The sequence below is a fragment of the Corvus cornix genome, chromosome Z (assembly GCF_000738735.6).
Source record: "Corvus cornix cornix isolate S_Up_H32 chromosome Z, ASM73873v5, whole genome shotgun sequence".
Taxonomy (NCBI): domain Eukaryota; kingdom Metazoa; phylum Chordata; class Aves; order Passeriformes; family Corvidae; genus Corvus; species Corvus cornix.
In genome coordinates, this window is record NC_046357.1 from 72,221,427 (window position 1) to 72,365,605 (window position 144,179).

Genomic DNA, 144,179 nt, shown 5'->3' on the forward strand with positions numbered 1-144,179 from the left:
GACTTCCTGCAGTCTTGCTTGCTAGCTACTGTGACCCACCGTGGGCTTCCAAGACGCAAAACTGCACTTGGAGCTACATTTTGCACATGACCAGAACACAGCTAAATGCACAAACGGGCACAAAAGGGCTTGAAAACAGCATTTCCAGACTGGAGAACAAAAGAAAAGCAAGTAAACACGAGGAAGTGAGAAGTTCAGCTGAAATGCCAAAGCAGCTAATTGTTTGAATTGCCTTTTCTTACTGCTGTGGTGGGTCTGGGGATGGTCCTGCTGGGCTGCCTGTCCTCCTCCAGGGGCTGATCTACACTCACGGGTTGCTGTCAAAGTTTTGGGAAAAAAACAGGGACATGAGGCAGAGGGCAGGTGTCCAGAGGCTGCTCTCAGGCTGAGGCAGCTCTCTGGCTATTCAAGGGAAAGAAGGCTCATGCTGTCCTTATTTCTTCTGCTAACACCTCAAGGTGGAACCACCAATGTGCACATAGGAAAGAGGCTCTTTGATTCAGTGAGAAACATCACTCCATCTGCCCAGTAAATACACTCACTTTAATAGGGCTCTGGCCTTGCTAACCACATCCTACACCAGCCTATTTATGGCACAGTTAAAAATAGCACAGACCTTTCACATGGAATTGGCGTTTCTACTGGTTTTAATTGTTAACCAACTTGGAAATACTTTTTTAATCTGGAACTTGCTGTGTTTTTTCTTCAAGTGAGGGAAGTCTAAGTTTTTTTCCTGCAGGCTCGTTTTTCTCCCTCTGTTTCACGTCTGATTACATTTAGCATGGATGTTTCTGATAAACTCACACGCTAAGAGAAAGTATTACTTTCTTTCATCCTTGAACATCCCAAACTCATATTTAATAACTGCAACTTGATATGCTGATCAGTTTTCAATAAAGGCTACACATGCTTTGCCAGGGAAGTATATTTAAATAGGGCTGAACTATCTGTTCCTGAAAAATTATCAGAATTGTATGGTGTGTCCTCTTCATCAAGTAAAGGGCCTTCATCCTGCTAGCAGCTTTTTTGTGAATGACTTGAAAAGGTAAATTTAGTCAAACAAACAAACAAAATTGTGGACTTATGCTATGCCAGTTATCCCAAATTGTTAGCCTGGGTTAAAATAGTATCTCAGTGACAAATACTTCAGATGTAACAGCAGGACACACAGATATTGGGAAGGGAGTGGATGTGTTTCTCTGAGACCCCAAATATCCATGGAGAAGCTTTTGGGTTCATTGCTTTAAGAGAACAAGGAGGGGAAAAATGGTGTTCCAAGCAGGTTTTTTTACTTTTTATCAAGATCACACACATGAACCAGACTCTACCACCATCTACTAGTCAAGATCTAGAAATTGTAAGGCCCACTCAGCTTTCCTTGAAACTTAACACTTCTAATGTCATTTATTTTAGATGCACTACTTGCCTCTGATAAACATTAAGAAATTATTGTAGGGGACCATCACCAAAGAAATGTTTTTCTCCTAGGTGTTATCAGCTCACAGTCACTCTGGCAGGTGTGATTGTAGGAAAGGTGTGGAAGAAAAGCAGCACAAGCTTCACTCTTTTTGAAGAGAATCTGTGAAGCCAATCTATGAGGTGAAGGAGGGAGGACTGTCATAGAACAGGGGAAAATTGGCAGAACCCACAGGATTCCTGCATGATACAGGAGTAGAAGAGCAACTGCTAATCTCCAGTTTTTCTCTGGCCTTTTCTCAGGGAAAAAAAAAAGAAAATAGCACCACCACTGAAGTCAGTGTCACCAGGTCTCACCACCCCTTACTAATCAGTTTAGCCTCACTGAATTCACATTATCTCAGCCAAAGATCCACCAGGCAAAGCAGCATCTCATTACTATCTCATGTCTTTTGCTTAATTCATTTCCTGTGTATTCCCTACATAGCTCCAAGAAAAAAAAATATAGTAAGGCTGTGAGATAGTATATTGATAAGACTGCACAAAAAAGGATATGCATGGGTGAAAAAAGAAGCAGGACCCTCTTTTCAACCCATTTTTTTTTAGCTTTTCCCTGCCCCTGCTGGAAACTGGCAACTACCTGAGTATTTGTTGCCCTCCACAAGTGGCTCATTCCTGGAGTGAAGTCATAGGTCTGTGCTTACTCCATTGAGTATAAGCATGGAGATGACTCTGACTCACAGGTCCAACACTGTGACTTGACTGCTGCGTACAGGCTGTTAATTTTCCTTTTCTCCAGGATTTCAATAAAAAATACTTATTCACATCACAGCTAATACGTTCATCACTGTCTGTTTCACTGTACACTTAGAATTGCTCCAGGCAGTGCCACTCAATCACTTTCCTACAACAATAAAAGAGTGCTTCTTTTCCTCACATTACCACACCTAGCACAACATAATTCCAAGGCTAAAAATCATCCTCCATTCCCGAACAACATTATTGACTTAGCCCTTACCTTAAATTAAATAGGAATATTTCAATATTTCATTCACAGTATTTAAATTTTCCATGTCATAGTTTGAACTACTGCTCCAGGTAGTCACGCTGTGACCTTGACCACTGTTAAGCATCTGGCCATGAAAATAAATGTTTGTCCTTCAGGGTCATGCTTTCAGTGTGTCTGCATAACACTGTGGGACACAAAAGCTAGGTAGGTGTCTTCCGTATCTTCGTGGACCACGCAGAAGGAAGTCACAGATAGCTGAGAAAACCTCCTGTGAAATATTAGTGCTTAGGAGAGAAGTGAGCAGTCAGTGGTGATGAGCACACAGAGAGCAGGGGGAGGATGGGCAGTGAAAATCTGATGTGATAAACACCTGCAGCAGCCAGGAGTGGGATGGAATGATGCAAAGGCTATAACACAGCAACAGAAGGAAACTGAGTCAAGAAAAGCTCAGAACCACTGTCTGGAGACATCTCTTTGTCATGTCCTCTCTTAGGCTACTGGACATTCAAGCAACCCACAGCTTTTGAGTCACTGTAAAGCAGACCCAAGAACTGGGATGGGGAGGGAGCCCATGTACCCTGAAGCAAATTCTTTATTCTCCAGTCTTTTTGCATGTTTTTCCACCATAACCAAGAAGGTAGCTAACCACGTACCAGCGTTCCAGGCTGCTCTTGAGAAAAGTCACGTGCAGCCTTCAGGACATCTGAAACACACGGGCTTTGTCTCAATTGTAAAACTCCTCCTGGCTTCCAAAAACGGGGGCACAGATGAAGATGTTGCCACTCCTTTCCTGGGCACAGTAACCTCTGATGGCTGAGAGTCAGGCCAGTCTTTTCCCAAAAGGAAATGTGAGTGAATTCATTCAGCATTACTTGACAAGGTACTTGTTGGGCTTTGCCTGTCCCGAGGCTTCACCAGGCAGTTGAGGAGGCTCCTGTCACCCAAATTATGACAGCTCTGAGATATGGGAGGGGAAGAGGTTTTTTTCAAACAGAAATGGTTTTTTTCAGACAAATAAGGCCAGGCAGGATGGAGCTCTGAGCAATCAGGTCAAGTGGAAGATGTCCCTGGCTGTGGCAGAGTGGATGGAACAAGATGGTCTTTAAGGTCCAGTCCAACCCAAACTATCCTGTGATTCTGTGATTCCACATTTAACTACATAAAGAAGAGAAAATTGAAGAAAATGGGGGAAAATGGCAGAGTGGGGGTGAATGATACTAAAGAAAATGTAGACCAGGGACAACGTGGGAGTGTCAAAGCAACAAATCAACATCAGTAATATCTGCAAAGGAGAGGCAATGCATAGGAGGCTCAGAGACACAAGTAGCCTGGAGAAAAAGAGCTCACAGAGAAGCTGCAAATACTGCAGGGACCAGGTGTGCAATGATAAAATATTGCAAGGATCACATGTGCAATGATGAGGTTTCTGCAGTCTGGGTCTCAGATTAAAGGAATCTCTTCTGTCTGTAATATTGAATACAGCACAAGCAGTAACTTCCAAGAGAACTCTACCTATCAGCACCTCATGCCCATTTAAAAGGTGCCAGCCAGCTGATTATCCACCTTACAGAGAAGAAATATTATTTGGATTTTCATGGCTCTCACATCCAGATCATGGGTCTTGCTAATACCTCACCAAGTGAATTAAAACTCCATTAAATTAAAGAGATATCTTCCTTTCCTTTACAATCCAACCATCTCATATTTCCCTGGTTCATGACCAAAACAGAGTGGGAGACTTAGGATCTTATTATACCTCTGTGACAAAAATGTAAGCATTCAGAGGAGGAGCCACAGGACTTAAATATCCTTTTTGGTCACCAAAGTTACAATATAATGCAGAGCAGGACCAGCCCCTTTTTAGGTGATGGAGCACAGCTACACACACAGAGATTTGGGTGTAAAGAAGGTGTCACTTGTCTGGTTGAGAAGCTTTCAGTCACAGCAAAATCCAATTTAACTTTAAAAATCACTTCTGGCACTGAAGGCCAGAGCTGCTAGTGTTGTGGTAAGTCCTGCAGCACTGGCCAGATCCTTTTAGGGAAATATCCATACAAACTCTTCTTCCCCAGCCTCAGCCCACCAAAAGCTCACCCTCACAGAGGTGATTCAGTGCTTCAGATAGATTTCTAGGCTCACTCTTTCTCTCTCCCTCCCTCTGGAGGCAGATCTACACTCCTAATTCAGAGGGTAAACTAGGTGTCCTCCACTGAGACACTACTCCCTGTTGTGTAAGACAATGGATTTGTAAAGCAAAGTAGATTTTATTGGTAGAAACACACCTTGGCAATCAGTCTTCTGGGGATAAAAATCATGGATTCATCTCACAATGCATATGTCCTCACTCATGGGATGCCAGCATCCAAAATTATTAACTGGTGTAAATACTCTGTCTTAATTACTTGCACATTTTATTCATAGCCTTGGCTGCATTGGTTCTCTTAAGTCCCAAATCCATGCTACAAAGAGTCTAGCTAATTTACTCGGGGAGACTTTGAAGGAGTTCAGAAGCAAATACTCCTTTTTTAAGTTCAGCTGTATAATTTCTCTACAAATGGATGGTGTCCTGCCTCCCATTAAAAAAAAAAAAAAAGTTGTGAAAAAATTAATGTTGCAAAACCAGGCACACAACATTTGTGTGCTAACAAACTGGATGTGCCAGAACTGAAGTTGCCCATGCCGCCGTCTCTTGGGCCCTTTCTCGCATTGCAAGATCACAAGCTACTTTCCAGAGAAGCTCTGCGTCACTGATGGATTGCTCAAGGTAGGTGTTGCTCGGTGTCAGACAGATTTATCCCTGTACTAAATTCCACCTAGGGCTTCCCATTGACTCGGCATCCCCGAAGGCCCAGCGCCTGCCAGTAGGAAGCACTTGGCACAGAGACTTAGGTGGAATTTAGACTGGCTGAATCTGGAGCCTAATGAGCAGCTATTCCTTATTTTGTTTCTTCCTCATTGTGCAGAGCATGGCCCCAGGCCTCAATTACTGCATGCTATTCAAACCCTGCTTAGAATGCACCATTATTAATTTCCCCATGTTTTCTCATTACTAATTTCCTATGGCACTCCTTGTCCCCTGTCTCAGGGCCCTTGCAAGCACAATCTGCTTGATGGCAGCCCGTGAAGTGAGCAGTGAATCTCACACTCAGCGAGGACAGACAGCTTAAAGTCTTCTGCTGGTCCAGGACAACCGTAGCGAGGTGTCCCCCAGGGCAGAGGCTGTTTTGTGCCACCAGCCATTCCTGTGCCTCTTGACTGGGCAGCCTCATGGCTGTGTTGCTATCCGTGGCAAAGCTTCTCTGGAAGCAATGGAGCCACCAAAACTGTCCTTCAGCAATGCCATCATCATGCAGCGCCTATGTCAAAAATCCAAGAGCACTGGCCATATTGCTCTCATTAAGTGAGCAAAGGACTGTTATCATAGAGTAATGGGCTCCTGCTGGTCCATTAATGCTGGAGCAAAGCTGGAGGCATTTATGGAAACAATGTGGAAAGCCTGGTATTTATTCTCAGAGCCGGCAGCGCTGGTCCTTTCTCCCAGTGCTCTCCTACAATGTCTTTATTCCTGCTCAAACGAGGGGGATATTTATCTAACCATTTCCTCTGCTGGATGCTGGTGCAGGGAAACAACAGATGTTCTTGACTTTGGCATAGTGAATAGTTTAGAAAGACATCTTGGGTGAATCAGCTGTCCAGGTCAATTTATCCACAATGCTGAGTGGGAGGAACCACTGAAAGACAGCAGAGGTGCTGTTTACTGTCCTGTGATTACCCAGCTCATTAGCACAAATCTAATTGCAAATATTCCTGGCTAAACTCAGGAGAACTCTTCTGCTTTGCTCTCTTAAGCAAATTCAAATGCATTACACACAAGAAGCAGCTATCCCCTGTATTTTCTATTTTTCTCCTATCCAGCAACTTAATTCTTTGTTAGGAAGAGCGTTATCAATTCAGATTACATTCCTTGGAAGCACCACTTTTACTCAAACAAAAGAAACACAGAACTTGACCAGGGAGAAAGGTTTGAAAAATCCTCAAGCGGTGACAGCCAACTTTTCCTTGATGGGTGTTGAAACCTGAATTTCTGCAGTATTAGACCTTCCATAGTAGCAAAACACTGCCGGTTTTTCTACACGCAGAAGAAACACCGCACATCACAGCAGGTGTGCCAAAGTCTCCCTGGTTCCATCAGCTTCAGCAGCCACAAGAAAAATTAAATGAGTGAGGACATTGCTTCATTTCAGAATTATGCAGGCAGGAGAGGGGTGAACTGATTTTCTACTGCCACTGCTTGGGAGTGCTCTGGGAAGCCAAATCTGTAGTAAGGTGCTTCATTTTTATCAACAGAGATAATTAGTTACAGATTGCTACTTAAAAGGTGACGAATACTGAGAAAGAGGGGCCTGGGACAGGGAGGATGGGGAAGATCTCTCCTGCATAGCTTTTCCACAGGGATTGAGGGGACTGGGAGACCATCAAATACTAAAACTCCTTCTTGCAGCAAAAAGAGGGATTCTTCCAGAGACACAGATAAATTAGAAGTTCCAGAAGCTACCGGACAGCAATGCCTTAAATATGTCACACAGATAATAATGAGAGAATCTGGTTCTGAAGGAGGATGCAGAAAGGTGAATTAATAGTAATCCAAGTTCCTGGCTTCTTCTTCAGAGACAGCTCCACAAAGCAGCTTGGTCTTCTCACAGATACACTTCCCTGCATCTTCTAGCACATACCAAACCCATCACCCATCAGTGGGGACCATCTGGTTAGCTAGCAGCTGGTAATTTCTCAAGTTTTCTCTATTTTTCTGTGACTCCTCTGGGAAAATACAATGCATTGGGCTCATGCATGCAAAAAAAAAAAAAAGAAAAGACCACAAACAAACAAACAAGAATTCATCCTCTTCGCTGTGTGCGAGTGTCCCCACATTACATGCAGGACTTTGAAAAGGATGCTTATTGTGGAGCTCTTGTTTGCACCAGTCCCACTGTGGGAGCTACTCATTTAAGTCGTTGTTAGAGTTTGGGGAACATCTAAATTCAAAGATGGGGCAAACACATTAAAAACAATGACAAATGGGGCTAACTCATCAAAGCAGGGATGCCTATGTTAGGTTTAAAAAAAAAAAAAAAAGAAAGAGAAGCTCTTTGTTTTACACAAACAACTCAAGGTATTTTTGTCTCTTAGAGGAATTCAACAACTGTCAGATTGCTTGAAAGCAGAAAGCTGCTGCATGCCAGCGATCCTGGGTGGTACAATTGTGTGAGGGCAGTGGTTGGAGGACTAGATGGTACTGGATGGGGGAATCAGCATCTCTGGAAATAGATACCCGAATTTCAGACAGGAGTTATCATCCTGGGGGGAAATTCAGTGGGAGCCACAATCTGACCTCTCCACTCGGCACTGCCAAGCCCACCACTAAACCATGTCCCACATCCACGCATCTTTTAAACATCTCCTAGAAAAGTAAAATAACTATCAACAAGATATGGTCGGGCTTTCAAAAGGCAGGTGAGAACAGATCTGGCCGCGGGCACTGCTGACATTCTCAGCATAAACATTTATGACCCTAAGCGTGCATGTGCCATCTGTGTATGTGCACACTTGCTACTGCTTGGAACCTGCCTGGAACTGCTCACAATCTTCAGAGATGTGCCCTTTGCACCGTACCAATAATCCACAAGTGTAACTGCCAGCTGAGCAGGGGTTTATTTCTGTTTAACAAAAACAAAGCAACTCATGCAGGAACAGATAAATAAAGCTTGAGTTCAGTTGCACTTGGTGAGGAATATACAATACATGGCATAAAAAACCAGATCCCCAAGGACAGGTTTCCCTGAAGGAGAGGCCAGGAAGGTAGTTTGGTGGCCATGGCTCTGCACTGTCTCATCCTCCTTGGTGAGCAGAGATCCTGTGGGAGGAGGATGAATCCTCAGCACTGCACCACTCCTCTCCAGAGTGCACCTTGCACAGCAGGTGTATGTGTGAGCTCTCACACCTCCCCTCTCCCCGGGCTGCAGCGCAGCTAATTTGGGTGCATGGGACCTAGGAAACCCTCCAGATGCTGCATCTCCTCGAATTTCACCTGCTCTCCAGCAACCTTGTCAGGGCAACATGCAGCACAGCACCAAGGATTATGGAATTCCTACTTTTGATGAACCAGCGACAGGGATTTTATTGGATGTAACCCAGCATCAATGGGTTTGTTCCCAGTTCTCCTTTCATTATGTCGTGCCAGGAGCACGACATTATGGATCCTTTCATTATGGAGCAGGGGCCCTGGCAGCTGCTGGCCCTGTAGCCTACCTGCTGCAGCCTCCTGCAGGGATAACACTCTGCAATCCCAAAGATGTCAGGAAAGCATCTTGGTATCTGAACCCCAACGACACCGTGACACAATCTCTCCCACAGTCTGCAGTCCCTGATGCCATCAGCTGCTCCCACAGACAACCAAATCAAAGGGGGTAAGCTGCACACTGAGGTTCCTGAGAGGCAGTTTGTTGAAGACCAAGTTTCCAAAGTTAAGCTTTAAAATAAACATTATCAAGATAAACAGATTGGTCTTTGTTTCAGGCACAATCAACTCTACTGTTTTTCCTTCTTGTTGATGTTCTTAATGCTTTTTAATGTGTGATGCCATTTCCTGAGGACTGTCTCTGCTCCAGAAACCTGTGGCCTTCCTTGGCTTCTTTCTGTCTTTTGTGGTTTATACACACAGGTGACTAGTTTAGCACTGACTCAGGCTGGACACTAAGGCCTTTCACTCGGTCATTTTTACTCTGCTCAACACTTTGGCCACTGATATGAGTTGTCTGCATCAGGTAATAATTCTCCTGCCAAAACGGGTGAGCAGCACCAGTGGCAAATCTAGGGCAACCCCACTCCCACAGTGAGATGTGGTAAATGTGGAAGAAACTTCCTCCTTCCACCTAGGGAAAGGAAGAAACACAGAGAGGCCGCAGCAGCCTGGCACAGCGAGGGCTGCAGCAGACTCCTTTCTGTCCCAGCACAGCATCATCTGGAAAAATGTCATTGCACATCCCAAGGCAAGAGGCACACAAGTTCTGTGCAATTCTCTGAGTTAGGCAATCCCTGAAGTCGGCTTTGAATAGCACAGAAACATGCTGTGTTCTCAGTTAGTGGAAGGAAAGTTTTAGAGAAAATTGGGAAATTTGGAGCAAACTGAGGCTTGGAGAAGTGGTCAGCTGGCGACAGAAGGCATGTTAAAATAAATCTGCCCTAAGAAAACAGCATTTAGGTTGTTAGGTAGGCTGGGAAAGCATTAGTTGTGAGCAGTTGCAAACTTCATGCATTTAATTTCCACACTCAGGACCATTTAATCACAGTCCTTATCATTTAAGGGAGGAAATCACTAATGTGCTTCATTAGTGAGAAAAAGAATGTGTTGATCTTTATGTGGGATGCTCAAATGCAGCTGTCATTGCACTTACCAATGCCTGCAAACATCCACTTTTTTAAGCACCCTGCCAACATTTACACAATTCAAAATCAAGACTCAGATGAAAGTGGGCCACATCTTTTTAACATGAATTTACACATACCTCACACATGTCTTCCTGAATTATCCAAAAATATGGCAATCAAATAAATTGTAATGAGATTGTGAAAGCAAACCTGTGTTATTTCAGTCCACAATATTCAAGCCTTCTCTTCCTAGAACCTATGAAGTTCTGGCATTTATTTCAACGATACCAGATCACTCATCTTCTTCTAAAGCATTCTCGTTCTCCTATTTCTAATAAGGGATGTGATTTTAATTTTGATGTTGGCCTCAAGTGATCCTGAGTTTGAAATTTGGATGAGGAAAATGCTGCATTGCTTGGGAGATCTGTAAGTTAACAAATTTACACCAAGAGGAAACAAACAAAAAACAACTGATGGGGAAAAAATGTTCAGAGAACTGCAAACCTCCACATCAGGGGCTTTCTCCTGAGACTAAGCTAGAAGGGAGGTTTGGACCTAAAACCGTTTGCATTCAGTTTGGATGCTCAGAGTGGTTGTGAGAGAGTCTTAAAGCACAAGCCCTGGATGGGAGTCACAGCTGCGACCTGCTCTGAGAGGGCTGAAAGGGGAAGGTGCCTCCTTTCCCTTCTTGGGCATCGTCCTATATTTCACCAGCCTTCATCTCCCCACGCTAATCCTTCTTGTACCGGTGGTTCCTGGCACATCTCTGCCAAGACACGGACTTTGTGCAGGAAAAAAAAAAACCAAACCGCTCTGCTTTTTAGTGCCAAAGTTATTAATAATTAACATTCATAACACAAAACCGGTAAAACCAGCTCGGCAAAATAAAGCCCGGCAGTTTATTATTATTTTAGGGTTTAATTTACTCATCCTAAGTTACTCAGGCTCATGTTTGCAAATCACGCAGAGCTGCGACTTCACCCCTCCGGCCCGACCAGTTCTGGAGAGCGGCCGGCGGCGCCGGGGGGCAGCGGGGCGGCTGCCGGGGGGAGTGACAGCCCGCAGACCCCACCGCACCGAGCGGGCCACCGCCGGGAGGACCGGGACACAGTCCCCCCCCGTGGCTCCCGGCCGCACGGGGGGCGAGACGTAGCGCATCGGGGAGCACCGGGACACAGCCCGTCGGGGCTGCGCGGCGCCGGGGCGCGGCGCCGGCTCGCCATTGCCCTCTGGAGGAGCCCGCGCCGTTCTCTGCGGTTCCCCGCGGGGCTGTGCTCTGTTTTGGGATAGTTTTGTAATTTTCTTTAATTTTTTTTTTTTTTTTTTTTTTTTTTTTTACGGAGTATTCCCAGCCTCGCACCCACCGCGCCTTCGGCACCGTCGGGAGTGGGGCTGCCCGGCCGCGGCTCCCCGGACCACTGGGTCCCGGTGACAGAGGAATCGAGAATTAGCCCAGGGCTGGCACGGGCCGTATTGAAAGGACCGCGCCGTCGGGGCGGTTCGGAAAATGAACAAAAAGGGGAAAGAAAGAAGAATTTTAAAAAAGAAAGAAAAAAATTTTTAAAAAGGGAAAAGGCGAAAAGAAAAAGAAAAGTAGGGGAAAAAAAAGTTAAGGAAAAAAAACTAAAGAAAACGATTAAAAAAAGGAAAACGCAAGGCTGGGGGGAAGGGGGAGAGGCACCGCCGGCCGCTCGGGATGCTCCGTTCCACCTCCTCCCCTTCCACGAGGGGCCGACGATTCCCGACGGGAGTTCCCACCCCGCCGCCGGTGCGGGAGCCCCCGCGGCGCGCGGGCATCCCCGGCGCGTCTGACCCCGTGTCCCGCCCCCCGAGCCCGCGTCACCGCCCGCGCCCGCGTCACGGGGCGCTCGGGGCGGAGCCCCCGCTCTCTCTCAGCGCTCCCGGGGCCCGTCCCCCCCCTTTTCCCCACATGTACGTTTGTTGTCGCCGTCGCCATGGCGGCGGGGGCGGCGCGCCCGCGAAGTGAGGTGATAAGAGGGAGCGGCGGCGACAGGACCGCGCAGTGCCGAGCGGGGCGCGGCGGCGGCGGCGGAGCGCGCCCGGCGCATCCCTCCTTCCATCCATCCCTCCTTCGCCACTGGCACCACCGCGCCCCGTCTGTCCTGCCCGGCTCCCCACATGGCCGCGGCTCCTCGGGAAGCGCCTCGCGCCGCCGCCCTACCGGTGCCGGAGCCGCGTTACCGGGCGGCGGCTGCCGCCTCCTCCTCCTCCTCCTCGTCCCCGCGGCGCCGCTAGCACCCTGCGCCCCGCTCCGCGCAGCGCCGACGAAGAAGAAGAAGAAGAAGCAGCAGCAGCAGCAGCAGCAGGGCGCTCCCGCGGCACCGCCCCGGCGGCGGCGCTGCGCCGGCTCCGCGCGGCTGGACGGCGCGTCCGTGCCGCCTCCCCTCCCTCTGCTCCGCGGCGGTGCCCGGGACCACGGCGGCGGCGGCGGCTCGGCGGGACGCCCCGGCACGGATGCGGTGGGTGCCGGCCGCGGCTGCCGCCCTCCCTCCCGGCCTCCGTGCCCTCCCTGCCCGGCTGCTGGCTGACTCCGCTGTGTCTCCCCACCGCAGGCAGCCCCCCGGCGAGTGCGAGATGGCGCTCAGCGGCACGCTCCTTCCCTCCATCGCCACCTTCGCGGCGGGCGCCGCGGGCCGCGAGAAAGCGGCGCGGCCCGCGGGCCCCGGCAACGTGAGTATCGGCGCCGCGGCGCCGCGACACGCACGGGGCCGGGCGGGGCGGGACGGGACGGGGCCGGGCGGGGCGGGGGCCGTCGGGGCGGGCGCGGCGCGGCCGGGGCTGAGCCGTGCGAATGTCCCCGCAGCGCTGGCGGGAGGAGCTGTCGCAGCTGAAGCGGCCGCCGCCGGCGCTGTCGGCGCGGCCTGTGGAGACGCCGCCGTCGGAGCTGGAAGGCGCCGCCGCGCTGGGGCCGCGCCGTGACGCCGAGGAGTTCAACGAGCTGCTGGACTTCGACTTCATCCTCTCCAACTCGCTCATGCACCAGGAGCCCGCCGCCGCCACCGTGGTGGTGGCCCCCGCCGCCACTCCGGCCCCCACCGCCAGCCCCTGCCCCGCCGGGCCCTTCGCCTACCCGCTGCCCCGGCCCGAGCCCGCCGGTCTCCTCTACGGCGGCGGCGGCGGCGGCGGCGGCAGCTGCGACGGAGCTCCCGCTGCCGGGTCCGCCGCGCCCTTCAACCTGGCCGACATCACCGACGTGTCCCCCTCGGGAGGCTTCGTGGCCGAGCTGATGCGGCCAGACCTGGACGCGGTGTACCTGCCAGCGCCGGCCGCGCTGCCGCCCCTGGGCAGCCTGCAGGGCAAGTTCGTGGTGAAGGCGGTGGGCGAGTACAGCCACCCGGGGCTTAGCCCTAAGAGCGGTCCCGCCGCCCCTCCGCCCGGCGCCGACGGCCCCGGGGCGCCCTACACCTCCCTGCCGCGGATGTGCCCCAAAATCAAGCAGGAGGCCGCGCCGCCGTGCACCCTAGCCCCGCCGCCGCCGCACGGCAGCAGCCCCCGAGGAGCCCCCCAGCACGACTTCGCCCTGGGCAGCCGCCCGCTGCCCGCCCGGAGTACGCCCTCGCTGGGGCCCGAGGAGATGCTGAGCGGCAGAGACTGTCTCCCCGCCACGCCGGGGCTGGGCCACCCACCGCTGCCGCTGCCCCGGGGTACCCCCCGGCCCCTGGCTACCCCGCTTTCCTGTCCGAGCAGCTCCCTCCCGGCACGCTCCAGTACCAAGGTGAGTCCCCGTGGTGCTGGGGCAGCGAATGTCCCCGCTTTGGCGCTGGCCGCGGCGGTGCTCACTCCCCCTGTCCGCCTCTAGAGCTGATGCCACCGGGAAGCTGCCTGCCTGAGGAGACCAAGCCCAAGAGGGGACGCCGGTCGTGGCCTAGGAAAAGGACGGCCACACACACCTGTGACTATGCGGGCTGCGGCAAAACCTACACCAAGAGCTCTCACCTCAAGGCGCATCTGAGAACCCACACAGGTTAGTCCCACTGCGGGGTCAGGGTGACCCCCTCGGACAGTGGAAGGGCCTGAGCACAGGAGGAGGGCTGAAAGCAACAAGGCATAACTTTTTTGTGCTGGATTTCCGGGCTTTTTTTTTTCCTTCCCCCCTTGGCTACGTGAAGTCCTGTGTAGTCTTCACTTACTGGCTTGACATTTTGCTTAATGGTTCAGAGTGACTCAGATGTGGGAGCAGGTGGGTTTCTTGCCAAGTCAGAGTTTGTTACTTCTCTCTTGCTGTGTGGCTAGCTAATTATCAGGTAGTTGGAAGCCGGCTGGGATTTGTTGCTCTGGATGATGTTGGCCCACTTCTGAGGAGGCAGCAGACCTCTCTCAGAGATAACTGCTTTCTTTGTAGGGAGTTAAGTGCTTAGCACACGCTCCCCTGTCTTGGCTGGCTGTAGGGTGGAAGGTTGTGCACCTCTGCAAGCTGTTGCTCCCTTTTTGGGAAAAGCGAGATGGATCCCTTGGAGAGCAAGGGCTTTCAGCTGAGCTGGCAGCTCTGATGTCCTCCCCACCTATGGGAGGACATCTCCTCCTGCACTAGCAGAGTTTAACTGTTAATTAGCTGCGGCTAGAATTGGGGTAAAATCTGTCCAAAGTGTGTATCTGAGACCAGTTTCACACTTTAACCTTGCAGCTGAGCACAGAGTTGCAGTAACTGAGCTTGTGAAAGCAGGTACAGCGCACGGGTTTCGCCAGCGTGAGCATTCCGTAACTGTGACTAAATAACCTGGGCATTTGCATAATTGGAATCCCTGGGTTGTGAACCCGATTCAAAACTTTCTCCTGAAGAGGAGGTGGGAAAGGGAAAAGAGACTGGCACTGTGGTAGTTAGGCTACCTCTTCAGGTAGTGGCAGCAGGGGGAAAAAGATCTGGCAAGTGATCAGTGAACATCTGCCCCAAGCCAGTCAGCACCATCCCCAGGATGTGTAGGACAGGGAGTGTGTAATTGTTAGGGAAGCTCATCTTGCCATCAACAGTGGTTTTTGTATAATGAAGACACTAGTAAGACTGAGTCCTTAATCAGGCTGAGCTAATGAAAACAGTTTCCGGCTGTTTTTTAATTCTTGAGACCTGCAATTATCTAAGTACGTTGTCTGCTGAGCTATTTCTGGTTGCTATTTGATTGTGTAACACCGCCGGCAAAAATACACACTCAGGTGCTCTGAAGTCTCGTGTGCAAGGCAGCAAAAACAAGCATTTTAGTGAAGATTTAAATGACACCAGCATTTCGTAGCACATGTACATCTTGAAAACACAGCCTTGCTCTTTTAGTCTTTGTAGTTTGCAACTGCTTCAAGAAGTTTGTGGCGTTTGACCACCCTTTTTTTTATCCAGGACAACTGCTTGAAAGAAGGTGCTACAAGGGATAGCCACAAGGAAAAAAAAAACCAAAAACCCTAAGTGATGTGTTTCATTGCTTGGTTTTTTTTTACAGGTGAGAAGCCTTATCACTGTGACTGGGAAGGCTGCGGATGGAAGTTTGCCCGATCCGATGAACTCACTCGTCACTACAGAAAGCACACAGGCCACCGCCCTTTCCAGTGCCAGCGCTGTGACAGAGCGTTCTCCAGGTCGGACCACCTTGCCTTACACATGAAGCGGCACTTCTGATTTGGGAGAGCAGTGGATCTTTCCCCCGACTGCCGCAGAGATTCAGTATTTACAGCACAAGGACTGTCTTCCACAAGATGGGGAGAACTCAATTTAAGCACTACAGATAATCGAGGTGAAGTCTTCCAAAGAGTGGAAAAGAGGGATAACTGCATATGGACATTGCAACTTTTCTTTGTTTCTATAGTTATACACTTCAGAGAACCAAAGACGTTGGGGTCAATGACTGGATCTTCTATCATTCCATTTGTAAATCCAACTTGAATTATTTCTGGACTACAGAATGCCAAGGAGTGACTGGAAGTCACGGATATCAGGGTTAAACAGACTGTATATAGTTCGGAGGGTGGGGATATTACACAGGGAAATGACATTCCCTTAATTTCCTTTCAATGCAATATTAGATGTACACGTCGTCTTGTACTTTCTTTTTTTTTTTTTTCCTTCTAAAAGCCATTACAATGTTAAAAGAGGAGGAAAAATTCAGGTACAGAATTATATTTTGAAAGCCTATTTCATGGTGCTTAGTGACTGTTGGTTCTAGAGGTACCAAAAACAGGAAGCCAAAGTTCTCAAACTGCTGCATATCTGACAAGGAACTATTTTTTGTCTTCCGATTGCCAATTTTGACCTAAATCAGGTGAATAACCCTGGTTTATCTTTTTTATTAAGAAAATAACTTTATGCAGACAGTCTGTAATGCACTGTGGTTTCGATGTGCAATAGTTTGTACAATGGTTTATTCCCAAATATGCCTTAAGCAGAACAAATGTTTTCTATATAGTTCTTTACATAATAAATATGTAATATAAATTTAAGCAAACTTCTATTTTGTATATTTGTAAACTACGAAGTAATAATGAACATTTTGTTGGAATTTGTATTTTGCATACTCAAGGTGAAAATAAGTTTTAAATAAACCTATAATATTTTATCTGAATGGTTGCTGTAGTTTTTTGCTGTGCATGGACATGGCTAAAGAAATTTGTTAGGTATTTGTTGGTGGTTGAGTTTACCAAGGCAAGGAGGGGGTGGTGGCAAACGTTTGTAGTCTAAAGACTCTGAAAGACAGGATTGTGTAAGTGCAGTGCTGATGTAACATCTCTTTTTAAGGAAAAAGGTGTATGGAAAGTTTTTGCTCTGAATGTCGAATTGCCACTTATCTCACCTGTGTAGGTGAAACTGTAATTTACCATTTTTAAAGTAACTGAGTTTAAATTATTTTTTAGAGGACGTACTTCTGCCTGGGACATAAGACCTTAAGCATCCAATGATAAATTCTAGAATTTTTCTTTTTTTTTTTTTTCCTTAGCATTCTTTTCATCAATGAAGGATTCCCAGCTTCATTGCCTTGGATTTCTTAGGCAAGTGGTGGTAACCACTTTAGTGTGAGTGAAGGAAAACCCACTGAGTAATGTCGAGAAAAGAACAAACCTGGCTCGGAGAATAAAGAGCGCGTGCACAAAACGCCACTTAACCATCACCTGCACCGGGGTTTTTTTGGGTTTTTTTTTTTGGAACCTGCTCTTTCCTGGGAATCCAGTCACTCAGCGAAGAGCCAGGATTCCCACAGCAATGCACGCGTAGGCAGGGAAGGCTGACCATGCAGGGACTGAGGACGTGTTGCTGCCAGGTCCCCGGCGTCCCTCCAGCGGCACGTGCCGGGGCGGTGAGCCCACTCCGGGTCATGTCCAGCCCCGTGGTGCTTTTCCTTCGGGACCTCATTGTTCCAGCTGCCTTACAGAATGTGTAGCAAACAGATGATTTCCACATTAATGCCGGGTGGATAGAACCTGTTTTTCTCACTACTCTTTGTTAAAAGGGAAGAAATGATTCCTCTTCAGCTGATTTGTAATGTCTGTCAGCTAGGAATTTTGGGTGTGTGTAGTGTCCAGTAAAGCTGAGAGAAAAAAATAGCAGGCAAGAGGTTTTTTTATCTTTGTAGTAGTTGAAACAAAAGTGGCAATATCAAATTTTTATATCTGAATGTGCCTTTGGAATGCTACTAAAGTTCACATTTTGATGTGGTGTTTGTGTGGGGACTGGTGCCATTTCTCCCTGAGTTTGTGTAAGTAATATAATGATGCAGAAAATATTTCTCACCCCTTATCGCCTAGGCGTGCTTTGTTCAACTGAAAGCTATCTTTGTTGATTTGGTTTATAGGTAACACAGGGAGTAGGGAATATCTTGTTTGGTTTGCAAATAGCAAGTATTTAAAGCTAAATTAAAGTTATGAGTCATCCTTTATCTGAAGCTTTTTCCATGTGAAAACTTTTTTACAATCAAACCAGCCATTTTTTTACGTCCTCTGTTGCTCTGCCTGTGAATTCTCGATGAGAGATCCAAGGTTAGCATTGAAGCTGGCGTGTGCTGGAGGGCCTGAAGTGTTGCTGTCCCATCCGATCATGCCAGGGCACACTTGGTAGGTATAGGATCTCCTTTTTGCTGTTCAGAACCTCTCACATGTGTGCAAGGTCTATGTTCTAGCACATCTGTAAGTACTGGAATGTGAAGATTTCATCTGAGAAACTGGTTTCTTTCGCTTTTCAAGCGTTCTGTCATTATGCACCCTGAAGAATTTTGTAAGATGTTCTAGCATTTAGTAAGGCATTATCTGCTTCAGCCAGCTTCAGTTTCTGCTTGATGTTTTTATGGACCCCAGGTTTCTAGTTGCGTGAACAATGGCATTCTTGAAACAGGGCATTGTTCCCTATTCCACTTGATTTTTTTTTAATGTCCTTTTTTTGCCCTGATCCTAACTAAGCTGTCCTCGTGCATGAATTTCCAGACTGAAAGGGACACAACTGTAACTTGGTATTTAAAAGGAAATGCTGCTGTGTCTTTAACCATTTCAAAATTGCTACTCCTCTACTTTTTTGGGACAGGAGCCAACTTCTCACTTTTTGCCTTAGAGCATTCAACCCATGAGAGGCAGTCCTTACTCTTAAGGAGGTCTCCGGGGGAAATGCTGACACGACCAGTGCTCTGGTAAGTAGAGCTGGAAATGGCACATTGTGTTTGCCACCTGTTTCGTTGTGTCTGGCATCCTGGAGTTGCACTTAGGTGCAGGATTGCCCATGGATGGCAGTGAAACAACACATGTATCAAAAAGCGTATCTCGTAAAAACATATGTAAAACACTGAGCAGTCTTGTAAGTATGTCTTGAAAAACAACATTTGTTTGGCGTTGCTAAAGCTGTACTCATGCACCACTTTGCTGGGGCATCTAAAGTCAGGGTTTGAGGTTATTAGGACTGGCCTCTCTGACGTGGGGTGAGCACCTCCAGAGCTGCCCCAGAGCACTATTTCAGCTACTGAAAGCAAAAGCTCTTGCAGCACAGAGTTACCTCTGCAGTCAAACTGCAGCCGTCCTTAATCCTGCTCACCCCTAGCCCAAATCGCTCTGGAGCGCGCTTAGCACATATAGATGGAGCTGTTTAAAACAAGATGGTACATGCCTGCCTGCCTGCCGAGTGCCAAGTATTCAAAAGTGGCATCAGAGTAAAAATCTTCTCAGAGCCACAACTGCTGTGCACTTGTCTGCTGCACACCGCGGCTTGGGAGCCTGGGTTTGACTGTGACCCAGCACAAGTGGCTCCAGCCACCCCCTGTCGCATGGAGGGGGCCTTGCAAGAGAGTCTTCTTTTCCCCCACAGTGGTTACCAGATCCTGCCACAGCTGAACTCGACTGCGAATCTCACAAGGATTTATATTAAGCTGATATGAATCAGTGAATTTCATTCTCCTTCTGTTTAATAAGGGAAGATCAGAGACTGCTGTGGTTAATCACCCCGAGTGCTAACGGTTCAACAGAATTAGTTTACACAGGTTTCCTATGAGAGTGTGCTGGATCTTGGAGCTAGCCTGCTTTCACTGGAGTCCCTGGCAAGCACTTTTAACGGCATTTGAGTGCAAGAATTTCCAAATTAACCTGTGTCTGTCCCAGGCTTTCCTCCCCTGAGTGTGATTGAGTTGCGTGCTCTAAGGCAGCAGGAGAATAGGAATGGTTTGCAAGCTGGGGACAGACAGACCAGTGATTACGCCGCAGGACTCTGGCAGGGATCTGGATGTGGCAGAGGAGCTGGTAGGAGGAAGTAAACCCAAGGTATGGTGAGCAAAACTGATATGGAGAGGAAGAGGAACACCACCACCGGGGCCACCACGGGTTGACTCAGGCCTGCCAGGAGAGCTCCCCAGATTAAATAGCTGTGTTTAGGCTCAGTGGATGTATCTCTGGAGACCGAGGAGAAGAGTGTGTGCTTAAAAGAGGGGAAGGCCCATCATTCACCGAAATTTAATTGAGGTCACACTGGCTTGGAGCCACAGGGTAACACACCCACATTCCCCTGTCTGCCGTACACCTGGATGACTCACGTTCCGTCTGCCCTTCGCTCTTGCCGTGACTGTACCGGGGGAACATTTTCATTGCTGCTGAAGGCATTGCCACTGAGTGCAGAAATTGTCTCTGCAGCGTGGAAGTGGGCGGTGGTGGTGTTTCTGCAGCCTTGTTCTCCACCCTGGATGCATATAGGTGTCTGTCAGTCTCTTCTTCACCTTTGGATGCATACCTGTGAGCCCTCAAGGCTAGAACCTTAATGGTGTGAAAGACGGGAGGGGAAAAAGTGGTTTGTGCTTTATTAATGTTTATTCTATATTTAGAGCATGCGTTCCCAGAGTTTTACAGGAGACAGGAGGCCCTAATAGCTACTCACAAGAGGCATTAGGCAGCTGCACCTTTTCCCTTCAGTAATGTTTTCCGTACTCTTGGAGCTGTGACTTCTTTTGTAACAGAGATGGTGATTTTCACACAGACCTGGCTAGCTTGGGGTCAACCTCATGACTTGCTAATTAAGAAGAAGTTTTAGGGAACACGGAACATGCCGAGCTGCTTTCACTGTGAAACCTGGGTGAGCAGAAGGGTAATCATGTGCTGCTATCACTGCAGCCATCTTGCTTCAACCCTGAAAAGTTTTGCATGGTTTTGCTTTGGGTACAGCGTGCTTGTTTATCAAGCACAAGCTAAGGCTTGTTTAAATCTTGCCGTTCAAGTTCTCCACTGTTAAACTTTCAGGCTTTATTCAACAAAATAGTTCAGCTTCCCTATACTACTTGGTTGAAGGTCTTTAATTTTAAAAACAGATATCCTGCAGTTAACCAGAATTATTTACCCCACTACTGCCACAGCAGTTAGGAATGATCTGACAGGAAATGCCACACCACCAGCACACAGGGGTTCATTTTATGGGAGCCTCCTCGATGGTGATCAGACTCTGTTTGTGCATATCCCAGTATCACAGAATCACAGATTTAATCACAAAATAAGCTGAGTTGGAAGGGACCCTCAAGGATCATCGAGTCCAACTCCTGGCTCTGCATAGCACCATCCCTGAGTCCTACCATGTGCCCAAAAGCGTTGTCCAAATGCTTCTTGAACTCTGTCAGGCTTGACAGAGCGGGCTGTGACCACTTCCCTGGGGAGCCTGTTCCAGTGTCCAACCACCCTCTGGCAGAAGAACCTTTTCCTGATATCCAACCTAAACCTCCCCTGACACAACTTCAGGCCATTCCCTGGGTCCTGTCCCTGGTCACCACAGAGCAGAGATCAGAGCTGCCCCTCCTCTTCCCCTCACGAGGAAGCTGCAGAGCTGCTGTGAGCTCTGCCCTCAGTCTCCTCTTCTCCAGCTGAACAGACCAAGTGCCCTCAGCTGCTTCTCACATGGCTTCCCCTCAAGGCCCTTCACCATCTTCACAACCTTCTTTGGACACTCTCTAACAGTTTAATGTCTTTTTTACACTGGGATGTCCAGAGCTGCACACAATATTCCAGGTGAGGCCGCCCCAGCCCAGGGCAGAGCAGGACAATCCCTCCCTGGCCCAGCTGGCCATGCTGGGCCTGGTGCCCCCAGGACAGGGATGTCCCTCCTGGCTCCAGAGCACTGCTGGCTCATGTCCAGCTGGCCATCGACCTGGGCCCCCAGGACCATCCCAGGTTCAGAATCCAGCACCTTCCCTTGTTAAACTCCATACGGTTGGTGATCTCCCATCTCTCATTTGTCCAGGCCTCTCTGCAAGGCCTCCCTGCCTTCGAGGGACTCAACAGCTCCTCTCAATTTTGTATCATCTGTGAACTTGCTCAGTGTCCCTTCCAGTCCTGTGTCCAGGTCATTTATGAAGATGTTAAAGAGCACAGGGCCAAGGATGGAGCCCTGTGGAATTCCTCATGGATGCCAGGAGCAGAGTTTTGGGTGTGCTTTGCCCTTCCACCCCTGGAAAGGCATGGGAAGGCTCTCTAATTTTGCTGGCCTGAGGAACCAGGCTTGCGCTTGCCATGTGGGAAAACCTCACTCCCTGGGCTTTTGCCACTGAGTCCACCCTGCGCTTCCTGCCGTGTAGCAATTCTGCAGAGAGGGCTTTTCTCATGTGTGGAAAGCTGCTTCTCGAGGTTTCTGAATGAGTTTGATTCACACACCAGGCCTTTGGTGTGTCAGCACCTTTTGTTGTCCAAATCTCATATAGGGTCTTCCAGTTTGGCGGATCTCCTGGGGGCTTAGCATCAGTCATCCATTCCTTTTTTCTGATAAAAATTAACATTGTGAGTTAGTACGTTGATAAAGTACTAGGGGCAACACCGATGGCAATTACTGAAGCATGTTGGGATTTACTTTCCAAGCTCTGGACAGGGTTTTATCCTGAGTTTAGACTCAAAACATACTGATTCAATAATGCTGTTGGCAACCTAAGGAGGCTACCCAAAGGGATGCATTTGTCTTTGCACTGCGATGTACAAGGCTTGGCCGTCCGTTCTCAGTTCCCACATCACACTGTTTCAGCAACAGACTCCCCTGCCTGACGAGGGATGGCTGAATTTGTTGGCTGTGCAGCAGATTATTAATTGTGTTTCAAAATATCCAAATGCTTTCCAGTGGGAAGCAAAACAACTTCTCCGCTTTCAGCCTTCCTGCCTGCCCAGTAACTGTTCGTGCTCTCTGCAGCTTTAGAGAATATTACAATGCTGCTGTCACCTGTACAAGATGTTTGACTACCTTCCTTCTGCAAACACCTTCTAACCAGCATTTGCTTTGACAAGGTTCCCATGTTCACAATGTAAAACTCACTGCCAAGGCCTCCTGTGCAAAGAGAACAACTTGTAATTGTGGTGCAGAGGAGGAGCAGAGCAGCACAGGGCAGGGCAGTGGCCGCTTCTGTCCGGCCACGGGTGTTCTGCTGCAGCCACTGGCCAGAAATGGGGCTGAAAGGCACAAATAGCCCTGTGATGGGTGTCTCTGGGGTGATCCCACCTCGCTCTCCCTGGAAAACTCCCTTCCAGGGAGCCCTGATGATTACAGGTTTGTTCAAGCTCAGGAGCCTGAGAAGCACAGATGATTTTCCAACCTGTGTTTATTTTATGCTGTAGCTCTGCAGATTCCACTTAATAAATATTTGATCCTCTTCGGTGCCTTCCTGAGCTTCTGGCTTCTGAGGGACCTTGTGGCAAGGAGTTCCGTGATTAATTATGGACTAGCCTAAAAATATGGGTGGGGAGGAGAAGAAAAAAAAGTATTTATTTTCTGTAGTCTCTGAGGGTGCTGCCTTCCAGATTCCTGCTGCTTCCCCTTTCCTACATACTACAGAGAAGGAAAGGATCTAACCTCCAGCTCTGAATCAGCCTTGATTTCGTTGTGTACTACCAAAGGCTGGAAGGATTTGACGCTGGTTGATTTTTTTAATGAATTCATGAAGAGAAAGTAAATATGAGATTTTTACATATGGATGAGTTAATCCGGTCTACTGTAGACTGGAAGAATTCCAGGATATATAGCATAATATGATATTTCAGTCAATATTTATGATGTTTTGGCTTACTGGTTATTTTGGTTTTTTTGATTTCCAGGACATCTGAGAAGCCCCTACCCATCAATCCCTTTTTTTTTTGTTTAAGGACGGGTGTTTTGTCACATTTTATTCAAAACAGAAAAAAAAACTTTTCAGGATTTTCTTTGTTACATCTTGCAAAGATTCATGAGTACACTGTTTGTGAAAGAGTTTTCCAGCTCATGTACCTAAACATGTACACAGGCTGGAATAACTCATTATTTATTTGTACACCTTTATTACTGAGGCATTATTAATAATTGTGGGGTTTGTGTATTTGCTACTGTTATGTTTACTGTTACGTGGAGAGGGAAACTGACCACAGCAATGTTTATTGGCCCAAATCTAGCTCCAGGTTTTTCTCTTTGATTACACTTTCAAAACCCTGTTTCTGCACGTCTTTCCCTCCTGTTGTGTCCTAGGTCTTGAACAGCGAGTGTCAAAAACTCAGTGTCCTTTTGTACTGAGTACTGAAATTCGTTCCAGGTGAGAGAAATCTCTTTCTAAGAAGTGATCAAGGTGTATCAGGGCTGTCTGGGAATCCGACTACTTCATTAACAAACCAAATTCGTTTGGTTGCAGGTAAATCCCCTCGGTAAGATGAGGTTAGGGTTTATGCTGATTTGGGGCTATGCAAATGAACTGCATAAGCAAATCCAAAGCATTATATATAAATAGGTAGCACTTTGAAAAAGTTTAAGATCCAAATCTTCAGGGTCCAGCATTGGAAGCTGTGTGTGAACGAGGCAAAGGAGGGGGGGAGGGAGGCAGGGGGAAGGGAGGTATGGGAGAATACAGAGCAAAGGAATGATTTAAACATTGGCCAAACCACTGTGTTAAGTCAGAGGTTTTCTCTGACTGGCTTCTCCCAGCATTTTATTTCGTGCTAAACATAAGGTGCCACAGTTTACATTTAATAACTCTGCTCAAGTTAGTAATTGAAATAAATACTGACTGTCCATGAACACATCCCACTAGGCAGCACAGGAGCACAAGTCAGAAATCTCTTCCTCTGCAGATGTATATTATATATAAAACTTGGTGCATGAATTTCCCCAGGGAAGGAAGCACAGGGAAGTCACTCAGCAGACTTTTTCAGTATTTCTCTGCCTGTTGCTTTGCACTGCCTGGCTACTGGGAGCAAGGTGACGGCAGAAAGACCTCCCAGCATAAATGCTGTGACTCTTTTTTTCCCAGGCAGGACTGACAGCCAGCACTTGGAGGCACACAGGGTCCACCCTGCCACTGCCTGCATGGCTCCCAAGACAGGGATGTGAAAACAGGAGAGAGCTTGGTAGGAGGAAAATTTACAGGCAGCCAAAATGGCTCAGCAGTGCTCGATGGAGTAACAGCTGCTCTGATTTCCTCCCCCTTCATATACAAATGTCTCAAACCCAGAGCTGTTCTGGGCTACAGCAGATGATGCTTCTCTGAAATATGGTAGGTCTGCTGTTGTTTTCTTTCTTTCTTTCTTTCTTTCTTTCTTTCTTTCTTTCTTTCTTTCTTTCTTTCTTTCTTTCTTTTTCTCTTTCTCTTTCTTTCCTTTTTTCCTTCTTTTCCTTCTTTTCCTTCTTTTCCTCCTTTCCTTCCTTCTTTCCCTCCTTTCCTTCCTTCTTTCCCTCCTTTCCCTTCCTTCCTTCCTTCCTTCCTTCCTTCCTTCCTTCCTTCCTTCCTTCTGAATTCCTTCCTTCCTTCCTTCCTTCCGAATTCCTTCCTTCCTTCCTTCCGAATTCCTTCCGAATTCCTTCCTTCCGAATTCCTTCCTTCCTTCCTTCCGAATTCCTTCCGAATTCCTTCCTTCCGAATTCCTTCCTTCCTTCCGAATTCCTTCCTTCCTTCCTTCCTTCCTTCCTTCCTTCCTTCCTTCCTTCCTTCCTTCCTTCCGAATTCCTTTCTTCCGAATTCCTTCCTTCCGAATTCCTTCCTTTCTTTTTCTTTCCCTCTTTCACAGAATCACAGAATCAGTAAGGTTGGAAAACACCTGAGATCCCTGAGTCCAACCTTGCCTTCCCTTTCCTCTCTTCCTCCCTCTCTCCCCCACACTGTGATTACAATGACAGCATTTAACATTACCAGTTTAGTGCAAGGGAATTTGCAATTTTGCTGTGGAGCCAAGCAGATAATTTTGTTTGGGAGATGGGGCTCTCACTTTTCATCTGGGTGCTGCTCATAAAGATCCAGTCCTTGGAGCCCTGTGGTGGGAGCGAAATGATAAAACTCTTTGCCGAACAGAGAAATTGAGATGAAAGACTCAAAAACATGACAAAAGGAATCAGAAATCAAGAGACAACGGGGCCTCGCTCAGCAGCTTGGGAAGTGCTCTTCACGTCTGTGGGATGCAATGAAAAAGCAAACCACACATCCCCATTCAGGCCCCTGTAGGGCCTCATCTTGTTTCCTTTATTACAATGAAGAAAATGTATAACATGGTCAGGGTTTTCAACCTGGGAAGTGTGTGAAAGCTCAATTTTATTTTTTTTTCCTCCCAATTCAAATGACATAAAAATTCATGAGGTTCCCAGTGATGCTCATTATTTAGTATACACAGATATGTTCTCAGGTGATGAGCAGGTGATGAGAAGCAGCAGGAAGGAGACACTGGGGAATGCAAATAAAGATGTGCCCACCATGTGACTTTTGACTTGAGTGAGCCCAAATGAGCACTGGGGCCTGTGTCAAAAAGAGGTGGTGGTGCTGGTGGTGATGGTGATCTCTTCTTTCCTTAAAATGAGGGAGTGAGTAGAAAATGCCAGACGGGGCTTTTTTGATTCTTTGGCTTTGTTTGTTTGGGTTTTTGGGTTTTTTTTTTGGGGGGGGAGGGGGAGGGGATTTCCCCCTCAAACTCTGTTGAAGATGTCTGGGTTTGCTCTGTTTTTATTTATTTATAGGCATTTCTATGGCACTCATCACCATAGTATCTGGGCAAATCTTTCCTTTCCTGTATCATGTAATTAAATCTATACAAAACACATACGCTTTTGGCAGAGAAAGTTGAACTCTGCTTTTGGAAGGGATTTGTGCCTTGCCATTAAACACTGCTTTGCAATGCTGTCTGTCTCCATGTCCATGTGAGTGGGAAAATAGAGTCCTGTTGAGGCTGTACCCTCACACACCTGCTGCCCTGGAGTGTGGGGTCATTGCAGCCCAGCAGCTCTTTTGGGATCTTTGGATTTGGCACCTTTCTGGGGTCTCTGAGGCATTCCTCACTATTCCAGGCACCACCTGGGCTGAAAGGGCACTCACACACACTGACCCTAAATGGAGAAGTACTGATTCCCCTTGAGACCCTTTTTGAGCCTCTTTTTGAGCCTCTTTTTGAGCTTGCTATTTTTATTACCTCTGTGTGGAAAGGGCTCCTGGAAAGGCCGGGAGCCAAACCTTCAGCCTGAGGTTTGCAGGAGGAGAAGCAGTGAGTGCTGGGGAGATGCTGGATCTGTCTGATGAGCCAGCAGCAGCATGAGCTGGTACTGGTCAGCTCTCCTCTGTGTCTGCCTCGTGCCCCATCCTCTAAAGGAATGTGACTTCAACCTTCAGTCATGTGGACTATTTCACGGTGAGATGTCCTTCTGGGGTCTGGTGCAACAGGCATGTGTGTCCTGCAGGGCTGATCTTCAGGGCTGTGAGGACAAGCTGACAGTGCCTTGAGGATAGTTTTGCACTGGAGGTTGGAGCAAAGGTCTGCCTGAGAACAGTCAGTTCTGTCTGAATTCAGCAGGTGCTGGGCCAGCATAGATCGCCTTCCACAGCACCCAGTGAGGGAAAACTCTGCTTTCCTGTAAAAACACAAGCAGATCCGAGTTGGCTGTGCACCAGCCATGGTGATGGTCCTGCAGATGTTCCCTGGCTCAGGTGGGTGACCAGCCAGTGGTGCCTGGCATGACAGTACTTGGTGGACCATATCCACACCCAGATGAGTAGGGAAAATGTTTAAAAATAAGAGTTGACTCTCAGAGACTGCCTGCCTCCAGCAGAGGAGTCAACTGCCCATCCAGAACTGACTGACTGCCACTGATATGCCTCTTAGGTAGGAATTTTTAAGAAGTCTGGTGGTCTGAGTCCCATGGCAGTGCCAACATGAACACATTGGAGGAAATTAATCTCTCCCTTCCCTCTTTGACAGTAGTTTGTTTTGCCCATTTCAGAAAAAAAAAAAAAAGAAAAAAAAGAAAAAGTGATAGCTACACTAATTTATTGCTTGAGGATCGTCTTGTAAAGAACCTGGGTTCTCAGAAGCAGAGTAACCAGCTGCCCTCATGCCTGCACATACCTTGTTTCATCCTCAGTCACTTGTGAAAACCTCTGTCTGTGTTTGTGTTCCTCCCCGCATTCTGCTTTTGGCAGGCACACACGTAACAGAGGTTTGTTCATCACCTCTCAGGCAGTACTCACATGTTTTATGGCCTGGCTGAACCAGACCTTACAGAGACACAGTTGTCCCTGGTTTATCAAGGCCACATAAGCAGAATTTGGCTCGTCTGAATCTCCAGCAATAAATAAGGGTTATTGCCTTTTTTCCTAGGTGGGAAAACCCATATGCTGATTTTCAGGAGCAAAGAACCACAACACTAATTGAATGCAGAGAATAATCATGTTTCCAGATGTTTGAGTCGTTGGGCTGTGCCTTGTTAGGTTTTTCTTTTTTTTTCCTTTTATTTCTAGCGTTTTATATAAGTCAAACAAGGCAAGGTATTGCTGCTGGAATCTGGAAGGAGGTACCTCTCGCTGGCGCATGCAGGCTGGATGAAAAGTCTTTTGCCAAGCATTAGCAGATCAGGCAAGGTTCATTTCTGTCCAGATAACAAATGCTGAGGGTATTCCAGAAGCGCTAAGTGGGTTTTGGAGTAGGTACAGGCTTCACTCTTTAGGTCTCCTGCCGCGAACCGAGGAAGGCGGCGCGACCTGAGCGCACATGAGGAGCTCTCCGGGCTGCACCATCGGCAGCAGATGGTCCTGTCGAGCCGTGATTAATTGTTTTCTAGTGCCACCGTGAGGTCTGCCGGTCCCAGGTTTTGCTGGTGAGACGAGAGGTCCCGTCCAGCCCGGGCGCCAGCGGCCCCCCGGAGGGAGCTGCCGTAGCCGTGCCAAAATGTTCAGCGAATATCGACACCTATGCCAGGGCAGCCGGCCCCGCTGACCACCGCCTGTTTGTGTAGGGGGAGGTTTGCCAGGAGTTTAGGCTGGCAGCATCGGTTTAAGTCAGGATCAACCAGAGTAAATAAATGAATCGATGCACGGAGCTGGCTGCATGGAGCCGCTGGTGCTGAAGGAAATTTCTGAGCCATCCCAGCAGAGCCGTGCCTTCTTCCAGCTTTGGAAACCGAGGAAAGAGTCTCAGTACAGCATCAGACTGCCTGCATAAATCAGGGTCTTGTCTTTTAGCTGTGTGTTTCACTGACACATGGGCACAGTGGCTCTGCAGTGGTGTACCTCACACACTGCAGTCGGGCACCCGGGTCGGCTTGTTTGTTTGTTTCTTTCTTTGTTTGTGTCATATTCAAACATCACTCAGAAGATGAAATGAAAGCTGTGTATTTCATCTCACCCTCCAGAGCTGGCCAAAACAAGAGACGGGCTTACAGTCATGCCGGGATATCTGGTGTATCTAAGAATGCCCAATGATGTTTTGGGAGGACGCGTGCAGTAAGTTAAAAACAGGTTAAGGCACTAGTTTGGGACTCCAGAGATCTGGCGTCAATTCCCAGCTCTGCCACAGACTCCCAGTGTCACCTGAGGCAAGCTATTTCCCTCCCAAAACACTTTCATATTCAGAGAAGGCAAAATCCCACTTCATGTGAGTTTTGCCTTTGACTTGGTGGAGCCAGCTCCCACTCACGCATTTCAGAGCTTAAAAATTAAATGCAGGCTTAAGCACCTTGCTGAAATAGTGCCAGAACTTACCTGCATTTCAGCTTCCTACACCTAGAAGAGGAACAAAGATCACTTCCCTATTCCCACTCACTTTGCATGCCCTGGCTGAAGTCTGTTTGTTGTAGGACTGAGTATAATTATGGGGCCATGCTGACCTGTTCCCCTGATAAACTGCAGCTCAAGCAAGAACCAGACTTGTTGGAGGCCTTGTGTTTGTCTGCCTTTGCTTGTACTCAGATGCTTTCATACCTTACCAGCCTCTTTTCACTGAGTGGGCTTTTCTCCACTGTTAAATAAGAATAAACCTTTCACAGCCCGTGCCATTGAAGAAAAATCAGTGTTTCTGCCCAGGCTAATGGTGAAGTTTCTAGTGAGGGTCTCCTGCCTCTCCATTTTTTTCGTGGAATGGCCTGCTGTGGCAGCACACAGCTAAGTTTATATAACTGGCTCCCCCGAACAGGATATTCCTGTTGGCGAAGGGCTGTGCATTTGCTTAAACCAATAGTTGTAAGTCTCAGCAGCCCTCGGCAGGCACAAACAAGGAACCGCACTGAGGGCTGAGGGCAGGAAGGATTACTGTGCTGAGCAAGAAATAGGCTCTGGCATTTACATGCATATCGCGGATGCGCTCTACAAGGTAAACAAATGTGGCATAAAAGCATATTTGGCTATTCAAATGGCCCCGATTGTTCCTATTATGATGATGTCTCCCAGCAGGTATTTAGTAACACGCTAATTGGCTTTGCATGCATCAGGAAGAAAACTTTTCACTATCTGTTTCAGGATGGTTTCTGATGGCGTTTTCTTTTAAAGTTTTATTTATTTATTTCTGGGGACTGTTTGAAATTAAAATAGATCCTGGCTCCTGCTGGCATGCCAGGCTGCCTGTGCCAGGGCTGGTGTTGGCCTGCTCTGAGCAGGGATGGATGGAAAGGCTCCTGCACATCCAGCTCCAGGTCCTCCTCTTGCCCGGACAGTGGATGTGCCAGTGGTGGTTTGGCTCGACCACACACACACCTGTGACTCCTGAGCTGCCTCCACTTACAGCCTGAATATGCAAAGCAGTAACCAAAGACAGCCTGGGTGAGATCTGGGTTATTTAAGCCTCAGGTACATTTGCGCGGCTCCAGCCTGACGGTCACAGACAGCAAGCACCACCGAGGCCCTCCAGGACATTTATCAAACTACTCACCCTCCACACTGTGTTTTTGATTTCAGTGTTGAATGCATCAAGTAGTTTGTTTAGCTCTTCTGAAAAGGAAGTTGAAAAGCCCATGGGGGAAGCAGAAAGCAAACAGGCTGTTCAGTTCAGCAGCCATCCATACTGGGGATGTGCATTAGAACAGCAAACATGACTTTTAGACATCTGACTGATAAAGTGGTGCTTAATGGTTCTCTAGCTGTGAGGATAAATTTGTTCTGGTCATGCAGCAACAGTTGGCAAGCTGAATCATAACCACGAAGACAAACACTTATGGCAAAGTGACCTTTGCCCCCACATTCGAGTGGATAAAGAGAATCTAATCAGTCGTTTTATTTTAATCTTGTTGCATCTACAAAATTTCTGGGATCTGGCACAAAATTTCCCTTTCCCTGTGCTAGTTGTTTAATGTGGTTTGAGGGTTATCTTCATGGGGAGAGTCAGACAGGTAGGTGATGTGTGAGGGTTGAAAAAGCCCAGGATTTGTTGGCTGTGGGGTGACAGAGACGCCAGGGCCAGGCTCCTGCTCCGGCAGCTGCCGTTCCCTGCCAGCTGTGGCAGGGGAGGGAAAACAGCAAACAGCCTTCCCTGCTCCACAGATCTCCACTGAACTGCCTCACAGGGAGCACACCTTGGAATTCCATCAGCTGGTGCTGCTTCCCCCACAGTTGACAACTTTTGTGTAGGTGATCATGCCAGCAAAACCTGGCTGTTCACAAGCACCTCACAACCAGCACGTCAGAGCCATGTGAACTGAAAACTTGGACAGTACTTGGTGACAAACTCTTATTTCAGGCCCAGTGTACTCTGAAAAAATTCAGGCCTGCTTTGCAGGAGCTGGGGATGTGGCGATACCCTGCATTTTGTACAGAGACCAGAGGCCTTGCAACCTCTGGAGGTACAACCCATCTTTATCCATGACCAGGGGTGCTCCAGAGAACCCAGACTGTCCTCTGGGTTAAAGCAGTGCCACAGCTACAGCAGTACAAAACCCCAAAAACAGGGACCCAACACTGCTCCTCTCCTGCTGCTCCACCACAGGCCTGGAAGGGTGTTCAGGGAAAATGCATTTAAAAAGAAATTGTTGGGGGGGAAAAAAAGAAAAAAGGTATGGAGGACGGAGTCTGTCAGTGTCTCAGAGTGGTCCTCTGAAGTCCTCTCATGTCACTGCAGCCAGCAGCCCAGCTTTAAAACATGCACTAAGCTGGCATTTTTTTGGAAGCACAGCCCTGACTGTTTCAGTGGCAAGAGCTGTGCATGGTCAGTGGGGCCTCGATTTTTGTCTAGGCTTGAAGGCATGGCCATCATATAAATAACCACCAAACATTTCAAAGCCTTTGAAAACATTTCATTTAATTTAGCATTTTAATGTTCGGAATGGGCCAGGGCTTAGGTGTGGTGGTTTCACATATTTTTGGAACCTGTTTATCCGTCTTTTATTAAGACTTTAAGAAGGCAGCTCAAAATACCTCAGTGACTCCAGTGATGCTGTAATTTCTGCTTCTTTGTTTTCTGCATGTGATTAAGCTAAATTCGTGTCTCCATCTCAAGCTGCTTCCTGGAGAGACACTTAGAGGCCAGCATCACAAGGCTTTGCTTGGTTTCGATTGCTTTCAGATCGATGGCTGAGCTGGTGAGCAAAGACATGAAAACCTGTTTTGTGCCTGGCATTGTCTTAGACTTACCCTAGCAACCAACCTACAAATTTCTTTTTTTTTCTTCTTTTAATAAAGAGAACAAGTGAGTAATTGCTAATAAAGTGTATCCTGTCCTTGCAGTGTTTGCTGTACTTTCACAAACTGACAGCCTTCAGCAGTGGAAAATTAGGAGTGGAAATATCACTCCAGCCAGAAAACTCTCAGCCCACATCTCATCACAAGGACAGGGCTTTCCCAAGTATCTCTGGCCACTTTTGCCCCATCTGCAGCAGCCTGAAGCACTTAAGCTTTGAGATACCTGGGGTTTTTTCCTGCCCTGTTGCTTTGTCACAACAAAATGTGAGTGACCTCAGCCCAGTGTTCTTTGCCATGTCAGCACCCACGGAACTGTGTGATTGGAGGGATGGTGCTGTCACACCACATCTCTGACCAGCTACTGGTAATGTGGACCAGTGTGCACAGTGAGAGGCTTGTTCCTGAAGCCTCAGAGTGACTTCAGGTGCTGCACAACAGAAAAGAAAATTCTGCTCACGTGAAGAACATGAGTCTGGAAAAAGTCTCCCCCTACTAAGCAGTTTTTCTGCAAGTATTAGCATAGAACATGAGTATCCAGACATTCCCCAACCACAGAGGCTTCTGCACACAACACAGGCCTGGTCCTGTTTGTCCGGGACACAAACCACCACACAGGAATTTAAGAGTTCCAGCTGTCCTGTGCCTCATTGTTTTACAGGAAGTTATCCCAGATCACCATGGATGTGGTGCCTCCTGCCATACATACCTTAGACTGGTTGCCTTCAAGTGTCACTGAGGATGTTTTTCAACAAGATACTGAGCACTGGCTATCACCAACCCCCAGAGACGTTTCCTCCTGTCTGAGGAGGGATATGCACAAAACTGAGGTGCTCAGAAGCCAAGTGTAAGTACTGCCCTGCTAAGTACTTGGACCTTTGATTCCATAAATCCTTTGATTCCCTAATTCCTTTGATTCCTTGCCGATGTAAAGGTTTGCCAGTAGAGTCTTTCTTTTTTTTTTTTTTTTTTTTCCTTTTTTAAGCGGTTTACATCCATTATGCTAAGTGGACAAGGCGGCTTGCAGAACCCATAACTGCAGGTTTATGCATCTCAGCTGGTGGGATACTACAGGATCCAGCAGAGATGATTCTGAACAAGCCCTGTCATTTACAGTTGTTGAATGAAGGAGAATGCATTTCCATTTCCCTTCACAAAATGCAGTGTTTTGTTCCCTACAAGCATCACCATAATGAGAATTAGTGCAGATGGTCTAAACACCTTTGTACTGCATCTTTGTTTTTCAGTTCCCCCTCCCTGGGACATGGGATCCTCTGTTCTGCACCACTCCTTGGAGCAACACAACTGTGCCCCTTTGTGTCTCTCCCTCACTTTGATCCAGAAAGTGACAGTTGAGTGGATACCCTGGGAGAAGGAGCCCTCTGCTCTGCACAGTGGAGATCCTTTTCCACTGGGATGAAGAGGACATGGTTCGGCTCACCAGCACAGCACAAATTGACTTCTGCAAGGGCTGTTGATTTTCTGTTGATTTTCTCCTGCCCTCTGTTGGTTTTCTTTCCTCCCACCGGCTCATCTCTTCCCGGTCCCTAGAGCAAGAAGGCATTTAAACTTTCTCATTTGGAGCTGCAAGTGTGGAGAAGGGAACACTACCACCTTCAGAGGGCTGGTGGAAGAGCAGCTGGAAGTGCATATGGGCTGTCTCCAAGACTGACTACAAGAGCTGGGAATGAAACACTCACATTTGCTGCTCCTTCTTCTGCTCATGGGTGACTTTATCTGCTCCCCACACAAATTTGCACCAGATCTCTATGTCTAGGGATTTTAAAAAAAATATCCTGTTGGTTTGTTGTTGTTTGGGGTTTTTTTGTTGTTGTTGTTTTTTGGTTTTTTTTAACTTGCTGACCTGTAAATGCACAAATTCAGTTTGAAGAGTCTGGCCTTTCCACAGAATATTAGAACAAGCCATGAAAAAAGCCTAAGATAAAGCAGTCCAGCAGCAGCCTCATGAAAATCAGATTCCTCTTTGCAGAACTCGGTTTTCAAGGTGAAATTTCATGTTTAGCCCAGCCACTTGTTCGCTCTTGCCTGCACGGCAGTGTCTCTGCACCAGGAGGTGCTGATCCATCACATTTCCTCTGAGCAGGGCACTCCGACTGTCGGGTGTCGTTTCATGCGGTTTTTATTTGAGCTAAGGCTGTAAAGAAGGAGAGAGGACTGCAGATAATGTTGCACCCCTTCAGACAGTCCTGGGGTGTGCAGCACCCAGTGATCCACCCCGAGTGAACCAGGGGTTATCCCATGTTGGTCCAGACACCACAGAAGCTTCTCACAAGCTATCAACCCTACTCATCACACCCACTGTCAAACAGAGGTGATGTTCCAATGAGAGCTTCTTGCAGCACCTTTAGATAAAGGCAGGACCATGAGGGGGTTGAATTTTGGCACAGAATGGGAGTTCCTTGCCCATCACAGGAGGCTGCCCCACAGCTGAGGGATGCCTGTACAGCCTGAAGGAGAGGTGCCACTAAAATCTCCTTCTGCACTGAGGTTGCTCAGAAGCCTTAGCCTCAGCCACTGCCTGTCACAATTACACAGGAGGATTAATGAGGAGAAAGCATTCAAATTTGGTTTTCTCTTGCTGGCTCAGCTAAAAATCAGACTCGATAGCAAGAGGGCTGCTAACTCTGCTCTGGAGGCAGCCAGGGTTGTGGGTGGGTTACCTCACGCCCTGCTTGGGGAACCCCTCCCTGGCTTGGAAGCAAAGTGCACCTTATCAGCAGAGTGTGATAACCTGTGGACAAAGTGGCAAAAAGGCAAGGATGGTGTGGTCAGCCCACAGCTGGCCTCGAAGCAGCAGCCCACCTGGAAACTTGGCTGTTCCAGGGCACACCATGCTATTTCAGGGATATGGACCTCCCTCCCAAGAAGAGATGAGCTTATTTATGTAAGCACTGTCCAGTGATCCAAAAGCACTTCTAGAAAAAAGCTGTTAGGCTAATGCACAATATGCCCTGGAGCAGAGGTCTTGCACCAAATTACTGCCTCATGCCTGCTGCAGCAGGGATTTCTGTAGGAAAACAGCAGGAGGGCTGTTAACCAAGGAAAATCAGTGCCAGTCTGGCTGCATTGGAACGGTCCCAGTGTGGTGTCAGTGCCCCAGAGCCTCCTGCCAGGAGGGGTGCCCTGTTTTGGATGCTGCTGTGTGTGCATAATTGGGACACATCTGATCCGGGCGGGCTCGGCAAGACCATGGTGAAGTCTGCAAATACATTTGGCAAAATGTGTGCCAGGAGGAGCTGCTGAGCCTAAATGCCCTGGAAGTTTCACCTCTTCTGGGAAATCCTTCTCTGGTGTGTGAAACAGCCCCCTGAGCAGCCAGAGTCAGAGAGCAGTGGGTGGCAAAGGTCAGCAAATTTTATGTTTGCTTTTTAAGAGGTGGTTCTGGAAGTTCAAGCAAACAAAATTCCTGAATCCAGTGCCATTTGAATCAACAGCTTTTATATGTCGGTGCAAGGAATAAATCAGCATCAACCTAGAGATAATTTTGGGTGCAGAAAGATGGCTTCAGTTTCTCAGCTCCTGGACAAGAGAGCCTGGTATGTCTCAAGACAATCATGACTAGCTGATAACCAGACACCCAGGAGAGAGACATCTAAGAATGCATTGCCTCCCAGCTTCTGATTGCTGCTTTTCCTGGAAAGGCAAAAAACAGCTGTGCAGCAGTGACTCACCCTGGTCATTTCTCCCTCAAGGGTCAGCTGGTTGCTCTTACCACTTTGCTTCAAACGCTGAGAAGGAGATTTATGCTTTCTAAGAATTAAAAATGTCGTTACAGGTTCCTGTTGTCAACAGCAGTCTCTGCTTTTATGCAGCTCTCTTTGTTTATACCAGCCAGGGCAGACCCCAAGCACTAACATTCCTGTCTCCTCTTTGAACAACCAAAACACTTTATACTCTTCCCTTGGAAGTGTGCAAGCCACCCCAGAGGTGAAAGAGAAACTTCTCTCTCCAGCCCACAGCCAAATCAAACCCAAAAGTTGTCAGTGTGGAAGCCCTGCTTAGAATATTTGAATGCCCCCATTTGCTAGGAGGTTTGTGTTTCGCTGTGTGCGTGGCAGGTTTTTAATGCATGCAGTAAACCTTTTTTTACACACAAACCTTCCCTCCCCTTAATGACGAGTCTCGAGGCTGAAGTCACATCACCAAGTGGCCTCAGGGACGCCTTTCCCCCGGGTGAAGCACCGCAGGGACACTCTGCCCCTGAGCCGAGGATCTGATGACAGAGCTCAGGGACAAAGGGTGGGAGGCGGAGCAGCTCTCATGGGATGATTTTCAAATTATCAGCGCTGTTGGGAGCAGATCCCGAGCCTTTTGCCAGCCAGGGTGCAGCAGAGATACACCTCAGACATCGATCCCGAGCTCATCTTTTTGCAGGATGCTCAGGCTGCCACCGCAGCGCCTCCTGTTTCGAGTGCGCTGCGGCGACGCCTGGCAAGGACAGGAATTTGCTGCTCGAGGTCGAGCTGGCTTTTCTCATCTCTACCAAAAAAATCCCCGTGGGTTTTAAAGGATGGCTGTCTGATGGTTGCAGTGAATGGTTTCAGCTGCTTGCTTTCCATGTACCATGCAAAGGTCCAGAATTCAGCTTTTGGTTCTAGATCTGATCCTGAAGGTTCTCTATCCTGGAATTCAGTTCAACCAAGGTCCACATTGGGCTGAGAAAGGGAAAACCTCCCAGATGGCTCCTTTTTGCTTAGTGTTTGAGCATGTTTCAGCATGTTGTTTAGCATATGGGGAAGGCACAACAAAACAAAACAGACCCACTGTTTCATCAGACTTATCTGAAATCTGTATCCAGGATCTATAAACAAAAATACAGCTGAGTGTTTCACAGCAAAATATGGCAGGAGACCCCGTGAGCTTGGGCTGCTGGTGCTGCCCTCATGGAAGAGCTGGCATATGGGTGTTAGACCAGCAGGAGCAGCAGAGCTGATGCACTCTGAGGCTCAGCACTGCACACATAAACACACAAATAAAAATCTAGTGGTGAGCAAAGAGCCCTGCTGGCCTGCTGGTCTTTGTCACTGTGCTGTTGTTATGCATATGCTGGTTCAATCCTCACACATATCAGTCTCTGCTCAAGGAAGCCCATGTAGAAATGCATCAAAATGATGTTCACTGCCTTTAGTCTTCATAGTGGTGGCACACTGCGCTCTGCTTCTGCTCTGCCTTCTCTAAGATGTGTGGAAGGGGAGAAGGACCTGTTTCTTATTTGCTTTTTGAAGCAACCATTTCTATTTATTTAGGATCAACTCTTGAGTTTCCAAGGCTTACAGCACTTACCCCTCCAGCCTGTGGGGTGTGGTGGCAGCTTAGAGCAAGATGTGCACCAGGCTTATCCCCTCCATCCTCCCTGGGTGTCAGGATCGTGCTGCCACACACCCTGAGGAAGGATGCTCAGCCACCAGAGCTGATTCACTTCCTATTCCTCTCCTGGCACAGCAGAGATTCAGCACAGGGCCTGTATCTTGTTTTTCTTCAAAGTCACCTCTCCCAGGGCATTTGGAGAACAGTTGTGGCCTAATGCAGGGCTCCTGTAAAGCCATCAGCCCTTGCCATGGCCAGAGGTGACACAGAGGTGATGCCTACATCTTCTCTAGGGTGCAGGGATGAGCATGTTCGTGACACCCCACTGTAGAACAAAACGGCCCAAGCTGGTTTTCCCAAGCCTCAGCCCACCAGGAGAAGTTTGCATGTCTGTTTGTCTGCAGATCATCAGAAGACACAATTTTCACACAGATTTCCATGAGCTCCCTACAAAAACTGAACCCTTCCAATGACTGGAAGGGGTGGGAAGCCTTCAAGAGAAAACAACCACCAAAATACTCAGTATGGATTGGACAGGAGACCACAAAGAGACTGCAGAGCACAGACCAACAGAGATGCAGCAGCCAGACAAGCCTAAGCTTTCTTAGGAGAGGTCCAGGCTGGTTTTTATGTTACGGTTTTGGAAATATGGAGCAAAAGGGATGAAGGATGTCTCTGAAGGTCGGGACATCCTTACCTGATGCTCAAAGATGTCACTGAAAAGTCACAGCATTCCTGTGTCTTGAGATAAAATTGCTGAATCCAGTTCCACAGCCAAGACACCAAGACAGAGAAAAGTACTAATTAATTGGCTTGCAAGGCAGTGATTGGGAAAAAACCAGCCCAGCACACAAGAATAAATCAGCCCAAAAGCGCATGTCATTCCCCATGTGCTTTCTTCCACTGTGACCAACACCATCTGCTTCAAAAAAAAAGGCATATGCTGTTATATTGAGACTTCTCTGAAACCCGAATTTGCTCATTTAGAGTCTTTGGGTATCTGCACTAGAGCAGAAATCCTTTCTTGCAGAAAGAATCCATTTTAAAGAGAAGGTCTTGCTGCAGTGTCTAACACCTAGCAGAGAAAGCCTCAGGAGGAGCTAACAGGAGCTGAAAGCTGGAAGGGGACACTTTCAAACTAGGACTGAGGGCTGCTCTTTTAAAGGGATGGGCGGTGACTCTGTAACCAACAGCAGAGGGAAGCACGGAGTCACCGTCTCTGGACACGGTGCCCGGCAAGGAAGAAGAGCACATTTTAAATTGCTTATTGATCCCAAGACAGCAGCAGCTGCGAAATAGCTCGTGATGAAGATCAGGGCCAGGAGACCTGTTGGTCCTCGGTTCTAAATTCAGTGGAAAGGTGATCTGTATTCAAAGCACATTCTCTCTCTTGCCTTAATTTTAAGTTTACCTTCCAGCTGGATGTCTGCTCCAGGTAATGTCTTTTTTGTTCTCTAATTTTGTGCCTCACCACTGCCTTTAATGTCACGGCTGAGCAAAGCACCACAGAGCCATGCAGAGTGGAAAAGGCCTTGGAGATTACTGAGTCCACAACCTGTGACTGTCACCACCTTGTCACCAGCCCAGAGCACTGAGTGCCACATCCAGTCAGTCCTTGGGCACCTCCAGGGATGGACACTCCACCACCTCCCTGGGCAGCCCCTGCCAGTGTTTAATCACCTTTTCCATGAAGAAATGCCTCCTGATGTCCACCCTGAGCCTCCCCTGCCCAGCCTGAGGCCGTTCCCTCTCCTCCTGTCCCTGTTCCCTGCGAGCAGAGCCCGACCCCCCCCAGCTGCCCCCTCCTGTCAGGGACTTGTGCAGAGCCACAAGGTCCCCCCTGAGCCTCCTTTGCTCCAGTCCCTGTACAATCTCCACACCATCTACAATCAGATGTGGCATTTCATTTTCATTTGTTCATGTCCCACTCAGGGTATTGTGGATACAATATTGCTGCTAGCAAGAATTTTCTTGCTTCTTTCCAGTGCTGTGAGATATTTTTCTCTCTCACAGAAGATACTAGCAGATAAACCATGAACACCTGCGACCTTGCAGAGCTTTGTTTATGGTACAGTAGGAAAATATTTTGACAATGGACATTTAGGATTTTAGCCAATCACCCCCAAGGGATGGCTGATCCTTCCACCAATTAGACTATGAAGAAAAAAAAGTCTATAAAAGAGTTGTAAAATAATTAAAGAAATCAATCTTGCTGCACAATGCCTGCCTATTGGATCTCTCTTCTCCTCCCTACCATTGCAGGACACCGTGATAGTGTATTAGTCCTTTGGACGAGGAGACCACTTTCAACCTTTAGGATCTCATCAAGGACGCCAAGAAAGGCAACCTTCCTGTTACCACTGATCACACATTCCACAACTAGGAAAAAACATCAGTGACATCACCCAAGCTGGCATGGGTGTAGAGGGACAGAATCTGTGAGAGCGAGTAGAAATATAAGGCCAAGAAATGCTTTTATATGGCAAAACCTGAAGAACAATGTTATTTTTACTGTATTTATTATCTCCTTGGGGATTAGCAGACACCTTATCAGCAAATACATCAAAAGCCACATGAGTACCACATGTGGTACCAGAACCCAGATCTCTTCTTCAGCTTCGTCTTTTAGCTATTCCAAGGGGGGGGAAAAAAATTTAATTTTTATTTTTACAGCTTTGGCCAAATTCTCCCTTTCTGTAACGAAGATAAAAGATCAAGTATATCCAACTAAAAATGTGTGCCCTAACCACACATGTGCTCGGTGAAACTTGAGAACAGGAATTCACTGAAGGGAGCAGGACTTGGGAGAAATTTGACCCATGCCATACAGTCTCTCCCAGTGTTGCTCCCAGTGCAGACCATGCTCCAGTGTCACAGCACGAGTGTCCACATCTGTTTTTATAGGAGCAGATGTAAAGGTCCCACAGACATTTATGCTTTTGGGCTGCTCTCTCTAGGATCTCCTCACCCCTGAGGGTGTTAAAGCCCCCATCAGTCTTGGACCACAGACCAGGCGTGTGGGCTGAGCTGACCTCAGTGATTCCTTCCCTGCCTCCTGCTCCCTTTTGCTGGGACACCACCTCCTTCTTCACACTCCTTCACCCCTTGGGTTGAGCAAACTGGAGCTGATTCACACCAGGAGTGTTGATTCACTCGCCAGTGGTGAAGGGACTGTTTCACCAGCCCTTCCACCTCCCTGTGTGAAAAGCCAGTTACCATGCAGAGTTCACATGCTCCGGGGCTGTTTGATACTGGGTCACCTGTGGGTAGCAAATGGATTCAGAAGTTATCCAGGAGCGAGCCCTCAAGGACCGAGACAATCAGAGAGGGACTGCCTGATCCCTAATTTCCTTCGGAAACCAGTTTCAAAGCAACTTTGCATCTAAATCAGTGCTTTGGTCTTCCAAAGAGCTGAGGTCCTGGGAGAATCTGGCCCAAGGTGCTGCCAAACGCTGATCTCTGCAAGCAGTGGGAAAGGAGATACTGGAAGTCCTTGGGTATCACCACCTAAGTTTGGCCTTAATTATGTGGTTGACATCACCTTGTTCTTGATGCAGGGCCATTACGAGTTAAAGGAAGTCTACAGAAAGTGCTCATTTACGTTATGCAGACTTCTTTCTCTGTAGTTTGGCTAATTGATGTGTGTCATGTGTAGATATCTCACAGGACTGCAGAAGAGGCTCACCAAGCATTAGCTTTGAATCACATTTCAGCTTTTTTCCCCCCTACAGTAGAGCTGGCAAGAGGAAATTACAGTCGGAGGGAACTGGAAAACAAAGCAGCACAAAAAGCAGCACAAGACATGCAGCAGAGGAGTGGAGTTAAGCAGGGTTTAACACCTCCTGTGACCCTGCACCCACACACACACAGAGGCAGACACAGCCAGCCCCTGCAGCCAGACACGCTGGAAAACGCCTCCAGGAGCCTGCCACCCATAATCCTACACATTCCATAGGAGGAATTTAGGATTGCCAAGGCCCTTCTCTCGAGGGGGGCAGTGCTGGCGTGAGTGACTGCCAGCCTAGGAGGGTGCTGGAGGGCGGACGGACAATGGGATGTCCTCCCCCTGTCATCTGTAGCTGATCCAGGGGCATTTGCAGCAAAACTGAGTGCCTGGTGTGGGGATATTTGTGCCTGAAAGGAGTTACAAGCATGGTCTAACTCTGCAAGGATCCGCAAAACTCCTTCCTGGAACACTTCGGAGCAGGGCCTCCTTCAGGGAGTGAACCAACAGCGGTGTCTGGGACACACTGGCAGGGCCTAAACTGATAGAATTAAAACCAGTTAGCACACCTTATGGAACAAACCCTTTATTTCAATAAGGCTGCTGCGTTGCCTCGATAGACTCGGATTTTCCAAGGTGTTTCACCCCGCAGCCTGCTGCAAGATCTCGCTTTATGTAAGTTTCACAGAGGGAGGACGTGATATGAATAAACACTCTCCCCCTGGAGCAGGCAGGTCTTCCAGGTTCTGTGGCTGCTGATGAGATCATGAGAAACGTGTGGGTCTGTTCTACCAACGCCCCCAGACAGGATCCTTGCTGCAATGTTGTTTTGTTTGACTGCCCGCTATCTGCACGACAACATCAGGGCTCCACAGGAAAACTCAGGGCATGACTCATGGGCTGTAGGGTAGGGAAACCTGAGGAGGATGGGTCATCTCTAGGGGATGAGTTGAAGAAACCGGTTAATGGCCACAGGACAACACAAAACATGTCTTTGTGGGGTTAAAAAAACGGGTACAATCCCTGGGCACAGAGTGTAAGCCAGCATGGGGTGCTGCCTGGTGCCTCCTTACAGCTAATCCTCACCCCAAGGAGCTCAAGAGACAAAGGAAGATGAGCAAAGAGGGCTTGGGAGTTATAGGAAAGCTGTGGGAAAAAGGTGCAGAGGGAGAATGGGAGCCACTGTGGCTCAGACAGATCAGCCCAGACACTGGCACACGTAAGAGGCATCAGATACCATAAAACATCTCGTGCCTGCCAGCAGGGACAGCTGCTGGAGTGGCTAGCAGGCAAAACTGGGCAATTTGTATGATTTGCATGCTGTCAGCTAAAGATACCGGCCTATTTCACCCCAGAACTCTGAATAAACAACACATATCTATTTTTTTCCCTACACACCTTCCAATTCTTTAACAAGCATTTAGTGCTTGAGTTCAGGTAAGCACAGACGAAATTAACACCAGCCAGGACTTGGTGCTGAGAAGAAATAAGCTCTCATCATACTTTGAGAAGTCAAAAAACTCCACAGACTACTTATTCATGTGAAGAGGAAGAAATTACCTCCCTACAGCAGGTCAGGTTGGCATGGACACAGTAAATGGGATGTTTGACTCCTGCAATAAATTACATGGATTGCCACCAAGGATCCCATGTCTAAATCTCAGAAATCAAGCACCTGTGTCTTCACCTTCTTGTATGTGCCATAATTTATCTTCTTGAGAAGGGTAATACCTTTAATCAGCCTAAAACTCTTGGCAGGAGAGCAGGAAGTGTTTTATTGTGGTGCCGATCAGTTTCTCTAGTTCCCAGTTCTGTGTGGCAGGACTGCTGGGTGGGCCTGGGGATTCTGACCAGCCCACAAGCCCTAACCCTACATTTTTAAAAGTGGTATATAGTTTTCAGGAAGCTGAATACACATGGCTTAAGATTTTCCAGAAGTGTGTTTGGCATCTCCTGGAAAAGTCCATCCAAACATCTTTCTAAATTTCTGCTCCATAGTGGAAATATGGCCCACTAAAATCTTACAGATTTCACCCTTTCACGCAAAATGCTGTCCACTTTCCCGTCACGTGTTTTAAACTGCTACCCCCAACTACAAACTTAAAATTAATGCATTTAGGATATCTCTTTTCTGGGGGAAAAAAAAAAAAGATTTCAGACTAGGAAGCTCAGTTTTCTCAAAAACCTCTCCCCAGCAAACAGGTCACAGGAGTCTGGGAGTCTGTGGTCAGAGTAATTTCACGGTGCCATTCACTCCAACCCCCTACACTGCACAGGGAGTGCATAGGAAAAAAATCTCTCCAGGCTGCCCGGAAATGTTTCACTGGCTCAGCTCTGGTAACACCTCACAGATTTCATTTTTTATTCAGTACCACCTGGCTTTGTAATTATTTGGAGACCTTAATGGCCATTGGGCAGTAAGCACAGGACTGTTCATTCTTTTGAGGATTATATCTCACCCACACAACAAAATTAAAATAGCACAGCTTCCCACTTGAAAGGATTTCACCCCAGCCTCAGAAACACAACAACATCAGTCCTTGTTCTAGAAAGGAAAAGGACTTAGCCCAAAATACCCAGGAAATGAGTGGTGAAGGTAAACATTGATATCATCCAAATTCTGCACCTGAAGTATGTGTGAATCATGGAATGGTTTGGGTTGGAAGAGACCTTAAAGATCATCCCATTCCACCCCTGCTGTGGGCAGGGACACCTTCCACTATCCCAGGTTACTCCAAGCCCTGTCCAGCCTGGGCTGCGATGCTTCCAGGGATGGGGAAGCCACAGCTGCTCTGGGCACCCTGTGCCAGGGCCTGCCCACCCTCACAGTAAAGAATTATCCCCTAATATCTGATCTAAACCTGCGCTCTGTCATTTTAAAGCCAGCCCCCCTTGTCCTGTCCCTTCAGGCCCTTGTAAAAAAATTCCTCTCCTGCTCTCTCGGAGCCTGTTTAGATGCTGGAAAGTGCTCTAAGGTCTCCCTGGAGACTTCTTTTCTCCAGCTGGACAGTCCCATCTCTCTCAGCCTGTGTCCATAGCAGAGGAGCTGCAGCCTGGAGCATCTGTGTGGTGTTGCACAAGCCACAGGAGAGAGCAGTCAAGACCATATTCACATGCATGCTTTGTTCCCTCTGCTTCTGAGCTCTTGCAGGGAAACATTCAAAAAGAACCTTTCTGGATCAAAACCCTTTTCTTCTCTTTTTTCTCCTGAAAAGAATGGGTTATCTAGCATTAAGACCCCATTCTCCTTTCCCACTCCTCTGCTCCCCTGTCCATCAAAGTCAACAAACGAGGAGCACGAGGAAAGGGGATCACACCACAGCTGCTTGCCACAGGTCACTAAGCATAATTTTGGTCCCAGCTCTGTATAAGAACCTTATTGTCCCCACCCCGGAGGGCTGTTAAAGCAGTAAATTTGCCAGCTAGCAGAACTTGTAGGTGTCTGATTGTTTTCTTCCAAGTGTTTCTTTTGGGAAGGCTGGAAACTTTGCCTTTTCTTCTTTTCTTGTGTCAGTGCCACATCAGTATCATTTGACAAAGGGCACAACACCTGCAGATGGCTTTGTTAAAGCTCAGGAATAATTAATTGTCTACTGCCAGCTGGAAAAGATCTTCAGAACAGCAGTGTTCCTCCTTACACCCTGTTGGCTCAAAATGTCCTTTGCTTTATGGGCCACAAACTCTCTTTGAACATTGGCAGCTCCTACTTTTTTTCTTTAATTTCAGTCTCTTCCCTAACACAGCAGTTTCTGGAGCCAAGCTTGGTTGTTGCCATACTGCAGAGATTATTTTAATGATCTCTTCCTACCTGTCAGCCAAGGTGGCAAGGATTTAATTTCACAAGCTTTTCAAGCAACCATTCAGCAACGCTTTAATACAAAGGGTGTCATTAAATGACCAGTCACATGGCCACCCCAGGGAACACCAGCTCTGCTCTGTAGTCTGAGTGACTCAGTCACTCTACCAAGTGCACCAGAGTAACTGGGAAAAAAAAAAATTGGTCAAAGGGACATATTTTCCATTAAAATAATGATGTTTGTTACGAAGATGTGCAGTGAGAATCTTCAAACCTTTGTCCTGCTGCTTCTTGCACTCTCACCAACAAGCTTCAGTCCGCCCTTCATGTGGTTTTGACATCCTAGGGAAGCATTTACGTATTTACACGTTGTTACTGCTAGACTTTCAGCACTCAAAGACTTCAAAGATTCCAGGCGAACTGCTGGGTTTTGACGTCTCAGGCCAGGTCTTAATGAAGGACTCCATTTTCTGGAGGCACAAATAACTGCTGGCATAACTAACTGCTGTGGAGTGCATATCTGAGCACCTCAGAGCAGCCAGAAAAGAAGACAATTTTCTGGCTTGAAATTGAGCTGTGTTGTGTCAACAAGGCAGTGGTTTGCAGATGTGTTGTGGTTCAGTTTTGTTTGCCTCTGTCACATCCCTGTAAGAAAGGAACAAGTCCCTGGGTTGCTCTTTGCCTCTGAAACCTTAAGTCAGAGTCAGACAATGGCCATCCCCTGATGTTTTGGGCCTTGCAAGTATTATTACTGTTTAGATTTCCTTAAATAATGGACCCTTAAATCATGAAAAATGGTAACTAAGGGAAGGCAGGGAAGCCTTTGAAGGCTGAAATCAGCCCACACCCACTGTCAGGTACTGCAGGAGAGTGGCTTTTCAGGGTAGGATCCTTCTCTGGTGACATTCTGCCTGTAGTAGAGCCACTGTGTGGTGAAGCCCAAGGCTGGGAGGTGTCCAGGTTTTAGAAGAGGGAACATGCAGAGGCAGATGAGGAACCGATGTTTCTCCAGCTCCCTCTGCCACAGACCTCCCTGGTGACCTTTTCTGACCTATTTAGTGCTGGGTCTTTTCAGGACAGTTAAGGGGCTTAAAGGAAAGGAACAAAGTGGTGGTTTCTGAAGCTTCTAAACATCTTTGAAAAACCACAGCAGACTCTCATTCACATCTTGAAAATCTGTCCTTTCATCTTTGCCACTTATCCCCAGTTAAAGATGGGGACATGCAGAACACTCTAGACACCATTATTCCCCAAAAGAGACTAAGAGTACCAGAACAAGACAGAGCAATCTACTGTTGACTGAAGTGCTCAGGGATGATGGGGACAAAGGCCAGCACAAGAAGAACAAAAAGGGACCTTGACCAACCAGTTTCTGGGAAGGAAAGATGAAAGACTCGCTCCAGCTGCCATTGAAGTGAGTGGAAAGATTCTCATTAACCTAAATGGGAGTCAGATGAAGGACTTGTTTTCTGTGTACCTTTGTGAATCAGGATGCAAACCTGCAGGGAGGCCTGGGAAGTGTCAGAACCAGACAGAAAGAGGGGCCCACTGCAGATGGAAAGGGGCAAGAACAGGATTTCTAATCTGGTTTGGAAAGAAAACTCTGCACCCCCAGCACAGCACACAAAGCCACACACAAACCTTCAGTGGGAAGCAATGGAAGCAACTCCCCTCTCCCCTCCAGCTTTGCTGGAAATCTGGTGCTTTCGACATTCAGGACTAATTGGGCTGGATCAGCCAAGCTGTAATGTGCCTTGGCTGGGTCACACGAACCTACCCTCAGAGCCGTGTTGGTCTTCTGAATACAAAACACAGCCGTAACTAAAGCTGTACAAACAACCCCGGCTCAGACAGGTTTGGTCAGCTGCCAGGCCAGGGCACAACTCCACTGACCCCTCCTCCCTCCACTCCCCCAGCCCAGCCCCACGGAGCAGGGATGGAGCATCAGTGAGAGGAAACCAGTGGAGAGAGGGGGGTCCCTGTCACATCCAGCTGCAGGGGGACACGCTTCCCCTTGCAGCCTTTGATGTGCCAGCCTGGCCTTCTCCAGAGGCCTGCCAGGAATGTCCCCTGCACCTGTTCCGGATTGATACAGCTTCCCTAATTAATTTTTCCAAGTAATGTTTTTAATTAATTTTTAATTAATTGTTGTGCTTCATCATAAGCCGTGTATTTTATCCACAAGCAGTGTAATTTTCCACTTTAGCCAGAACACAGCTTTTTTCACAGATTGTTATTTTTAGAGTGGGATTATTAGATCACCGAAACTTTTTAAGTTTTGCTAAACTAACCCTGATAAGCTTCAATGAAGAAAGCCTGGGGGAGCTAAACCCTGGACACCTGCAATCCAGAATTTATAGCCCTGCAAGGACAGGCTGGAGTGACCAGAAGATAAAGAAAAGACTATCAAAGGCAATTCAACATGTGCTGGAAACTCCCTGCCTGTGGGGAAAAAAAAAAGATAATGAAAAGACACGGAAAAATGTGGACTGGTTAGCATGAGAAACGAGAAAACAATAACCAACAGAAGACAGAACACTAATTAATGAAGAGAATATGTACTTTAGAACCAGCAAACCAAATTCGTTTGCCTGAAGTGCATAAATAAGCAGAAAATTTGGAAAGCCGGGCGCACCTAGGTGGAGCTATTCCCTCATGCTGCCCAGCCTGGGATAAAGGAATGCCTGCTCCCAAAGAAAAAAAAAAAAAAAAAAAAAAAAAAAAAAAAGCGTTAGGGAGTTTCACTTACCCCCACGTTTTCGGTGACACACCTATCAGGAGATGAGCAACACGTCTGTCACATCGCTGACTTGCCTGACCAGGCTGCCTGTCACCCAGCCAGAAGTTAATTTCAGCCTTTCACAAACGCTCGGGGGAGGGAAAAAAAAAAAAAAAAAAAAAAAAAAGCACAGAAAAGAAATGTACCTCGTGGAGGGAAGGACGGAGGGAAATGGGAAGGTGAGGAGGGAAAAGGGATTAAAGGAAAAAAGAAAAAAAAGCTGTTTATTAGCAGGTAATTAGATTACCCTAGGAATTTCCAGATGTCCTTGGTCTGGTTTTCCAAACAAAGAACCCCAAGTTGCACCAAGAGAAAACAACTCAGGAGAAAAGAGAATTGTAACACATAAATTCTGCATTTCACATTGCTCATGTAAGGACCTTACACCCCTTTGAAGTCTAAGGTCCCACTCATAAGAACACTTGAGCATTTGCAGGAGCAGGGCACTAGTTTGTGCTATTTTTAACTTTACTTCATCTGTAAAGCCAGTAATTACAAACAAAAAGCCTCAGATTTAAAAAGGCCACCTGACCATACAATCACACTACTAAAAACCCATTTCCAAACTAGCAACAAACTAAAAGCTTCTTCTGATTTTATTTTTATTTTAATGTAGGTCTTTAATGCCCTATATATCAATTTAAGAGTATTGCTTTTTTAATGTTGCTTTTTCATCTGCCTCAATGTTGATGGTGCAAATCATCAAACTATCTCCCAGGGACACATTCCCAGCTGGGATAATGGGATATGAATCCCCTGACCAGTAAAACTCTGGAAATTTATATCCGCAGATGCTCTGGCCCTTGCAATATCCTTTGTTTTTCTACTGCAAAAGGGAAATCAGTGGCTTCTTTTGTCAACCCTCAGCACTCTGAAGAGTGATTGAATCTTGTTTACCCTCATCCTTCCTTACCAGGCTCTGGGTATGGAAAGAGGTCTCCAAGAGAAGTGGAATTTCCAAGGCTCACTGTCTCTGTTTCAGTTCCTCCTGAACCTGCCCTCCTTCAGCTTAAAGCCATTCCTTCTTCTCCTGTCCCTCCATGCCCTTGAGGAAAGTCCCTTTCCAGCCTTTCCTTTAAACCCCCTTCAGGGAAACTTGGAAAACTCATTTAAAAAAATTTAACAATTAAAAATTTTAAAATTCTGACATGTAATTATTCAGGACAAATTATTCCCTGCTTTGGCATGGAGGTCACTGTGTCCTTAAAACTTTAAAAATAATAAAGGCCTCTTAGGAAGGGCCAACTTGGAAAGGCACTTGGGAAAACTACAGCAGCTGAGATATCCATCAGCAAATAAAAGAACAGTTCAGTAATGGCTATTAATCTAAATTTTGGATGGGCTCAGGCATTCAGTGTGGAGGAAGGTGTCCAAAATAACACACAGGGAACAGATGCCACTGAGGATTTAGAGCTTAGTTCCAGGGTTTTAGTTTTTGTCAAGTTTTTTGAAGAGAACCTCGTTTCCTAAGAAGTTGTATCAATGGCTTTGATATATTGAGGTATGTGGTGGTCACATATATCTCTTTATCCACCTCCACTCTCTCCACAAACCTGTTCAACAGATTTAACTGGGACAGAGGTTTAGCACCCCTAGGAGGTTAAGCGGCCAAAGACAGATTCATCATGCTGAAGAGAAGCAGACTGTCCTGCAAACTCATCCACATGCAGTTAGAAACCAAAAAAATTCACATGACGGAAAAATAAAGAAGAGTTTTATAAACATCTCAGCATAGGGAAAAGTTCTGTGAGGGCTCAGTGTACACTAAGAGCCAATAACCCACATGTAAACCATGCTTTTATTATTCCTGGCCCTCAAGGGACTTCCTGGCAGGAGTTGTCACTCAAAACACCCATAAAGCCAATTCCTACCTACATTTTTTCCTAAATTTTGTCGTGCCATAAGTGACTAAGGCCCCAGTGCTGAGGCAATGACAAATCACCCAGCTGCCAAAAATTCACTCTGAGCACCCCGCCATCAAAAAGTTTTCCAGAGAACCGAAAACTTTCTGAAGAAACCAAACTCTCACCAAAATCCCCACAAAGGCTCTGCTGTTGTTTGGGCACCGAAAGCCCTCCAGCTTTGTGTGAAACACAGTGGTCAAACTTACATTTGAACTGAGGTGCTTCAAGTGCCTCACAAAAAACCCCACTTGGCTGGTGCCACACAGGTAATGCTTCCTCCTTCAGGTGGAAGAACAGACTGTTCATCATGTGAACAACATTTCCATTATGATCACAGGAGACATGCAGGGACAAGAGGAGGCCTAACATAATGTCCTTTACACTGTCCTGCACCAGCTGATGTGAATCATACTCCCATTTTCACGTAGGCACTGCTTTCTTTTTCACAATGCAACGGAGAGGTGATTTGGGGGGCGCCTGGGTTATTTCGAGCAGGGAGTTTGAGAAAAACATCCTTCTTGCCTCATTATGTCACTTACACCTGCAAGTCACCATGGAGACTCCATTTATTATCAGAGTGACTGCTTCAAAGGTGATCTTCAAGGCTGGGTCCAGGATGGAAGAACAGAAAGCAGATACAAAGTTTTTAATTTGTTAATACAATCAGAGAGCCCTGCAGAAAACAGGCACCATGGAAACAAGCCACTGCGTTGTAGTGCACAAAAGTCTAAAAAAGCAGGCAAGTTAATTTTCAGCCTCTCAGGTTATTTTCAGGCATCAGAAGGCTTGTTTTCAGCCTGCTCTGGCTCAAATTTGGACAGAGAGCAGGCAAGCAGGCACTCGAAATGCAGGATTTCATTCAGGAGTAGAGCAAAGTGCTCTCTCGGCCCAAATATTTTTTTCCACATCCACTGCAGTAAGCCCCATTCACTGTTTTGTCAAGACCCTTTTAGCACTCTGAAATGACTTCAAGGCTGTGCAGGCTTGAGACAGCTCAGCCTGTGCCATTAGAAGGGAGACAGGATTGAGGACCACATGCTCCCTTCTACCCCTCGGTCTTCTCTTAGCTAAAAATGTGCGTTGGTAATTTCAGGGCTGATGGTTAGGGCATCCTTGGAAGTGAAACAGAGTTATGGGCACCTCATTTGGTGCTGTGGCATTTCCCTGTCACTCCAGAATGGGAATTCCTCCTCCCACCCCCAACCTGCTCTTAATTGTTCAGAGACCACCAGGTGACAAACCCTCAGAGAAGATTCCACGCGGACGTTCCTTTTCAGGTTGTCATTTTTCAGTGAAAGAAGTGCTTCAATGGCACGGAGACCAGAGCGGCTCAGCCTGGAAGCATCAGGGGGACACTTTAGCAAGCATCTCCCAAGAAGCCAAGTGCGTTATTTTCATGGATGAAAGGCAGCTTTGACCTCCTGGCTCCTAAAAGTCTTGATAAACATGACTGCTTTACACCTTGTGGAGTGACAGAGTGGTCCAGGATAATGAGAGCCTTATTTTTCATTTCAGACAGCTGGAAGGTGTGAGTTCTAAAGCATGAAGTGCCAAGAAGATGCGACAGAAGTAGTCACTGCACATTTGTTAGTAGTGAAAGACTAATTTTGTTGCTAAATTTTCAGTATCAGATGTTAAAAGTAGTAGATTTCCACCTCTTGCTAAATTCCGCCCACAGATAAAACTTCATAACAAAGAAAACTGTTTAGAAATCCCAGTGTGCTACTTTCCCCTTAATCACCAGTGTTAATAGCTGAACTTAGGTACCCCAACCAATTTATTCTGACAAAGCAAATGAACCCATCCTACTGATCCATCACAGCTGTCCCAGAACAAAAGGAAACAGCACATAGCAGGAAACCAACCCAGAGCAGAAGACAAGAGGGGAAAGCACTGGCTTGTGCATCTGCTTGGTTTCACACCCACCAGAATAGCTGGAATACCCAACACATTCTGAAAAAAAAAAAAAAGAGATTTCCCTGCTTCTCCCAGCAGGACAATTTTGGCACGCGATTTTCAGGCGCTCCCTGTCACAGCCTGCAGGGTTTTCACTGTGAAATTTCCTCCACTTTCTAACAACTCACCCAAGGGACTCAGCTGGTTTTCTCTTCAAGGCAAGCCTGGGAGTCCATGCTTGGAAACAGACTGAAACCTGTCTGGTATCTATGATTTATTCTACTTCTTCCCAACCCTGGAGGAGTGGACAAGATCCCTGAGCTGTATGGTTGAAACAAATAAGGGCTTTCCAGCCACATTTTCTATTCAGTCTACACTTTTAAAAAAAACCGTGTTCTTATTCATCTGGATAATGTTTAAAAAAAAAAAAAAAGCCCTGCAATTAAGGGGTTTTTTTGGGGAAGACTTTTGCCCCTTGAAAACCTCTCACAAACACTAATAGATGCTTTTAGCTGAAGGAGGAGAGGGGGGGAAGTAAGCCCACTGTGGAAATAATGTTTTTGAAATAAACAAATGGGCAGCTGCCTCCATAACAATAAAGGATGTCAGAAAATCTCACAGTAAATAATCCAGGGCATCTATTTTATATGCCAGATCAGAAAATCCTTCTTTCCAATTTATCATTGGATAAGTCAGCTAACTCTTCCTGATTCTGCAAGTTCTTTTCTTTGCCTATCAGAACCTAAGAAAGAAATAAATTTAGGCCTAATTTAATTTGTGATGACACCACTGGTGGATTTTTAAAGAGCTAGCAATGTCAGACAAGCTTGTTTTGTTAATTTCTATAAGTCTGCTTAAAATATGAGGAGACGGTGGCAGAATTCAGTATTCAAATGTTGCTTAGGCAGCTTCCACACTTAAAAAAAAAGAAAGAAAAAACAAAAGGAAGGGCAGGATATGGAAATTGAGGCTAAACCTTCATAGAAAATAAATCCCCACCGGAATGGTAAGGCTGCATGACACAAATAATTAACTTTGAGGACATGGATCAGCCGGCAGATCTTCAGTCATCGTGGGCAAGCCACAGGATTATACCAGAACACTCAGGGCTTCAACCAGGCTGGACTCAGAAACCTCCAAAGGTGGGGACAGCACAACCTGCTCCAGGATGTGACTCGAATCTTATTTCATTATATCTATAATGATGTCCTCCATTACTCAAAAAAGTTCAGAGACCGCTGAAACCTGAAAAAAATTCTGTGTGAACAGTGCCTCCCCCTGCCAAGCTCACCCTGCAGTCACGGCTGCCCGTATGAAAAACTTAACCAGATTCCACCCCTTTGTGGTTCACAAATGATGGCCAAAGCCACACAGCCTTTCCACTCCGTCTAAAGCAGCAGCTAACAACTCTAACAGGATTTTATTTTTCAAGTAGAACAAGGATAAGATGACACAAACTCTGCTAGGAGCCTTGACAGGCACTTGCTGACAGCAGAGGACACGATGCTCCAGACCCTCAGGACCTGTTCCCAGGGTTCAGTGTGCCTCAGCTTGGTGATTCATACCCTGTGAGCTGCACAGGACCTGCAGGCAGGACCACAGGCTGCTGCCAAACAGAAATGGGACATCTCAAAAAAAAAATTAAAATACAGCAGCAAAAAGTGAGGGGAAAATGAAATTAGTCACAATGGCACCAATGCAGAGCTCAAGAGGTACAAACTTTTAAATGAAAGTTATTGAAGCAGCACAATAAAGGCTTATCTGCCTTTGGTTTAGCTCCAAGTGGCTGAAAAACTGCCTTTTTTACCAAAATCTGATTCACTGTGCTCTCTTCCTTTCCAGTGGTCCAAACTCCAAGCCTACAGATCCCTCTAAGCTGTCACAGCAGTCCAGAACCATCAGCTTTCATTCCTTGCCTACAATAAACAGGTGTCCTGTGCACAAACAGCAAAGTCAGGACATTCAGAACACGTCAGATAAATGTTTATGCACAAAAGCAGAAGCATTAACTTGCTACCTTCAAGCTTTCAGATTTGTTGGCATGGGCACAAGGGTTACAGCCAAGACTTGCAGACTTTTTTCTCAGAAAGAAAAAAAAAAAAACAACCCTCATAATTCTCCGTCTTCCTGGCCCCAAGCACATATGTGGGGAAAAAAAAAAAGAAACCACATCCAATAACAACTAGATACCTAGTGCCTCTGCTCAGTGAAAGGAATTTGAAATTTGAAAAAGTAATGTATTTTCCTTGCCCCCGATTCTGTTTTCCAAAACAGTAAAATTGGTTATTATCTGAAATATTAACAACAAAAAGAAACAACCACAAAACCAAAACCAACCAACCAACCACAAAAAAAAACCCCACACACAAAAAAATCCCAAACAAAAAAAAAAAGGAAAAGCCAAAAATCCCCCTATCAAACCAAAACAAAATCACAGGCAGACACCTAGCATGGAAAGTTTCCTTCCAGCTCATTTAAAGCTGCAAACTTAGAAAGAACAGATCAGAGAATCTTAGAATAGAGGACATAAATAAGAATTCAGTTCTCCAAAATACCAGAATGGAAAATCTTTCCAAAACTTTCATCCTACCACCTTCATAATCATGACTTTTTCTGAGTGAAATTACCAGTCCTTAACGCTGCTTAAACTGCTCGTATCTGACGAGCAGACTGCTGTGATCAAGCACGGGACCAAAACCCAGCCAGACTCACACGACTGCCTTTCCCACCCCTACACCCAGGTCTCTGGGGTGCTGTTTGCCCTCAGATTTGCATGTTCAGATTTGGGATAGCAGTCTCCATAAAGATTCACTCAAAGTCTGCACAACAGAGACACTGCTTTGAGTTGAAATAACTTAAGCCCAACCCTGATATTGCAAGCTACATATACTTTCGTACATCTATAAACCCCTCAGGGTTTCTTCAGGTATCTCCCTTCTCCAGACAACCCCCTGGTGTGTTGCTAAGACTCTCAACTTTGGGATTTCAACGCTACAGCCCCCACAGGACTCCCCAGGCTGGCAAGAATTTCCTCTTCTCTTTCCCCAAATGCAGAATGAATCTCTTTGCCCCCTTTTCCCCCCCTCTTTCTCCCAGTTACCCTCTCAGCCAAGCATGCAAGATGCCTGGTCAGCTCCCTGTGACCTCTGCCTACACTTCCCTAAATGCTAATTTAATTTGACAACTGAGCTGCTCATTCTCCATCTCTTGAGTGTAGCTCAATTCCCGGTTACAAAATCTGAGTGTTGACCAGGAGGACAACCAACACTGGGGCTGGGGCCAGAGGTGAAGGGAGAGCAGGATTACAGCTAAGCAACCTGTATTTCCACCTGATTAAGGCCAGTGTGTAACGATGACCCTGCTACAGAAAAAATCGCAGTCCTTTCCAGAGCATAGGGGTGCCCACAAACACACAGGACTGGGTATTAGAAGCATCCAGGAAAAGGTAAGTGTATAGAAAACTTAAATTTGTCTCAGTGTGCTAAATGGTTTGTCTTCTCCTCACTTCCACAGTTCAACTCCAGTCAGCAGCTTATTCCCACACAGCAACTCGCTCACTCCCTCCGCAGCGGGATGAGGGACAGAATCAGAAGGGTTAAAAGCTACAAAATTCATAGGTTGAGATGAAGGCAAAGTAATAGGGACAGCAAAACCACGCACACGAGCAAAGCAAATCAAGGGATTAATTCATCCACCACCTGCCATGGGCAGGCAGGTGCTCAGCCGTGCCCAGGAAAGCCAGGGCTCCATCATCTGATAGACACACCTTGAATGTGAGTGTCCCTTGCCCTTCCTTCTTCTCCCCATCACTTCCTATGCTGACCATGGTATCATAGGGTCTGGAATACCCCTTGGTGCAGCTGGGATCAGCTGTCCTGGCCTGTGTCCCCTCCCAAATCCTTGATTACCCTCAACCCCCTCGCTGGCAGGGCATTGTGAGGAGGAGAAAAAAGCCTTATTGTGCAAACACTGCTCAGCAATAACTAAAACATCCCTGTGTTATCAATGCTATTTACAGCATAAATCCTAAATACACCCTCCTACTGTAATTGTCTTACCATGAGGAAAATTATCCCAGACAAAGCCAGCACAGTCACCATAAACCATAAAACTCCCAGGGAGAAGAAAAGGGACAAAAATCCACTCCCTTGCAAAATAACACTAATTGTTCCATGCAAGGTATGATAATGATGTGACAGCCACCCAGAGAGCTTTTTTTCAGCTGGAACGAGTAGTCTGATGACAGGCTTGCAGCTCCTCCACCTACAAACCACGATCATGCAAATAACCTCTTACCACTCAGACACCTATTTATGTAAGCACAGGCCTAATCACTTACATCTGAGGCATTCACAAGGTATTATTACGGCATGATAAGGCTTATTAAGGAGTAACACAGCATTCTGAAGACACCACAAGCTTCAGCAGTGCAGCAAGGAAACAAAACCGTAGCATCAGTAGCTTCAGTTTCAAAATCTAAACATAAAAATGGCTGAATTCTGCACTAGAAGCAGCCCCATTAAGGCAAACCTATTTTTCTTGCCATCCCACCTTCCAAAAGGGTGTTCCTCTCCTCTAAAAACACCAGTTTACATCTGCTGCCTGACAGCGTGAACACCGCGTGAATCAAATGCACAGCTTCAACTCCCAGCCTCATTTTGCATCAGAATGCTTAAATTATATCACTCTTCCCAAAAAACTGGCTATGGTCTTACCACTTAATCAGTGATCCTGTCTGTTCTCCTCACCTGCACTTTGATAAATCTGGAAAGCAACTGGTCCTTTCCAACCACCCTGGAGTAAAGGGAATTCTGAGCTGGGATCACAAGGCTGCCTCTTGGCCAGGAGCAGTGGATGAATTTACAAGCCTCTCCCACAGGTGGACACAGCAAAGAGTTAATTTCGGAAGTAACAGCTCTCCATCCTGCTGCCCCTGCCGGTGAAAAAAAATCACCCTTCTTCATGGCAAACTGAGGTCCAGTGCTTCAGGAATGACCATTTGCCAGAGATTTTGAAGGCAACGTAGGTGCAGTTCAACTAGATTTAGAAAATGGCTTTTAGTGTATTCTGTCGCCTTTTTGTTGGTGTACCAGAGAGCCACTTACTGCAAATTCTGTGAAATGTGAAAAATAAGGCTATTGAATGCATTTAGCAACAATTTCTTACTGCAGCTGAAAAAAAAAATTACAGTTTTATTGAGTTATAGTCACATTTAATATGTTCCAGTAGCTTCTCATCTTAACCCTGCTGCTCTTCCAAGATTGAGTGTTCCCAGGTTTTTCCAGCTTTCCACAGGTCACAGTTCAGATTTTAGGACACTCATGGATCACAAATTACATTCATGCTCAAAAGGCACAAACCCATCAGGAACAGTTGTCCAAACGGACTCTGCAGCATTGCTCCAAGAGTGTCCTGCACAATCCTGCCCTTTGCCAAAGGGAAATTTGATACTTCAACATGGAGACAGGGGAAGCAAGCAGCACATTTATTAATATGAAATGCATGCTTTAGGCAGATCACTCATTTCTCTCACTTAAAGCAACACAGAGACTCATAGAAGTAAAAATCAAGTTATTTTTTCTTCTCTCCACCTTTCAGCAGGAGGACCTCTGTGCAGTGAGACTACCCAAGAGTGGTGTGTGGTGTCTCTGAGGAATATGCCAAGGAACAAACTGGTTTGTTTCTTTTTACTGCCCTCGTTGTTTTGTAACCTCTTAGTCATCTCCCTCAGAACTGGTTTTAGAACCAAAGCACTACACAAAAAGCTATTGGATAAAAAGAAACACATAATTTTTTTGTCTTTGAAGTCTCCTTATAGATGAATGTTAGTTCTGTTCCCAAATACTCCATCCATCTCTCATTTATACATCCAGAGTCACACCAAAGGTTTGCTCATTCTGACTTCCCATTTGGCCCTGTCACACCGCTCCACTCTTCCCTCATCGCACTTGTAACTCTCCCAGGCATTTCCTTTCACACACATTGCCAATTCCAGGTCCAGACTCCTCACCTCAACCTTCCTACAGAGATCTCTATCCCAGGTGTTCAGCACTTTCATTGTCCTGTTTCATATCCCACCCTGAAGACTGTTTCCTGCCCCTTTTCCTATTCTGAAATCCTGTTCCTCCATCCTCAAACAGAAGCTGGGAGTGCTCCCTTTGCAGCTGGCATGATTTCTTCAATAATGAAAAGAAAGGAGGGAAAAAAAAAAAGGAGATTTAGAGTAAAGACATGAGAGTGGGGGTGGGAATAAACATGCTTAATTCAAAGATATAATTAAAAATATGTGTCTGACTTTGACAAGACTTTGAACAATTCTACAGATACAGCCACACTGACATGTGGGAGACATTGCCTTATTTTTTCACCTTTGGCTGCTGCACATTTGAAGTCAAATGCTTCGCATTACAAGGACAGCAACCAACCCTTCCCCTGGGATGGTAAACAGCTGCCTGCTGGTGTATCTGGTTACTCCTCATCTATCACAGCTAAAATCTCTTATCTCAGGCAACAAGAATCTCAAGGATGTTGCTCCTTGCCCTCAGCACCGCAGAGAATTCGTATTAATGTGTGGAGCCATATATAAAAATAGAAGGATACCTATTTTGAAAGACACTTTGCACTCCAGGTCTCTAAGGCACAACTGCATGAGCCACGCACAACACAAAACCATAAGGACTGTCCTTATTACCACACTTTCAGCAAATGGAAGCAGACAGCAGATGCTGCTTTGTAAGAGCTCACAAAGGAAAATGCCAAAGCAAAGGCATGAAGTGGAGGGAAGGATCTTCAGACTCTACCACTCTTAGTTATTCCAGACTGCTACCATTATTGAAGAGCACATACTTATTAGTTTCACTGCAGTTTGGATAGAAAATGCCAGAGATGCTGGTGTCTACATGAAAATGTGCTTTAATTAGAACTGGAGTTAAATTGTGTGTGTTTATTTCTTTTGCCTAGGAGGAAAGAAGTTGAGTTCTGACAAGAACCACGAAGTTTCACAACCCTTTCCCCCCAGGCCCCCCTCCTCACAGGTCATTTATTCTGTGGAGAAATATATAAATACAGCAATGGCACTGGACAGTTAGAAGTCAGGAACATCAGCTACAGTCTGTAGATACAGGCACCAGCAGCATTGATCAGTCATGCATTTTGTGGTGATCAAATAATTAAACTTTTCCCATACATCATTTAATCACAGGTGGAATAAGCCTACTTCTTTGGATGGTTTACTGAAGCCACAAAATTTTATAAATTGTGACTTCATAACCATAGTTGCGCATAGAATCATGTCAAAATAATGTTTTCAAAGGACAGTGTGCTGAATAATGTTGGCATCCCAAAACAGGCAAGGAAGAACTAAAGATATTACTGACAAAGATGTTTTCCCCACTCCCACCTTACTGTTTCCATTGAACTAGAGAGTATTTTCAAGTGCAGAAATTTTAGGTTAGTTTTGTGCACAGAACTGGACTTAAGAGGAATCAGGAAAAAAAAAATAATGTGGCTGCCTCCAAAACTCTCTAAAAACTAAATGAAATACTTAATGAAACCATGGGTGACAGATCTGCATACATTACTTGAGGACTTGGCTTTGTGTCTCTCTCATTCATTCATGCACATTCTTGAAGTGAAGCTCAACCCAGCACTCCAAAATCAGAGTGCCACAGTTTGATTTCAGGAGTGATTAATCTCACATTCCTACAAAGTTCTGTTAGTGTGGGGTAAGAACAGGGCATTTAATCAGTCAAATTGCTTGGGTTTTAGCTGGACTCATCAGGCAACTCTGGGCGAGGTAAATGAACCACAGCATTAAAATGCAGCTGGTACAGAGGACTGAAGAACAGACAACTACAGAATTAATATGACTTCAGAGTAACTTTTTAATCCCAATTAAAAGTGCATCATAAATAGCTTTTGTCTAAGCAGATATTCAGAAGTTTTACAACAAAGGTAAGGACTACAGTACCAAAACTTAGGAAGAAATACTTTATTTTCTTAGCTACTGTTCAGAAAGCCCTGAGGAAACTGATCCCCAAATCCCTAAGAGATCTGCAGCAGAGAAGCTGAGGAGCACTCTGTGCAGACAACTCCCGGTAGTACTTGGTAGAAAACGAGGCACAACATACCTAGGCAGCTTGCTCAGGTCACACCTCCTCAACACCACATGAATTCCATGTATTCTTCCCTTTTGGCAGCTACTACAAAGAGAGACACGATTCTCCCTGGCAAGTATCCCGCTATTGGACAGGTAACAGTTTTTGCTAGCATGTAAGGTCAGACACCTGTTGTTCATCAGAAGTCACAAAAACACTGTTTCACTGCTGGAAAAACGGGAACAGCATGACTAGTAAGGCTTCAAACACAGCAGCCATAAATCCCTCAGTCACTCAGCATACAAAGTTACAAATGAACAAAGCTACAAGCTTTTTTTTTTTTTTTGTACAAAGAACAAGCTCAACAGACTTTAATTCAAATACATTTATAATAAGTAAACATTTCAAAATCAAAATTGGAGGGAGTGGACTGAAACACCCAGACATTCTTGCTTTACTCTCCACCCTCGCAAAGAAGGAATGGTTATTTCTCATAGCAGTTTGATCAGTACAGAAGACTCCCACAAACTAAAAGCTTTTGTCTTAGTTAGGTATTAGCTATGTAGTAAAAGTACATTCAAGAAGTCCTTGTATCAATTTGGTGTTTTTCAAGTACCTGACAGCTGATCCTTTTACAGATAACAAACAGCCCCTTTTGGCGTGCAGTGTTAGATCAAAATCCATCTCTCAGTTCATAGATAAACTGAGAATCCTGTTTAGATGAAGTCTGCTAGCTGACTCAGGTATTATTAATGTTAACTTCTCTAAAATGAAAACATTATGAAAGACTTATTTCCTATTTAGCAGTATCACATCTCCTACTGATAGATTTGGGTTGTGCTACTGATCACTTAGATGACATACACCTAAGAAATTTTAAAAGAATAAAATCTGAATAATTAAAATACACACTATCTGGAAAAATATCACAGATGTATAAGAATAGAAAAAGAAAAGTAAAAGGCTTTAATTCATTACATTGTTTTGTGCAGATAATATTTTTACAGACTATGGCCAATCAATGAAGAAACAAAATACAAATGTTTCAGTCTTTTTAGCTCTTTTTTCAAGACACTTGACTTGTACTTTGAGCTTAAATAGTAGTTAATCCACTGATAAACAAACTCAGCAGAAAACAATTTTTTAGTTGTACCACTAAATCATTAAAATCATTAATATCATTATGTTGTACAGGAGTTCAGTGCTGTACCACTAATAAGATTTTTCCTGGTTACTGTAGAGGTAAACTTGTAATCCAGGTAAATTGGACTACAACAGTAGAAAAATCAAACTATCCCCATGTTGTGTTCAGGTAACGTTGCACAGAACAGCTTTAGATTAAATTTGCATTTGTTTTTATTCCTAGTATTGCAATGATGGGCAAAATTACCTCTAAAAGCAAACGTGTATTACAAAAAACAAACAAACAAACAAAAAAATTGTTAACATTTTATGATGACTAAACAAAATAAATGGTAAGTAGGTATGAAGAAGTAAGATTCAAAACTCTGTAACCAGAGCTTACTTTCAATAGAAAGTTTCGAGTGTCAATTTTTTTTACGTTGGAATAAATTGATAGTTTGCTTGATATCTCAAGTTTTGAACTTCTCTTCCTTATAAAGTGAATAAATCCCCAAAAGTCCTTACTTAACAGAAATAGCTTGAACACTACAATCGACTCAAGAGCAACAGAACACTTAATAGCTATACTATAAAAGCTGGTTCAACAAAGTTGGGAAGGTGAAATTTGATTTGATAAAGTCTCATTGCAGCAGACAAAAATGAAGCTTGCATTTTGTTTGCTGGCAGAAAAAGAATATTCAATTCACTAGAGTGCATATAACAAAATCAAACATGCAATCTATTGCTTTTAAAACTTTTACTGCAAGATAACATTAAGAGAACAGTAATTAGATATCTATAATTTTTTTTTTCCCAAAGAGAAAATATGTAAACAGGATAATAATTTTTTTCTGTATGTATATAGCTTCTCGGATCATTTCAGGGGGACAAAGGAGGGGGTGGTGTTTCTCAATAATCAGAACACTTTTAAATGTAATGGGTTTTCATTTGATAAAAAGAAGAAAGCCAACACTGTTCTAATTCAGCATTAGACAAAAATACTGTGTTTCTTGCACTACTTTAACACAGCTGAAGAAAAAAACCCGAATACCCCTATTTTGGCATTCAGGATTACATTTGCTCAGATCTTTTAGATTTCACAAAGCTGCTATCCAGTGTTGCCATGAAATACAGACTGTAAAATCTACGTAGCACAGGCTACTTCCAATGTCAATACTAAGTGGAAAGGAACATGAAGCAGTGCATTACACTACATTTCTGGAACTAGTACAGTAAGAGTTAAAACCTAGAAAAAGTTAACCTACAGTTTATAGAAGGAACTAATTATCTGCAGAAGCTGATTTTTTGGTTGTATATTTTTTTTTTTTTTACACTGTGCGATTTTCTGCATCTGCTAACTTAAAACAGACATTTAAAACTTGTTGCTTTCTTTGCTTTGTTTCCTATGTTCTCCCTTCCACCCACCCCCTATTATGCCATACACCAAGCACTATGAATGTAAGCCCAAATATCCTAGACAATCCAGTGAACAAAGTTAGTGTAATGCACTGGTGTGAGGTGTGAAATAGAAAAAAAAAAATTCTCTCAGTCTTCATCGAAGTTCTGCTGTAGAAGAAAGTTGGCAGCCAGGTTTTCATTCTTCTCACAGGCAAAATACGCCTGTATCACAAGTCCTTCAGGAAATCCTAATGCCTTTAACTGAAGAAAAGAAACATATTTAGGAAGTGCATTTTGTATGTTAGGCTTCTTTCTATGTCTAGTGTCTCAAGATGTCCCTTAAGCAATTACTGCCTTCTTGGAAATAACATTGCTGCCCAGCCCAGTTCAATGCAGACTTTACTGAGTGAAAAATAAGGTGCTTTAGTAAAGAGGATCCTCACTTGAAAAGGTGATTTGATTAAGTCTAATGAAGCACCATAAAAAATTGTCACTTCTTTAGTGACCCAGTATGTCTAAAACAGAGCTGGGTCACAGTATTGTCAAGAAGTAACAGCACATTGCACTGCTGCAGAAAAAAAACCCCGACTTCAAAACAATGCTCATTTTAAACAATTATACAAAGTTCCAAAGCACTTTTAACAAAAACTGCCTGGAACAAAAGCTCCCAGCCTGTGATCTTTAGTAGCTTGTCCAGCATGTCACATTAAGCCATATTTTCAATTGTTTATCTTAAAAAAATTAACTACACACTGCAGCCAAGACAAGTAAACTCAGAGCAATCTGGTTTTCAGAAGTCAAGGAATTAATTAAAGTCTGGAACACAGTGACAACAGGGTATGAGAACACCAGAGAAGAACTTATTACTGTGCCAAGGGCTTAGCCAGCACTTAGGGGCACTCAGAAATTGAATCCTTGTTTTAGCCAAAGGCAAGTACACTCCACTATTTCAAGATTTTCTTAAAATCCTCACAGCACCTGCAAGGCATTTCATGTATGGGGCAGATCAAATAACTGTGAGAAACTGTGTCCTATTATCCCTCACCAGTCAGTCTTGGATTTTATTTCAGGCTCACAAACAGCATGAAGGCATCAGCTGCAATACTAAGACACTTAAATTTTGAGGTTTGTCTTTCACAGGAAGAGAAAGAAGCGTATGGATCTCTGCTTGGTTTTAGAAGAGACCGCAGAGCTAATAAAGCTCTACTGCATAAAATGGCTTTAAAAGGAAATGCAGCAGACTAGAGAAGATGGCCTGTGAAGAAGTACATGGACAAATAATTTTATTAGACTAATTTTACTAATTGCCAATTTCCTCAAGTTCTAGAGGACTGAATACCGATATTCAAATAGGTATCCTGATGATCCTTACATGAACTTTTGTTTTGCCAGCTGAAAAAACACTGTCTTTGGGGTACAAAACCACTACCACAGTATGACAAAAGTCTTGCAGTTTGTCCTGAGAAAAATCTCAGGGGCATTGCCATCCAGGCAAATTTAGTCAGTTACACAGTAGTGTTTATGAATGCAATATATCACCCCAGAGTATATTTTCATGCTTACCAGTACTTTTAGAAAACTGTAACTAACTAATTCTCATGGACAGACAAACAGCTGGGTAAAGTTTTGACTCCAACTAATCTACTCAACTATGACTGTTCTTACTTTCCAACACTTTGCAAAGAGTGCTCATGCAGCCAGACCTTTGTATCTGGAAACCTGTCATGGCATGATCTAGAACAGTGCTGGCTGAGGCTTTTGCAAGAGGAATTACTTCCCGAGTAATTCCCGAGGGAAATCCATTCTGTCATCAATTATCACAGGATGGTCTCTGATCACTTAAAACGCTCTGCCTCTTCTCGGTAAGACAGATTTAAGGTATTTTAGACTCAATTGCTATAAAGCAAGAAGAGGTATGATTTGAAACAAGGCTACAAGAGCTACGGAATGCCAAGTAGGAAAACATCAAATATTATGCAGAACTACTGAGCTAAACAAAGCTTAAGTTAAGTGTGTCTTAAGCATGTACTGGAGTCAATACCCTACAGCAACAAGAATTTCAAAGAAGAAAGGAAAATTTCAAAGAAGAAAGGCTCACCCTTTCTATAGCTTCTTTTTCCTGAGGTGTTACTTGAATGTAGTTCATATGAGCATTCCCAGCATCTCCTATTCCTCCAGTGCTGGCACCATCATCACTGCCACTTAAACCTTGGCGAGACTCTAGAACTGGCTCGTTCAACATATGAATAAAATGTTCCTGGTGCTGGCTTATTTGCTGTGAAGCACAGGACAGAAAAAGAAACACATAGATTTAAATAACTCATCTTTAAGCCTGCCAACAGACAAGTAAAAATATTTATTTTCAGAGAATTAAGAAGTCAAAGGAATGTGCAAAAAGTGCACAGAGAAAAAAATTATTCCGTCTAACCATAAGAAACACAATTTTTATGTTTCAATTCAACTGCAGTGATCCTTTCCTCTTCCTCACCCCCTTTGCACCTTTTATGAAGTCTCAAATTTGTATCTAATATCATAGAAAATACATTCTGTACAGCAACAACTGCTGAAAAGCCAGCAATAGAATGTTGTAACTGCTAGTAACATATCCCAGACAACATCAACATGTGACTTTCTTGTAAAGGTAAATCACAATTATCAAGCATTATTTTCTTCTTTTAAGATCCACCTGCAGTAGTTGGGGGTTTTCCCGTCCAATCTGCTGTAGCAATGCCGGCAACAGAGAAGGATTTTGCTGGATAATTTGTCTCATCTGCTGGAACTGAGGCTGATTTCGCAAAAACTCAAGTGGATGCCCTGAGAAAAAAAAAAAAAAAATCAGTGAAGTAACACTTTTTTTTTAAAAGTTACTAAGAATCTTAATAAAATACATACCTACACTGTAACTGTAGATAGAAACAGTACATGCAAGTGAATAGCACACCCCTCACTGAAGCATAGAAGAATTTGCTTCCTCACAGTAACTCTAGCTTTAAGCAAAACTTCTTTATTCTAAGGTTAAACAAGGCGTTCCCATTTCACCCAGTCTTCTATTAAGATCCAACAGCCTGGTCCTTATCTCCAACACTTTCCTCTGTATGTCTCATCTCTGGTTAATCTCAGACACATCTACCCAACCCACCGTCTCATCTCTGCATCTACACCAGAGCTCTCCACCTCCTACCACAGGTCAGTTCTCCAGGGAGTCTTGTCTTCCCAAACATCCCACACTGTTAGTTACTGAAGTGAACACAGCAGTGTCTGAACTGCTCCGAAATATCCCTCCCCCCATTCTCTCTTCATGGATCATGTCATGTGTGCCTGCAACTACTAAATGCATGTTTAACACTCTGGCCTCTTATCAGAATTTGTATCTTGAGCACCATTTCTGCCACAGCCTAAGACAGACCTTTCCTATTCCTTCATTAGGCTCCTTTCATGTATTTATCTATCTCCCTTTAAGAGGGAGATAAATACATGATAAATACCCTTCTCTTCAGCAGGCACCAACCACTGTCAAAGTGCTGCACTGCTGAGCGAAGAGTCCTAGGTCATTTATAGGTCTCTCCAGTGCTACACTTCATGGCCTAATTTCAGGTTTCTCCCTTAATATTCGAACTTCTGTGTGGTAAATATATTAATATAGCCACAGTGGACAGTGCCCAATCAGTCACAGAGTAGAAAGCCAGAGGTTAAGTGAGAGAAAACACCCAACCATATCTGTGCTCTTGCACTTAAGTTCAGAACACTGAATTAAAGAAATTGTGCAAGTTCACTGCATTTTTGGAAAACTCATGCTTCATTGCACATGACATACAACAAGCCACTTGTTCCAAGAAAGTACCACACCTGGAATTTCCATGTTAACAGCTCTTATCCAATTCCCTTTGAGCAGCCCACAAGCACCTGGAACTTAAAACTGACTGGAAAAGAGATTAAGTGCACATTGTTTATCATACCTTCTCAAACACAGCCTTTCTTACCTCCTAGTGAGCTAGCAGTCGTGGGTATAGTTGCTACTGCTGCTGCCACTGCTGAAGACTGAGATGCACCAGTGCTTGGTGGTTGAGGGGGTTCAGCCACAGCCTGATTATCTCCAGGTATACCCTAAAGCCACAGATCACATCATTACCCACAGAAATGTTTCAACTACATGCAGTATTCGTGTTTCAGAATGAAGGAAAAAAAAAAAAAACCAAACAACCTTAATGCTTTCACTGCAAATACAAGGCAAGATCCTGTGAGTTATGCATTTACAACTGACAGAGAACACCGTGAAAAGATTAATTTTATCTTTTGGCAGGAAAAACCTGTGGTTTTTATAGAAAGACAGTAAAGCATGCACTGCATCACTTTAAAACACACTTCGCCTGACAAAAAATACTTCCTTTGAATCCTGTTTGAAGATATTTGATATGAGCGAAAAAGTTAAATATACTGTTACAATATGTTATACTGTTATGCAAAAGAAGTGACACTACAGCAACAAATTGCAGTACAAAATACTAACTAAGATTAACAATGCCATACAACTGGCAAGAAACTGAGAAGAGATACAAGAACACAGCTCTTGGGACCTCTTTCCTCAATGAAAAGCTGTCATTTACTGTATGTTAAAAGTGAAAAGGTCTGTATGTCACCCAGCTTTAGCAGTTTAAAAAAAAAAGTTAACTTGCCTTTTGTTTATTTTCTATCTGCAAGCAACTTTGTATAGGAACTGATTGCTATGGAGGCAGGAATGGACAAAGCTAAACCACAGTATTATAATAAACTAGAATGTAGGTTACACAACCATGATACCTCACTGTACTACTTTTCACCTGCATGGAAATCCTTCAAGCTTCCTACCCTAACCCTGCCTTCCTCACTGTCACTGAACTCCTGCACCAAGTTTGTCCTTTCAATCTATCTCTCTTGTCATGGTTTAGCATAGTTTGCATTTTAGTTAAAGAGTTAAGTAAGTAATGGGTATTTTGAACCAAACCACTACATCCCTGAAGCCTGGAAACTTAGTCATGGGAGAGACACCACGAATAGTACAACAGGCCCTGTTGGAACAGCCCAGAGAAGTTATCCAAACGAAAGTCACCCTTCTGTTTGGGAACCACAGAACAGAAGGAACTGGGTGGGTGGAAATAGTACAGAACTACAGGGTAACCAGACAATGAAGAGGTTTGTCAAGCCTACCATAAAAATCACTGGTAGGTAATGTAGATTAAAAGTCCTGCTGTAACATGATCTTCACACGGTATGTTCATCATTACACCTGAACAAAAAGGACAAATATGCAGCTAATACAGAGCACACATCTAGAAAGGGAGAACTGGACAGTGCTCCAAGCAATGCTTTGCCTTACCTGTTTATTAAGAATCACATCAAGATATAAATCACCTAATCATCAACTGCATGTTTAAGCCACTCAGGGGAATAAATGCAGGATTTCCCTGTCACACACTTCATTACCTTCACATGGCTCAGTAAGCTTGCTACACATCCCTCCCTCCACTGAGGGGGAGAAGAATTCCATTCATGGTATAATTCTGAGGCAACACTCCCTTATCAGTGGCTTACAGAGCACTGATTAAATAGCTTTCCCATAAAAAAATAATTTCTGGCAAAGCAAGTATAATGTAACAACTTGGGTTACTCTTATGAAATTACTAGTTGATTTCACCTATTCACAGGCATATGTCATCACTGCAATCTGTGTCCAGATCAAACAACATGTGCTTGTTTAAACTTTTAAGTTTGCTCTTAAATGGAAGGACTATGTAAACTCATTCAAACAAATTTACTTAGAAGTTATTTGTCATCTTGAACATCATCTTAACTCTTGCATGCAAGCTTGAAGTATCACCCTCCAGATAATAGAGACTGTGTACAGTTGTCATCAGACAATGCCAGTGAGGCATGTGGACCTTGTTCACACAGCTACACAACAAAATAAAGCATGGTATTAAACCACACACAAGTCATTCTGAATGCAAACACTGCTTGGACAGCAAAAAAAGGCCACTGTTGCCTTATGGTGGATGAAACAATTGTTTACTGTTTAACGGAGCAGTACAGTGGTTTTTAGCTGACATTGCTCTCCGCAGGGCAATAATCACATCAGGTCCAGCTTCTGCACAGAATAGAGAACAAAATAGTTCCAGCTGGGAGGTACTTACAGTGATCATCTAGTCCCACTGACCAACCAATTCATGGCTGACCAAAAGTTAAAGCCTGCAAAGGGCATTGTCCAAATGCCTCTGAACTACTGACAGGCACAGGACATTGACCACCTCTCTAGGAATTATGTTCAGTGTCTGACTATACTCACACTAAGGAAACGTTTCCTAAAAATATCCAAACTAAGAGGCTGGTTATTGAAGAGATGACAGAATTCCTTCCTAGTTAGGAGTTAGGAAATCCTTGGCTCAAAGGAAGATCTGAATGTAAATGCCTCCAAAGTCTGGGGCTTAGAAGAATAAAGAGCATCTTTTGCAACTGAGACCTCCTTCCATGACCACAGTTCATGGACACAGGATTACACCTACATCTTGAATGATGAAGCCATGAAAACTGAAGAACTTGCCATCTGAACCATGGACAACAAGTAGAATCTTCAGGGCTCATCTGAGGAACAGCTGTGCTTTAATTACAGTTTAACTCCTTTCCAACACCTTACAGGTACCTTTGGTGTACTGGTTCTTCAAACACTTACAGATCTCAACATCCTAATCCTAATCTGCAGATTATATAAAAGATAGTGCTGATGATAGTTTGGAGGCAGGTAATGTAGAGAGAAGGTCAAAGAACACTGTCACCAACAGATCAACAGTAACTAAAAATAACCTTTTTTGATGCAGCAGGAGAGTAAGGAACATCTTCAGACCACGGCAAACCCAGAATAGTTAGAAAGACCATTTACAGAACAAGGATTGTTCTAGAAGGACAGCAAAAAGTCTGACATCTAGTATGGTCTCCAAGAGCAAGACCATTCCTCCCTACTCCCTCTTCCAGAAGGAAGAAGAAGAAGAAAAGGTATTTCCAGTGAAGGATAACACGAAACATAAAGGGACATCTTATATAACAGGACCCCGTTTTATATACAGGGTCTCCGAAGGACTGGAAATGAACTCCTCATACCAATCAATGTATTTGGCACATGTGACATGTAACTCCATCACAGGGATACTCTATGTCTATTCTGGAGTTCCTGAAGAGAAATAAGCTAGAGGAGGGAAATGCCAGACTGAGTGCACAAGAATTGCATGCTGTGTAGGACTGCCACACACACAGCAGGCCCAACACTCACGGGAGGCACTGAATTCATGGTGTATTTACAGACTAGATGAACAGTAAAACCAACATTTTGACAGCATGAAAAACAAATGTTTGAGCCTGCAGACTTATGACAGACTTGGGAGTTACTGCATTCACCCTTGCTTCGCCTAATGGTAGCTGGGAATTGAACTTTTTACATTCTTGTACTCAAAATATGTGTCGTCAGTTTAAAATCTGAAGATTACAAAGTCTTGGGAACACTAATGTAAGTGGGAAGCATGCTAGCGACTTGTAGTTGTAACTACTGAAGGAAAACTTCATTAACAAAATTGAAGTTTTATAACTGGAGGGTAAAGATGCCAGATTTCTTATCAATCAATCAGAAGTTCAACCCACATGTATTTTGCAAGGATTAGGTCAAGATATCTGGTTGCCAGATTTTAATAAAGTTCAGATCTCCTAAAAGGAAAAACCTCATCAGGGAAAAAGTGGTGTGCCAGAGTGAAAATTAAATGCACTGGAAATACTGACTAAGCAACAAAATCATAGACAAATTCTATGGTGGTTACAATTCAACTGTCAGATTAAGGTATACAATGAGAAACAATCCACAAAGCCCCAGAAAAACTCACAGGGTTTTCATTAAAGTGACATTACTCTTCTATTTCGTCTCATGCCAATGAGGTTTGTTTAACCCTTCAAGCTTTATTTATCAAATGAAAATTGCTTCTTCTCTAAAACACTGCTGAAATGAAAACACCAGTTAAATTAAGCACAGTTCAAAAAAAAAACCAAAAAAAACAACCTCTCAAACCTTTTTGTTTGGAAAGTGTATCAAGAACACTGTGCATTATTACAGTGAACTGGAACTTAAAGAATGGTGATGTTATGTTATAGATACTAGTGCAAAAGGACAAATAATCAACTAATGCTGTCACTAAGAGGTGACACAAAATCACTGAGCCAGCCATTGGCAGTTAAAGCTATCACTGTAACTGGACATACTTTACATACAAATCCATATGAGTCAACAAAAAATGAAAGCAAAGAAGTGGTAGAGGTGGTTAGGGATTACTTCAGTGTTTTCTGTAACACATCACATCTGTCAAAATTTCAATCTCACCTTTCCAGATGGCAAATGTCACTCTCAGGGATTGAGTAATGTTCAAAAATAACACCAAAATCAAAGTGAAAGGTATTACGTGGGAAACAAAAACTGAAAGACCAAGGTGTAGGCAAGGTAAGTGCTCACCATCAGAAGGTACTCCACTGCTCTGTCAGGATTGTTGAAGCTGGCCCTCAGCGCTGCTATCACCTGCTCTCGCTCGTAGCCCATGGACATGATCTCAGTCACCATGTTCTCATAGGACTGACCTGTCACTAGAAGTCACAGGACCACCATTTTAAGGGAAGAAGATGAAAATAATCACACACACACACAAAAAAAAGTTTCAATGGATATGTAATTTCTACCCAAATTTCAGTCATTCATCGAAAAGAGTACTTCCTATTAAACATGCCATGGTTCTGTGGCTTTAATTCCAAATACATTCAGTGGTTTCATTATGAATTTGATTGGAAATAGTGGAGGGTAATGAAGAAAATGTAAACTTCTACTGACAAAAGCAGTACTTGGTGATACTTCTGTACTTGTAATTGAAATTATGTTCTCTCTTCAAGTTTTCATTTAAGGTCAAGGGCATCCTCACAGCTAATATTAAATTCCTGATGTAATCAAGAGAAGTCTCCTGCAGCTTACATTTGGAAATCAAAACTTTCAAGGCAGAAATCTGCCTGCCAAATTGTTAGCCATTGCGGATTTTCCAAATAAAGACTTTTTGCTATGCCGCTGTTAGATGACAATTAGTGATGACCATTATATTGCGATATATTGCTACGTGCTGCTGCTGATGATGATCCAAGTAATTTAATCAACTTAATGTGGACCAACTCAAATCAGACAGAAGACTTAGAAGTTGGATCTAGGAAAGTCACTCAAGACTTCAATGAGGGTCCAGGAGACCAAGTTATCTCATTTAATTCTTATTTCACTCAATTTAACATTTGACTAGACATTCATCACATCAAATCCCCCACTTCTTACAGCAAAAATGGATGAAAACTGTCCCACAACTGCAGCAACCAAGACAAAAGGTACACATATGATATACGGAGCAATTTAAGGGCAACTGATCACTACACTAATTTCATTGTACAGAAAATTATTATCTCTTTTCATAATCCATTTAATTTTGCTGCCTTAAAAGCAGACAGCAGGTATAACAATTAAAAAGAAAGGTAACTATTCTATTATACATTGTACCTGGTCAAATCTTAAAGTTTATCTTGCTGGGGAAAAAAAGAATACAAACAAACCCAGGCATTAAAATACCATCTCCTTCCTTGGATAAAGGTATTCCTGATCTCAGTGAAATCCTTCTACTGACTGACTCTGCAACTAGGAAGTTAGTGGCAGGAGAGTTAAATAATTAACAGTAGTCATAAAAAACAACTGATTAATAATTTAAAAAAAAAAAAACCCAGAGGAAACAAATACAAGAGCTACTCTGTTAAGACAAGTAGGTCATAATTAAAAAAACCAAAGAAAACATCAAGTTTTATTCCCTTAGGGAGAAGGTGTTTAACTCAAGCCAACATTAATACAACCCCATTGCCTGTTTCTTAACGTGTGCTTCTAAATAATCAGTGGGTGTATGACTTAGGGCTGTATACTCAAGAACAAACAATAAAACAGCCCTAGCCCAAGGGTACTTGTGCATTATCCATAAATAAAGGATTTAAAAACCTTGACTAATTTGACTATTTATTATTTGGGCTTCAAAGTAATAGTGCCAACCTGATTGTAGGGAATGGTAAATTTTTCATGTCTTCATACAGAACTACAAAATCATTCATTTTACATCTACCTGCATTTTTTCATTCATTAAAAAAAAAAAAAAATCACCTAAACATTGCTCTAAAGATATATACTTCTATATATCTTCAAAGAAGCAAAAAAGCCAAGCCAACAATTGTCCCAACACAATGATTTTGCTAAACTTCTGCTCACATTCTTCCTGACACGGCACTAGTTTACCCTTACTACTCCTAAGAAACTAACCAAGCAGACAGAACACCGGTTGATATAATTAGTTATTACTTGAACACTTCTGTATTGCTTTTTCGATATAAGCAAGGCAGAGACTAGAACACTATGAGAGATTTGATAGAGGAAAAAGATGCAAAAAGGCTGGCTTGCTCTGCACTGGCTGCTACCTAAGGCATAATTAAAAGCCAAAGGAGGAAAACAGAATTACTGAAAATGTAGGTGCATGTACTCCATACAGACTAGTTAACAAGTTGAGCAAAGTGAGATCAAGAATAATAATTCAGAAGTTGCACACTAGCAATGTCATGATACAGAGTCAGGCCTATCTGTACCTAGTGCTTAGTGGAAATGTTTGAGGTCAGGGCTGAATTGATTCTGCCCTTTGCTTTTGTCTTTCAAATAACATTTTAAAGCTGGATTAACTCTCAAATCCAGTTCACCACACTCCCCACAATATATCTTGTCCTATGCCCTAAAGAAATTTTAGGTTGCTCCTGTGAAAGATGTGGTTGCACAAGAACTGCAAGACATGCAGATCTTCACACAGCACACGAAGCCACATCACTCATCACTTTTCAGCATTTAACTGAAAACAGCAGCAAATCATAGAAAACAACCCGTTTTTAAAGCACAATCAATCAATTTCAGACAATGTAACTGAGAAGCCCAAGTTCGAGTATGTGTAGGATCCAACTTCCATCAATTTGTGCAAGCAAATTCCCTCCAGGACAGTTTCTCAAAAAAAGAACCACAGAGTTCATGCCTATTGCCCTTGAACATTTTTTAGCTGACAACACTTACAATACGCTTACCCAGAAAATCACACTCAATACCTGTTATTTCCAAACCCGTTAGGGACACATGGGTTTTACTCCATCAGACACCAACCAAATAACTCCCATATAAAATGGATAGTGAGGTGACGGTCTTGAAATGGGATTTCTTTTTTTTTCCATTTTTGAAGAGATTTGAATCAAGACCACCAGCTTCATTCAACTTGCTGATCAACACTGTTAACACGGATGCTTGTGATGACCTCATCTTGGTCACTGAGATATTCAGAATGGTTAAGGAAGCACCTTTGGTAGCAGCAATCAGTTCAGCCCCTTCAGTCCTGTTACATTTTTGTCTCCTGCAGTATCCATCAGCTATTTCAGATCATACACTCTAAAACAGTATGTCACACCTAAGACCTAAACAAATCTAGTAGCTACCACTAATTCATGTAAAACATTACTGCTGCTTCTAAATCACCCTAGGCTGCTTAATCACAGCACCTGCCTCCAACATAACCACACAAAAATGTAGACTGAAACTCTTCACTTAGTTCAACTCTTTGTACCGAATTGCAGCTTCATATTTAAAGACAAAAGACAGAATAAAAACCCCACCTCCTTCTTATTTCTATGCCTGAATTTGTTATGATCCAAAACAACCCAAAAATTTCAGGAGGAGTAAGGAGTTGTGGGCTTGTCTAATAATTTCCTAGGTACACAAATCAGCATAAATATGGGGCAGACCTTCTTATTGTCTTTATTGTTTATTCCACTGAGAAACAAACATTACTTAAACTGTCAGAATAAAAGTAAGTTGACTGTAAATACAGGGAGGCATTCATTTCTCAGCCCAGATAGCAGCAGATCTGGTGAATTTATCTAATCTAAATGTGTCAAAAAGCAAAGTACTTTCAAAGCTGGAACAAGGGAATAATAAAGGCAGCCATTTTATCAGACCTGCACTCTGTGGAAAGCACACACATGTTTACATCTAGTCTTCTATTCAAGCTACTTCAAAGTGAATAGTTAGAAGAGAAATTAAGGCAAATGGGGAAAAAAAGCTGGGATGACAAGGAACTTCCTTTTACACCATAAAAATATACAAAGGGAAATATTCTTCAGTAAAGTAGTTCTCAATGCTGGTTCCAAGATATCAACTTCAGGTCTTAGAGAAGAGCACTTTGATTATAACTTTAACAATGAAAGATACAGACGGAAATGTCAACATCTGCTAATCCGTCATGTTTCTGCTGCACCAAAATAATGTCTACATTAAAAAAACTCTCCACTTACCAAGTGCACTTATAGCATCCTCAAAAAGATTTGATCGAGATGTATCACCTGTTGTACTGTAAGACGAAGACAAGTGCAATGGTAATTACAAAACTTTGGAAAACTTCCTGGTTTTCAAAAAAAAAAAAAAAAAAAGCAGCAGCAGCTGTAACTCTAATAGCCCCTTTTGTTTCTAAAAAACCAACAAAGCTTTCCAAAGAGCTCTCTTTTGGTCCTATAGTGAGAACAGATTTTACAAACTTACATTTTTAACACAAGGACAACCTTCCCCCGCTACCCCCCAGAAGTTTGGCTCTTGCCCATCTGCTCAGGGATTAGCCATCTGCTTGCTTGAATGCTTTAAAGGGTGGGAGAACAAGGTGGATTTTCAAAAGCACACAGCAGTCTTGCTAACTGCTTCCCCACAGTCACCAGCTTGATCTCAATGAGGACCCAAGGAGGTCGGTGGCAGGCACTTATTAAAATCTCAGTATACTACTTTCCCAGGAATATAAACTGCTAACATTTGCAATTACTCCATCTCAAGTTATCAAAGCTGTTAAATTACAGGATTAAAGGCTCACCTCCATGAACAGCAAGGAACACAGAGGCGCAACAGTGGGCAGAGGAATACCAGTTTTAATCAGCCACAGCCAAGGGTGCCCCATTCCCAGGGCTGCAAATTAAAGCATCAGCCCCTTGTTTTCAGGGTGCCATCCAGGGTGGGTCAACAGGACTCCTTCAAGAGCATTACAGCCTACAGGGCGGTACAACTCACCATGGGGTGCCAGGAAAAAGTTCTGGGGGAAATCTAGAGCAAGAATCAAAGGCAGGGAAAGGAAAAGCACCAAAGCACCATGCAGATGAAAAGCACGGGTTAAGAGAGCAAAAAGAGGAGAAAAAGGGCCAGTCATAGGTAAGAAACACTTGCCTGGCCACGCTCTGCACCTCACTGCCAGTCCATCCCGTCTTTTTTATTAAATTCTACTTCTAAAATTTCTCATGATGCATGGGGGGGTGTGTGTGTGTGTGTGTCTCTCTCTCTATTCTACATGCACATGTGTATATGGAATTCCAAGTGTCCACAGGGACAGGGAACTCTGAGTTAGGGGGATCCAGACACCTGTGGAGCCAGCAACTGCTGAGACCAGACACTGTGGAAGTCTGAAGGCCAAGGACCGCAGCCAGTTCCTGGGTGAGCCCTGTGTGTGTGTGCATGTGCAGGCAAGGGGAATCTGATTATCAGGGTTGCAGGGCTCAGGCAGTCCCCATGCCAGGTACCAAAACCTTGCCAAATACTAAGGGCCAGCTATCAAAACAGAAATTTGTATCTTTCGTTTGTATTTTGTACATATTCATTTTGCAGCAGTGGGCTTTGCCCTAAACAGCCAGAGGGGAACAGGATGTGGCTAATGTATCTTGCATGAGTGATAGGCTTTTCCCTGCCTGAGCTGACCTAAGCAGCCAGACACACAGGTTTATACATATTGTGTGCATATTTTGGGAATACATGTTCAGTCTTGATAACGTGATAGACTTGAGGACATGGAGCTGCAGGAGCCTCACATTTATCAGGCTACCAGAGTTGGCAACTCCTACCAGCAAGTGAAAGATCATCAGATTGATCTGAATGTTTCCAGAAGACGCCACTAAAAATCCAACAAGGCACTTACAGAGATCTCTGTAAGATCTATGCAAGAAATAATTTGTTCCAACAAGAATGCTTCACTAGTATCTGTCAGTAGTAAGATTTACAATCAAAAAAAGATCAAAGGCAAAGCAGGATGCCAGCTGGCCTGGCCTTGGGTCAATAAATCTTGCCTTAGTAATTTAAATTCTAAAGCAAATCAGAAGGAAACAGTACTCACTGAAATCAAGGCAGGTGATAACTTTAATGTATATGCTAAATTATTTTGTTCCTTCCTGTTAAATACGTACACTGAGGCTCCCTTACTGCAGTTTTTTTTTAGTAAGACTGCAATCTGTACATTAAAAATACAGAAAACACTATGTCATTACGAAAGACTGATCTTTGAACCTAATGGACAAACTGAGCATTAAAAAAAAAGGAAAAAACCCCACCCATTAGTATTTTCACAAACTAAGTTACTTTGACTTATAAACGAAACTCCATTTGCATTCCATTTCTAAGAGATACTAATTTCTCAGAAATGCAAATTAAATCATCAATTTGTATATTTAGTGCAAGAAATTTGTGATGAGTTTTTCAAGACATTAGGCAATTCCAAGTTTCGCTTCATTATCATCAAATCAGTATTTGATGGTGTTTAAATACACTTAAAAATACTGTCTTGTGCACCAGTATTCCCAGAAATGACACACAAATTAAAAACCAGATTATGAAAAATGAAGATTTGATGCTATGCAGCACTTCAAGGGCCATTAAAATCCAGTTAACAACGTTTTAATCCCATGCAATACTTAAGCAACTTAAAGCAAGCAAAAAAAAGGCAACAGCATACAACAGGGATGAAACCTCCAACTTCCATTTGATTTTCTCAATTGTAGAGAATTGACTTGAAAAGTTTTTCCAGGTCCCACCATTACCTGCATATGGGCCAAGGAACATTCAGAAAAAATAAACTGGTAGCTTTAAGGCATTACATGATTAAGAGCAATACCACATCCTCCATTTTCGAAGAAAAAGCTCTTTCCAGAAATTAAGAGACTCATACAGCAATAAAGAACTTAGGGTACAAATCTGACCAATATGATCTAAAACACAATCAGAGGTTTATGAGCAAGACAGGACACACTCCTCTTAAGACTTCAAGAGCTTTGTGAGCAGTAGAGCCCCATTGCAGGTGAATATCCTCAGTCTGAAAAGAAATTTGCATGACAGCAACTCTGAAATGCCTAACAGGAACAAAAGTCTTGTGTCATTTAACTCTCCACTCCACAGGTTTATTCCCAAGACCATATTTGCCACAGGAAAAGGCATAAGCAATGAGGGGTGCTTCTTACAAGCAGTAATATTATACTTGAGTTAGAGACTGAAATTACACTTAAGAAAGAAGAAAAATTATATAGAATGGAGAGAATGACTGGAACTAGAAGCAACAGAAATGGACAGAAATAGGAACCCATTTTTGGAGGCTTATTCATACCTGTCAATTGATGATGGACTGACAGCAGCTGGTGCCTCAGGTGGTTTTTCTTCTGGCTTCTCCTCTTTTGGAGCACTCACAGGTGCAGGTTCACAAGCCACTGCATCTGGTGCTGGTGGTGGAGGGACAGGAGCTGGCACAGGGGCAGCAACAGGGATTGGTGCAGCAACTGCTGTGGGAGCTGCAGTTGTTGAGCCAACAGTGGAAGTGGCATTTGACGGCTGAGTCGCTCCAGCTGCTGCTTTGGGCTACGGGAGGACAACAGAGCTCAGGCACAGCACAAAGCTCATAAATCCAAGCTCTCTACAGGAAACACACTAAGTTCTGTTAAGACCATTTGTGTTTGATATTGCTGTCTCAACATCAAGCACAACATTAAAACATTGCAAGACATTAAATCTCTAATGCTTTTCTCTGTGTTTAAACGAGCAACTGAGACCGTCACTGAAGTACTTACACACCTGAGCATTCACACTCTAAGGAGAAAGTGAAATGCAAAGATCTAAATATTTACAGACCACAATATTCTAAATATGAAAACAACCCTGTGTTTTATAAAAGCACATTTTCCAAAAGAAACCAAGCAAGCTGCCTAAAAGCATCTGCAGAACAAGCATAAGCTTTTCTCATCATTCAGATCTGGAAAAAAGTGATTAAGACAGAAATCACATTTCATTATGAATGCTGTTTGCTGGAAAACAAGATGCGAAGAAAAATTAAACTTCACCTGCAACATGTTTTAGTTATGCAATCTTTGCATTCCAAGCACTGCAACAACATCTCAAATACTTCAGTTCTAAAGTGAGCACTAAGGATAGAGAAGAATGAAGGACTACCAAACTTACAGCAGAAAATTTAGAGTGGATAATACTTGTATGCAATTGTGAAATAATCTTATCTCTTAACATGAATTTTTCTTGGACGCAGTATTAATCCCATTGTACAGAAACAGCCCCAAGGGCTGACAAAGCTGACCCCAATCTTTGCCTTTCCAAGAGAAATAGCTGAACTTTAACAGAACTACTTATTCAAGGTTCACCACTTTCAGACAATGTTTGCTTGAAGTAGGAAACATCTACTTCCTCCTTTTGTCTGCAAGGAGAGGTAAGGGTAAGAATGAATAGCTACCAATGTGAAGGGCACAGCAAATAACATTTTAATAAGCACTCAAAGAAAAACACTGACACAGTTGGAATGCAAGGGGAGCTATTTTCTGCTGGATTCCAAAACCCTTAATGCAACAATGTCTGAGCATCAGACAAAGTTAGCAGTCTGTGCCTACGTGACTGGGCATGTCTACCCACAACAGAATCAGGAAAGGACAACTGAGCTTCAAGACTAGCAAAAATATTGTAAGACTGAAGAAATACCAAAACTACAGGTCCTTTAATATCAGAATATACTGAATTTAGCAGATCTTCATGGAGATCTGTGTGATCATAGAATTGTTGAGGAGAGGTCTCAAATGATTGAATCTAACCCAGCACTGCCACACCCACCACTAAACCGGGTCCCTAAATGCCACAGCCACACATCTGTTGAAAACTTCCAGGAGGGGCAATTGCACAACTTCTCTGGAGTCTTCTGCCATCAACAAAATGAAAAACTGGACTCTTGACATCTCATCTGCACCTGTTTTCTTGCACTGATAAATGCCTCTGTGGCAAACCACAGATGAGAAAGCTGTTCAGTCAGGAAGACAGCAAACAACAGTTATCTTTAACAAGCCCAGATGTTTAATTATGTTTAGTAATACCAGATAGAAATAACAGAATATATGTTTTCTTTGTCAGGAGGAGGAACTCTAGCTTCAAAATTAATTTCCTATTCCAAAACAGAGATGAAGCCAATTTCATTCAGATTGCAGTGGTCTGGAATGCCTGGAAAATCAGTGGCTTGATTCCTGGAAGCAGCCTGACAAGTGGTTCAGAGAAGAAATACTTCAAACACGTGTGTCACAGTCATTCCCTGTAAATTGCACTTGCAGTCTCTCAAAACCCACAGGTTTGTTTACTGACAGATGTATCCTGTCTCTACTGGTTTATGCTGTTGAGCTTGACAGAAGAAAAAGCCATTAACTATGAAAAGCAACATGGCAAGGCTGGAAGAGTTCCATACAGAGGATTTAACAACAAACTACCTAGGTTGCCTTCTTCCTTTTAATAACAAAAGGAGAAAAATAACAGGGAGACAAGAAAGAATAAACAGTAAAATCAGCCATTAGCAATTTTTTTTTGTTTGATACAAACATTCAGCACAGAACAGCAGCAAAAATCAGCCTAGGCAAACCAGGACTGTGAGGCAGTATTTTTTATCTATTCACACAAGCATTTTGCTGTTGACCAAAACTTGCATATGATGAAATTCCACTGGTTTTAAGGATGGGCATATACAATCACTCATCATAAGAAAAAACAGAATTAAATTAATGAAGCTTCCTATTCAAAAGTAACAATTACTCACCTTTGTCACCATAACCACCACAAAGTTCTTCTCATCTATCTTGTATTCTTTAAGAGCAGTTTCATCATTAAGGATTTTACCTGGGAAATTAAACAGGTAGAAATTAAGAAGTTGTTTAGCAAATCAATAGATGATCTTGGGATTTCCATAGCTTGAGGGCTGCTGCCCTAAGTGCTGAAGATGCTTCAAACCATTTAAAATAAAAGCATTAAATCTGGAAAGATTCACTGGACCCATAACAAAGATACACGTAATACAGGGGAAAGGCTTTAACATACCAAAAGCTTAACCAAGTAACTTAAGTCTGCTTACACAGTAAGGGAAATTCCTTTCTACTTATCTTCCATTTGGTCTTCAGGTAAGAGCATTACCTGCAGTAAGAAGTTTGTGACCTTGCAACTTTAACAACTTGCTATTAAAAGAAGGCTAAAACATTAGAAAAAGCTAGAACCATTCCATAACTTGCCACCTTGACAGAAGGGTGAAAAAGCCATCAGACAAACCCAGAAACATTTCTTATACTACCACTTTTGATGTTTCATAAGCAGAGGTGGTACTGTGACAAAATAGATTTGCATCACATCTACAAGAACCTAGGAACACAGTAAGCCACATACTTCTTTGCCTTTTCTCAAAATAAGCTGACTTAGAGGTAGCAGCATAAATCAGAAAATTAAGTCTGTATTTCAGAGAGTTTTACAGGACTGATTTCCACTACAGAATTTTCAGGGAGTATTTTACAATTTAAACTGATTAAGTTTCTGAAGATGTGCCACACGCTGATTCTATTTCACAACGTCTCTCCGTGCTAGTGGGCTGCAACTAGAAGGATATATCCTTATCCTGATGACTGCAAGGAAATCAAGCAACACACACTTTATGGCACTCAGAACACAAAAGACTGGTTCCACCAGTCTTGCAGGTCAAGCATTCGAGAAAGTATTACATGTACTGCAGTAATAGAAGTACCTGTAGCATCTGACTCAGAACCTACATGGGTCTACTTATGATTTTTTATAGGCACTTTAGGAAAGGCTTTAATGAATGTGTATGTAATATAATATATATACTTTCATAAAGTATACATACAGACATCCTGTCTTCTTGGGACACACCACTCTCACGGTTTCTAGACCTTACCTTAATACAGGTATCAACACAATGGACCTGCCTCTAATCAGAGTCAGCTGGGGCTACCACTTTGTTTTTACCAAATTCTACAGCTCGTTTTAATAAAAGTAAAAATGTCATCAGTATCTCTTGTCCAAGAAAAAGGAAAAAAAAGAGAATCAATCTTTGGATAGTATTATATTCTCAATCTTATTTCCTATATTTCCTACTGCTTGTGAGGCTTATACAATACTGCAGTTACATTCTGGCTTCAGAAAACACTCACGTAATGTCACAGAATCTTGTGCAATCCTTGGTTTTTGCAATCACAGAAACAAAATATTAAGAGTGCCATGCAGTTACAGACATTGCACAAAGCCTTCTGCCTTGTTAACATTTCTTGGTTATACATAAGACTTCCACCTTTGATAGAGGCCTGCAGTCAGATAGGAGTATTTTCTGGAACAATCAATGGAGGTTTCAGAGCACCTTCATGTTCTTGACATGCACTCCCTTCACTGAAGTACTAGGGACATAAAACTTGCTATGAGACATAGTCCTGAGGAGCTGTACAAAGACAGAGACTCACAACACTCCCATTAGCATCTCTCCACTGTCACCCATGGCTTTAGCTTACTACAAGTGAAAAGACAATACCTATTACAAAGCAGTACATGACAGAAGCAAAAATTCCACCAAAGTTTCTTTCAAACTCAGTTTTAGAGGGAAAAAAAAAAAACACTAGAGGGAGTACTGGAATAGCACCAAAGTATTGACAAGAAGTGAGAACAAAAAAATGGATTTATGTATTAGTGCCAGAACGAACAAGGCAAGTGAGATAAAGCTCAAATAAAGTTAATTTCATGTTTTAAACTGACATTAGCCTGGTTTTTGCTAGTACATAATACACATTTCTAGTGACAGAGCTTGAAAATATTGGAAGTACCTTTGTACAGCAAGCATTTGGTGGTGGGTTTCTTTTGTTAATCCAAAAGAAATAATCTGGTTTTTAATTCCCTGAGGTATATACAGCAATGCTTCAGCTATACACGGCATAAATGCAACAAGAAAAGAATTAAGCCGGAACAGCAGCTTTGACCTGCTTAAATCCTGAATTCCTGTAACAAAAGCTATTTCTTCTTCACCCAGCATATCCCCAAGACATCAGGTTGTAAGAGCAAAGATGACAGACCCACATGCACTAAAACCTATTAAAAAATTCTAATTCAAAATTAAGAGCTCCCTTTGACGCCAAGTTTGGTTTTGTGTTTGTGGGGGTTTTTAACCTGTCTGTACTTCAGTTCTTCGAATTCTTAGAAGACTTAGCATTCACATCCAAGTCAAACAACAACATAAAAAAGGCAGGTTCAGATAAGGTACCTTCAGAATATCCATTACCTGCATAAATTAGTTTTTGGCCAGCTACTGGAAAGGCATCTTTTCCCCTTTCTGATTCAATCTTCTCTTTCAGTGCCTTCACCTAAAGCACAGAAACAGTTTTAATGAAAACAAAGTTCACAGTACAAAGTTTTAAATACTGAAGAGTAGTTTCAATCATGTCTTGATTATGCCAAGTTTATCAGTCTTCTGAATATGTCACTGTAACCACTTGCAGAGCAACATGTCCCCCTCACAAATAGTCTCCTGCGCTGAATCAAATTAGGTAATTATTTCTCCAAGAGAAGTTATTAGTATGAGTGTACAACACAGTGAAAAAATAAATTGATAAATCTGGGGAACAACCATGTTTTCATCTCTTGACCCATTTGCCCTGTTCTTTCTCTGAATGCAGCGGGTACACCTGCTACAAACAGAGCTGAAGGTCTTCATCATCATAACCACTCTTCAGGGAATGCCTGTTTTTTTTTTGGTAAGATCACTATGACATTCAGCCTTGAAGTCCCCATACGCAAAGACTTGTGCAAACTGTTCAGATGCTTATCTTACATAAGCTGTTTTCAACTCTTCCCCCTCCATCTCAATTTCTGGAGCTGCACACAGCAATTCTAAGCCTACACATTTACTTGCTTGCATGGACCATTGATGCATCATTGTATTGGGTTGACCCTGAGTTGATGGACAGTCTTTAAGACCAATTACGCTTCTCACAATTTACATATTTAAACCGCACAGAAAGGCGGGACTTCCCCTTTTTGTCGGAGCTCGCTTGCTGGAAGGTGGGGGGGCTCCGAGCCTCCCGGCCCCGCCGGGCCGGGCCGGGGCCACTGCCCCTTTCCCCCTTTCCCAACGCTGCGGCACGGACCCTGGGTCGCTGGGGGGGAACTGTCCCAGAGCCGCAGGCAGCTCAAACCAGCCATGGACTGCTCACAGCTAAACCCATCCAGCGCGGCTTCTGGGGACAGGCGGGTCCCTCTCCTCTCCATGCGGAGCCGGCGGAGTCAACGGGAGCCGGCAGAGCCTCCTGTCTGCAGCCAGCACACTTCGTGCTGAACTGAAGAGGACACCACGCAGCCAGCGGCACAGAGGGAGCGAGGCTTTCCCCACCGTAAAGCCTGAACAAGAACACCCTTCAACATGGCGGCTTCGGAGTCAGAGAGAAAGAGAAGTGAGTCACGTGGGACGGAGCTGGAAATGGCGACGGGAGAAAAGAGAGCGGTGCCGCGATTCTGGCGCGCAGCTTAAAAACCTTCTTGCATGCCGTGGTAAGAAACTGTAATACCACAAACTGTTTGTCTCTTTAATCCATTTGAAGAACATGGGGGGATGGAGAATCCTCGTGTGCCTGTGAAGATTGTGAAGAGTGCCTATGCCAGGCTATACAGAAGTAGTGAGAGGCTGTTAGAGACTTGTGGCGAAGAAAAGCCTTTGTGTGCAGGCCAAAATAACTTATCCTTAAAAAGATGAATAACCCCATGTGATGGCCCATGTTTTGCAGTGTGAAGGAACTGTGAGATTTTTCATGGGAGAGATGTCCTACACACAGCAGATTGTTTGTTTCCGGGCGGATCTGCTGTTAGTGGCAGTTTGGGAACCACGTGCAACTGAAGGAAAACCCTTTTTCCTTAAGCATAAGAGAGAGACTTTTCAAGAACTGGAACACTGACTAACATCCCATGTTCTGTTATCCCTTGTGTGAGCTGGGTAAAAGGAGAGAAGTGCTGGGGGGGGGGGGGGGGATTTGCTTTAAATTTTTTTTGTTATTTTCTCTTTACTTTTAATTCTATTAGTAATAAAACTCTTTCATTGTACTGCAGCTGTTTAAGGTTTGTGCCTGCTTTGCTTTTCTCCTAATTATTATCTCACTGAAGGAAAATAAGTAAGTAATGAATATTTTGAACCAAAACCACTACATTTAATTGGTATTTCCGCCCGGTTTCGAACTCAACCCGCTACAATCATCCACACTTTCACAGCACCACATGCAGTAGCTCAAGTAGCACTGTTAGCTGTCATGTGTAAGAATGCTCTCAGTTCTCCAGAAAGACTCCAAAATGCTACCATGAGGAGGTAAAGCAAGCTCCTGTAGAAGCATTCCTGTACTGACACATCTGAAGTCATGTTTTGAGACAAACTGCCTGCACACACAGTCGTTCTTCTTGCTTTCTTACAGACACTCCCAGTATAGATAAAACAAAGACAACCAATCTGTTATGAGCTTGTTACTACAAGCCAACACCACCTTCTAAACTTTTTTTTTCCTGAATATTCAAAAAACCTTTTTCATAAAACTCTGCAAGGATACAGAACACAATATATTGCTTCCGTCTATGGAACTAAACCAAAATAGGGAGCCAGCTCTTTTTCCCCAGCAGATGAAGAAAGGATGCTTTTGGTATTTTGTATCATATATGCCATCCCAGCACCTTCCAAACGCTTTGGAATTAGTCTCCAACCAGGCAGCTGCTTTCCCACAGCAAAACTAAGAGCAGCTCACTGCCACACCTAAGTCCGGAGGACAGTCAAACCATTACTTGTTTTAATAATTTGCTGAAAGCATCATTCTCATGCCATTACTTTACAACAGTCTGTCCTACCCTTGGATTTACACTTATTTTTAAAGCTTATTTTCTTGAAAATTCAAACTATAATTTGTTAATTCCCCTCCAGTTATTAAGGATGGAAGTCACTCACCTTGCTACTGAACAGTCTCCCTCACCACAGATAAGCCACCAAGGAGTTTTTTCCTAAACTTTAATTAATAATACTGTCTAATACTTCACACAACTTCAATTAAAGTCCTGCATGCACTAGGGCAAATTAATCCCCTGAATCATGTTAAAAGTTATGTTTCTAAATGTCTACTTTTTAACACTGGTTATATATACTTACGCACTTGTACCAATCACTCAAAGATAATGACTCGACACTACTCCTTTTGTACCCTGTTACCACGTTTGTCACAGATTCGTAACAAATACTGCAATGCGACTAATGTCTATAATCCATTTTGTGGGAGAAAATTAAAGTTTGTTTCATGTCCACTGCATCAATCAAGGTACTGGCTTCCAATGTCTACTTTGTCCTCTTCATTTTCTATTGCTTTATTCCAGAAAACTGTCTTTTTCCCACAAGGAACAAAACCAAGATGTGTTCTCTCAAACATAAATGTTTGAACAGCTAAAAGTCTAGGTCAGGGCACGCTGAACACACATGTGGATTTACTACACAATAATTGGATCCATGAAAAGGAGTTAAGATATTTACTGTAGGAGGATCCAACGATTCATTTGCCTTTGCTGACCACCTGCGTGCAGCATTTCCCCTTATTAATTACTGTGATGTGACTGATGTACTGCAAGTGACCTGGGGCACTGCCTTCTTCCAAAAACCTCCCAAAATGTTCTCCCTGCCATAAGTCTGCAACAAGTAGGACTATGCTTTCATCCCTTTGGCAGATGGCATTCATCTTCAGACATAGGCAAACTTCCATTTTTACACCATGGGGCCAAGGGAAATGAAAAAAATATTTTCTAGGAATCTGTTCCAGTGTTTCACCATCCTCACTGTAAAAAATCCCTTCCTTATATCTACTCTAGACATACCCTTTCTTAGTTTAAAACTATTATCCCTTGTCCCATTGTAACAGGCCTGCTAAAAAGTCTGTCCCCATCTTTCTTCTAAGTCCCTGTTTGGCACTGGAAGGTTCTCCAAGGTCTCCCCAGAGCCTTCTCTTCTCCAGCGTGAACACAGCTCAGTCTTGTATCCAAGCTCTCTCAGCTTGACTCCATAGAAGAGGTGTTCCACCCCTCTGAACATCTTCGTCACCTCCTCTGGACCAGCTCACACAGGTCCACATCTTTGATGTGCTGAGGACCACCAAGAGCATGAAGCCCCAAGTTCAACAGGACTGCACCTAGGAAAAGTAACTCTGCAGCCACAGGCAGTTTCAGCCTTGTTGGATACACAGGAGACTGTGCTTCAGCTGTACAATCCCTTTCCACAATCCTAAAATCATCTCTGAATACTAATACTGACATAATCTTTATTATTGTGGTGGCCTAGGTCAGCACAGACTAAGGAATACACTAATTACTATGCAGTAATTGGATCCACGTGAAGGTATTTATTGCCTCAGTGAAGTAGTTATCAATGCAAATAACACCATGAAGTTACAGAACCATGGTGGTCTGAACATAAGAACAAACTACAGGTTTGCTTCTAAAGAACAGAGACAATCTTTGACTATAGCTTACCATTAACTTCGTAATTCTTGAAAAGACTGGAAATCCTGAAGAGAAAAGGCTGTTACAGTTTTCAATGCTGGTCTTTATTCTCTGCCATGTACATCAATGAGTTTAAGAACAGATTATATCCTAAACTGGAACACAAATTACTTCAATTCTCTGGCTGACAGCTTACAAAAACCTGAAACAAATTTAAGCTTAACATAACTGAGCCAATTTACAGTATTTTGCTATCTATGTCCAGAGACACTCTGCCATTTGCAAAAGGAAAGATCATTTACATAGGTCTCTCATTTAAATGGACATTCACTCTACTGTGAACTTTCGCCATCCGAAGATACCTGATACGTTAGGTTGACTGACAGCAGCACACCATGAGCTCCGAATTACAAATTAAAAATTCTATAATGTCATTCCACTTGCTCCTTTAAAACTGAAAATACACAAAATAGTCGAGTAATTTCCAGATTACATTTGAGAACATTTCAGAGCATTGCTTAACTGCTTTATAAAGAATAGTGATTTAGATAAGGGAATGTGTCATATCTCAAATGAATACAATGAACTGATCGCATCACACCTATTCAAAAGAACAAACAAAAGGACTTAAACAACTCTTAACTACTACAGCTTGAATCTGCAAGAAAATGCAGTCAGCTGCAGACTTCATCATTCTCCTGTTAGAGACAGGAGTTCAAGAAATACTCAGGCTAAAACAAAAAGTGCTTGCCTGTTCTGGCTTTCATCACTGCCTAGCCTAGGAGGCCAGAAACACATCATTTGCAGAGGATACAATACAATTCTCAGAATAAAAAAAGGAATAGATAAGACCAGATACATCAATTCTAGCAGTAACATTCCAGTGGCACAGAACTTCCTGTTGTAGTTCTAACTAGAGTGACTGAAGACTTAGTGAGAAATAACTGTGCCATTAATTCTGCTAAGAGAAGAAAATGCATGAGGGTGCAACAATCTGTATGTCAGACAGTAGTCTGATCCACCTTTATTTAGATTTAAACCATAGATGTTCCATTTTCAAGGAGGAATTAAAAAAAAAAAAGGCAAAAAAAGAGAGAGAGAGAGAGAGGGAGAAGCCCTCTCAATGCTTTTCAGAAATACAGCTGCATCTTCCAGCTGCTGGTGCAGTGAATTGCTGAAAAAAGCAACATCCCAAACTTTGCCTCTAGCAAATTAGGTTGCTGAGAACCCAGACTTCAGCACCACCACTGGTTCATGGTCATTAAGTGAAAATTAATTTTGGGGAAGCACACCCAGCACATTGATCTGTCAAACTGAGAAATCATCCATAGATTATGATGCATTTTTCTCATAAATACAGATCCATAAACCTAACCTTCAGGCTTCCTAGCTTTATTCAACCTGATTAGAGTTCAAAATGTATTTCAGTCCTCACCAAATCCCATTTTTTCTCTGCCCTTATAAAATTTCACAGCACAATAAAGGGAGCCTGTACTTTATGGCAATAAGTTTAAGAATGAGCATCAATTCATCTACAAACACTTTACCCTGAAGATTCAGAAACAGTACACGTACAGGTCAGGATGATTTTCTTCTGTCCCCTATGAATTTAGACATGAAACTCTCCCTACTATTCAGAAACTGAACAGAACACAGTGTCCTTGAGAATATATGCCATGCAATCTGTTTAATAAAGAGCTAGAGCTGATCAACTGCTAACTGAAAAACCGAGGTCTTCCAAAGAAATACCAGTCATCAACTGCATCCCAGACAGGCATCCTAAAAATGGGATTTCATTAAATCACCGGTGCTGAGTTTCCCAGTTGTTCCTTGCAGTCACTTTCTGCCAGCTAAGCAACCAGGGCATGCTGGGTTCCATCCAGGCAAGCAGCTCCCATTGATCAAAACCCTCCTCCTTCCCTCTCTCACAGCAATTTTTATTTCTCCTACCTCATATAAATGCTAACACAGAAGAGGCAAAAATCCTCAGTTTATTCAGAGACTCATTTCATAAATCCTAACGTAAAAGCGAACAGGGTACTTTCATTGGTTTTAATGTATAATTACACAGGCAAGACAAATTTCTGAACTTCTTGAGATGTTGAGAGAAACTGAATACAAAACTGGAAAGAATCTCTTGTGACATCAAGCCACAAACCCACCTTCCACACCACAATATTCATCAGGAATTTGATGCACCTAAGGACAAGTAAGGGTGTTTGCTACTTCTACCAGGAGGCTGCTACAAAGTTTACTCTGATGTTGGAAGTCTCTTTCTAATTTCCAGCCCAAGTTAATTCACAGACTATTAATACCGATTCGTTCTCATGCTGATGTTCTAATTCAAGCATGAGTAGCCTTCCCACATCCCATGATGCTAGCCAGTGTAAAACATTTACACAACTTTACCAAAACTTGTGAGTTAATAAGTAGATCTCTTCAGTTTCCTTTCATGTCAAGAGTCACAGTTCTCCACAGGCTCCAGGCATCTCTTTCCTAAGGTAGAAATTCATTCCCCGTGGGAACAGGCGGCCAGCACACTCGAAGCAGAATAGCATCACTACTCTCCCTTTCAGGATCTGTGATCTTCAGGGCTTCACCTTTTCATGAATCCAACTCCAAATAATCTATGCTGCTCATTTGAGAGCCATGTACCAGAGTCTGACCCTCAATTAGGCAGCCAGGTACTAATGTTAAACTTTGTGTTTGTCAATGCCATCATGCTTCTATTGATTGGTACTCAAATACTTATCAAATGAATAAAAGGACTATGAAGAGATGGATCCCAAGACCAGCTCTGAAAGACCTTCACTACCAACCTGCCTACTGCTGAACTGCTTCTCTTTGAGAAGAAATGCTGCACAGAAGTATTTTTCTTTTAATCTACCTTATAATTCTCTACCACTCCATGTTTTTTTCTGGAGTAGGCTAACAGGTTTCTCCCAGACTTTGGGAAAAGCCACAGTTAGACAAGGACAAAAGCTTTTACTCCAAAGGGCTTTACTCTTTTCCTCCTCCCTGAGAGAGGGCATCATAGTCCAGAAACTTGTTTAGAATATAGGCTTAATATTCCTGAGTTTTCTCCTCCCACTGCCCTTGCAAAAATATTCACCACACGTTACACTGCTATACAGACACTGCTCAAAGTCAGGCGAGGACAATGCAGCTGTGTCAGACAATAAACCTGCTAATGAAGCAACAAACTGACCAGTGCAACAGGTTTTACTACCCTTAATCAAATTCCATGATCAGCAACTGATTAATGACAAATACTGTGCCTGCTACTGAAAACACACAGAGGATAAGAAACTAGTTAACTCCTAAGTCAATGCTTTACAGTACTTTTACTCTAAGAATGCATTTGGTTCCAGCTACTTCTTTCTACACACTATGAAAGCAGCTTTTTCTGGCACAAAACTCCATTTACAGTGTTCTCTTATATTGTCTTTCTAAACAGGGCACTCGCATTTAGTCAGGAGGCAATCATGGTGGTTACACGAACAGATCGCTGCCCTACTTCAGGCCTCAAAGGCACAACAGATACAGTAACTGGGAAGAATCACAGGAGAGGAAGAGCCTCGTGAATCCAGTCAGGTTTACAAGCTTAGTAAGTGCATGGAAAAAAACCCAGTTGTACTCAAATAAACAAGGCATCTAGAATTACTCCAACATTTAAAAACAAACAGCATAAAGCATTCATAAACTCCTGTATTTACTTGTATATACTGTGCTGAAGTTTGCATATAAAGAAAAAAGCATTCTCTGAAGAAAAATAGTCTGGAATTGGCAAGGTAAAAACCCAAATTTAGCCCTGACATTTACTTTCTATGCAATTACCTCTGCCTTTCTAATTTCCTCTACAAAATTGAGCTCATCTAAACGCAGGTGAAATTTATAAGTCTAGCAGTTGTTGTTATGCACTGCCCAGAGATCAACAGAAATAATTTCTGATCTCAAAGCTGGCCTCCAGGCCTCCACATGCTTCTGCCCTGCATTTCAAAAATGATCTAAGCCCTGCCTGAAAGAGGAGACACCAGGGCCAGTTTTCTGATGCAAAAAAGGTGACTAGAAGAGCTACATTCATGCAGCTTTGTACTAACACAGGAACACAAATTTCAACCTAAAGTAGAGTTTTCTGTTTTCTGCAGCTTGAAGAAAAGCAGAAAGACGGACAGTCCTGCTTTTGAAGCCACAAAGGCTTGTTTTAGGGAGAAAGCTTACATTCTTAGTGGTGACCCTTGCATGGTCTTGTTGATTAGCACAAAAAACCCTCCAGTAGCTTTAGGCAGGCAATTTTTACAACAGGCAAATTCCCCACAAACCGATTTACAAGTATAAAAGTGACACAGTCACCTGAGTATGAAGAAAACTGACAAGTCATTTCAGTTAATTCTAAAAAGACACTTAAAAACCCCTTTTCCAATACTGCATGCTGACCAGCCAGTTGGAGGGGTGCCTCTGACACAAAAACATAGGGAAAGACAAAGAGAGGGAGAACCAGAGTCAGTGTGTAGACAACACTCTGTGTGCTCACAGCCAAGGCAAGCCAGCCCTTCCCTCTCCTTTTCCCGTTCCTTTGGTGCTCCCTGCAGGGCAGCACACAGAGGACAGCCATCCTTACAGGCACTGGGTAAGACATGCTGCACATCACCGTGTCCTGTGAAATAAAGAGTGATTTGTTTCACTGAGTCCACTCCACCCAAGGGAACCGTGACCAAAGAGGCAAACCTCGGTGGGAGAAGACATTGCCAGCCATACCTTTTAGTGCTGTAAGTTTGCACCACCCAATCTCACACCTACAGATATCCTTTCCTGTGCTTCAGGAATTCAAATAAAGTATTTTTTGAAAGGTTTGTCGGTAAACACAGCCATTTACGCACAAGGGCAGCAATGGGGCTCTAGACAGTAGCAGGATCATCTGCTCATATTAACTCTCTTTAATTAAAATGTACTCTCCACTTTCACCAAGTTTCAAAGGGAACACCTTCCGGCCTGTTGTTATCCATATCAAGGACAGATACCCTTGCTTTCCAATCATATCTGCAAAATAGACCTTAAACATATGTATAGAGCTATCCTTAAGTGTGCACAGGCTCTATATTTAACTTCTCAGTGTACTGGTCACCTTGTGAATGGTGGCCCAAGAAAGTTTAGATTTTGAGAAATACAGCGCACAATACTGCCAAATTAGTAAAAGTATAAAGCTAACTTTGCTGACAGCTAAACTGGATAAAACATTCTCAATAAAATAGCTGAAAAACTATGGGCAGAGCCATGGCATTTGAAAAACGGGTAACATGTAAAAACACATTCCAATATGAATAAAATAATTTAGTTGTATTAAGTAATTTATGCTATCTTATCCTTTCCTTTATTAAATTTAAAAAAAAAAAAAAAAAAAAGAAAGTGTTACCCTGCCCAAAGGTCTTTGGAAATTATATTAAAACACTCACTAGAACTTCAGGAAAATATTCCTGAACATGTGAAAGCCTAGCCTTCTTCAGCCAAGAATCAAAACTGCCTTGCTTGAAAATCCTGACTCTAGCCAGGAAACAGAAAAGGACTATCCACCAAAGAAAAGCAGTAGCAAAAAACCCCCAGAGAGTTAACTACCCAAACATGAACTGTAACAGACCATAACTCGAAAATGCTACAGTCTGAGAAGAAAGTATGAAAATAATGAAAAAAACCCCGCATATACTCTTATTCTAGTGATCTCTGAAGTTACAATTTTGCAGAGTCATGTATCAAACCACAAGCAGCAAGTACAAGCCCTTCCAATTCACACCTCCTCTGCCCATGCAAGCACACACTCAGTAATATAATCCTATGGAGAGGCAAGAACAACAAAACAATCCCCTAGAAAAGCTGAAAGATACCTACTGTACAACCCAAGGAGCAATTAGAGAAAAATACCAAGACTTCAAACAGAAAAACACCTTTAACCTAGAAGGGTACTTCTGGATTTTGAATTGAGCACTCTTCCTCTAACCACCAAGATGATAAACTCCCAGGGAAATACAAAAACAATCCTCTTACCCACAACTTCTGTAGGATTAACCTGCACTGAAACACATGTAGGAAGGAGGCTGTCAAGAGTACATTCACAGGTTACAAGCCCTGGAGTCAGCTTTCACCATTTCACCCAGCAGTAGTCTCTGATTCTTGCAGAACTGTTGCAAAGTTAATTCTTCTGACACAGTAACATTAGCACCCAAAAATCCCCATAAACACATTTAACAATAAACCATACACATACTAAGGACACACCAGAACACAGCAGAAGCTCAAACTTCCACAACTAAGTGTTCTGCTGACATGGTGTTAAACAAGCTGGCTTTTCCTGGGTGTTCAAGTGCTGTGGTGGAACAGTGAAATCCGAAAGCCCATATTATGTGACACAGACTGTGGCCGAAAGACTGCTGACATCCTGAATATTCCTTGCACTTCTCTATTTTGACAACCAGGTTTTTAGGTTAACAGCACAGGAGCAGCTGAAAACAAAACAGGACAGACTTACTTTTGCCTGGTGTTTCACTTCAAAAGTTAAGAATGTTTGCTGAAGATTTTTAAAACCCTGCTTCACGTCTACATAGTGATAACTACAACAGAAATGCCACATTCAGAAGCCTACAGAGTCAGCACTGTCACCTCAGACAAGAGATGTGGCTACACAGGTCTGCATCAGTGTCAGGCAGTGCTTATTATTTGCTCCTAACACAATGTTTAACATATTTACTTTCTCACAGCCAGGCAACAAAAAGAAGCAGCAGCTTGTGCAGATGGATACATGCTTCCATTTCCCCTGGTTAAGGGTGAATGCTCAAACCCCGAGTGGCCCCAGTCAGAACACCAGAATCATCACAACGGGTAAATCCACCCCTGTGTGGAGCTTCATGGGTGCAACACAAAACTTAACAAAAAATAGCCAGGCCTGCAAAAATTTCTCCACTTGATAACAGGCCTTCTCCAGTAACAGGGCCTGAGGCTAAATCTTTTCATCTTCTTTAGTCAGTCAGGAATATCTGACAGTCTTCACCTAGTGCTTTGGCAAGCAAGGATAGCTTTAAGTGTACTTTTTACTCACTAAAAATACTCAGCTGGCCAATGTTTTAAAACATAACTAAACCAAAACTAGAGTCACACTATTGAAGGCAAGTTTAAAATTCAACTGTGTGATTCAACAGGAAAAAAAAAAAAGACCAGTTGGCTAATTAGTTATTAGGAAGCGTGTTGCTTCAAATTCTTACTGGAGGTTGGTTTAAATATTCCTTACTATGGATGACAGCTCTCAGTTACAAGCATTAAGTCTTGTCAGAATGCTACCTTGCACAGTAACATCAAAGTCTCTCCAGATTAATTTGGTAATGACAGTAAGGGGAGGAACTGCTAGAAACAGAAAATCAGTTTTACAGAACCAGAACCCAACTTGAGAGCAACAGGTTTCCCGTGTCTATCACTACTACATGATTTTTGGCCTTGTCACAGCACAGGGCAGAAATCCAAGCAAACAAGCTTACCTCTATCTGAGAAACACACACATGGTCCAAAGACTAAAAGTAATGTTTCCCAAACTCCACGAAACACGTTTCAAGGTGTTAGGAAATTAATCTAAGAAACCAGCACACTTAGACAAAATCTCTATATTTCAAAAAATCTGACTGAGAACTTCCAAGCACATACTTGTGACACTTCCTCAACACAGTACATTTCAAAGCATTTGCTGATTTTAAGACTCAGTTTGCAACTGAAGGCTCAAAGTGTTCTTCTCTTTACTAAGTTATAGGATTTTTAAGACTTCCAACAGCAATTTCTTTGTAATTTTCTAATGTGACAAGGAAATTTAAACATTTTTTCCCCTCTACAGCTAATAATAAGATCAAGTCTTTACCCTGCTCTTTTTAAAACAAAGTTCTCCTCAAAGTCTACCCAAATTTTCCCTACCTTACCACCCATTTCTGGCCAAACTCTGAAGTATTATGCTCATGAGGAGCATCTTTATTTTGAGCTACTGTAGCAGCCCCATTTATAAACAGAGGGTGCAGTCTCATTTCCCACAATCCAACTTGTAGTCATTGCATTCTGCTGTCTCATAAACTGGTGAGGGCTTTGACTGGCAACATTCCTTCAGTCCTCTCCTTGAATTTACTTCCCAGGACCTTACTGAATGCAGAAAACAAGAGAAAAAGAAAAGAGAGTTTTCTCAGTAACAGCAAAGACTTCTGCTTTAAATATTTGAAGGTTTCTGACCCATGCTTCTCCTAGGCATTTGCCACGTCCCTCAGTCATAATGGTAACCCAAATGAGGTCTTGATCCAACTTTTAACTGTCATCCTTTATTTTTCCTAAGATAGAAGAGAGCAAACCCACAGACTTTATAAAACCAGATACAATGTTCCATAGTTTCTAGAGCTTCACTGCCCACCAGTCACAGGAAAGCTTGCTGCAGACAATACTTCAGCTGCCAGCCTCCCCAGATCTTTCAAACCAAGGCCACAAGTGTGTCTGGACTTGGCTATCAGAGTGACCATCCCTGCTCAGACAAGTGACAAGGCAACTTCCAACCCTGCCAACTCACTTAAGGCCCTTCCTCTCATCTCAGAACACTGCATTTCCCCGAGGATTTTCCAGCAGACGCCGTGTGCCAGAGGAGAACATTCACCTGGAAACAAAACATGTCTCCTCCTCACTCGCAGCATCATCAGACACACACAAAGGCACCAGTGAGGGGGAATAAGGCTGCTGTGAACCCCACCGCATACCCCAACACCGGCTCCACCAGGGTCAGCAGAGTCTCTCCCGCACTCCCTCCCATCCTAAGCACAGACTGATTAATCACTGCAGCTCGCCCCGTGAGGCCAAACAATAAACCCTGCCCGTGCTCTCCCACCTCCACAGCACACACCTGCCCGGGCACACGGCGATGCACCTGGGAGCAAACACCAGCCCCTCTCCAGCCCACGCTCCTGCCCCAGCAGAAAAGCCCCACAACTCTCCCAGCACTTCCCTTCTGGCGGGAATCCATGGGAGGATGGGAAGGACCACCACGTTTTCCTTCTGCTGCACCCCCAGCCCCACCCGGGAGAGAGATGCTCTGGCAATATCCCCTCTCCCAGTGCTCCCATTATAAACCAGCAGCGATCTGTGCCCCACTGACTGCTAGCCCTCGGCCCGAAAGGGAAAACTTTCGCTTCCTATAGCGCTCCTCTCCTCCCCAGGACTACGTGAGCTATTTATTCCCCCTCCCATCTCCCGGGCTATTTCCCCTTTCCACCTCCTGGGCTATTTCCCCGGGCTATTCCCCTTTCCACCTCAGAGCTATTCCCCCTTTCCATCTCCCGAGCTATTCCCCCTCCCACCTCCGGGGCGTTCTCCTCAAAAACAAGGGGGGAAAAGTCCTTCCGCCGGAGGTTTGGCCACGGAAACCCCTTTCCTTTGGCGATGGGAAGGCACTCTTACCGAGAAGCATCCTAAGGAAAAGGGGTCCCTCATCACCCCCGGCTAAGCTCACACCCTCCCCCCGACCCCGAATCCCCCAAAATCATCCCGGGCGGGCACCGCATCACCCCCGCGGCCCCCAACCCCTCACTGAAGCTCCGACCACCTCCACCGGAGGGGTCCGTGCCTCCCTTTCCCCGGGGGCGAGGGGACAAATCCCCGCATCCCCCTCCACGGCCGCGTCCTGGGGGTGGGGTGGGGTGCGGGGGGGGAAGGGATCCCGGGAATGGGCGCACCGTCTCCTCGGGGTCGATGTCGATGCGGAAGGTTTGCTGCTGCAGGGTCTTCAGCGTGATCTGCATGGCGGCGGGTGCGTGCCGCGCTCCGGCCGCCCTCGTCCCTTCCCCGGGAAGAGGTGGTGGGGAAGAGGCCGGGAAAGGGAGGAGGAGGAGGGAGGCGGTGTCGGGCTCGGCGGGAGGGGGGGACGCGCATGCGCCCTCTGAGGCGGCCGGCACGGCGCAGGCGCGGGCGCGCCTGAGGGCGGGGAGAGCGGGAGGAGGGGTGGGGGCAGGGACTGAGAAATATAAACACGCAGGGGGAGCGGGAGGGAGCGGGTCGATGGGGGGGGAGGGGGGAAAGAGCTGTGAGGTCATCGAGTCCGGCCTGTGACCGGCCAGCACCGTGTCAGCGAGGCCGTGGCACTGGGTGCCACGTCCAGTCGTTTCTTGAATGCCTTCAGGGGCAGTGACTCCACCGCCTCCCTGGGCATCCCGTTCCAATGTCCGGTCACCCCTTCTGTGGAGAAATTCTTCCTGATATCCAACTAAACCTCCCCTGGCCCAGCCTGAGGCCGTTCCCTCTCCTCCTGTCCCTGTTCCCTGCGAGCAGAGCCCGACCCCCCCGGCTGCCCCCTCCTGTCAGGGACTTGTGCAGAGCCACAAGGTCCCCCCTGAGCCTCCTTTGCTCCAGCCTGAGCCCCTTTCCCAGCTCCCTCAGCCGCTCCTGCTGCTTCAGACCCTTCCCCAGCTCTGTTTTCTTCTCTGGATTCACTCCAGCACCTCAATGTCCTTCTTGAAATGAGTGGCGCAGACACCGTACTTGTAAGTTGTTCCACAAGTTTATTAATACACACTCGCGGGTTTATAGCACGTAAGTTCCGCCAGTGCAGTTTCCATAGAATCATAGAATATAAAGGGCCATCTAGTCCCAACCCCTTTGTCATGAGCAGGGACGCCTCCCGCTAAACCAGGTTGCTCAAGGTTTCTTTATCCAGCCTGTCCTTGAGCACCACCAGGGTTGGGGCATCCACAACCTCCCTGGGCAATCTGTTCCAGTGTCTCACCATCCTCACAGTAAAGAGTTTTTTCCTGATATCCAACCTAAATCTCCCCTCTTTCAGTTTTTACCCATCGCTCCTTGTCCTATCACTACAGTTCCCGATGAAGTGTCCCTCTCTGGCTTCCTGCAGGCTCCTTCAGATACCAGAACCTTCTCTCCTCCAAGCTGAACAGCCCCAACTTTCTCAACCTGACTTCACAGAGAAGGTGTTCCTGATGAAATTGGTGGCCTCCTCTGGACTTGCTCCAGCAGTTCCATGTCCTTCTCCTGTTGGGCACCCCAGAGCTGGATGCAGCACTGCAGGTGAGGGTCTCACAAGAGAAGAGAGGCAGAATCACCTCCTTTGACCTACTGCCCATGCTGCTTTGGATGTAGCCCAGGATTTGCTTGGCTTTCTGGGCTGTGAGTGCATGCTGCTGGCTCACAGTGAGTTTAGTACTTTGTAGTTTAGTGTTTGAGCAGTTGATGCATACATTTGATGGGTTATTAACCTGTGCTTGCCCTGGTGCTCCTTAGGTAATAAAGGAGGAGTGCTGCTACAAATAAAGTTGAGCCAGCTGTGTTGGTGAAAGAGACCCTTTCCCCTGCACCTCATAATCCCTTTCATCATCAGGTGTGGAATCTCCTTGTAGCCTCTTCCATCTGCAGGCGTAGGATCTCCTAGGGCATTTTCTTTGTAACCCAGGCTGTCTTTCCGCAAAAAGGGGACGCTGATGTCAGGCTGACTTAACACTGTATTGCAATTAAACTCCAAATTTCCTAGTATTGTGTAATGGCCAGAGAATTTCTAGTCTGCCACATTGCCAGCTTGATGTTTGTAATAAGAACCATCTTCTAACTCATTTTTACAATAAGTTGGCTTCCTCACCATTTCCTCCCAGCAGCACAGCAGAGCAGGGGCCAGCAGACTGCAGTGCCAGGCAGAGGGAAAGCGGGAGACCCCTTTCCCTGCAGGAGTGAGGAAGTGGGGACATGTTACACGTACACACAGGGCTGGAGGTGCTGCCTCTGCCAGCGTCCTGCTCATGCTCTGACACACAGCTGCCAGACAGCCAGAGCCTCCTGCAGCTTTCACAACTAAAAAGAAACCGCTGACTGTTGCTAGTAGGAATCTGGCATTCTTGACACCACAGAATAACTTGCTTGCTCTGCGTGGAGAGCCATTAAGGGAAAAAAAAAAGAGAGAAAATATCACTTGCTATTTTTTGCTTGGATGGTTACAACTTAAAATATGCTGCTTGTTCACTTCCATTATTGCCTGATACCAAATCTAACTCCATACTTTGAAGATAAAAGGGATTTTTTTTTCAACTTTTCATTCAGCAGTCCAGATACGTAGGTGCTGAGCTTCACATGCAAACTAAAGTACCTCATGCTGAGGGTTTGTGTCAGTTTCACTACTCTTTTCTGCTCAGAATGTGTTAAACTACTCATTCTGACTTCTGTGTTTGCTGGTTAGTGTGAAGCAGTTCTGCCTAGCTGAGGGTTCATTTGCACAGTGGCTGTGTAGCTCTGCTTGCAAAAAGCCCCTGAATAACTGGGAGTCAACTCCAGAGGCTGTGAATGGCTTTGCATGAAGTTTTTTTCTGACCATTTATTTGAATTTTGAAATAGAATGAGAAAAAAAAAGAAGCTGTGATTTTTTTTTTTCCCCCCTCTGAGTGGTTCAGGAATTTATGACAATTCATTGTATGGGGAATAGGATAAATAAATTCTTGGCATTTCCTCTAGCTCAGCCCATTCAGCTCCATAAAATCTGGCAGTGCTTGACTCTCCAGTTCTTTCTTGCTGTTGCAGAATTGAGGGCCAGAGTTTTTCCCCCAGAGTACTCTCATAATTTAGTTTCATAATGCTTCTCCTTGACAGCCAGTGCTTGGTGGTTTTTTTCATTCTGTGTCTGAAGTATTTTGGGTAATCGCCCTGTGTTCAGACTGGAGCACCACAGTTAGCTAACTTTATTTACGACAGTTTATATGCTGACTCAGTGAGCATACAAACTTCTCCTATGCAAAGAGAAAAAACTTGGATTGATTTGAGGGAGATGTGAAATGAAGCCCAGGACTTAGAAAGATACTTTGGTGGCAAATGCATACACTGATTACTTTTGGATTCCCACTTCCAAGTAACTTGATCTCCCTGGTGCTCTTCATCCAGCTTTGTGCTGCCGTGGCTTTGCCCTCCTCAGCTCTTTTTGGTTGTCCATGATTCCCCAGAAACTGCTCTGTACCTATACCTGTTCAGAGCTGTGAGCACACCCCTGGGTTCAAGGACCCTCATTGTTACAGAACCTGTTGTAACAATATCAATGTGCACATCTGCATGTTGTCACCTCAGGCGATGTGTGTGTCACCTCTCCAGCCACAGAAGTCCCTGTTGCATGATACTGCAGTTTGTCTACTTATCTTGGGAAAAGTTTCCATGGTTTTCAACGGCAAACACTGAGGCAAATACTCAAGTCAGTGCCCTCGGTAAGACAATTCAACCTCTGCACTAACATGCAGTGAGTACACACACCCTCTTTGTTACCTGGGTCATCCCACTGTCTTAGATACCTGTATGTAATTAAGGCTTCCTGTCATTATCATCATTGCCATAATTTTTACAGGTCCTACCCAGATTCTAGGACTGACAGCAGATAAAGAATATGAAGGTGACTCTCACCCCAAAGAACCGTTTAGGGAAGCAAGGGGTGAAATGTGCTGTACCGGTTTGGCCAAATTTAGAAGTATATCCTCTGAGAGAAGGCACAGCCACCCCTCCCCCACCAGGTTCGGGGAAAATAAATTTTCCTCAAAGGAAAGACATAAAAACTATTTATTTACCAAACACATGGGAAAAGGAAAATAATGCTAAATAATAAAATCTCTCGCTGTGGAGAAAAAACCTGGGAAAGTGTCAGAGTCCTCCCTTTGGTCTCCTCGGAGCTGGGGCTTGGCCCAGGGCCAGGCCCTCTGTGCTCGGTGGAAAGTCCTCCTGATGTGCTCTGATATTGAAGCAGTACAGCAGAAAAGGGAGAAAATCCAAAATTCGCGGGAAGAAAAAAAAAAAGAATTCAACTCTCAGTCTCTCTCTGGAGAAAAAGAAACTGAACAACTGGCCAAAAGCTGACCCGGGAGCAGCAAGCCAGGTGCTGCCTCCCTCCCCTGCCGCAGCTGGGGAAAAAAAGTCGCTGTCTCTGTGTGACCTTGAACAAGCTGCAAACTGCTTTGAAAAAGATTTGCTCAGTTTTTCCTTCTCCCTCTCAGGCTCAGTTTAGAGGCACAGAAAGGCACAAAGTTAATTTCTGGGCATAGGGCAGCGATATGAGATACACATCATAAAGTCACCCCAAGACAGTGCTTACAAGAAAACAGCACATTCTGTTTCAGACCTTTCGAGGTAGGTGCAGGCTTTTCAAAACCAAGAGAGCAGCAGCAGAAATGGCCTGAGCAAGGCCCTTAAGGTGTAGAAAGGAACCTGTTTTGGCTGTGTTGAACTGGGAGGAGGCATGCAGAGGGCAGTACTCCAGGCAGATGCTTGTCAGTCTGGATAATAGCAGTAATGGAAGGAAGAGGCAAGCTTTTGAGCTCGTTGTGGTGGTTAGGAAGAATTGTTACACAAGTAGATGTGTAGAAGAGTTCCAGAAGGGCAGCGCAGCCTGGAAGGGTTTGGGGTCAAATGGAGCACATGCTGGTAATGGAGAGGTGAGAGAAGATAGCACCATCACTGACAGGTAGTAAAATGACCTTACCCTTAGTGAAAGGCAGCATTTTGCACTTAGTTCACAATAAGTGACCTATCCCTGAAAAATGCTTCAAAAGCAGGCTTTTCCCACTGGCTGCTGACATGAAATAGGCATGAGTATTAGGGTGAGATTTTCCATTGAGTTGACTGGTCTCTGCTGTTCCACATGTCTCTGTGCAGATCTCCCACTGGCTTTCTCTGTATCACAAATTAGTTGAGAGCGCCAGTGGACCTTTTGTGAAGGATGAGCCAACTGCAAGCACATCTCTGGAGCAGGTGAACCTCTACTTAGATTCCAGCTTGCAGTAACTCATACAGTGTAAATTAATTCACCCTTAATCTTATTCTGCATGCACTCAGGAGCTTTATCTGCCTCCTGTTGGTAGCATTGTCTCTTTCTGTACAGAAATAATTTGGGGGCTTACTTGCCCCCAAACTGCTACCACACTTCCTCAGTCATCCTCATTTTTTGTGCAGGACTAGCAATGAAGCAGCTTCACACTGTTTGTAACGATAGTAAAGAGCAGCTGTGCAGGTTAATCAGCTAATTAGACAGTGAGGTATTAGGCAGAGACCATGGAGGCAGTGGTTGCATGCAGCAAGGTGGTTGTAACCACTTCGACCACTACCAGCTGCAGGAAGAAGGGGGTCTGTATCTTACTTGTCTTTGGATTTATCAGTGATCTTTCATGTCTGCATGCTATGTGGTCTGAAAATAAAAGCTCATCAAAAGGGGCTGGATCCTTTGGACTTGGAGAAATCTCACTCTGAAGCAGTGGTGCTGCCTTGGATGAGGGAAATCATTGGGTGCATTTTCAGCAGCACGCTCAGAAGCATGGAAATTCCCTTCGGAGTTCCCATCAGCCCTTGGACACCATGGATGTTAGCACTGGAGTCTGAACCTACAGTTCAGTTTTGTCGCACACACTGACAAAAAGTTAGTATGAGATCAAAATGAAACCCAATCTCTATTGATAAAAGTGACTAAAATTTCTTTTATGCAGGGTTCACGCTTTAGGTCTTTTATTTTGAGAGTGATTGCTTTTCTGTTGTTAATTTTTTTAGCCTGATTGACACTCAAACAGCTGCCAAGAATACTTGGAATTCACTATAAAATAACAGCGTGGCAAGTGCGTTAGACTATCATCTTGACAGGCTTATATATTTATAATGCTAATTATGTGGGTGTAGTAATTGTATTAGGAATATCTAGATATTTTCCATCAGTAAAATCAGTACCGAGTATGGGGAAACCCACAAAAGATTTCTCAGCTGACTCTAATCTGCAAATTTTCCTTAAACATATAATAAATGTTCTCATTCAGTTGCAAAACCTTTTACTGCTATTTATTTCCTCTATACGGAGATTTAGGAGCAGCAACTATAGTAAGTACATGAACTTCCTAATTTGAGATCCCTCTTAATTTATTTCATACCATTTATTAAGGAAGTAAGGGTCAAGGGGTGGGGAGGGGAATCGCAGTCCAGGGAGTGTCTGCAAGGCATGCTGCCTCCAGGAGCTATTCCTGGAGCATTGCTGCTGACAGTTCAGCTTCACAACAGCACTGGGCTTGCACTTGGAATCTAACCCCTTCATGTATCATTTCGTTTGTTTGTTTATAGGCTCCCTTGCCATCATATCAGTGTCATTTTGCAACTTCAGGAAATGGGGTTTGCCGAGTAAGGCTAAATGGGACTTGAAGTTAAATACCAGGCTGGTAGTGCTTCTTGCCCCAAGTATTTCAGAGGAGGGGTCATCTTCCAGGCTTGTAACAGCCATGGCTAGTGACTCTGGAAGGTTATCCCAACAGTGTCAATGCCCTTAACATACTATTGATTGGAATCAAACTCTTCAAATCTTTGTGTGCAGAAACTACTTGTCAGCTAGGAGAGGGAGGTATTGAATTCTGTGTGCTTCAAGAGAGTTTATCTAGAAATGAAAAAATCTTTTTGCCCATGAAAAGTTTCCTTATTCAATCACTGGTTTCTTTGGAGTGCCAGACAGCTGGAAGGGAAGGGAATAAAAATGATTGGGGTTGGACAAACACCTCTGAAGACAGTTATCTGATGCCTGTGTCTGCAAGCAGGAAGGGCTGCTCTGGCTCTAGAAGGGTTTTACAGTGTTTCAGAGTGCAGACTCTTTGCCAGCTATTCTAATATTTAGGCTTTGTTTGAGCTTCTGTCCTGTCTGTGTCCCTGCCTGTCCTGTAATAACAAGGACAAACGAGAGCCGGAAGCTGTACATTGTCCTCCTGTGGTTCTGCAGAGCTGCTGTGGAAAGGCCAGGCATCTGAATATTCCAGAGCAAGGCCAATAATTGCATGAACCATTAGAATGGTGAATAGTGCAGCCAGCCAGGGCAGCCCATTGCTATTGACAGTTGTCACAGGGTAAGTCTTCCCAACTTCAGGAGCAGTTGCAGAACGGATTGCTGAGTGCTCTATAAAAAGCTTCTAGGAAAATGACATCAGGAATCGTCAGCAATTAATCTAGAACATCGATTCCAAGAATAATATTCATCTGAAAAATAGCGAATCAAATCCTACAGGTCTAACTAGGCCTACTATGAATAAATTAGATCAGTTTATTTTTGTATGAGTCATTAATCATATTCCAGTCATCACTGTGGTTATCTGAAAGTATTTTAATTTAATCAAAATGCAGTTAAAACTCATATAAACAAATTTGTTCTAAGTTATACAGCCACACACACAGACCAGTCTTTTCCAGTGTGGTGTGAGGAATTAAACACCAAAACAGATCAAGATCAAACAGAGACCCAACTATGGATTTTTGCATTACTTGATTTTGAGCATGCACTTTCCAACACTTTGCTTTCTTTAGTGAATGCCAGATAAAAGAGAACAATACGCTGTTCTCTGAAGCTTTTGTCACGGTGTTCATAGCTTGTACAGGCCATCTGCTGTGGAGTAATGTAGCTGCTACAGTACACTGCTCTCCTAGCATATGTGTAACCTAACAGCTGGGGAGTGTGAGCCCTCTGGATTCAACAGGAATTCACTTGGATGTGTAGTTACTCTGTCTACATCAAGCCTTGTGTAAAACAATACCAACTCCTAGGTCACAGAGCACAAAAGTAGTTGGCACAGATATGAGTAGCTTCTACCCCAAACTTTTACTTGGGGGAAGAGAATGAATTCTGGAATGAATTCAGACCCTGATGCTCAGAGCTGTGTCCAGCCAGACTTTGAAAGCCTCTAAAGATCCCACAGCCTCCTCTGGCTCCTGCTATAGTGCATAATTATTCTCATTTTTCCCCCTTCTAATCATATGCTGAACCTCTCTACTTTCTGTTGATGTCACTGTCTCTTGCCCTCCTGCCAGGGAGTGTGCTTCACTGGGAAGACGCTGGCCCCATCTGCTTGATCTCATCCCCAGAGGCACAAGGTGCCCTAAACCATTGACCCAGCCCCAACCCCAGACCCTCTTCTCAGATTATTTCAGTCACACAGTTCCAGTGGCCTCCCCTGAGCCCTTCTGGTTTGTCAGTTCTGCCTGGGACCCCAAACAGGACACAGTGCCCGAATGAAGCCTGATGGGTGCTGAGCAGAGGGGATCACCCTTGCCCACCTCCCTGCATCCTGGATAGGAGAGAAAATAGGCACAAGACTGTGGAGCCCAATGAGATAAATCCCAGAGTCCTGAGGGAGTTGGCTGATGTTGCCAAGCCACCCTCCATCACACCTGAAAAGTCATGGCAGTCAAGGGAATTCCCTGGTGCTTGGAAAAAAAGGAAGCATCACTCCTATTTTTAAAACAAGGAGAGAGACACAGGGAGCTACAGACCAGTGAGCCTCACCTCTGTGCCTGGGAAGATCATGGAGCAGATCCTTATAGAAGCAACATGGAAGACAAGGAGGTGTTCCCAGATATCCAGCATGGCTTCACTAAGGGAAAATTGTCCCTGCCCATCTGGTGGCCTTCTGTGATGGAATGACTGCAATGGTCAGCAAGGGAAGATCGACTGATGTCATCTACCTGGAGTCCTGAAAGGGCTTTGGAGAGACATGGATTTGAAGGGTGGAGGGTTCAGTGGATGAGGAGTTGGCTGGATGGACACAGCCAGAGAGTCGTGGTCAATGGCTCCATGTCCAGCTGCAGGCTGGTGATGAGTGGTGTCCCTCAGGGCTGTGTCCTGGCACTGGCCTCTTCAGTACCTGCACAGTGACAGGGGCAGGGAGAGCAGGGCCACCCTCAGCAGGTTTGCAGCTGACACAGAGCTGAGGGTGCAGTGGCACACCTGAGGGATGGGACCATCCAGGGGCACCTGGACAAGCTCTAGAAGGGGACCCAGAGAACCCAAAGAGTTTCAACAAGTCCAAGTGCAAGGTGCCTCACCTGGGGCAATCCCAGACATAGCACAGACTGGGAGAAGAATTCACTGAGAGCAGCCCTGTGGAGAAGGACTTGGGGGTTCTTCTGGTGGATATAAAGGTGGATATGAGCCAGTGGTGTGGGCTGGCAGCCCACAAGGCCAACTACACCCTGGGCTGCACCAAATGCAGTGGGGGCAACATGTCAAGAGAAGTGATTCTTCCCCTATACCCTGTCCTCATGAGACCCCACCTGGAGAGCTGCATCCAGGTCTGGATTGAGCAGCACAGGAAAGATGTGGACCTGTTAGAGCTGGTCCAGAGGAGGCCACAAAGATGCTCAGAGGGCTAGAGCACCTCTGCTAAGGAGAGACAGGCTGAGAGAATTGAGGTTGTTCAGTCTGGAGAAGTGAAGGGAAACCTCAGAACACCTTCAAGTAGATAAGGGGCTCCAAGAGACCTGGAGAGAGATTTTTTACAAGGGCATGTAGTGATAAAAGAAGGTGAAATAGCTTTAAGATGAAAAAGGGCAGGTGTCAGGAGGAAAATCTTAATTCAGAGGATAGTGAGGCCCTGACCAGAGAAGCTGTGAGTGCCCCGTACCTGGAAGAGTTCAAGGCCAGGCTATATGGGGCCCAGAGCAACCTGATCTAGTGGATGACGTGCCTGCTTTTGGGGATGGAGGGGAGGGATGGAACAAGATTATCTTAGGTCTCTTCCAACCCAAACCTTTCCAAGATTCTATGAAAATCTCTGTGACCACTGGTGGGAGGAATCATGGGAACCTGGAGGGCTGGCTAGAAGTGCTGAGATGTGGGGAAGGCCTGTGGGACTTTGTGCTGAAGCCTCCCAATGAACCCTCTTTGCCTCATGTGCCTGGAGTTGTCTGCCCAAGCCAGAGTGACCTGATGGAGCACTAGGAATCATAGAATCATTAGGTGCCTTCTAGGTGCATGTAAAATTGTCAGGGACCTCCCTCAGACTCCACAGGGCTTTTCAAAGATGGCAGAAAGTGGCCTCACAACTGTCATCACCCACCTCACTCAACCCCCTTCAGACAAACCCCTCTCAGGTCAGTGGAATTGGATAAAACAAGATTTTCTAGGAGACCCCTGAGCTGAATGTCCTCTGCTCCTGGAATTCCCCCACTTCTTCATCCCTTCCTTTGGGCTACAACACCTGGGAACAGTGTCAGTGGAAACTGAGAGGAAGAAGACACAAAGTACCATGTTTGCCTGCATTTGCTGTCAGCGTACCACTCAACCCATTTGTCATAATTTCCTTACCTGATTTACTTCTTACATAGCAGCAGAAGCACTTCTTGAACCCCGGTTTAGCTTTGATTTCCCTGATCACACCTCTGCAGAAATAATAATATAATCTCTGTCATAACCTCTCCTAACTCCCACCATGCTTATACATCTTTTGGTTTTTTCGCATTTTTCTACCATGAGTTTTCTTTTTAGCCAAGCCAGCCCCCTAAAATATCTGTTGTGTTTTATCCTTGAGCATCAGCATGGACTTTTCTTTTGAGCTCCTTTGCCCTTCAAACGCCACAAGAGCTGCCTCCCATAAGAGCTGCCTCACACCTACCTCTTTCCTGAGTAAGCCGCAGCTTTTTGTCGTGAGGTTTAGGGCTATTGGCCTTCCTACTCCCCAACCTGGCCCAGGATCTGGACCTTCCCTGTGTCTGGATCATTACAGTTATACCCTGACCAGTTCTTCCTTATTTTTAGGTAGCACATCCAGACCAGCGTCATCCAAGCTGGTACATCTAACACCTGTGTTATCCCTGACATCCTCCAGAAATCGCCCTAGTGGCCTTTCCCTTGCAACAGGTGCCAGGGAGGATGAATTCCACCAGGAGAACCAATTCTGGGAAGCAGAAACTCAACCGTGGCAGGAACGCTGTAGTTCTGTGCCCACACACTGTGATCTAGCTCAAGTGTAGAATGCAGGAATATAAGACAGGCCCAGCAGGTCAAATATGAATCCCTATTTCCTAGAAATATCTTAAAACATAATAAAATGAAGCATTTTGTTGGTTTTGTGTTGTTGTTTGGTTCAGGGTATTTTACTCTATGACTCTTGCAATTAATTATCATGAGTCAGAAACTGCCTCTCCTGAAACTGAATGTCTTCCTGTCTCCTATATAATGTGTTTGGGATCAGTTTAAACCTGTTTGGTCTTGGGCCAGCATGGCCACTCATGTTTTTCAGCATTTATTTGTATTCATGTACAGAAATTGTGCTACTCTTGGCTTGTATTTTTTGAGACTAAATATGCCAAACTTCTCTAATTTTGCCTCCTTTTCCCCGAATATTTTAGCTGTCATTCTCTGCAATTGTTTTGAATTGGTTTAGTCTTTCTTGAACTTGAGCTGGAGCCTACGCAGCATCTCACTCGTATGGTTTGTGCTTCTGGATCTTGCTTTGCACCTGCCCTGTGGAAGCACTTGGCTTTCTCACAGCTCTGTCTTCTTGGTGACATGTAGATACATTTAGGACACAGTTACACACGCTTGCCTGTCTCTTTCAGCAGTTTTCAACTGCTGATCTCACAGAAATTCTTACTGTTGTGCCAGAGGGTTTGGAGTCTATGCTGCATACATTTTTATACTTTCTTCCAGTTTCCAGAGGCACATCTTTTTACATGTGGACAGAGCCTGCAGACTTTGAGCTAATACACTTGAGTTTCTGCAAGGTGTTTTCACATTTTGCAACACTGTCATTAAAGGAAACTCACAGTCAGTTCCCAGAGAATTCCTCAAAGATCTTACTCCTGAACTAAGATCCTCTCTCTCCATGTGTTCTTCCTACTCTTCCTGAAGTCAGCTCCTTACCTGCTGTACCTTGATGGCACTGATCCCTGTTCATGCCAGCGTTGCTAATTTTTCTAAGATGACCTTAAGTTAAGTGGATAATATTTCTTCAGTGCAAAGGGCATCAGCAGCACACCCAGTATTTTTTGATGGCTTTTGGTACTCAAGACTATTTTTATGTTTTGGATTGCTTCAGATGACTTGGGCTGAGTGATGCTGTTGTGCCTAGACACTCCCAAACACCCAAGCAGATACACACACACACATCCCTGTTCTGTACTTCCCTTGTGCATTGTCAATGTCATCTTTTACGAAGGCATCCACAGATATTTGCGCACAACTGCCACAGCAAGTGCTTGAATGCTGATGGGGCAGCAGGCTCACTAGGAAGCACTGCCTTGATTCGTTGGGTGTCTGAGAAGTGTGGTGGGTGCTATCTTTAAGAGAGATCTGCACAGATTCTTAGTTGGCTGCAGTACACATTCCAGGTGAGCACTAATTACCAGACAAATTTCAAGGTTCAGCAAACAATTGAGCTAGTGCAGATGGAATAATTACAGAGTTGTGAAAGGCTGAAATGTAAAACAGACTAACAGATTGTTCCCTCTACCTGTCAACTTTGGTGAGGGAAAAAGTTCAGCTTCTGGGTAGTGGCAGTGTCATAGCTCAAAGGGGCCTTCCCTCTCTCCCAAAGGCCAGAGCCATGCTCCAGATTGCATGTACACTGCAGTGTCACATCTTCAGTTAGTAGATTGTGTGTTTCTGATACCCAGCTTATCACCTGGACTTGTGGGCTCAGGCTGCACACACCAGGTCCCTGCAAAATACCGTGTCCAAGGATGCTGTTACCAAACAGTACTGCTGAGTGTCTCAAGTCCAACTGGTCAGTTCATAATTAGAGTTGGATCCCTCCTGAATCTCTCAGGGAAAGCCTTTTCTAGTGCTAACTGAGCCAGGGATATGTTACCTTTAATTGATACGCCCTTTTCCATTTCAGCTCTTCTGTCTCTGTCTGCACTGTAGTGAGGGATTGCAGTACACAAGAGGGTACCAGGTTTGGCTCTGGTTTCCCATGGTTACCAGTGAAATCAAATATGAATAAAAGAGAGGGCTGATTTCCTTGGGATTTAGTAGCATGTTTTTTCCTTTTTACTCCCAACTAACTGAAAGCTTTTCTTCTTTTCTTCTCCTGCAGTTTCCAACTGCAAGTTTAGGAAGTGGTTCAGAGGAGTGGGTAGGATGCCTGACTGGGAGTAAAGAGGTCTGCCTGCTAATCCTGCCCAAAGTAAACGATCAGCTAATGGTTTGATTTTAGCTGTATGTGGCTCAATCCTCTCCCATTGGGAGGACTCTGCAAAGTGCAATGACTTGAAAATTAGCTTCACAATATTTTTTTTTTTAATTAAATGAAAGAGGAAATTAAATTACTGCCAGTGAGAACAAGAAGTAGCAGTCATTCACTAATTGTTTGTCAGAAAACAGGTTCAGTGAAGGGGAAAATCAAATTTGATTGGTATTGCTGGGTTTGTCTTCATACTTTCTTGGCTAAATGCTGTTTTCTGAGATCAAGGAGAGGACCAAACAACAGCAATTCTGTTTCAGGATTTATGCAGAGTTCACTTGCATGTCAGGTTACAAATATTGGTAGTTACAGTGACACTTCATTTCTACTACAATTGTCACATACAAATAAGATTATTAGAAGTGCAAGAGGCCTGAAAGGGATAATTTGCTTGAGGTAAGAACTTTAAAAGCTAAGCATAAAGTCATTCAACTTGAGCATAAAGGGCAAACATCAGATCAGGCAAAGCAGGCAGACTTTAACCAACCTTTGGTGAGACCCAATGGAGAGGTGATGCTGTCCAAGTTAATTGGCACTGAGGAGAGAAATTATAGAGTTATCAGGTTTACTCATTCTCCTGATCACTGCTGTTGCATGGCTGCTGTAAGAGAAAAGACTGAAAGGACCCTGCTCCCATCGATGTGCACACTTAGAAAAAGGAGCAGAAGAGAAGTAATGGGGAAAACAGAAAGAAGCTAGCTGTGGAGCAATACTAATACATGTTCAGCAGCACTTCACACTGAGAGGCAGCAGACTCAAATATCCACAACCCTCAGCAGGGTGCTGCTTTTTATAAAAGATGGGGCTTTCCTGTTTCCAGCTGAAGCACCAGAGACAGGCAGCTCATGTGAATGTTTTTCCATGTACACATGCCACCCAATGCAATCAAGATGCATTAAACCTCTTCTACCTGCTGGGAACAGGACAGAGCACGTGTCCTGTGCATGGAAACCCAAGTGATTTTAACCCCAACTGTTCAGCACAGCAGCTATGCACAATTGCTGCAGCTGGTTGCCATGGTTCAAGCAATTCTGGGATCTCATCAGGGATTTCCAGTGTTGCAGAAGACACTCTTAATACCCTGCTGGAGAAAAAAGACAGGGCAAAGGACCCTCCAAAACAGCAGAAAGCTCCACAGATAAGACTGCAGTGGAGATTAATTGGCTTAGCCAGAAGATTCATGTCTGCGTTCCCCAAGGAAAACAATTATAAAAGCCAATGTTGTTCACCCCTACAACAGGCATTTAATTGTAATATGATAAGTGCTGGTTTTTCCAATATACACATATTGACTGTATTGGGTTGGGAAAAACAGTTAGCTCGTGCCTTAGCATGTATTTCTCAAATATCTGCTGCTTCAGGTGGTAGATTCCCAAATCTTACTGCTTGCTTACTGTACTGCCTCATTTTTCTCTGCCAAGCGACATTGCCATTTGCTCTCTGAAGTGGAAGTGTCTCAGAAGCCTTACTGTTTTGTGAATGTCACAGAATTTGTCAGTGTGAAAGTCCAAACTTGCACATCTGGAGTCCAGCAAAATAGACTAGAAATCTCACTTTTGTGGGCCTTCAAAGGACAAAAAGTCTTTTGACTCTTTTATCCCTGGAGTTTTATTTGTCAGTCATCTGCGGTTTACAACTAAGATGTAAATCTTAGACCATCTGTACTCACAGGTTTTTTGTAGCTTTTTTCTCACGTCTCTCATCTTTGAAGTGTAAGTGCTCTTGTTTAAAGATAGACTCCTGTCCTAACTTTAGGACCCAAGCAGAAAAGTTACTGTCTTGAAAGGAATCTTGCTGGGGAAACTTTTTTAAAAGCTGCGAAGTTGGTGCCCACTTCCCTCTTTCTTGAAATAGTTATTCCCTCTTTGCACAGAGTTGAGGTGTCAGTTTACTGTTTTACATCCTTCTTTTATCCTTCTTTTTTTTCCATTCCCTGGAGAGCTGCTCAGTCCCAAGAAATTTTTGTTGGGTTTTGTTTTTTTTTTTTCTAATTCTGCTGTCACTTTGTGAGGAACCGGCGGTTGCGCGGACAGCTCATGCTGAGTTTTCCATGTGGGAATGGAAAAGCGCTGCGTGGATGTGTCGGGATCACTGCACTCTTTTTACCCAGCCAGCAGATGGCATCGAAGCTCCAGAAACGTCTGCCCGTCACCGCTCCCTCGGACCCTGCTCGGGTTCCTTTTGGCTTCGACGACGGGATTATTTTAGCAGGCTTCCACTTAGCCTGCAGTTAACTTTAAAAAACCTCATTACAGTGGTAGATGTACACATTTTTTAAGGTTGGTGATCCTTCTTCTGAAGCTTAACATCCTGGGAATTTAACTTTTCTCCTTCAGGATACTTATAGGAAACTTAAGAATTTCTCTTATAATGTTTGAGGATTCATTTTATTTCTTATTTTAAGTCTGATTTCTCGAGTTCATTTTTTAGACTAGTATCTGTACTCCAGATATATGCAGAAGTTTGGCTTTTATGAATGCTGACATGGGTAAAACAGCAGATGTTAATCGAATTTGTTGAAGTTATATTATTTCTAAATCATATTGTTTCCTGATGTTAGATTTCAGAGTTTATGTGTAGCATTCAATAACTTATGAATATTCAGTGAAAAACTGCTACTTACATGTCTTAAAAAAACTAACACAAAAACCTGTTGTGACTATATAAAATCTAATAAGTTCAGTTGCAAAGTTGACTCTGATTTCTATACTTTGTTAGGAGAAAGAAATTTGTAATTATCACTTCACCTCTTATGAAAAGTAAAGTATAACCCATTTGCTCTTTCATTTCCAGCATGGCAAAAGACAGCTGACTGTCTGTGTCTAATCCCACACACACTAGTCTTCATTGAAAGCATCTTGTGCCAGTTTCTTTCCTAGGAAATACTTTTTATAGGTGCAAAGAGAACAAGAAAAAATATTAAATTAGTAGGTTTTTTCCTGGTTGTTTTTTTTTCTTTTTAACAAAACCATTTTAACACTGTCAATAACATATTAAATTACACATGATGGCGGAGTCCAAATAATTCTTTCAGTTGAAGGGAAATTATGTATGATAGAATATTTTTCTTCAGAAATCCAGAAAATAGTCCTTTAGAGGAAAAAAAGAAAGTATTGAGCCATTTATCTGATTAAAGTATTTATGGATTATTGTTTCTCATCCCTCATCTATGCTACTTGTGGTACTCGAGTATCTTTTGTGTCGTCCTGATATGAACAATAAAATAGATAAGTTTAAAAAGTGAAGTCCATTTGGCCTTAAATAAGGTAGGAAGCTAACCTTTTTTGAACATGGGATTCCTCCTGACTTTCATAATCATGGATTGCTCGAGAGGTACCTAGACACTGGACAAGTAATTTTTGCCTGTTGCCAGTTTGTCCATTATAAATTCAGTTATATTTATATTGGGAAAACATCAACATCAGGATCAACAACTTTTTATGTCCCTCAGTGCCATGGATTCTGTGATAAATGTATTTGTTAAGGATTTCTTGAAGTGTTACTCAGATTTTAGGTGGTGGTTATACACGACATTCAGGTGTCTTCCTCTGTGATTGTTTTCCATATCATTAAAAATTACATCTCGTATTAATTCTAGTTCTATTATTATTGATTTTACTCTTACAAACTATTCTAATTCTCTATTCTTAGTTCTGTTTCACTGAGGTTATCCATGCTGGTTAACAACAGTTTTTTCAGATATGTAATATGACAGAATTTATCACATTCTTAATAAATAAATAATATGTTGGTTGCCAGGAATACTCATTTAATGCATATCTGCATGGTGGCACACTTGCATAACATTCCCAAGAAGACAAATAATACTCCTTCTTGAACGATGCTCCAAAATATTTAATTTTATTTAACTATTCAGTTAATGGACATAATAATTTAATTGATACCACACCATTGAGGTAAAAAAAAAAGACATTACTTCTGTAGAAAACATAATGTGAAATGCTGCTTGTTAAATACTGAATAAGTAGTGAGAACTGCCAGGTTAAGTGATCATGTGGCTGACTCAGTAGTCTGCTACCAGAAGCCAAAGTTTGTTCTCAGAAAAGAAGCAGATGTGAAAAAGGAGGAACGGCAGGTGGGGGGAATCTGTCTGAACCAGGTTTTGGTTCAGGCTGCTGGGCAAGGTCTCACTACTTGCATTCACTGCCAGTGGCCTGTGATCTGTATGAAACCTTAGAGCTCCAAATGCTGTATGACCCTGGCTGGGCAGCTCCTCACCCTCCCACACACTGCTTTTCCAGGACATGGTTTTCACCAGCTGAGAATGGTCAGAGAGCTCCATCTGAGCCCCCAGTGCTGCAGCAGTACAAATAACAAAGAGTTGTCTGTTGTTCTAGCAGAATTCCTGCTCAGATGAATCTCCCCAGAGGTTGGATGTTTTAGGAAATGGAGGGTGGTAATACTCAGATTGCGAGTTCTGCTGGCAGGAGAAAAAATTGAGTTTGTGAGTACATTTTATCTGCAGGCTCTTTCTCTGCTATTATCAAAGTCAGTGAAATGGTAGGGAGGGTCAAACAGAGGTGAGGATCACTTGTACTGGTGTCCTCAGCTTCTTTCTTTGTCGTGGAGGCAGAGCAGTAGGACTGGAGCTGTGCTTAGGATGCAAGGTTCATTCAGCTTTCATTGTCCCTCTGCCCACTGCACAGAGTAAATGACAATTACAAGGACTTCTCTCTTCCTTCAGCCAGTACCTTAGGTTCATAATTCTGTTCCTCCCTAATTGTCTGTGAAAAGGATCTTTTTCTCATGTTTTGAAGCCTCAGGTACTCACCCACAGCCATAAATTTGTCTTAGGCCTGTCTTAAGTATGAATGATCAGCTCTCAGAAGCACCCTTCTGATTCTTCATTTCTCAACCTCAGCTTATTAGAGAAATGGTGTACAGACTCACAGCAAATCCTGCATGGGCAGGACAGGCTCTCTTCTCATGCCTTTTTGCAAGAAAACTACCCGCAGTGGTTTCATCTGCTTATCAGCAGCTCACTCAAGTGGCACATGCCAGCTGCTGTCCATCCTCCAGCTAATCCAGTATTTGCTGGGAAAAACAGCACAGTGCTGCACCATCCACCCACCTTTCTGTGCCACTTGGAAGGCAAAGGAGCTCAGGAGTAGTAGAATATTTTCAGTTTCAAGGCATAAAATTGGCCTACACCATCAGGAAAAGGAACAGTCATAACAAGAAAACATCCTGGTTAAACAGTGACTTACTGAAGGAGCCCCAACACAAAAGAAGGATATGAGAGAGATGGAAAACGTAAGAATACCACAAAGAAATACAGAAATTGTGCTCCTGCATGCAGAGAGGTAGTTAGGAAAGCAAAAATTCAGCCAGAGCTCAATTTGGCAAATGATGTGAAACATAGCAAATAAAAGCCTGTTATTGCTCTGTTACAGAGTGGAAGCACGAAGAAGCTGCAGGTGTGATGCTGAATGGGGATGGAAGGTTAATTAAAAATGTCCACAGAAGAGCCAGGAGTACTCATTGCCCTCTTCACATCAGTCATCATGGGTGCGATCAGATCCCAGGTCTCTACACTGAAATGTGGAAGTTCATTTAAGGACCATCTCCACAAATTGGACAGCTATAGATACCTTCCTCAGTTTCAAGGGAAAAAAAAGAATCACCATGAGAGTAGTTAGCCATGGGAGCCAGGAAAGAGGTGGACTTTTCTTGATGAAAGTATTCAAGACACAGTTTGACAGAAAATGGAGATCTAATCTAGGGCACTGCTTTCCATGGAAGTTTGAAGTCCCCTTTGAATCTGGACCTTTATGTAATTTTTATGGTCATGTCTGGTTTCTGCAGAAGAATTACAGGGAAAAATAAGTAGTCTGATTATAAACATGTTGTACATTTCATGTGGTGACTTTAATAAACGCTTGTACTTTGCTCATCTCTTCAGCTTAAACTTTATTTCACTTTTTCTTGCATCTGCCTGTGCAGTCCCCTCTGAACTAAAGATCACAGAAGTTGCTGTGGAGAGAGAGGTTTTATTCCCCAAAACACTGAAATTTTTATTCTGAATTATTTGCTCATAATGTTCAAGCTTTGGCTTCTGTCATTAGCTCTTAACCTCTGTTTAAGGGTCAGTGGAAAAACACTTTTCCTTAATGATAAAACTTTGTTGTAATTTCTGGTATTTGCAGCTACTCACCAGGTTGTGCCTTACAGAGTGAGATATGATAACTTCTTCACAGCTCCCACTTGAATAATTTCCACTTTGTTGCTCTGTTGTTTTGGTACACCCGTCTCTGCTTTTTGGAAAGCTTTTGTGCTGCCTCACAGAAAGGAGACATGCTTTTGTACCTCCATTCCAGGAAATTCTGTCCTCAAAACTATCCCTCAAACATTTTGGCAGGTCTCCTGATTTTTGAGGTAAGTCTTAGTGAGGAACATCTGAATTTCCACCCTGCACCAGAATGGTATCCAACTAAGTTTTTCCAGGAGTGAATAATGTTTACTTCTTTAAGGTGTCCTGGAGCCTCTTAGGGCTTCACCAGACAGCAGTGCTGTGATTACCTCCCGAAGAGAAAGAGGCTGTGCTGTCACTAACCTGAAAATACTCACCCAAATATTGTCTTTTGAGTTCCAATGGGCTGAGTCAACACTACTATGATTTCATGCTCTGTCTCTTGGGCACTCCACAGCCTTTGTGGCTGGGATTTCACAGGTCAGCCTCCAGCACTGGTGCTGATAACCCAACGTGCTCCAGCTAATTCCTCCCCCAAGCTGCAAGTCCAAGAGTTCTCTGAGCTTGCCACATGGTTTTCCCAGGATATGTATGATTTCCAGCAAGCCTAATTACTTTCTGGCTGATGCAAGACATACAGAGGGGAGAAAAATATCATCAAAAAAAGTGCAAACTGTACACATTAGCCTGCCTCTGTGCCCCTGTGGCCAAGCAACCTTAGGGTTTAGATTAGAGGCTTTGAAAGAGCCCACTCTTCTTTCTCTCCCTTTTTCCTCATGAAAGTGGTCTTTTCCTCTCTTTCCAGCAGCTGTTTTTCTGCTCCCAGTCTTCCCTCATTTTTTGACATGACTGAAGAGAGAACACTTCCTGGGTTGTCATTAGTCTCCTTGTCAGGAGCCTCACAGATCAGGCCTGTCAGATGTGCAAAATCTATCACCACCTCATCCACAGCTTACTTGTTACCCTGCCGAGTTTCAGATTGGAATAATTAGTTTGCCTTGAGCCATTGCCAATTATTTTGCTGCCATATGATTAAATGGACTAAACTAACTGAATAGCTGGTCACCAAGATTTAATGACCTTCCACTGTTATATCTAGCCAAGTTACAGATTTTTTTTTCCTTTCTGTTACCTCCTAGAGGACTTCAGCTGAATCTGAAGGCAAAAGGTCACAGGCATGCACAACAATGAGAACAGAATTTGCAATGTGGTATAGAATAACATAAGAGAGTCCCTAATATCAAACAGAGTTTATAAGCAGGGTGGTTAACAGGTTATTTTGCATGCACGCAGAGGCAGACACAAATAAGAAAAGTGCTAAATTGACTTACTTATAAGAACTATATGTTCTTTCCTAATTAAGAAAAATCTCATATTTAGTATGCAACCCAGCTGGATTGAAGCATACTTTCAAATAGAAAGTTATGTGCTCAAGAAATGGATTCTTCATCTATGACTAAGATTCTTGTAATAAATTAATGCTTATTTCCCCAAATCCATCTCTCAGAACTTAGACATTTGTTCTCTAGTTGTAAGTTGCCACCTCACTAAAAAAAAAGTATAGTCTGTTTTTAATGTGTCTATGCCAAGTTTTGATTAATATTATGTAACTCAGCTGGTGAAACTGCAAAAGTATTAAAATAAAAGAAGTTTGTTTGAGTCTTGGACTGAAACATTGTGGGAAATTAATCTACAGTCTGGACCAGCACATTGAAGCACATCAGCAATGAGATGTTGATAGTTCTGTGTCTTGCTCAGAAAAGAAATCACAATGTCCCTGCAGCACAATATGTTAAGTAAAGCTTTCAGCAAATATGGGTTTATGGGTGATCAGCAGCACTGATTTTTGTGGTTGGATGTAGATGTGTAGATCTGATCTTTTAATTCGATCACGTACATGCAAAGCAGTGCCTCCTAAATCCTTTGATGTTGCAAACAGCCAAGCAATGATTCATCAGACCAACGTCCTCTTGATGAGAAAACTGAATCATTGAAGGCCTTCTGTGTTCAGATCAGTGAAGAAAAAGACACTGCCATTCATTCACGTTCTCCTGGCCACTGCAATATGTAGGTAGTGCCCCAAATGCAGTAACATTTTCCTTGTCCTGGAACGTTCCTGCTGCTCAGCACCACCACCACCATCACAGGCAGCAAGCTGGCAGCTGTGCATCCCCAGGAGACCTTTGGCTGCCTTTCCCCCTGAGCCCCTCTTCTTCAGCTCCTCTTTTCCAGCTAGGACAAGATGCTGAGTGCATCTCTGACCTGGACAAGGCCAGCTGGCACAGCCTGGTGGCACACATTGGTTCCGTGAGGGAAGAGGCCACTTCTTCCTCTCTAGCCAACCATGCTTCCAGCCCTGGGGGAGAAGCTGGGACCTCTGCCAGGGGCATCTTCCTGGGCTGTATCACATCGAACCACAGGGAAATAGTTCTTGAGCATAAGGAGCAGTGGGCGAGCCTTTGAGTGCAAGGCATGGGCTGGCAGCAGGGTGCATTCCTGGCCAGCAGCAGGCAGGGATCCTTAGGACTGCAGGGGGGTAGTTTAGTCACAGAAATGTTAGGTCTTTGAATTCAGAACAATATTCTGGCTGTCTGGAGGCTTGGGACAAGTTGGAAGAAGAGGCAGGGACAGGCAGGATATGCAGGAGGAGCTGCCTGTCCCAGCAACCATCTGAGTTGGCCATGCCAAAAGCTGGGGCTGCAGCAAATCCCAGCCCCAGGAACCCACCAGGGACAGATTTCTCAGTGCATATTCCTAATTATTACACTGTTGAAGTCATGGACCAGCAAAGTAAGCCTCAGACATACATTTTCAGTTCATTACTGATTTTTGTTGGTTTGTAAGTAACTTTGACAGGAGTGTTTCTGGACTTCAGGCTTTTATCAAAGCTTCAGGATAAGATGCTAAGAAGAAAAAGAATATTAAAAATAACTCCTCACAGTCAAAGCATAGATACTAAAAAAACCACAAATCTGATTTAACCCATGTTCAATCCTACTGCTGTTAAAGACAAGAAATGTACGTAAGGGAGCGTTAAATAAGATACAATAAGTGCATTTACAAACAACTTGTGCAAGGAACAAAAGAAACCCCAATTACCTAGTGTGTTTGTCTGCATGGAAGCTCCAATATCCAGTGGGATAAGGCTGTGCAGCTGGAGAGATACTATCATTGATTCTGTCTTCACTATCATCCCACAGATTTTCACAGATTTTCACAGTTCTTATGGGGAAACTAATTGCCAAGTTTGGATGAAATTCACAAACGATTTTGGAGGTCATACAAACTGTTTTCTCAGAAGCTATATCCTAACTAGACCTTAACTAACCTTAAGCAAGTCCACTACACCTGCGGGTACTGCTGTGTACGAGCACTAATTACTTTTTGCTGATTAAAATTATTCAGATGCATGTACAGCTATCTCTGGCTTTAATGCAATCACTAGGTGAGCCTGGGTGGAAATCAGAAACCCTTGTTTTGCATCTTCAGAAGCTGATTGTGTGCGCATCCATCTGTGCAAAAGTAATATGATTCTCTCCTGCAGACAGCAGATAAATATCATGTCAGCTCTCCTCTGCTGCTGAATCCCTGGATGATCCTGTTACCTTTCTTTCATTGTTATTCTCACTGGCAGCAGGAGCCCTTCAGCAGTGCTTGCTCTGGGCCCAAAGTGGGAGGTGGGGTTTGAGGCACTCAGCCACAGCACCCCCAGGCACATCCTCATCTCCGTTTCACCAGGGACCAGCACTGGGAACCTGAGCACAACACTTCATTTGTGGTCTGCTGGCTTCTTCTCCACATTTTTTGTTTCTCTTGTCTATTCAGCCTGTAATCTTTTCAAAGGCTGGGACTGTCTCTGACTGTCTAGACACACAGGACCTATTACAATGGGACATTGATTTCTGGTGGGGTCTCCATCTGCTTACTGTATTGCAAATGATTGCTGCTAACTTTAAAAGAACTATGTTTCAGCATCAGGGTTCAGCAGTAATAAGGACATTTGGACTTTATTGCAAAGATAAATAATATTTCTAGTAATGTACTAATGAACAGAGAAATAATCTATTTCAAAATCACAGAAGTTTGTAGGTTAAAGGTGGATTATGTGGTTTTCATGCTTGGCCAATGATGTATGCTCTTGCTTTCTTTCTCTGCTATCTGCTGAAGCCAACTGAAATGTCTGACAAGTTGCTTAGTTTTTCTGCACAGTATCTGTAATATATACTGCTATTTCTTAGCACTTTTTGTTGTTGTTCTTATCACCACAGCCTCTGAATGTCTCAAAACAGCTCAGGAATTTATTCATAATACATAAATATTGTTGTACCCACTTTACAGAGTGAAATATAAAGGCATGAAGTGATACATAGACATGTAAAAATTATCTTCCAAGGAAGAAAAATCCAGATGCCCTGTCTAATGCTTTAATCATGGGTCTAGCCTTTCTACAGTACAGTATTTTATTGGAAAGCCTCAAGGAAATCTCTCCTTGACACTTGAAAAATAAGAAGTGTGATTCCTGCCAAGATTTTTTTTTTTTTTTTGAGTTGACAAAACCGTTGCCATGTCAAAACAGTTCTCAGAATTGCATCTTTTGTCTGATTTTCACATCCTTTTCCTCTGCTTATATAGGCAAGCAAGAAGATTCTGGGAAGCTGCAGCTTCCTTTAGAAATATTCCTTTCTTCCCCAACGGTGTGACCACCTAACAGAGCAGAGGGGAGGCACAGGACAGCGAGGATGTTTGGCACGGGGTGGATGAGTAGCAAGAGGCATCCCTCAGTCCCTTTATAGGATAACAGCTGCAACACCATCACAGGCCCCGAGAAGACAGAAATAATGTGTTTGTGGCCGATTGTTCAGCCTTGGCAAGTGACCCTGGAGAGTCACTGTAAGCAGCTATTGATACCAAGAGCAACGGTCTCTTCCTGCTTTTGTAAGAGCACACTTTGGATTACCCAGGGTGCTCTGCAATCCTGCTTTTGAAACATGCCCAGCTCACCAGGCATCCCAACCTAATGGAGAAAAAAAAAAACCAACCCCAAGCAAAAGAAAAAAACCAAACCAAAATCAAAAACAAAAACAGCAAAGGCTTCTATGCAGAGCAGCATTTGAATAGACAGCAGCCAATTTGCCAGTACAACAATTCTGCATTGAGCTGATTCCTAGATAAGAATATCCCTTTCAGGGAGAGCTTCCCAAATGAGGGAAATCCAGAAGCTGGCTTTTGAGAGCGAAATTCCCTGGGAATTCAGCATACGGCTTTGCCTGGCAGTGTTCCCACCAAAGAACCAACAAAAAGCAACTGGCTCTAATCCTTCTCCTTATGTATTTTGGCAGCTTTCTCCCATTTAAAAGGAAAATAAAAATAAAAGTCCATCTTGCTCCCACACTGGACGAAGTCCAAGATACACACATTGGGAATACAGGAACTGGCATTTAAGGTCCTCCTGACACTTTTTATGCTGGGTCTTTGATCGCACAGAAGAAGGCAGTTTATTTTTGCCTTTTATGGTCTTAAAACAAAAAGTTGCTCTTGGAAGCTGTCTGCAATACAATTTGGTGTTCAGCCTTCCTGATAAAACTGTTCTAAGTAGTGCCATAAAACAACAAACACCCCAATAATCCTGGTTAGGCCTCCCCTATGTCTCTTCTGAACCATGAATTTTGTGAAGATTAAAATAAATGTGAGATCAAAACTGGGCCTTTCTTTTTCGTTTGTTTTGTCATTTGTATGACCTTTTTTTTAAAAAAAAAAGGTAGCAAATGCTTGGGAGTTCAAAACTGCACTAAGACACAAACACACAAGCTTTTAGAGTCATAAGCCTTCATGCCTTTTAGATAAGATGAGGTCTGAGATAAAGTTGTGGGGAAGATACAGTGTGAGACGATGGCAAAAAGCCATTTGTGTCACTTCTGCTGCCCTTCAGGCATGCTGTCCTCAGACAGGCATATCAGAAAGCCTGATCCAGGATTTTTATAAACTCTGCTGCCCTGTCCAGGTCTGCTCTAAGTGATGGGTTTTTTCTGTCAAGCATTTAGTCATGCAGAGTATTAGCTCCTAGTATTTTTCTGTTCACTACGACACTTTGACCTTTATACGGGAACAAAAACAAGACATTGCAGTTGTCCAAGTGATTTATAGTAAAGATGTTATGAATTGGCATTTAAAATAGGCATTGTTCTCATGTAGCAAGCATCAGGCCTTGTATTTCATCAGATAACACATCTTAATTAGGCTGTTAGGGAAAAGTCATATCTTACCCATATGAAATACTCTTGTTTATCCCAGGAGTGGTTTCAGAAACAGTTTGAAGAGGGCAGAATTCCCAAAGTGGAAAGAGAAAACTATCTGCTTTTACTCAGACAGACCTAGAAGGGCAAATACGGTCAGCTTAAAAGGTCAGATCCCCAGACGTTGTGATGTCCTAGAATTAGTGGAAGTCTGATTTACACCTACAGAGTGCCTAGCAAGTGTTGAATTTGAAAACTCTGCAATTTAACAAATTCTAGCTAAAAGCACTGAAGAGAAAGGTGTGCACCACTAGATATACTAGGCAAGAATCAGCAGAACAAAATTCAGTGCTCCTTTTAAATGGAAACTGATAGCATATGAGGCCTGAGATCTTATCTAGCAGATTTTACTGCTCAGACAGGAAAGGTTAACTGGATAGATAAACCATGGTCGTTTCTGCCAGCATCTCTGACTGGGTGGTGATGGTTTTCCATGCTGGTGCATCCTCACCAATGGAGCTGGAATTCATCGAGAAGTTCATAAGACAGAAGAGGCTCACATTTTGACATGTTGCTATGTTGTTGTTAGGGATGTAATTTTTGTTCAGATGAAGGACATTTGGCAGGTGTGTTAAAGAAAAAAGCTGTAACAGGTAGAGGTAACTGATGTAAATTACAACATGGCAGTAAAGGCTGTCTGTAGGCTACAGCAGAGGCCTCCACATGCCTCCACATACCTTGGCTGACAGCAGCACTTCTCACCTGTCGTGGAGATCTCACCATGGGATAATTCTGCTGTTTCATTTCCTGATCAGAGAAGCAGATGTCTGTGTGCTGAGAACTGCAAGCAGTGGGGACTGCTCTGGGGGATGCCTGCATTGCAGAGTACACAGTAGTACTGAGCCTGACCTCAGCTATATCCCACTCTGCTTGAGCAGAGAAGAACAAGCAAAGCCTGCAGGCTGCACAGAGGTGAGGAATAGGGTGGGACACAGCCCAGCCTTGCAGGTAAGCCCAGTCCTGGATGACAGAGCTGTTGTGGTGTTCCAGTGAGGGGACATTGCTGTGGAAGGGTAGTCTGGGGTGGTGCTTTCAGAGGGCACTGTGCTATCAGTACAGTGAAAACCAGCCAATGTAGAATTGCCCCAGAATTCCCACCTGGAATTTGCTCTGTATGTGCAGGTTTCCTTTGTGGTTTCCTCTTCCCCAGCACACAAAGGATATCAACCTGTTGGAGCCACTCCAGAGGAGACCACCAAGCTGACCAGAGGGATGGAGCAGCTCCGCTGTGAGAAAAAACTGAGAGAATTGGGTTTGTTGAGCCTTGAGAAGAGGAGGCTTCAAGGTGACCTAATTGCCCCTTCCAGTCCCTGAAGGAGCCAACAAGAAAGACGGAGAGAGACTGTTTACAAGGGCTTGGAGTGACAGGACAAGGGGAATGGCTTCAAACTGAAAGAGAGTAGGTTGTTTTGATGCAATTCTAACCCCAAACTTGCTGGCTTCTCTGACTGCTATGTAGCTTTTTCTACAATAAAATATTTTTAATAAAACAGCATTGGGGAAAAAGCATGTTCTGACATTTGATCCTGTCCTGCCCCAATTGGATTGTGCTGCCTTTCATACTCTGCAGCACCTGGAAATGCCCTGAAAGTTTGGGTTCACCGTACAGCAAGTGCAGGTCTAACTGCACAGCACAGCTCTTTCAGTGACTGGCTCTGACCGAACTCTGGTTTCACTTCTGCAGCTGCAAATCTGGAATTTGCATCTGTCTGGCAAATTGTGGCTGCAGATTAAGCTGGGTAGATTGTGAGGTATTTCTTTCTAACCACACGTCAGTGGTAATGAAATCATGTTTCCCAATATTTGTCAAAGTAACACATTCAGCAGAACTTTTCGGAGGCATCAGAAATTGTCTATTTAGAGCAAAAGAGTTCTTGAGCGGTAGACAGTGGTGAAGACTCAGCTGGTTTTTTACAACAACAAGTACAAAAAAACTCTGAGGGAAGTCATCTGGGCCTCCAGAGCATCTTGCACTGCTTAATGTGCAGTATCCAGTCAATCCATCCATTTATTCTCTGGTCCTCTGCACTGTTCTTGCCTGACACTTGTCTCTTACTGCAGAAACTGTTTGTCTGGATCTGACTGGTGCCCCCCCTCCATCCTTACTGGCCACGTGTCGAGGTGCTGCTCACTTTCATTCTCCTGCTACCAAAGGTTTTCTGCTTCTGTGGAAAGGGGCAGCAGGAGGGGGCACATGCCTTTGTTTCAGCCACCGCCGTTCACTGCCCGGCACATTTGCTGACAGACAAAAATAAATCCCTGACCAGGAACAGAGCAGCAGAGGTGCAGAGACATGCTCTGATCTCCTTCTCCCATAATGTGGGTGGTAACCTCCTGCAGAGGAATCAGATTTTAGCCCTTTCAGTCATGAAGAAATTCTCAGAGGCACAAAAGGGCATGTTAATCAACACAACAATGTCTGCTTCATCTACCAGAACTCCCAAGACAGGGCATCAAGATAAATTTCCATTTACTCAGTGGCGCAGTAGTCCAAAGCTGCCAGTTCCCAAAGGATCTCAAGTTGTCATGCTCTGCGTTCATGGCCTGTTTGGATGCTTTTACCTGGAGTAAATGCAAGCTAGTACAAAATACCCTATGTCAGGAAAAAAAGTGGGCAATTTCACTTGCTGCAGAATGCCACGGAAAAAGCACATTTAAGGACAGCTGGAGTAGAGTCCACCTGTGATACCCAGTGTATGGCAATCTCCTTGTGCTGGTTTTGGCTGGAACACAATTAATTTCCTTCACAGTATCGGTGTGTGGCCGTGTTTTGGATCTGTGCTGTAAACAGCATTGATAACATGGGGATGTTTTCATTTTTGAAGAGCAGTGTTTGCACAACAAGGCTTTTCTGCCCCTCAAAACGCCCTGCCAGCGAGGGGACACGAGCACCTGGGAGGGGACATGGCCAGGACAGCTGACCCCACCTGACCCAAGGGATATTGCAGACCATGTGGCGTTGGGCTCAGCACCCAGAGCTGGGGCAGAAGGAAGAAGGTGACGTTTGGAGTGATGGCGTTTGTCTTCCCAAGCCACCAGTGATGGATCCCGGCTTTCCTGGGGATGGCTGAACACCTGCCCGCCCATGGGGAGCAGGGAATTAATTTCTTGTCTTGCTTCTGCTTTCCCTGTTAAACTGCCTTTGTCTCAACACATGAGTTTTTTCACTTTCGCTCTTCCACCTTTTCCCCTCATTGCACTGGAGGGGGAGTGAGCAAGCGGCTGTGTGGTCTCTGTGCAGTCCTTTTTGGCACCCAAAATGGGGCATGAAGGGCTTGAGATAATGACAGATTTGATTGGAATGTGCCTTTTAGAACTGCCACTGGCTTTGGTTCGGTATGCAGTATGGTTGGCTTGCCACAAAGAAAGATGTATCCTATTTTAGACAGCTACAGTTGGAAGTCTGGATAAAGATGGAATACAAGAGAATTGCTCACTATCCAGGTTGGCCCCATGCTGTCACATGTGTGATTCCCGCATGCTTTTCTTCCTGGAAGACAAGGAGAAGTCTGGCACACTCTTTCTCTAGGAAGAGAGTGATGAGAAATGGAAATATAAATGCTGTGCCATACACAGTCCTCTTTCTCTGGTTTAGTAAGAGCTCCACTCTTTCCCCACCTCACTCATGAGAACCTGTGCTTTATACCCTGGTAATTATGAAGTCAAAACTGAAGCCTCCAGGCCTCAGATTTCTGGGCTCTTGACCTCTTAGTCACAGAACTGTGGGTGTTCATGAATCAGCATGGCATCACTTAACTATCCCCTCTCCTTTTCCTACTTGTTTACTTTTTCCACAAAATGCTATTCAGTTCTTTATCTGAAATAAGAACTGATTGTTTACCATGTCTGATAGAGCCACACTCAGCGTGGAAATGCCTGGATGTATCTTTACTCAGCTGCTATAGATTTTGTGGGAACGTTATTATTAGCTAACTCTGCTGCAGAGCAGGAGGAGAGCACCGGGCACTGCTGCTTGATGGGAGATGGCAGCTTCCAGCTCAGGAGTGATACCTTCCATCTGTTCTTACAGCCATTTGAGCCTGGTGGCTCAAAATCTTCTGATGAAGTCCACACCATGGAAAGCAATGTTATTAAAAAGCCACTGCACTTGTTTTGTCTCACCTCCCACGTAAATCAGGCTTCAATTTGCCTTTGCTGCTAACAATCAAGAGAGGTAAAGCAGAGGCCCTCTCTAAGCCATTTACATCTTTGTAGGCACTGGTGGCTGGAAAAATATCCTGGGATACACTTACACCCCTAGGTCCAAAGATGTTCTCATGTGCTGGATGTCCTGGGCTTATTTTTGGTAGGAGAGTCATTCATAGGATGTCCTGTGCTCCAAGAGAATTCATTCTCAGCCCTCACCCTGCACCCCCTCCTGAGTCTTAGCCATGATATTTTGGCTGTAAAAAGGAAGCAGCTGAGTGGAGAAATTTTGGGCAAAGGACCCTTTGTGGAGTTCCATGAGACTGTTTAAAGTGAGGCTATCGTAATGATGTCTTCACTGCCTTAATGATACCTTCAGCTTTGTATGCTTGTAGATCTGCCTTTTTTTGGGATTGCAGCCCGGGTGGGTAGCAGTGAACTCATCAAATACTCTCTTTGCAGTTCAGCTGGGATGCTTAGAAGCTCAAGGATTCTTTCCTTCCCATGAATCCAACGTGACTAACTGGGAAGGACAGGGCTCTGCACTGGAGCCTTTCTGTGTTGGAGTGGCCACAGAGCCACCACCTGAGACCATGGGTCAGTGGCCACAACAATATCTGCTAAGACACAGCTCTGGATGAAGCAGTTTGCCCAAAGCCATGCAGACAAGGCCACCTCACCACTGCAGGCCCATGCTGCCACTGTCAGGACACCTCCCTGAATTCCAGATGTGAACCCTCCAAACTCCTGTCTGTCATTTTTGCTGCAGTGCAGCTCTGGGGCCTGGCCTCCTGTTTGTTTTTCTTTTCTTTTTTTCCCCCCCCCCCCCCCGTGGAAATTCCTGAAAGTCTTCCAAGAGGTTAGCAAAATGTTGTCTTGCAAAACTGCCAGCATACCAGGTAGGGAAAACCTTAGGAGATCAAACAGAGAGCAGCCTGTAAAACGCAGTGCTGGTGACTGTGAACATGACCCCTGGCCTTGCCTTGGTCTCAGTCCAATGCCAGAGTCACCACCTACTCCTAATCAAGACTCAGCATGGGTTGTGCAAAGCACCCCTCATCTGTACAGGATGATAAGCAGGGTGCATAGAAATTGTTAACATTTTTGAAGGACACCTTCCCCTGCTTTTTCTTCCCCCTTGAAATCAGATTAGTAATTCCCCTCAGGATTTCAGAATGTGGAAAACTTGGATCAGTTCTAACACTCACACATCATAATATATTTTATGTCCTTATTTAGGGCCAAACACTGATCCGTGTGCTCAGTTTTCAGACATACTGCCTATTCCTTGGCACAGCCTCTCCGTTTCACAAGTACTCAGGCACAGCAGCCTGTCAGCCAGAACCTGGCACTCCTGCAGGAAACAGGATGAAGAGGGGAGACAAATGTGGCTTTGGGATCACCAGTGCTGCAGGTTGCTCAGCAGAGCCAGCTTGCAGGGGAAGGAGCAAATGAGAAAGAGCCAGAACAGAGGCAAGAGCTGCTCAATTTTTCATCCTGGGGTAAAGGCGGGGAAAAGCAAAGTAAGCTCACAATGCTGATTAACAATCTGCTCTAGGCAGGGTAACTCAGAGTTGCTTCCTACTACAGGCTCTTATCAACACCTTCCTGCACATGCGTGTGATTAACACTGATTGGTCCTGAAGGCCATTAATTTTGGAGTCCTCCTGTCCCGTCTGCAAGACAGCCAAATCCTTACTGGCAGGAATGGTGAGTTCCTCCTGATCCTCCCACTTGATCACTGGAATTGCTGATGCAGATAAGGAAGAGTAGTGCTCATACCACTTCTCCCACTGGGACTTTCACTAGAAAGCTTCCCTCCATATTTGAGGCTGTTCCTATAAAAGATTCCCTTTGTTGTATTTAGCTGCTCCCACATTTTGTCTTTATTCCCTGTGGTGTTAGGAGCTCATAATTACATTTTTAAAATAAAAGGGAGGCTTTCAAGTGATGCTGTCCCCTCATTAGTACAACATCACTGGTTTTGAGGCTTTCTCTTTGCTTGTTTTTCTTGCAGCTCTCAAAGAGAAAGAACGTGGGAGTTACCCTGGCCTCCTGAGCAGCCAGCCTGATGCCCAGAGATACACCAGAAGAACAAGTCCTCTCTGCTGATTTTCCCTTGGCTACTGGCCTTCAACATGAGGAAATCTTATTTCCTCCAGCCTGATGAGCAAATAGAAGAGTCAGAGCACTGGCCTCTTCCTCTGTGCTTCCTACAACAACATTGCTTTCCTTCTGAGGCCCACAGGTCCACCCCTGCCCCCGAGAATTAGCCTTTGTCACATGTTAAACCCTGCAAGTGTCAAGTCTGAGCATTGTTCAAATAATGTCTTTGTTTCCCCTTGCCCTGCTTCCACCCACCTTTTTGCCTCTGTCCTCCTCCACGTTTGCCTCATTTCCTTTTCCTTTTCCTGCACCAGGCACCTGTTAAATTGGAGCAGAGGAGGCAAATTAAATGTCTTGTAAAAGAGGCATGGAGGTGGGTCATAACAATTGAAAAAGCAGTTAAGTAGCACAGCAGCACTCTTATGGGGCTTTTCTCTTCCAAAGACTGGGATTTTTCAGCTGGAGTGCAGTCAGGTTATAAATTTGCTATTTAATCTGCCGTGTTCATGGCAGTGTAAGCAATCAACAAATTAGCACCATTTAATTTCTTTTCATTGCATCTGTTGGGCACTATCCTATTCTCAGAAGAGAGAGCTAGTTTTTTTCTTTTTTTTCCCCTTCTTTTCTTTTTTTTTTTTCTTTTAATAACCTTGAACTGCTCTAAGGACTACAGCAGTGCTGCATCTGGCAGTGTGTCACACAGACCACACAGGGAGGAGAGGTCAGCATGGGGCGAGCACCAAAATTCTTGCACAGCACCAGCTGAGGCTGATTGGGAAATGCACTGGCAGAGCTCACACTACCTCCCCCCCAGCCAAAATCTCAGTCTGAGCCTCCAACTCCTGTGCTTGCAGAGCTCAGGTGACCCTCCCCAGCCCCTCTAGCAAGGAAAGGGCTCCTGGACCTGGCCAGCAGTATGGCTGAGGTGGTGTCCTTCCCCAAACCATGAGGCAGCTCCGTGCTGGAAGAAGCTGTGGGGGTCTGAGCCAGAATGTTGCCTCTGCATGGCCAGATCTGGCAGCTCAAAGGTTCACAGGAGGCCTGTCAAGCACCTCCAGAGGGGAGGACATCAGTCAGCAAGTCCCATGCAACAAAATTATGAGCTCCAGCTGCTGCAGGAGGGTGCCCCAGTGGGTTCTGGCTAGAATTATGCCAGCTTACCCTTTGGTCCTCTGTCTTTGGTGCCTCACTGTGGGAATGGTCTCAACTTTACCAGTGTTTCCTTATTTTAATGGATCAAAGAAATTTCTTTCTGTTTGTAGCAGAATAGTTCTCATTTTCATCTCCATAACAAAGTTCCTCCAAGGATTTTGGCTTATCTTCTACAGCTGTTGGTCATTTTGTTGGTTTTAGACATGTCCAAGGGTTCCTTCTTCAATTGCTGATTGACACTGGTCAAACCAAGACAAAAAACACAGGCTTTGTCTTTGAACTGTATGGTGGAGTGATCAGGAGTGTGGTAAAAATTAGTTTACTTCACTGGGTTACCTTCTTTATTTGTAATTAAAAGGATCTTTCCCTGGTGGGTCACATTTGGCAGGTCACTTCACCTGCCTTGTGCCCTCTTAAACTGTATAACCCATCCCCTCTATTTTTTTTGCTCTAAGGTCTGCAAAGCAGGTGGTGTTCTTTAGTTTGTGGTTGCCCAAACCTGGTCTCCCAGCTTGCCTTTGAATAGTGAGAATCTAGAAATGAAAATATTCAGGCAGGCCCAGGACATGGCCACAAGGTACAGATCTGTTTCTTTGCCTGTGTAGTTTGTATTTTCACCACCCATTTCACCACCATTGTCCAGCTGATCTGCCAGGGACTTTCTTACTATTCAGTAAGTGGGTACTTTCTTGGGGTCAATGATTGGGTCAGATGGGAAGTTGTTAAAGCATTCAGAAATAAACTATTAAAGGTGCAGAGAAAGAGTTTGATCTTGTTTTGAAGTGGGTTGTATTCTTGGCTTAGTGCAAAGAGCAGTAGAAAGTTATTTGTTTTGGGATCCCAGCGTAGATATTTGCCAAAGGGGCTCAGCTGTCACAGCAGTCCTGCAACGTGTACCCAGGAGCAAAGAGCTCTGGGGTCAGGGTGACCTGGTGGGTACTTGGCACATGGCAGAGAGCAAAGGGGTTCAACCAACAAAACAGCTAAACTTCCATGAGGCAGAACTTATGAGATAAGTCATCCTGCTCTGGAGGGGAAAAGAAAAATAACCTTCTTGAAAGCACGGATGAAAGGATATAGCATCATTAAAATGTGTCCCATTTAATTGCTGCGTGGGTGGGATGGTCTACCAACAATCTGCTGGAACGATATCTTGCACTTATCTGGAGCAGATAAGCTCTTGCCTCTGCCTTTTTTATTTTTTTTTTTTTCCACTGTAAAACAAGGCACGTTGCTTAGCTAGAGAGTCTTCTAATTACTCAGCGCTGGGACTTGATCAGTGTGCCACTATCTGACAGCCTTTCTTATGACCCTAAAGACCAGAGACTTTTACTTTATTGTGCACCTCGCAAGTCCTGGCGCTGCGGAGCGCTGAGCCGACTGCAGTTTCAGACGTTACTGTTACAAAAGGACTGTCACTGGGTTTTGTTTGTTTTTTCTATGTTTGTGCTTAAATCTTCTGGCCCAGTGCAGGCAGAGGACGCTTGCACCCTCTCCTCTCACATCAGGGTAATTCAGCTGTATTAGGGAAAGATGGGTCGCTTTAGCATCAGTTGTCAAAGTGGGAGCTTTGAAGTGGGTTTGGGAAAGGAGTCTCAGCCCAGCATGAAAGAGGGCAGCAAGAGCTTAAAGGGTAGTGGGCTTTTTTTTCAAAGACTAAAATGTGGGGCTTATGCTGTGTTATTTTTTTTTTTTCCTACTGGCAGAGGGTCTAGGCTGTAAGCTATCACATTTTCCACGGTGTCTGGCTGCATGTGATAGGAACATACCTTTCCCTCTGCTTCAACCCAAAAAAGGTTGGCAAACTACGAGTGCAGCAAAAACACAGGAGCAATTGCATGTAGATGAAGAAAACACCGCACTGCAATAGGTTGCAGAATCAAAACAGCCCCTTTTGTACCCCAGGAGGAGTAAAGAATCAGCTTTCTTCTCCTTTCTCTCCCTTCTGTGCTCTTTTCTTTGTGATGCATATTCTTATGCCTGTGGTTAAGAAAAACACAACAAAACCAAGTCACTGGACAGGCATGCACCAGCAACCCTCGTTTCTAAATCTCACAATCTCTCTTTAGCAGCTGTTTCTGCTGTAGATATAAAGTTCTGCTGAGTGAGCTGTGAAGGGGAAGCACTCTGTTTCACAGGCAGTGTGTTTTGCAAGTTGGTGAGGAGCTTTCTGAGGCTTTTCTTCTCCTCAGAATGTGGAATTTCTGGTGGTGTGGTGGGAATGCTAAAGGTTTGTCTAGACTGAGAAACAAGGTGTATAATGTTAGTGCACTGAAACCTGTGTGTTCCAAATTGCATCTTTCAATGTACACAACAGCTGGGAGAAATTCCTTCTTGCTAACTTCTTTATATTAAATTGCAAATCGTGGGGTATCAGGGACTCACTTAAAAGTCACTAGATCCAGGAGTTATGTGAATTCATGAGAAATTTCAGGGAATCGTAGAATAATTTAGGTTGGAGAAGACCTTTAAGACCAGTGAGTCCAACCATTAACCCAGCACTGCAAAGCTTAACACTAAACCTTTTCCCCAGGTGCCACATCTACACATCATTTAAATCCCTCCAAGGGTGGTGACTCCATCACTTTGCTGGACAGCCTGTTCCAACACCTCACAGCTCTTTCTGGGAAGATATCTTACATCCAATCTAAATCTCCCCTGCTGCAATTTGAGGCTGTTCCCTCTCCTCCTGTCCCTGTTCCCTGGGAGCAGAGTCCGACCCCCCGGCTGCCCCCTCCAGTCAGGGAGTTGTGCAGAGCCACAAGGTCCCCCCTGAGCCTCCTTCTCTCCAGGCTGAGCCCCTTTCCCAGCTCCCTCAGCCACTCCTGGTGCTCCAGACCCTTCCCCAGCTCTGTTCCCTTCTCTGGACTCACTCCAGCCCCTCAATTTCTTGCCGTGAGGGGCCCAGAACTGGACACAGCACTCGAGGTGTGGCCTCACTGCCCTGGTCCTGCTGCCACACCATGGCTGGGACAGCCCAGGGGCCATTGGCCTTCTTGGCCATCTGAGCACCCCTGGGCTCATGTCCAGCCACTGTTGACAAACCACCCCTCAGCAAGCCCCCCAAAAATGCCAAAACACAGAAGAAAAAGATTCAAGCACCCCAGAATCATTTTATTTTCCAAGCCACCTGTGAGCTCCTTGGAGACCATGAGCTGTTCTCTGGTCACAGCTGCCAGATAAATTGGTGTGGTTAATGCTGGTGGAAGTTATACTAGAGATCAAGAAGCTCCCCCTACGCCAGCTCTGTTTGCTATTAATGGTAGGCCTGAACACAAGCCAGCTCCCAGCTTCCTCACTGGCTAGGCTGAGCAGGATGCATATGTCATTTTTAACCTGGTTTTAAAAAGAAAAATAAAAGTCAGCATTTCAGACCTTTGCCTGCATTGCATGACATGCTGAAGCTGAGACGGAGCTGATTACTTGGCGGAGCTGTGTTTAGACCAACACCAGGCAGGCAGTTTCAACCTGCTAGAACTCACCCATGCCCTGCAGAATGTCAAAACCAGCCCCCTGAAGAGTGCTGAAGTTCAGGCAGACCTGGTGGAAACTGTGGAGACAGCTTTCCACCACCTGAAGGGCTCAGGAAACAGGGAGCCACAACTGGTCAGGGTCCAGCAAAACCAGGGAGGAGGTGGCAGTGGTTTGTTGCTGTGGGAAAAGCAAGAAAAAGAAGGTAAGGTTGTAAGGTGTGCAAACAGGGTTACAATGTACAAGACACTCAGGCAATTCCCTTCTCTGCACGGCAGCTGTGTCCCATTTTGGAAATAATTTCCAGCCCACGGTGGGAAGAGTGAGAAGTCTGGAAAGTGCTAGACTGGGAGAAAGATTGTGAAGTGATCCAAGAGGAACATGACAGAAAGTTTCAAACACTTAAGAAGGAAAGGTAGAAAAATAAGAACTCTCCACCACTGGAAGGAAGATGAGCTCAAGCTGTGGCGATGAAGCTTGGACAGCCCTGCAGCAATGAGGCACTGGGAGAGAAGGTGAGACCTCTGTCAGGGGATGTATTTAAGAGCAGGTTAAGCAAACATTCACTGGGAATAACCTAGACACAGCTGAGCCTCTTTTGGACTCAGGTGGACTTGATGATCTCCTTAGGTGTGTTCTGACAGACTTGCCTGCTTTTAGTAGTGGTGATGGCAAGAAATGCAACATCTGGGATAGGACCAGTGGCTTGGATGTGTTTGGAGGTCAGTGTCAAACATCCCCTTCCCTCCCACACCAATCCCTTGTGCTGGACACTGTTAGATGTTTTGCACTCACAGAGGCTGCTTTCTTTTGTTTTCAGGAGATGGATGCTCATCCCTGAATTCATCTATGCATTCATGGTTCACACCACCACAGCTGTGTGCTCTTCCAGGGGACCACATCCTTGGCCCGCCTCCTGCCCTGAGTGGATGACAGTCAAAGTAGGACTTAAATGCATGGTGGTCTCCTTGACCCATATAAACACATTTTTTTCTACAAACCCAGTGAATGTGCCCTTTCTTCTAAGTGCAGGAGAGCACTGGAGTGCTGAAAAGCCATTTTGCACTCACACCATCTGGGATGCAGTGGCCTTTATGCTCTTGGGCTGAGATCTCTTATAAAATGGATCAGTGTCCAGAGTACTGGAAGGACTCAGCAAGCTGGACAAGCTGAAGCTTCTCACTGTGTCATTACAGTGGCATTCGCCAGTGACTCACCAGCAGCATGACAGAGGTGGGAGCTGCATTAATGCCTGTGGCTTCCATCACACAGCAGCACAAATATTTTTTACCATTGTTATCTTGAAAATAATGTCTGAAATGCATGAGCTCTCTCTAGAGAAGCTGCTGTCTTATTGCAGGTCTCTGCTGCAAAAGAAAGCACACTGAGCTTCCCTGCTCTGAAACACTGTGCCCTATCAAATGAGGATATTATTGGTGACCCCCACAACAACTCCTCAGTGCCTGAGGAGCCCCTTCAAGGTTCATTTCCACAAGCTCTGCAAGGAGGCAGGCAGCAGCAGCAGCAGCAGCGATGCTTATCCAGTGCTGCTGGTGCCTTATGGAAAGGCAAACCTGGCTGAAAAGCAGGGGTAACACTTCAGTGCCAAAGTGCAGAAAGTCCTCGACGCTGCTGTTCTGTGTTCCCTCTCATGGTCCTCGCCCTTTCCAGCTATTACACCTCATCTAGCCAGTCCTGGAGCATGGAGACTGTGTCTCTCTGGTTTTGCCCTGAAAAGCCATTTCATAAACTGCTTGCCCAGGCCGAGAACAACAATAAATACCTGTCTCTCCCCAGGGAAGGGAATCACACCGAGCATGTGGCACCCTGGTGGTATCACCTCTCTGAAAAACCCCAGTGGGTTATGAGTTGCTGCTCCTCCACTTGGGCAGAATTTGAGGCCCCAGGTGAAGCTTTCTGAGGTACCACTTCCACCCAAGGAAGTCTGCAGCCACAACCCCTTCCTCCACAGATCCAGCTGGGCTGGGAGCTGGCTCTCAGGTCTCACAGCTCACTGTGCAGGAGTGCCTGAACACCCCATAGTGCCTGAACACCTGGGCATCTTTCCTGAGAGGACGTGATAGTGACGTGGGTTGTATCACCTTCACTGATCTTTTGCAAATTAGGACTTCAGTTCCCTAAACCATTAAACCAGCTTACTCTTTTTTTTTTCCAGCACACAGCCTGGATACTTTACTTTGCTGTTATTAATTCATTATAGATCACAATGCCACCAAAAAATATCACTTATCCATTCATTACCTGTTCCAGTGAAGAGCCATAACGGAGAGAGAGAAAAGTACAGATAAACAGTTGGAGAGTTGGTTTCCTTATCTGTTGTTTGTTTTCTGGAAAATAACCTAGGCAAAAGAATACCACTTAAAAAAATACTAAGTCTCGCTGGCTCAAATCTGGTTTTGATTCTCAAAATGTCAATTTTAAAGTAAAACATCTTATTTTCTATGTAAAGTCACACAGTGTTCAGTTCTCCTTCATACCAATGCAGAGTGTGGAGGGCTTATTTTGTTTCCTTTAACTATTACAAAGCAAGTCTAAGTTTTCTTCAACTCTAGGATATCAGGGGAAAAAAACCCTATTTCCATGACATCTATCCAGGCCCACTGTAATTACAATATCAGCTGACTCTTTTCATTTTCATGTTTACTGCATTAAGAATGTAATGAATAGCAGTCCGAGTCCCCTATGGGAACAGTGAAGTATTATTGCAGTATAAAATAATTAATTTGTTGTTAATTAACGATAAGCTGGATTCAGGTCCACACAGTGCAAACCCCGGGAAGGAGCCACCAGGGAGTAGGTGGGGGTGTCAGTGTCACCTGCAAGGGGTGGCAGCTGCCCCCAAGCCTTTCTTCCCCCACCTCCTCAGGGAAGCCTTGCTCCCTTTTTGAGCCTGGGAGTGGACACCATCCATCCTTGCCACCTGAGCAGAGGTTGGGATATCCCTCCCCTGTAATACAAGGGCTGGAGGAATAGTCCTTCACAACAGCACTGCCAGAAAAAAATAGGTGGGCTGGGGGCAGTGTGTTTGTGTGCAAAAATCAGCCTTGTGCTACTTTGCTCTGCATTTTGCAAGGATAGAAAAACACATTTGATTGCTGATGGAAGTTTCTGTTGGCTTTTGCAAAAGCAACACCACCACACACTGGTGGCTGGGGTTGTACTGAGACAGCACAGCAGCTGTGCACAGTGTTCACTGTGCTGACAAACACAGTGGGGAGCAAATATGCCCAAGGGGCAGCATCTTCCCCACAGATAAGGTGAAGGGATTTTTATTCAGGGATTTTTCTTCAGGAAGCCAGCAAGTCATTTTCAAAGCCAGCCTGAATTGTCACCTTTAAACCAGTTCCCCCTCCTCATCTCATGATGGTGCAGAGCAAAAGAGACCCTCAGTGCTCATGAGGATTGCATTAACCTTGAAAGAAGAACCCTCCAAAAGATTTGAGCCACCGTGGTGGGCTGACCTTGGCTGGCTCCCAGCAGCCCACCAATATTCCCTATAGCTCTGTCTCCCCAAGTGAAGGGAGGAAAAGAAATGACAAAAGGGTCATGGGTTGAGTTAAGGACAGGGAGAGATTACTCACAAATTGCCACCACAGTCAAAACAGACTCAGCTTGGAGGAATTAATTCAGTTTATTGCCAATCAAACAGATTAGCATAATGAGAAATAAGAACAAACCTAAAAACACCTTCCTTGCACTCTGCCCTTGCTTCAGCTTCACTCCAGCTTTTCTCTACCTCCTCCACTGCAGGTGGCACAGGGGAATGGGAATGGGGCTTGTGGTCACTTTATCACACTTTGCCTCTGCCACTCCTTTCTCCTCACACTCTTACCCTGCTCCACCTTGGGGTTCACCCCCGTGGGAGACAAACTTCTCCAAGGTGAGTCCTTCTCCTGTGTTCCAGGTCTTCCTGAGCTGCTCCAGAGTGGATCCTTTCCACAGGGAACAAAACACTCCATCATCACTTAAACCAAACACCTCTGCTCATAATATTTCCAGTTTCTGTGAGATTTATCGTAAAGATTTTCCCAAGTATATCCAGTCTACCATTCCTTTGTCAGATGTCTGTTGGTAGGTTCTAGGTCCTCCAAATTCAGCCACCTGTAGACAACACTTCATTTAACCAAAAATTGCCTCCCCCCAAAAAAAAGAAACAAAACAAAGATCTAGCCCTGTTAATTGCAGAGGGAAAAGATTGAAAATGAAAGTTGTCATACTAATGAAAAGAAAAAAACAGTGCTACCTATTAAGCTAGACTGGTTAGGTAATGACCTAAAATTTTTGAAGTCCCACTCTGTCCTCATCCTATTTGTTTTCTTCTTGTATTTCCTACATTGCCTGCAAATGATTAAGAAAAGCAGCAAGCTATCAAGAGAAAATGCGCTCAGGATATCAAGAGGCCATAAAGGAAAGGAAAGGGTTTGAGGGTTTAAATTTCTGCTTTAGGCATGTTAATTCAAGATCTTTCACTAAATCAGGACAATTATACCTTTTCCCTCTAAAAAGCAAAACCCCCAACTCACAGGCTGGTGGAAACTCAGGAACAGACAGATGGTGTTCTCTGCTGTTACAGTTAATAATAGGCTGTCAAGCCTAAAACCAGTACACAGCTCCAGCATTGAGGCCAGCAGGATTTCTTCTAAACCTCTGGATGCAAAGAAAAGTGTGTCAGGACAAGTGCCCTGCTTTCTTTCACTGGGCTGCTCCCCAGCTGCTCCCCATTGGGGTAACCCTCCCCCCCCCTGCCCCCATGATTCACATGGAGGGAAGATGTGACCCTTTCACCACCTCACTCCCATCGAGCTTTTTTGGAGCACGGACGCAAAGAAGCTTATCATTCCAGATCAGGAAAATTGCCTGGTTTTACCTCCACGACTCAGAAAGCCCTTAAGTCACAGATTAGTGGCGTGGCTCAAGGTGGAGCTCTGGGTGTTTTTTTGGTGGCCACACAGACCCACAAAGTCATGCAGACCTCTCATTTTGCACTGGTCTTGGCCAACAGCACAAGGCCTACCCTCGTTTGCATTTGTGGCTTTTTGGTCAGGTGAAGAGCAAAGCCAAAAAGCTTCCAAGAGGTGCCAAACAGGAAAAAAAGTGCTGGCGTGGGGTTGCTCCTTCCCACTGAAGAGCCACACTCTAAAGCCTCCATGGAGTCTTTGCCATGTTCAGCTCTTTATGCACTGTGCAATATCCAAAATCATCTTTGAAGAGAGTGAAGATTTAAGGGGAGTGGGATGAATTTTGTATTTTTTTTGCTTGTCTTCTGGAAATTGCAGATACAATCCCCTAATCTTTACCTGCATTACCTTCTCCAGCTCTGTGCTGAATCACAGAGCTCAGTGGAAAGCATCTTTCTGTCCACCCTTGGGGAACTGAGCCATGAGGAAACCTGTAAAACCAGTAAGTCACTGTAATCTAACCCAGGCTGGGTTAACAGGACTGAGAAACACTGCTCTAGATTAAAAGCTCTTCAGAGCAGCACATTTCTCCTTGATCAAGGGTGTAAAAGGGCTTATCCTGGTGGTACTGTGACATTGGTTTGGACCTTCAGGTAGTGCTGACATAAAAATAATAGGTGGTTTTCATTCTGTGTCTGTCCTTTTCAAACAGTTAGGATATCAGGGGAAAAACCAACCAGCCAAAAAAAACCCCCGAATCAAAAAAACCCCACAAACAAACAAACAAAAAACCACACACCCCAAAAGCTCCCAACCTAAACAGAAAAAATAATCAAACCCCAGACAAACAAAAACCAACCAAACAAACAAAACCAAAAACCAAACCAAACAAAACCCAGAAAAACAAACAAAACAAAATGAAACAAACCCCAAAAACCCCAAACAAAACCAAGAAAACCCTACCAAATAAAAAAAACCACACAAAAAAACCCAAACCCCAAATAAAAAACCAAACAAAACTCACAAAGAACAACAAAACAACAAAAACAAAAAACAACAACAATTTAAAAAACCACTGTAAATTCTGTGTATGGAGGTTTCTACCTTTTTGATGCAGATTTAAATGGAAAATATTTCAGATCTATATCAGGGTGGATCCTCTTTTGCCATTCAAGTAACAGAACTTTGTCTCATGTGTAGGTCAGGTTGTCTTTTGGTGGTATATCTTTCACAACTGGAGAACAGAACTAGGAGCAGAATCAGTGAATCATTAAAGTTGGAAATTACCTTTGAGGTCATTGAGTCCACCCTGTGACTGAACACCACCTTGCCAACCAGACCACAGCACTGCGTGCCACGCCCAGTCATTCCTTGGCCACCTCCCTGGGTAGCCCGTTCCAATGCCTGACCACCCTTTCCATGAAGAAATTCTTCCTGATGTCCAGCCTGAACCTCTCCTGGAGCAGTTAGAGGCTGTTTTCTTGTCCTGTTGATCGTGTCCTTAGAGCAGGGCCCAACCCCAATCTGGCTGCCCCCTCCTGTCAGGGAGTTGTGGAGAACGGGAAAGTCTCCCCTGAGTCTCCTTTTCCCCAGTTCTGATCTGCTGAGTCTGCTGTGGGAGAGAGAGACCAGAAGGTTGGTCCTCCCTAGGCCTGTTTTTAGATTTATACAAGCCACTGGAGGTGCATGTGTCTGTCTGACTCTTGTGACTGTGGGAGGGTTAGAGCTACCCTAGACAAGTATCCCAAACCTCCTGACACAGCAGGAGCACCTCACCTCCCACCAAAGCCGGCCTGCATCTCAGCAGATGGCTTTGGATGCAGGGGAAAGGAAGCCAACCCTCAGATCCTAAAGGAATGGCTGCATACATCAGTATTTTAGGCCAGAATTATCCTTCCTGTGCACACGTGGCCCAAGGCAGGCCTGTAAAAACCACAGATAGGAACAGTTTTTGAGTGCTGCAGAAGGAAAGTGAGCAGACTCAAACACTAGAAATATCTGTCCACCACAGTGCTGTGAGAAGTCATCTGTCCCACGAACAGATGGCCGGAGGAAACTGTAACTGCACAGCCAGGTACTGGTCCCAGTCCTGAGCTCAGCTCTACAGGCACGTGGGGTGAGGAGCCTCCACCAGACCTCACCCCAAAGACTGATTGTGAGAGCTTTGTGATGGCCAGGAAGGGGAAATGCCTGAGGCTGCACAAATGCTCCAAAAGAGGGAAGGAAAAGGGAAAGGAAAAGGAGGAAAAGGAAAAGGGAAAAAGGAAAAGGAACAGGAGGAAAAGGAAAGTGGGAGGGTAAGAGAGGGCTGTGCACAGTCACACAGAGGAGGATGTAAGACACCAGCACTTGCCCAGGAACCTTGAGTTACATCTTGGGGATCACCAGTTGCCAGGGATGGTTCATCTGCACCGTTTTCTGTGCCAGCACTGTCCAAGTACCTGAACAAATGAGAGGTCTCTGTGCAGAGCACCAAGCCTCTCCTAATTTGGACACAAGGTGAATTATGAAAACACTAATCCTGAGGCGACCTCCCTACCAGTGCTCAGCTTCACTGCCAATCTCCCTTGTAAGAGGAAGAAACTTGGAAATTCAACTGTAAAATGCCCACAGGTTGGTTGTTGGCTGATTCATTCAAACTGATTCATTCCAAGCGATGTTTTGTTCAATCAATCCAATTATTAGGAGACTACCTGAGAGGGTACTCAAAGAGTTAAACTTCCTGAGATCCACGGGCTTGGTAGGCAGCTTGAGTAAAAGTGATTTGCCTTTCCAAAGAGTTTTTCCAAGCTTTTATGGTCCACAGGACAAAAAAAAAAGGAGTGAGCAGTGGTGTGGGGGAGGTGATGCAGGCCGCACAGGGTGGAATAAAGAGCTGCAGGCCAGGAGGCTGCTGCTTCTTCCAGCTGCCAAGAGACTCCAGGGGTGAGTGCATGCCTAACCTCCAGTGCTGGAAAGCCAGGAGCTGCCAGCCAGGCAGAATGGGCTGACCTGAGGGGTTTGAGTTTGGAGCTGAGTGGTTCCTTGGTTCTTGAAAAGGGAGCTCGCACACAGGTGTCAGGAGGCCTGAGGACGGTGGTGGCACTTCACATGGACATGGCAACAAAGCAAAGGGAGCAGTGAAGCAAAGGGGACAGGGATTAAAACCAAGCAAGACAGGGATTCACGCGCTCTGAATCACCAGCTTGACATCCAGGTCTGCGCTATTATTTTGTAAATCTCAGGCAGCAAGCCTTGGCCCAGATGGGGCTCCTCCTGCCAGTCCCATTGGTAGCGTGGGAGGCTCAGAGAGCAGGGCTGTCCTGTTTCCTCCTCTAATCCCTGGATGCTGTTCCTGTGGCCTCTGGACTGTGTGAGGAGGCCAGGTGGTGGATGGAGCCGAGCCAGGCTGATGCCAGGGAAGGCAGAGGCAGAGGCATGGGGACAGTGTAGGGTGGGAAGGCGTGCCAGACAGTGGCTCTGGTGACAAATACAAGAGCCAGCCCTGCACTGTTGACATGTCTTGATTCCAGAGGGAGGCAAGGAAAAGTGCTTCAGGAAAGCCTTTCTTCCATATGAGGTCTCCTCCTACCAGTTCTCCTGAGGTGGGACATGATCCTGTCCTGTGCTAAGAGGGATCATCCGCACAGGTTGATGGACAGGCAGGATAGCTGTTAAACCAACCAGAGAAAAACTGGTGGAGTTCAGTAAGTGCCTTCTAATTTTGGTCCTTCACAAAAACAGATCCAAAGGATGTAAGGGGGAGATTTTTCAAAAGCTGCGAGTTTCAGCCTAGCTTTGGTCTTACTGCAGCCAGCAGGAATTTTACTCCTGATTACCAATGGGAACAGAATAAAGTCAGGAGTGAGCAAACCCCACCTTTACAGAGCAGCATTGTTCCTTCCCTCCAGAGCTGAGCAGAGGCATGTTTCTGATGATCAGCAAAAAGCCTGCATTTAATGTCAGCTGGAGGGGGGAGAGTGCTAGAAACCTCAGAGACACCCTGGGATGTCACACCGAAACAGGAGGCTGCGCTGAGCCGGGGATGAAAAGACAAACCAGGCAAAGGCAGCGTTCACATGGACTCTGACAAAGACAGAAGGAGGGAAAGAGGGAGCAGGAAAGCTCGGGGAACAAAAGAACGGACTGTGCTCTTACCCAGGCTGACACAAACGCTGCTGTAGTTGAACTGAGTGTACCACCCCCAGAGCTAACCTGGGGGAGGATGGGAACACTTTGCCTGTTTTGTTTATCAGAGGTGAATGTACTCACACAACAGGTGCAGGGATCTGGACATCACAGACCTGGGGGCAGCGAATGAGGAACCAGAAAACAAAACCCAAGAAGTCCCTGTTGCCAAAACAAAAGGATGACATAAGTAAGACCAAATTGTTCACACCCTGAAACGACAGTGACAATGTCTGACTTCACCTCTATTTCTATAAGGTGCCTGCAATCATCATCCTTTAGATCGTTACCCCAAGACCAACACCAAACAGGGATTTAAAGAAATAAATTCTGGAGAAGAATATACACTGCTCTCCTCTTTCTTCTATATTTGTAGTGGTGAATGGACCTCTAGTGGCAACAGCAAAAATCTCTGATCGGGTAGAAATAAGTTTTGGTTAAGGGAATGTGGTGCAGGTAGAATCCATCTGAACAAAGCTTAGAATGAAGAACAGGTGCCAATAAGCAGACACAAGTTTTAACTTGTGAATAGCAAGACCATAATTACCTCTGTGTGCTGTTAACTGTGCAGTGTTCTTCGCTGGTTTTGCCAGAGCAAATAATAGTGTTATCTGTGAAAAACAATAAAAAATTCCTCCTCATAGCTGCAATTTATTTTGAATGATTTTTAAACTAAATCATGCATTAGGTTTGGTTTTTTGGTTTTTTTTTTTTTTTGGTGCAGTCACATTGAGATTAGCTTTTCTTCTTGAAGCCTCAATTCTTTCCTTTGAAATATGAAAGAGTCTGTAACAGTGCAGAAGATCAGTAAAGACTCAAGTTATATCCACGACAATGGGACAGCACTGCAGAGCTGCCCAGCTGAAAGGTTTTGTGTGCCTTACAAACTCAGATGAATGCAGTGGGGAAAGGTTGAGACTGAAATCTAGATTAAAACACTTTTTCCTCCAGCTAGCTTTCTTGCCTATCATTGCAGTTACCCATGAGTTTCTCATTAGGAATGGGGCTGGCCCATGAATTCATGGCACTTTGAAGATATGCAGTTTATGTGTCCTATCCAAAAGAGAATCAGAAATTTAATATGCTAAATCCTGTTAGTTTTCAATAAGTCATTAGGTTTCCAAGACCTTAAGTTAGATTTGAAAATGACAGCAAGGCAGCTGAGATCTTCTGGTTAAACCTCCAACCCCATTTTACAAGTGCAGGAGAAACATAAGTGCTAAAAAATACACTGTTACAGCAAGGGCTTGTGGGGACTAGGAAGGGAAGGCAGCATGAGAAGCAAATACAAAGAAAAGATGGAGAAAGAAAATGTAATAGAAATGTAAATACAACTGTACATACACATACACGTACTCTAAATAAAAGTATCCATTTGTGCCCATTTGGGCACAGGCTGAGGCACGTTGTCTATCACTAATATGAATCAGAGACTTCAATTGTGCTTAAAAACTGCATTTTATGGTCAGGTTTCAAACTGCCTCACACCTATTACCCATGAAAACCTTGTGCACGGGACTCTCTGACCCTTAGTGGTATCTTCACAAGTGGCTTGAACCTGTCCCCCCACCCTGCTTGTTAATGGCACTGGAGCAGGGTGGAACAAGGACTCAGGTCTCCAGGGCTCTGTAGACAACACAACAGAGGGGTTTGAACCACTCTTCCTCCAGATTCCCTTCCTCAAGGCCCCTGTCTGGGTTTCTGGCATCTTCTTCTCTTTAGCTACAAAGTCTTGGATTGTCAGAGGTTTTATTTCTGGTATTGACCTCAAAAAACAGGTC

At 44.4% G+C, this 144,179-nt stretch overlaps 2 protein-coding genes and 1 long non-coding RNA gene across 4 annotated transcripts; 2 read left to right on the plus strand and 1 right to left on the minus strand.

The window, feature by feature from the left end:
* The first annotated feature begins 12,261 nt into the window (after positions 1-12,261).
* Positions 12,262-16,413, plus strand: KLF4 (Kruppel like factor 4). Its single transcript, XM_039567557.1, is given in 6 exon segments — positions 12,262-12,330; positions 12,424-12,541; positions 12,675-13,515; positions 13,518-13,586; positions 13,671-13,835; positions 15,298-16,413. Coding segments are annotated over 6 exon segments (1,374 nt in total). The 5' UTR covers positions 12,262-12,325; the 3' UTR covers positions 15,474-16,413.
* Positions 16,414-59,435: 43,022 nt separating this feature from the next.
* Positions 59,436-96,881, minus strand: RAD23B (RAD23 homolog B, nucleotide excision repair protein). 2 transcript variants are annotated; one of them, XM_039566881.1, is made up of 11 exons: positions 96,671-96,881; positions 91,908-91,976; positions 82,711-82,794; positions 80,203-80,282; positions 77,740-77,987; positions 74,633-74,688; positions 70,707-70,834; positions 66,169-66,292; positions 64,875-65,002; positions 64,287-64,463; positions 59,436-62,449 (listed from the first exon to the last, which is right to left on the minus strand). In XM_039566881.1, the coding sequence occupies exons 1-11, from the start codon at positions 96,864-96,866 to the stop codon at positions 62,336-62,338; spliced, it is 1,404 nt and encodes a 467-aa protein (XP_039422815.1). In that variant the 5' UTR covers positions 96,867-96,881; the 3' UTR covers positions 59,436-62,335. The 2 variants fall into 2 exon arrangements, with proteins under 2 accessions (XP_039422815.1, XP_039422814.1); XM_039566880.1 differs by lacking the exon at positions 91,908-91,976 and having other exon boundaries at positions 82,711-82,792; positions 96,671-96,859.
* A 495-nt stretch (positions 96,882-97,376) lies between these two features.
* LOC109145498 lies at positions 97,377-115,972 on the plus strand. The gene is made up of 3 exons (XR_002046888.2): positions 97,377-97,474; positions 97,843-98,015; positions 115,348-115,972. It is a non-coding gene; the product is annotated as an uncharacterized LOC109145498 (long non-coding RNA).
* The last annotated feature ends 28,207 nt before the right edge of the window (positions 115,973-144,179 follow it).

Bases quoted from the DNA above. Each gene is read 5' to 3' on its own strand.
- RAD23B (XM_039566881.1), bottom strand. From the start codon at position 96,866: ATGCGCGTCCCCCCCTCCCGCCGAGCCCGACACCGCCTCCCTCCTCCT. The intron at 80,283-82,710 runs GTAATGGATATT...TTAATTTCCCAG, and splicing joins CCAAAAACTAATTTATGCAG to GTAAAATCCTTAATGATGAA. The intron at 74,689-77,739 runs GTATGAATAAGC...TTCGTCTTACAG, and splicing joins AGTCCATCATCAATTGACAG to TACAACAGGTGATACATCTC.